Below are 144,179 nucleotides of genomic sequence, written 5' to 3' on the forward strand. Positions count from 1 at the left end.
TATATATATACATATCAAAATAAGAATATTCTTTATTCTTTCTTTTATCTATCTTTCCTTTCTTTGCTTGGATATATACATAACATTGTTCCTATTCCTTCTAATATTCAGTATGGAATATAGAATAAGGTCTATTGTATCTTGGGAGAATAGCCGCTAGAGCCTTACGCACCGAGTTTCGTACTCCGTGGGGCGGAATTATCCTTAAGAACAGTGATAAGCACGTCTCAGACATTGATATTGTTTTCTCATCTTTTTCAATATATTTCCAACAATTATTCTTATTTTTCATGTTATCTAACAAATTTTCTAACAATCTTAAGGATAATGCTTCTGTTGTGCATTACGAAGTGAGCTCCGATGTGATTTGGTGACATCACAATTGGGGAAGCGATGCGGTGAGCCTGAACTTCAATCCATGTGAGGTGGAGGTGAGGTTGAGCAATGGCCTTTGGGTGACAAATTCCGAGGGCTTGCTTAATGGAGTTCAAGGCGGTCAATTTGATTCTCCTATCGAGGATTATAGGAATGCGTTCATCTAGTTTAGAGAATTTCGTCTCCAACGAATAAGCTAAGTCCAACATTTTATTCTTTTGATTTTCAGTAACCTTACGTGTGTATATTTTTGGTTTACACCTATTGTCGAGTTTTTTATTGACGGAGGCATTGGCCACTGAGATTAGTCTAAAGCACCGTATATCGTCCTCATAGTTGCTTTTCTCAGCAAAATATTTGAAGCTATGTTAATGTTGTGGTAAATTCTATTTGTGGTTGCCTTTTGCATTTATTGTCGTGTGTATGCCATGTGGAAATAAATATTCTGTATTTTCATTACAAAAGCTCGTGAAAATAGAAAAAAAATATAGAATTTCTCTGGCATTGGAATGGTAGCAGATTCTTGCATTCTTGACGACGTGGAATTACGCTTGATAGAAAGAGAGGGGAATAACTGATTGATGATCAATTGGCAAATATTGGGGTGTATCATTAGTCAATTGAATAGTTGTTGCCATATTCTCTCAACCTGTGCTTGCTAAAGTGGTATATCTCTGAATTGCCATTAATGACCTTTATGGCTGGAATAGCGTAATAGACATTGATGATTGCGTGAGTATGCTTTTCGCATCCTGCCTTTGGTGGTATTCATTGTATATGTATTTTCCATGTTTCGCATTTTCAGTCATTACGACTTTGCTTAAAGAATAAAAGTCTTCTCTGAGTTTGACATGAACAATGTTTTTGTGACACATTGTTTGCCTTATATTTATGACTACCAAAGTTTTAGTCAAAACATTTTTCTTGTCAAAACTATCATGAGCCTATTCCTAAATTTATTAGATTCCTACTTAACCAATGTTTAAAATAGTCAAAGAGGTTTATATTTTGTAATAGCCGGGAAATTCATGGTTTAAAAAGTGTAATGTCACTTATGCAATGATTGATTTTTCCACACATAAATTTCGACAGAGTTACGAAACAGCTTTTTATTTCATAATTAAATCGCTTACACGTTTTTGCATTGAGTATGCAGTATTTTTTCGGTAGCTTATATTTAACACCCAAAGAAAGTTTTGCAGTTCATAATTGAACTTAATTGCAGTTATTATGTGGATTTATTATTCATTTTGGGTTTCCATTCTGGTTAACATTTTTGGAGCAACATGTACTGTTGACAACGGTGATGATGTGAAGTTATTCTTTGTGGGAATCTTTACTCTGCCAATTTACGTTGAATCATGCGTGATAATAATTATAGATTTGATTGGCTTTTACATTGGAAATTAGGAATCTCCAGATTTTTGCGATTTTATAAATTTTGTCGTGTGTAGAGGTTATTGAATCGTGGCTGATTCATTGTTATGTTACTTTGTAGATATGACTGTGTTTTTCCTTTCTAATTCCAATCTTAGACTCTGTGTAATAGCAAACTGATGTGATGTTTGCAAAAGCTTTTATGTGCTTATTATTTTCTATAAAGCTGGTTGGTTGAAGATCGATGCTCAAGTTGTTTTTGGTTAAGATTGGGTGACTTTAAATTTGCCTTCAAAAATATATAAGTTGTCAATCACGCAGATATGGTATTGTGGTAATTGTTCTTGGAGATTTGATGGCCATATCTTATTTTTTGATATGGAAGGGACATAATTTTGTTTGCCGGACATACCCTGTTATTTTTGTATGAGTTCACATTGGTTGTGAAGGTTAGATATGTACTTCAGAGTTGTAATTTTACAGCCACATGAATATAAACTATGACATCATACATGGTGAATTTTCCACTGTAGTGATGCTAACTGAAGGATAGATTCGAATGAGACAAAATCCGATAATGGATATGAGTTCACCTTGGTGGAGAACTATAATTTGGAAATTAGCCAAACAAAAATTATGGGGGAAATGACAATCCTGCTAATTTGGCAGATGATATGATGACGCAATTGATGCGGCCATTCCCAAGCCAATATTGTCGCTAAGTGAAAGAATGAGTGGTAGACTCAGGTTCTACCAGGTATATATATAAATATATAATGCTTTATCATTCTATACTCTAGAAGGGGAAGGAGAAGAAAATATTTTTTGGTAATTTGACAACTATCAAGTTCTTGAGGAAAGGGAAAATTCTTCTCAAGCTCACATTTAAAAATGAGGCTAAGTAGTTGAAAAACTTCTTAGCAATGTTCCTTTAGGAATGAAACAATACCTTCTATGTCTAGACACTGTGATTGCTAAGAGGCAATAGCCATTGCAAAGAATGAAACTTTCAATGGTAAAAAAAGACACATCCGATTGAGACGTGATGTGGTAAAATAACTGTTTAAAGATGGAATTATGTCCATCGATTATGTTAAGTCAGAAGTGATTTTTGGCCAATCTTCTGACTATATATCGAGGGGAATGGGACAAGCCAGTTGAAGAAAATTAACAATGATGGTAACCCAACCTATGTGATTGGAGATCCCATGAATTAGGTTCATATGGGTAATAACAAGTCATTTGTTGATCTAGTGATGCACTATTAAAATTGTTGTCCCTCCTAAGGTGAGAATAGCGCAAGACTGCAATGAAAAAGAGGCTGAGCTAAGCTCTTAATGAAATTCCATAGCCATTATTGGTGGTGTATTAAATTGCAGAATACGTCTGATGGAATCACCTATATAAGCGTGAAGTGAGAATTATTGGTGATAATCTCTAGAACACTCATGAATAAACCAAGCATGCGTGTCACGCCCCGAACCTCGACGGGCTCGCGACACCCCTACTGCGGTTGTATCGAACGCGACATCCCAGGATGCGTCACTGACCCAAACAAAACACGCGAAGACAAATGCAACCGTAAGCGGAAACCAAACAACCCAGACAATAAACAATGACAAAAGAGTAGTATTTGAAGAAAATCAATAAACCCATATCATTAGCTTGAGACCATAAAATTCATACATTAGGCTTCTAGGGTTAGTATCCACCTTCATCATCAAAAAGGGATAGGTAGCCGGGTAGATTACGGAATACATAAAAAGGGCCCTACCAAAAAGCTTCTAGGCCCGAGCACCCAAATCCTCCTACGGTGCCCAATCCGAATCGGACCCTGAAGACTCTGACTCAATTTCGGAGTTGATCTCGATCGGTTCATCCTCGTGCTTGGACACCATAGGCTCCTCCTCGGGCTCGGGATCCATAGGCTCCTCCTCGGGCTCGGGTTCTGGTACGGGCTCGGGTCCTGGGCCAGGGCTCTCCGGTGGATCGTCGAGATCCGTCACCTCGCCATCGGGAGTATACTTGTCCCAGGGCTCCCAGTTCACTGCATCCTCACTACAATGCGGTAGCTCCTCAAAACCATGGATTGGCCCAGTAGTCTCCAACCCGACACGATGAGACCAAGCCAAATAGGTATGGCGCTGCAGGTCCTTTAAACCCTCATCTACCCATACCATAGTAAGGTGCCTAATGTAAGTCTGATCCGGGCCTACCGGATACTCGGTCTCCTCATGCACCGTATGCATGGGGACCCCAAAACGCCTAGCTGGCGACATGCTCAAGGTCGGGGATCTGAAAAGGTTTGCACTACAGCAATGAGAATAAATCTCAATATGCAGACAACCTAAGCCCCACCTAGGCCAATGCGTACCCAGACAAGCCTAACAGGCGATCTAGCAACCCACACATTCGTATCCACACAAACGTACTTACCTCACCTTAACAACCGTGCCAACTCTGCATATTAGTTAAATCGCCAAGAAGCAATAATAACTCAAGAATGTAACATAAACACTTAAGCACCATAATCACGTACAATCACCCAATTCAACCACGCATATTTCGCATGCGTGGTCGAGTAACTATCCACGACCCGCGTCAACACGCCTCAGGCTCAGCTCTCCGATCAATCCGAGCTCCGTCTCGCGTAACCACGCCTCAGGACATTTCTCTCGACCCGCGTAACCATGCCTCATGTCATATCTTGCCTTTCTAGCCACACCCGCGTAACCACGCCTTAGGTTGGCAACCCTCCGATCAATCCGGGCTTAGTCCCGCGTAACCATACCTCAGGACATTCCTCATGCACATACACCACAACACAATTCGCCATTCTAACACGGTGTACAAATCCAATTCAAATCACAAACTCACCACACTAACCCACTAATCTGACATTCAAGTCGGCACATACGAACATCAATTTCATCCACAAACGCCACGACATTCCGGTCATTGAACCCACATAATTCAGCCACCCAATCACCTCAATTTAATCTATCAATTAATCACATTCACATAACAATCCTATTCCAAGCTTAGCCACTAAACCGATACTAATCACACCCTAAACTTTGATGGTTCGTATAAATCTGAAATTTCTCCCTACACAAGTAGTGTCTCCAAATCTTAAGGGCGAAGATAATCGCAGCCAATTCCAAGTCTTGTGTCGGGTAGTTTAGCTCATGCGGTCTCAATTGTCGCGATGCGTATGCCACTATTCTTCCGTGTTGCATTAGCACGCATCCCAATCCCCTTAGCGATGCGTCACTGTAGATCTCATATCCTCCCGGACCTAACGGGAATGTGAACACTGGCGCGGTCGTCAACCTCTGCTTTAACTCCTGAAAACTCCTTTCGCACTTATCTGTCCATTCGAACTTCATTTCTTTCTTTAGTAACTGTGTCAACGGTGTCGCTAATGCCGAAAACCTCTCCAGGAAGCATCTGTAATAACCTGCTAGGCCCAAGAAGCTCCAAACTTCGGTTATTGTTGTCGGTCTCGGCCAATTCGTGACGGCTTTAATCTTTATCGGATCCACTGCAATTCCTTCCCCGAATATCACATGTCCTAAGAACGCCACTCGATGAAGCCAAAATTCGCACTTACTGAACTTAGCGTAAAGTGCATGTTCTCTTAAGGTCCGTAGAACTTTTTCCAAGTGTAACTCGTGCTCGGTGGAACTCTTCGAATATACCAGGATATCATCTATGAGCACGATTATAAACTAATCTTGAAATTCCTTGAATACTCTATTCATCAAATCCATGAAGGCTGCAGGGGCGTTAGTTAATTCGAACGGCATTACTGTAAACTCATAGTGCTATATCTCGTCCTAAATGCCGTTTTTGGTATATCCTCCTTCTTAATCCTCAGTTGGTGATAACCCGTCCTCAAGTCGATCTTAGAAAATGTCGATGCTCCTTGCAGCTGATCAAACAGGTCGTCTATCCTTGGTAGTGGGTACTTATTCTTAATGGTCACCTGATTTAACTGTATGTAGTCGATGCACAACCTTAAAGACCCATCCTTCTTTCTCACAAATAATACTGGCGCTCCCCATGGAGACGCACTCAGGTGAATAAAGCCCTTATCTAACAACTCCTGCATTTGAACCTTTAGTTCCTTCAACTCTGACATCGACATCCTATAGGGCGCCTTCGAGATTGGTTTTGTATCGGGGGCCAACTCGACCACAAACTCCACTTCTCTATCAGGTGGCAATCCCGGCAATTCCTAAGGGAAGACATCGGGGAAATTGCGTACCACGGCTATATCTTCTAGCCTCGGCTCTCCAGCCGTCCAATCAACTACATCCGCCAGAAATCCTTGGCACCCTTCGTTTAACAGCTTAGTCACCTCAAGTGACGAAATCCAAGAGATCGAGGTTCCTCCTCGGTTTCCCACAAACTCGAATCTAGGATGTCCAACCGGATTGAATTGGTTCACCCTGTTACTATAGTCCATTATGGCTTTCTGTTTAACTAACTAGTCAATACCAACAATCACATCAAAGTCATACATAGCTAAAACCGCCAAATCTATCCTTCCTTCCCTATCACCAATCACTACCTTACAATCAGGGCATCCAAACGCAATCAACACTTTATCATTCAACGGTGTAGTCACACACAACATAACTTCAATCGTTTTCGGCTCAATTCCAGACAATCTAACGAATTGCTCAGATATAAACGAATGCAACGCCCCCGGATCAAATAAAGCATATACAGCATGATCACAGAGAGAGACCGTACCTGTGACCACGCCAGGCGTGTCCTCAGCTTCCCTCCTCGCCATGGCATACACTCGTCCTTAGGCTAGCGGCCTATTCTGATTGGCCGGCTGGATAGCTTCCAATTGATTTCCATTCCAGGGCGGCAGTGGCAATAGTGCATGTGACCTAGCCTGCCTATTGTTGGGGCAGTCCTTCATCTGATGGCCCCTTCCACCACATCTAAAACACGATCCGCCCCTATTTGGGCAAGGTCCATTTCCATGTCTTCCCCCTACATAGCCTACACGGGGCGTTCTGAAAGCGGTTCAGTTTCCCAATATTGCTTTGGATTGGAGGGACAAAACGATTATTCTCCATCATAGGTCTCTTCCCGAAACGACAGTTGTCCCAAGCCGGGGCCTGCCGCGATCTAGAGGCGGCAGCCCTCTCCATCATATCACGCTCAATTGCCTGAGCTCGGTCATATATCTCATGGTAACCCCTCAGGTTCAGCGATATCATTTGACTGCGAATGTCCGACTTCAACCCATCTCGGAACCTCCTGGTTTTGTCCATTGGGTCCTCTACCATCCTTGGGGCAAACTTGGACAGTTTTGCGAACTCGGCCTCATACTGATCCACTGACATCTGACCCTGGCGAAGTCTCATGAATTCCGTCAACTTTTGTTCTTGGGCACTTTCCGAGAAATACTTGCTATTGAAGGTCTCAGTAAAAACAGTTCAAGTTGGGGCAGTACCAGTGGGAAACACTTGACCCATGGTGGCACTCCGCCAATCGCTTGCATTTTCCTGAAGCTGGTAGACTGCCAGGGTTACTTTCTTCTCTTCAGTGCATCCCAGCACCTCGAAAGTTTTCTCTAACTCTTCTACCCATCGAGGTGCAGCCTCAGTATTACCTCTTCCATCAAACCTAGGAGGTTTCAGCTTCAAAAACTCCTCAACTAGTTTAGTCATCGGCCTGTTTGCCTGTACTTGGCCCTGAGCGGGGTGCCCACCTTTCCCGTCATTCCCATTGTTTCCATGGTTTCCATTATTCCCATTGGCTCCGTTAGTGGCGGCAACAACGACCTCAGTAGCAGCAGCAACAGTAGCATTCCATTCTTCAGTCTGTCTAGCCATTAAAATCCCGACTTCTTGTAGTGCCCTCAAAATTCCATCCACCCGGGGATCCTCCATAACACCAGCTTGCGGGGCCACGTGACCTCAACCTCAACCTCGACCTCTTCCTCGGCTACTCATTTACACGGGATCTCACACTCTCTCACCTGCTATAATTCCACGCAGGAATTAGAGACCTAGGCCAACTATACCAGTCTAAAGCCCTAGACAGTGAATCACAACAACAATTCACTAAGCAGACAGCCAATCATAAACAACATCCAGTCACAACCAACAGAGTTTGTGCACTTACCTCAGGTCCTAACGTACCTGCACCTCACATATTATTGCATAAAATCACTCAGTAATTCCAATCACGCAGTTTGGGGTACGCATGGCACACGAGTCTCCCTAATTGGCTACCCCAAAGTCATCGCTCCTTATCACTCCAGGCTTCGACCAACTTGGATCGAGCTGACCTTGCTCTGATACCAAATCAATCGGGGATGTCACGCCCCGAACCCCGACGGGCTCGCGACACCCCTACTGCGGTCGTATCGAACGCAACATCCTAGGACGCGTCGCTAACCCAAACAAAACACGCGAAGACAAACGCAAGCGGAAGTGGAAATCAAACAACCAAGACAATAAACAATGACAAAAGGGTAGTATTTGAAGAAAATCAATAAACCCATATCATTAGCTTGAGACCATAAAATTCATACATTAGGCTTCTAGGGTTAGTATCCACCTTCATCATAAAAAAGGGATAGGTGGCCGGGTAAACTACGGAATACATAAAAAGGGCCCTACCAAAAAGCTTCTAGGCCCCAGCACCCAAATCCTCCTACGGTGCCCAATCCGAATTGAACCCTGAAGACTCTAACTCAGTATCGGAGTTGATCTCGATCGGTTCGTCCTCGTGCTCGGACACCATAGGCTCCTCCTCGGACTCGGGCTCGGGTTTTGGTACGGGCACGGGTTTTGGTACCGGCTCGGGTCCTGGTACGGGCTCGGGTCCTGGACCAAGGTTATCCGGTGGATCGTCGGGATCCGTCACCTCGCCATCGAGAGTATACTTGTCCCAGGGCTCCCAGTTCACTGCATCCTCACTACCATGTTGTAGCCCCTCAAAACCACGGATTGACCCAATAGTCTCCAACCCGACACGATGAGACCAAGCCAAATAGGTATGGCGCTGCAGGTCCTCTAAACCCTCATCTACCCATACCGTAGTAAGGTGCCTAATGTAAGTCTGATCCGGACCTACTGGATACTCGGTCTCCTCATGCACTGTATGCACGGGGACCCCAAAATGCCTAGCTGGCGACATGCTCAAGGTCGGGGATCTGAAAAGGTTTGCACTACAGCAATGAGAATAAATCTCAATATGCAGACAACCTAAGCCCCACCTAGGCCAATGCGTACCCAGACAAGCCTAACAGGCGATCTAGCAACCCACACATTCGTATCCACACAAACGTACTTACCTTGCCTTAACACCCGTGCCAACTCTGCATATTAGTTAAATCGCCAGGAAGCAAAATAACTCAAGAATGTAACATAAACACTTAAGCACCATAATCACGTACAATCACCCAATTCAACCACACATATTTCGCATGCGTGGTCGAGTAACTATCCACAACCCGCGTCAACACGCATCAGGTCCAATCTCATAGCCCGCGTCAATACGCCTCAGGCTTAGCCCTCCGATCAATCCGAGCTCCATCCCGCGTAATCACGCCTCAGGACATTTCTCTCGACCCGCGTAACCACGCCTCATGTCATATCTTGCCTTTCTAGCCACACCCGTGTAACCACGCCTCAGGTTGGCAGCCCTCCGATCAATCCGGCCTTAGTCCCGCGTAATCACGCCTCAGGACATTCCTCATGCACATACACCATAACACAATTCGCCATTCTAACACGTCGTACAAATCCAATTCAAATCACAAACTCACCACACTAGCCCACTAATCCGACATTCAAGTTGGCACATACGAACATCAATTTCATCCACAAACGCCACGACATTCCGGTCATTGAACCCACATAATTCAGCCACCCAATCACCACAATTTAATCTACCAATTAATCACATTCACATAACAATCCTATTCCAAGCTTCGCCACTAAACCGATACTATTCACACTCTCAACAAGTCTAAATAATACCCATTATACTAGGTAGGGTTTAGGAAGTCACTTACCTAAATTTGGCCCGGGAAAATCGGCAAGGGGCCAAAATGGCCTGGGTGAACAGTAATGGACTCGGCGGGGTATGGGCATAGCGGTGAGCGGTGCGAGCGGCCGGCGAACGGCGAGCGGCTGGGGAGCTTGGCCAGGTGAGCGGCGAGTACTCGGCCACGGCCGGGACAGTGGCTCATGACCGGCTAGTGGCTGGGCCACGGCCGGGACAGCGGTCGAGACCGGCGAGCCAGGCGACGACGGCTAGGTGGCGGAGGCTCGGCCACGCCGGGACAGTCCGGCCAAGGCTGAGCTGGGGTGGCCCGGGCTGTCCAGGCGAGCATGGCGGCTGCTAGTGGCGGCGGAGCTGCTGGGGGAGCTGGGTGGTGGCGGGCGGAGCAGCGTCGGCCGGGATGGCAGCGTGTGGCAGTTGGGCGAACGGCGGAGCCGAAAACAGGGAGGCGTCGGGGGAGAAGAAAAAATAGAGTAAGGCACCGGGGAAAAGAAAAATAGGGGGAGGGGATGGTCGCGCTGTGGCCGGAGGCAGCATGGCGGCATCGCTGGCGGCCGAGCGACGGAGTACGGGCCGACAAGCGGCTGGGCAGCACCGAACCGCATCGGCGACCTGCTGCTGCGAGCGATAGAGAGGAGAAGAATAACCGGGTCGAGGGGGGGGGGGAAAGGCGGCTGGACGGATGGTGGCCCTGGCGCCGACGGCGGACGGACGACGGCAAGCGGCGGTCAGCGTCGACTGGGGGGGGCGAGCTACGAGTGGCGGTCGGCAAGCAGCAAGCAAAAGAGAGCAGAAACAGCCGTGGGAAGGAGAAGAAGAGAAGAAGAAGATGCAGAGAAGAAGAAAGAAGAAAAAGAAAAAGGAGGAGAGAGAGAGAGGTCTGCATGGGGGGAAGGGGGAGGGGACGTGCGCAGCAGGCGAGGGAGGGGACGCGTGCGTAGGGGGGGCGCGGCAAAGAGAGAGAGAGAGAGAGAGAGAGAGAGAGAGAGAGAGAGAGAGAGAGAGTCAAATTGCACTCAAGTGCGATCCAACGGCCACTAAAAATCCCAATTCAAATAAAAGAAAAGGCCAACAGACACTGAGTAAAATAAACCCAGAGGGAGGTTTATTGGTCAAAATCCGCATCCGGTCCAAATTTTCACTTTTCACTAATCCCGGGCAATATTGACGCTAGCCACAATAATATCGACACCGTCCAATTAAATTCGTTACGAAACTCCGAGAAATTCTACACCAAAGTTCGGGCTCTAAATAATGGCTAAATTCGATCGAGTGCGAATCTAGCGAATCGCAAATTTAAAATAACCCAATAGTGATCAGTTTAAGACGAGATTTTACTCTAAGCACACTGACAAAGTACACGCTTTATAAATCCCAAAAATGGGTTGAAATTCGGAATGTCACAATGCGCATGGCCTATTAGCGCAAAATCGCATTGAACAACAAACTTTATGGGAAGTGTAATGTGATTGGTGAAAATCATAATTCACGAAAGGAATTATTGGTCCACAGAAGTTTCAAACTTCACCAATGATTTCATGAATTGTATTTCATTCTTTCTAGGGCTGGTTCATAGCCTAACAAGCACCAGTTCCGATGCATTATGCTCCAATAACCCAGCATTATTCTATTTTTTTCTTTTCAAAACTTTTTGAAATATGTGGGGGATTATTGGATATTTCAGCAGTTTTGAAATATTTGTTATAATTTATGATTGCCATAAAGTCATCATTTTGTAACGGTTTTGCAACGGCCATATAACGGTCACTTTTTTAATAATTACCAATTGTTTTATAACGTTCTTAACAGCTCTCTTTCTTGTACCTATAAATTATTACTTTGAGCATAAGTGGAAAGTGATATATATGCATATCAAAACAAGAATATTCTTTGTTCTTTCTTTAATCTATCTTTCCTTTCTTTGCTGGGATATGCACATAACGTTGTTCATGTTTTTTCTAATATTCAGTGCGGAGTATAGAAAAAGAACTGTTGTATCTTGGGAGGATAGCCGCTAGAGCTTTACGCATCGAGTTTCATACTCCGAGGGACGGAACTATCCTTAGGGACAGTGACTAGCATGCCTCAAACATTGATATTATTTTCTCATCTTTTTCAATAGATTTCCAACAATTATTCTTATTTTTCATGTTATCTAACAATTTTTCCAACAATATAGAAGCGGTGTTTGCTTTAAATACAATGCTTGTATAATGCTTTAGCACAATACCTTGCATACACAACCTGCAATGGTAAGAATCTAGGAACCGAGGTGCCCCAGCTTGAATTCCAAGGATACAAAATTTTGAGGTGCTACACTTTCCATCAAACCTGTCATTTTTGAATTCTTCTTTAGTTAACTTGAATCTACTTCGACTATAACCCAGCTTTGACACCCATTTGGATCGCAAACAAAGATCGAATTCAAACTAACAGGAAAAAAAATTAAACATCAGATTTACATCTTTTGTTAGTCTGACCTATGTTCACGTAAAAAGCATTATAAGATTTCTTTATGGATTGAAACGTACAACGCAGATGGCATATTATACCAGAACCTGTCAAAATCTCTGATTGCTTTAGTGCTTATCTCATAGTATCTTTACAAAGGAACTCTCAGAGAAGCCTTAAACACCTCTCTAGACGGTCAAAACATATAATGAAAACGATGGTAAAAGAACACTAGAAATGCCATAACTTGTGTACGGCGCTCACTTTGATGCCATAAGTTTTTTTTGATAACTTTAGTGCTAAAATTTTTGAAAAACGATCACTTAAGTGCCAACTCCGGTGCCGTACATAATTTTTCGCCGGAAATCTGATGTGGCATTTTTTTTTATTAATTTCTGAAGCTGACGTGGCTCGCCGGAGATTGGAACTTAAGTGATCGTTTTTCAAAAAAATTAGCACTTAAGTGATAGTTTTTTAAAATTTTTAGCACTTAAATGATCGTTTTTAAAAAATTTTAGCACTGAAGTGATCCAAAAAAAAACTTTTGGCACTTAAGTGATCGTTTTTCCTCCGATTTGGCACTTAAGTGAGCCGGCGAAAACTTTTGGCACTAAAGTGAGCGTCGTACGTAAGTTATGGCACTTATAGTGTCATTTTGCCTGGAAACGATATTAGAGTTGGTTTCTTTGATATGCCCGAGCGTGTGGCCTTAGCTGGCCAGATTTTGGCTTGGAATTCAGCAGCCGGCCTTGTCTGGCTGGGCGTTCGTCAAATTGTGAGTAGCCATTAGCCATTCCCAGCCAGTGGCCAGCAGCCGGGGCACCTGGCCCTAGTTCTCCAATTGCAGTGACGCCTCGGTGGGTGTCCAGGAAGTATTCCTCCGACACCTAAATTCTTTATCTACTTATTTTCACTCCTTTTCTTACATCTCGACAGAAACTCGAGACATACTTTTAGAAACTCGAGACATACTTTTAACAACTGAGAGTGACTTTTTTATATGATCTAAAAACTTAAATGGACAAAGGGAAAGATAGATATAAAAAACCATACTCAAAGTTTTGCATAAGTCCTCGATAGTCTACTCAAGTAATACCCTCCATATCCTAGTAACATTTTTCAATCAGGTATTAGATTTAACTAATGTTGTTTTCGAAGCATACTTGCACAGGCAATTAAAGCATAGTTCGCAGCACACTGTGACCTTAACATGATTGCAGATTTTATTGTGTACCATATATATACAACTTATCCCAGAAAAAGGAAAATAAACGTGTAATTCCCTCACCAAATAATAGTCTATATTTCCTACTACATTGTTACCCAAACTAACACATCAGCATGCTTAATGACTACCATTAAACACAAAAAGTAAATCATGAAAGTTGACATGATCACGCATGCTCCATAGTGAAACTATCGACTAATAAACTATCCATATATTAGAATCGTCTTCATCTTATTTGTAGAAACATACTTCACCACCTAAGTGGGAATATGGTAGAGAGGCACTACAGATGCCAAGCCTGAGCATTTCTCCATATCTAGAGGAGTGTCAATGGTATATGTGCTCGGGAAGTCGTGGAGTCGCAAGGACTTCAAGTGGGGTAGCTTTGAGATTCGTCATTCCGATTGCCTCGGCCATGTCAACCGGTTCATCTGCCAATGTCGTGATGTCGAACCCATGCAGAAGAGCGGCAAGGGACAGCGAAATTAGTTGCATGGCTAAATTGATTCCGGGGCACATTCTCCGGCCGCTTCCGAATGGTACCAGCTCGTAATTCTGACCTCGAATGTCGAAATTTTTGTGGGTGGTCAAGAATCTCTCCGGCCGGAATTCGAGAGGGTCCGACCATATGTGCTGGTCACGATGGATCTTCCAAAAGTTAAAGAGGAGACGAGTGCCCTTTGGGACGTGGTAGCCATCCACCGTCCAGTCTTCCATGGACTCATGCGGGACGCCGAGTGGGACCGCCGGGTATAAATGCAAGGTTTCCTTGATGATGGCTTGGATGTGGACCAAATTCTTGAGGTCTGATTCATTTACTTGTTTTCTCTACCGATTTGAGTGTCTAGTTCATGGTCCTTCTTCAGGACTTCACGATGGTTGAGTAACAAGGACAAGGCCCATGTCAAGGAGACTGAGGAAGTGTCTGCGCCAGCCAAGACAAGTCCCTACAAAGTAACGGATTGTCAGCAACTAGAACACGAATGTTGATGCCTTGGTTGTAAACTGTTAGAAACTCCAAACCAAAAACTTAAATAAATAGGTGGAGGGAGATAACAATATGGGATATTTCAACACCCTCTATCATGTGTAAGTCGGATTATGAGTGACGCGTGGAATATGACTAACAATGGTGGACACACATGCAAAAGCGGCAGAACCGGCTCTAATGCCATGTAAAAAGTCAAATCCAAAAGCTTAAATTAATAAGTGGAGGGAGATCACATTTATATAAAGAGAATATAAACCCCATTACCAAGCAATGTGAAATACTTTAACATAAATTACGGATCAGTACTTGTGTTTAATCTTTTGTCAAACAGTTCAATGTATATGCTGGTGACCTTCATTAATCACAGAGACTAAATTTATATCACATGTACAGGGCAATGACATTATCCCTTTTATATTTAATTTTAAAAGGTCAATGATTCATTATACTATCATTCAAAGTACTTTATGAGACACGAACTGATCAGACACACTAGGCAATACTTCTTGCTTCATAGTATACCTTAAGTTCGAAGAACATTTTTCTCCTTTTCATGCAACTGCAAATTTTATAAGAGAAAAATGTTTGGACGCCCGTAGTGTTTGTTATATGCCACCCACAAATAGTTGATTCACAAGATATTAATTGTTCTGTGTGGAAGGAAAGAACCATGTTAAAGATAATTTGTGTAATTAAAATGGTTATACGGATTATGTTGTAGCGTATAAAAGTATCAATTACAATCTTTAACATCCCTTCAAACTGAATGCTATTGTGGTATATTCAAAACCAACTTAGAACATTCACACTTACCAAAAAACTTAAGAGAGTAGAAACCAAAATCTTGAAATTGAGAGTTTTGGAACCAAGCTACAAGAGGTGCTTATTTGGAAATGACTTTTTTTTTAATTTCCTGTAAAAATTCAAATTATTATTCAAATTTCAATTTATATATATAAATCCGCATGTCAATTTATATTTTCACGACCCTCGCCCACGGCCGGCAAGGGCTCACAGTCCCTCGCCCATTGGCCAGAGGGTTACCGGGCCTCCGTTGGTTGCCGGTGGCCCCTGTTGGCCCTCAACAATAACAAAAGAAAAAAAAGTAAAGAAGGAAAAAGAAAAGGAAAATAAAAATATAAAAATTCAAAAAATTTAAAATATTATTAAAAATTATCCACGTCATTGCAATGTGTGCCATGATGGATGGCTAATGTCCACATCAGCGATTTCTGACCAAAATTGATCGAATGGACTTAATTGGTAAAACGTAAAAATGCTTATGATTCAATTGTCACAATTAAAAAGTTTATGACTGAATTGGCAAAAGTGTAATAGGTTTTGAATATTTTGGACAATTTTTCCTAAAAAATTCTTATGCATGTTAGGTGATCATTTAAAGGGCTAAAAAATTGGTTCTTCAAAACTAGGAAAAAGCTTTAGGAAACACATGGCATGCCATACTCCGGGACTATCTATACAAAACAAATCTTAGCTAAATGTTTATACATGTTATGCACACAAAAATCTATTTTTTGAAATTCAAAAATTAGAATCTACCATATCAAATGCTTTTTAATGAGACGGGTAATGATTATGCCAAATAAACTTACCATGCATGTAGCTTTAATGACTGTATCGGCATTGGAACCAGGAAGCTCTTCGGCAGCATCTACAATGGAGAGCAACACGTCCATGAAATCCTGGTCACTGTCCTTGTTATTACCATGTCTCTTGTCAGTGTTTCTTCTGCTTTTGTGCTCATTTAGCCATCCTTGAACCCCACGGTCTGGCTCTTGGGCTGTCTTTCTCATCATCTTCTCGTACCCGTCCAAATCCAACCACCTTAAAATCTGGAACGCGTTGGACACTGTGGACCTCCCTGCCAAATTGAAGAAGTTCCTCAAAGCCTCTCGACCTTTCTCGTCTTGTTCGTCCTCATATCGTTTTCCAACTATCATCCTAAACACCACATTTAGAGTTATGTCACCAAACCATCGCTTCTTGTCCACCAACATCTTCTTTGGTGCACCACTGTAGCTTCCCGTACATCGCTTATATAAGTGGGTTATCGATGGTTGGATCTCCGATTCCCGAATGTGCTTAAGCAATTCCAGCCGGTGATTGGAGAGGAGCTCAGTCATTGTGATCTTGCGCACGTGATGCCAATAAGGGCCGTAGGGAGTGAGGCCAAACATGGCATAGTTGTAGGCCATGACTTTGGAGCTAACTGACTTGGGTCGACTCATAAAGACTCTATCATTCACGGTAAGGCACTGCTTGGCTATCTGCCAATTACTAACTATCAATGCACGATGAACACCCGTCTTGATGTTGAAGATCGACCCGTACTTGTCAGCCATGTTTGCCAGGATTATATGGGGCGGCACCAGGCCTCTTAAGAGATGGAGATGGCCGATCAAAGGCCATGCGCCGACAGCTTTTGGCAAGGAGGTTTTTTTGTGGCCATTGACACTTCCTCTGTTATTCTTTATTAGAGAAGGAAAAAGGCAGTGTTGGGAAAACTCATTTTCCGATCGACATATTCGAAACGTAGTCAATCAATGCGGAAAACATGCCCAATAATTTATAACTTGCATCATCAATCGTACAGGCATATCACATAATGAACATACCCAGTATTGTCACAGATTAAATGCCACTTTGCACTTGAGAGTGATCTTCGATCGTCTTTTGTACCCACTTGCGTTCCGAAGGTAAACCAAAGAAAACGTTACTTTTGAAGAGGTGTGTTATTACACATATGTGAAAAATTGCATTAGTTTTCCAAGGGGGGTCAACTATTTATAATAAGAGGCAAATAACCATCTCGTGGGCCTTTGTGTTTCATGGGCCGGGTTTGGCCCATCTTGGGCGGCCCACCCATTATGCCTTTCATCTCTCACTCACCCATGATGGGTTAAACACAACTCTCTTCTTTGCAAAGTTTATATTGACAAATAATCCGTGCGATTATCATACTACGAGAGCTCGTTGCTATACATCTGTTAGGAATATATAACAGCTCAAATTGGGCATTATTCAGAGTAGAATTAGTATGCAGTTCCCTAGATCAATTAGTCACATTTGTATCTCTCTTGATCTCTTTTAGTATCTCGTATATTATATTCACAATTATGATTTACTCAAAATCATAATTAGTCGATCTGTGAATACAAAAATAGAATGTGACATTATAAAACAAATTGATCTTCCTCTTTCCTTAAACCTCTCCATTTCAGTCTAGCTCACTTTTCTAGAAATGCCCCGTTAGATCGAATTATCATGATCGACAACATTCTAAAACAGCAAACACTGAATAGAAATTTTGAAAATAAGTAAGAGTCGTGAGGGCATTTAATTGAGGAACTATTTTCCTCAAGAGTCTCACACGGCTTAAAAAGTTGAGATCATAACTTTTGCCAACTCTTATCGATCGTCTTACGCATATGTAATATGAAATACATATTACGGTATTCTCTCATTTCCCATAAAGCGTATGTATTTACTCTCAATACCATACAAATGATAGTTCAAACATACTTAATGTCTAACTTGAGTTCATAAATCTACTCTATTCATAAGCATCTATCAGAAATCACATCTGGCATTAAAGACAGATAAAGTGAAATATGTGGGTCATTTCACTATCGGACATAATAATCTATATGTCCTCATCTTAACATTTCGTTAAGGTGACGTCCATGCTTCGAGCTTGAGCTCTTAATTATCACCTAGATAACAAGCTTAAAACAGTCTCATCTCTATTCATCACACAATGACTAGAGGCGATTGCCCATGTGAGTGGGCTAATCTCTCATTTGTCTGACATACATTTTCAATATAATGCACTCAGGATTGACATTCATAAACGTCATACAAACTCATAGGAATTGATAATAACAACTTTATTAATAGTGAACATCCAGGGAAAATTACAATATTTAGTACATCATATTCTACACAGTCCTAAGATCTCACATGACCATGGAAAACTTTTCTAGGAATGGGCGTCGTCATAGGATCTGCTATCATTCTTTGCGTAGATATGTACTGCACGTTCACTTCCTTTCGTGCAATCATGTCCTTGACATAGTTATATTTGATATCTATATATTTGGTCTTTCCATGGTACTTGGGATCCTTAGTATACGCTATTGCTGCTTGGCTATCACAATAGACCAATATTGGGTTTGCAGCAATCTCAGCAACACCTAAGTGATCCAAAAATCTTCCAAGCCAAACAGTTTCTTGTGCCTCTATTGATAGAGCCACGAACTCGGCTTCCATTGTGGATAAAGCCACACACTGTTGCTTCTTACCGCTCCAAGATATGGCACCATTATTTAGTAAGAACACATATATAGAGGTAGATTTCCTTTTCTTTAAATCTCCTCCCCAGTCAGCATTAGTATAGCCTTCAAGGTGCAGATCACTTCCTTGATAAGTCAGCACATAGTCGGTACTTCCCTTTAGATATCTCAAGATTCGTTTGACGGCGATCCAATGTGCTTGACCTGGATTGGATTGGTATCTACTTACCATTCTAACTGCATAACAAATATTAGGTCTCGTACACATCATAGCATACATCAAGCTTTCGACAACATTAGCATATTGAACTTATTTCATTTGCTCCTTTTCTTGTTGAGTCTTAGGACACATTCTGTCACTCAATGCTTTGCCCTTTGCAATAGGAGTATCTATTGGTTTACAATCTTGCATACGAAATTGCTCAAGGATTTTATTCACATACGTCTCTTATGAAAGGGATAAAGATTTCCTTGAACGATCTCTTGAAATCTTAACTCCAAGAATGTATGCAGCTTCACCCATATCTTTCATCTCAAAATTGGAAGATAACCAATTCTTGACTGTATTAACAAACTCCATACTACTTCTGGTAATTAGTATATCATCAACATATAATGATAAGATCACAAATTGATCTTTGGATCTTTTGATATATACACAATTGTCCTCATTAATCATTATAAAATCATCTGCCATTATGGCATTGTGAAAATGTATATACCATTGTCTCGAAGACTGCTTAAGGCCATATATCGACCTCAATAGTTGACACACCTTGTGCTCTTAGCCTTTTGTAATGAAACCAATAGGTTGTTCCATATAAATTTCTTCCTTTAATTCTCTATTGAGGAATACAGTCTTTACATCCATTTGATATAAATTAAGATCCATACTAGCTACTGTTGTTAGAATAAGACGAATAGAGGTAAATCTAACCACAAGAGAAAAAGTTTCTTCAAAGTCAACTCCTTTCTGTTGATTATATCCTTTCGCCACAATGCGAGTCTTATACCTCTCTATTGAGCCATCAGCCTTACGCTTTATTTTGAGAATCCACTTGTTCCCAATGCCTTTTCATCCCTTTGAAAGGTCAACCAATTCCCAAACTTGGTTTGATCTTAATAACTCAATTTCTTCTTCCATTGCATGCTTCCATTTTTCCTTATCATGGAACATTAAAGCCTCATTCACATTCTGCGGATCATCTTCATCTTGTGGGATGATCATGAAAGCTTCTCCTTCGATGTCAAAATGTCGACGGGAAATCCTATTACGACTTGACTGTTGTATGGGAGACTGTACTCCTGATAATTCACCAAGCTCCACTACGTTCCCACTTGGATAAAATAATGGTGGTGTCGTTTCAGTAAGTGGTTGCAATTGAGACTGGTTTGCACTCAACTAGCCACTTGTCACAATGTTCCTACTGACTTCACCACCATGAACCACAAATTTGTATAGTGAGTAATCTCCACCTATTTCGCCCTTTTTAGGAAATTCATTATCTAAGAATGTGACATCCCGTGATTCGAATTCAGTTATACTTCCGCTTTCTTGCTCACCTATGAACACATACCGTTTGGAGTGCTCTGAGTATCTTATGAAAATACTCCTTTTGCCTCTTAGGCCTAATTTCCATACTTGTGAGAGGACTCACGAGTATAGACAGCACAACTCCAAGGTTTTAGAAAGCTTAAATCAGGCTTTCTGCTTGTCCATAACTCATATAGATTAGAAGTAACTGATTTAGAAGGCACACGATCAAGTATGTAGGCAACAGTTAACAAAGTATCACCCAAAAAAATGATAGATAAGTTAGCATGTGCCATCATTGATCTAACCATTTCCATTAAAGTTCTGTTTCTCCTTTCTGCAACACAATTTTGTTGAGGAGCATGTGGAATAGTCAGTTGCCTTTCTATTCCCTTTTTATCACATAAATTTCTGAACTGATCAAATAGATGTTCTCGACCTCGATCGGATCTTAATGCTTTTATAATTGATTTTCGACTAAGCTCATAAATTTTTTAAAGCAATTTAATGCCTCGGACTTATGAGAAATCAAATCGACGTGTCCGAATCGAGTATGATCATAATAAATGTGATGAAATAAATAGCCCCGTGCCTTGCTCTTACATTCATTGGACCACAGATGTCTGTATGGATTAATTGCAAAGGAAACTCAGCTCATGTTCTTTTTCGAAATGGTTTCCTTGATGTTTTTCCTTCTAGGCAATTCTCGCATATGGGCAAATCAACCTTTTTTATATTGCCCAATAAGCCATCTTTGGCCAATCTATTCATTCTTTGTTGGCTAATATGACCAAGTCTAGCATGCCACACATTCACATCATTCTCATAAGAATCAGATGATATAAATAAGGAATAACTAACATTAACTTTACAATAGCTAACATCTAATACAATGAAACCATCCAAAAAATATCCAGAACCATAATAACTTGTACCTAAAGACAAGTCTATACCATTGTTATGGAAGTTTACATTAAAATCAAGTCTTACTAAAACCAACACTGAAACTAAGTTCCGACGAATTTCTAGAGCAAATAACACATCATGTAGGAACAATGTGTGTCTACTGCTCATAAGCAGTTGACAGGTGTCAATGCCTTTGACCTCCACTCTGGAATTGTTCCCTACATATATCCACTTTGTTCCTTATGGAACTCGTCGGAACTCCACGAAGGCTTCTCTGTCCTTTGCTACATGGTCTGTGGCTCCCGAGTCTACAGTTCATAAAGGATTAGACTCAGTTAGAAAGACTAAACTAGACACATAACACTACAAAAAATATAAGGATTTAGCCACGAAAAATTATTCGTCGCTAATTTTCGACGAAAACTAAATTAGTAGCTAATTGCGACGGAAAAAAAATTCGTCGCTAATTTGCGATTTGCGATGAAAAATTTTCCGTGGCTAATTTGCGACGGAATTAGCCACGGATTTAGCCACGAAAATAAATTCTCACTTCACTTTCCCGACTATTTTTTATTTTCGTGGCTAAATCCGTGGTTAATTAGCCACGGATTTAGCCATGGATCGCTAAAGTTTTTTATCTACCCCTCACCCCGATTTTCTCTCTCTCTCTCTCTCTACCTCTCCCCACCCCCAAACCTCTCAAATCGCCCTGATCTCCAAAATCCAACCTCTAATTTGCTCGCGTCTCCGGCGAATTCGACGCCTCATTGTCCCAAATTCGCAGGTCCGGTCCTGAATCCAGCGTTGCTTCTTGCGGTCTCCGGCGAACGCCGCACACGTCTAGGGTTTTCCTGGCTCCAAACCCGATCGATTCGGCGGCGCTTCAGACGATGGACGGCAACAATATTCCCCTCCCTAGGAGACCGACAAGTGGCGCTTGTACCAGTACTTGGGGAGTACCAGCTTCGTGATCCCCACCACCATATCTCTGGCCGGCACCGAAGTCAGCGTCGACGAGATTCGGTCCGCCGCCGCCGCCTCCGATCGCTACCCGCCCTCGATACACGCCGTCCTCGTCAGCGGTACGTGCGTGGCTATCTTCGAGTTTTGGGTTGTGGGTCGAACGTATCTGAGATCGCTTCTAGTCGATGTCTATCTGAGTTCGCTTAATACCTCTCTGAAAAGAACGTGTGTGACATCCCGAATTTCGGCCCATTTTTGGGATTTATAAAACGCGTAATTTGTCAGTGTGCTTATAGTAAAATCTCGCCCGGGAACTGATCACTCCCGGTTATCATTTTAAATTAGAGATTTCGCTAGAATCGCACTCGATCAAATTTGGCCGTTATTTGGATCCCGAACTTGGCAGTCGATTTCCGGGAGTTTCGGGACAAAATAAATTGGACGGTGTCAATATTATGGTAGCCAACGTTGAGATTGTCAGGAATGATGGAAAAATGGGAGTTTTTGACCACGTGCGAATTTGGACTAGTAGACCTCCCTCGTTATGATTTGGTCTAATTAATTTGGCCTTTGTCCCTTTTTATGTGCGAGGCTTATTTTGGACCCGTAGACCACTTTCGGTTTTTAATTTGGGCCATCGGATCCTGATTAATATTTGAATGTTCAAATATTTTCTTTTATCCTCTCTCTCTCTCTCCCCCCCCCCCCTCTCTCTCTCTCTCTCTCTCTCTCTCTCTCTCTCTCCTCTGCCGCGCATGTCCTCTCCGCGCACGTCTCCCCCTGCCCACGTCCCCTCAGCTCACCCACTCCCACCTGCTCTCTCTCTCTCTTCGTTTCTTTTCCTTCTTTCTTTTTCTTTTCTTCTTTCTTTCTCTTCTTCTTCTTCCTTCTTCCTTCCCCGAACTCGCCTGGTTCTGCTTCGTTCCTGCTCTGCTCGCCGGCTGCTGCTCGATCGCCCATCCAGCTCCGCCCGACGCCACCCTACCAGCCGCCGACGCCGCCGTCTCTCCTCGCACCGGCGTCGCGCCGCCGCCGCCAGCCGCGGCAGCTTCGCTCGACGCCTGCTTCCTCCCCTCCCGAGCGCACGAGCTCGGCTCGCCGCCGCTCCACCGGTCGCCGCCGCCAGCAAGCTCGGCCGCCGTCGCGCCTCCGCCCGCCCGCCGCCCGATCTGTCGCCTTCTCCTCCTCGCGCGCAGCAGCCGAGCTCGCCGCCGCTGCCTTTCGCGCCCGACCGCTGCTGTTCATCGGCTCGCCGGCCGGCCCCGCGTCGCCGTCGCCGCCTCCGGTGCTGCCAGTCGCCGCCGTGTTCCACCACAAACAACCGGCAAGCCCCCTTCCCTCCCCTTTCTCTCTCTCTCTCTCGGTTTGGCCGTGAGAGGCCTTGAGCCGGAGGAGCTCCGCCGCCGCCGTCACTGTTCCGGCGCGGATCCGTCGCCTCGCCCGGCCGTCCAGCCGTTCCATTTCCCTCTCTATCTCTGACCGTGCCCCTCTCTCTCCCTCTCTAGGCCGTGGATTAGCTTAGACCGTCGCCGTCGCTCGCGCCGTTCGCCGGAGCCGCCGCCGCCGTTACTGTTCCGGCGAAGGACCGCCGCTGTCCAGCCGCCATTACCACGTGTTCAGCTCGGTTTGAAGCTTAGGACATCCGGTGAGTTTGACCCTAAGCCCTAATTAGGACAATTTGCATTTCTAGACGGGTTTTAGGGGTTAATTAGGTTAATTTAGGGGTTAAACGGTGGAGGCTGTTAGGGGCTGTTATCGTGGCTGTTTTGGTGGTGAGTCGTGATGATTTAATTGAGATTTAGAGTCCCGTATTGTGCTGTGAGTCGGCTGAGCTTGGGTGCTTCGATTCGGATCGAATTTGTGGATTTGGCGGGAGAAACTTGTGATCCAAACGGTGGCTGTTAGGGACTGATTTTGTGGCACATTTGGTGACCGAGAGTGATGATTTAATCGAGGTTTAGTGGTCTATAGAGTGCTGTGATGTGGCGAAGCATAGATGCCTTGATTTGGGCGAAATTGTGGACTTGGCGGATGAAATTTGTGGACCGTATGGTGGCTGATTTTGTGGCTAATTTACGGGCTTAGTGTGACAATTTAATTGAGGATTAGTGGCCCGTAATGTGCTATGCGATGGCTGGAAGTATTGGATTGAATTGGCCCGAGTTCGGTTAAGTTCGGGTTCAATTGTGGATTATAGTGCGCGCCTAGTTTGGTCCTCATGGTGGCTGATTCGGGTGATGCTTTGGGGAGTCTAATAGAGTATTTTGAGGGTATTTGTTGGCCTAGAATGACCTGCTTGGTGGCTGTCCATACCGGGATTTAATTGGACAAGGCGCGATCAATTTGAGGCTTGATTGTGTGATTATCGGGAATGATCGCATTGATCAATTGACTGGCTAAATGAGCCTTGTTGTGATTGATTTTAGGATGCCATGTTGCTTGTTTAGCGGGACTAAGAATGGAATAGCTTGGTGGGCCTCGAATGCGAGGGTTCTTGTTATCCCGGTTGTGTGGATTGTGCATGGATTGTGTGTCAAGTTGATGTCATGGCTGATTTGAATTGATTGTCTGATTGGGCATGTTGATTTATGAAATTGAATATGTGTGGTGCAAATGTGCATGATTGCATCGTGATTTGAGTAAGTGGTGCGGTGCAAGTGAATGCCCATATGTGAACGTTATAGCCATGAGTTTGCATCACGAGCATTGGCACGGCATGTGCATTTACAAGTGTGCTCGAGTGACATGTGCATTGTGATCACCTAAAATGCCCTGATGCGTTTAACGCGGGGTTCAGATGAAAATTGGTGCTTGTGAATATGTGATCATAAAAAAAACCCTGATGCGTTTTACGCGGGGTAGTGAACCCGTCCTGAGGCGTTTAACGCGGGACGATACCCGGATTGCCGGAAGACGGCCAACCTGATGCGTTTACGCGGGTTCGGTCCGTATATGGAGATCGGTGTTGCGCCTGATGCGTTTACGCGGGCTAGAGACACTGGGCCTGATGCGTTTACGCGGGCCAGGAAGTGTTGGATAGTGATAGACCTGATGCGTTTTACGCGGGTCGGACCTGATGCGTTTTACGCTGGTCGGACCTGATGCGTTTAACGCGGGTCGGAGGAGAAATTGATAAATGGCAAATATGCTAGAGTGCAAGCGTGCGAAAATGCATTGATGAGGCGTGAGCACGCGTATGAGCACGAGCATAAGCATGACATGCGTTGTGACCAAATGATGTGTACATGTGCTGCGACTGGGTCCTATGTTTTATGCTTGAACTGTAAGTGCCAAACCTGCAGGGCAAGGTGAGTGTTGGATTTGGGCCCGAGGGCCTAAGTCAATTATGATTTGCTTGGTGTGTTGATTTAGTACTCGTCAGGAGGTGCACTTTAGCCTAATTTAGGTTTAGGGAATTACTCGCTGAGATTTATTCTCACTGTTGTTGAAACCCAATTTTTCAGACCCCCAGCCCTGAGGATGGCAGGTGTATTGAAACGTTTTGGGAGGAGCCCCGGCTAGATATAGTGGTTGATCGCCGAGCCACGTACCCCGCTTTTGATTTTTGAGTGTGGGCTGTTTATGAATATTGTATATGTTTCCCGATGTCAAAACAAGTGTATATTTATCCGTGCTGGTTGTTGTATGGCTATCCTTGGTCAGGTGTATTTTAATGTACGGGTGGTTTTAATTACTTCCGCATGTGCTTTAAATCTCTGTGTTGGGTGTTGGGTCGGCGACGCGTCCTGGGACGTCGCACACGAATCGACCTTTGCGAGGGATGTGGCGCGCCGAGGAGTGCGGGGCGTGACAACGTGGGTTAGGTAATTACTTGCTAAGCGTTGTAATTAGGATCATTGTTCGCCTTACGAAACTAAGGAAAGCGTGATCCTTTGGCTTGATTGATTTTGGGTTTGACTCTTCATGCTCGAAAGTCGAAACTTTAGGACGTGTGCAGGTTAATTTAGTTCTTGTCACTATCGAATTTTATGCTCTGTAGAGCAAGCAATTGTATATCAACGTGGATATGGAGAGGACTATGGCGGAACCACCAGTGAATTTCAGAGGTACGATCTGTTGAAGTCGCCCTTGCTTTTCGTGAGGATCATTTTCATGTGTGTAATAGTTAGCTGAAACCATTTTGCTTTTCCACAAGCATACCCTTACGAGTTGCGACACATAGGTTTCATTCATCTTCTTGTGCTTCCAGCCTTCTATACTTCAAATTACTTATGTTGTTGCTATAGTTCGGTTATCCATCCAGCTCAGCTGAAACATCTTCATCTTGTTATATTTTCTGGTGCTCTCGCCCTTTTGTTCGATCAGCTTGCAAGATCATGACACTTCTGTGGTTTGCAAACATTTAATGAATTAATTTCTTTAATTTTCAGATGCCTATTGGTACATTCATAATGTTAATAGAATACTTTCGCAACATTTATATAGAAAGCTTGGTTTACTGGGAGTGCTACTGTTAACCTTGAGGAATAACCAAATCTCGCCGGCCAATTCCTATGGGAAAGTTTTTTTTTTTTTTTTTTTGGTCTTTCGAAATTTCGTAAAGTTTCAGTCTTGTCCTGGAATAAAGCACGCTGTTGTGTCTCTTCAGGAAAGTTGGTATATCCAAAAAAGTGAGTTCTGTTTTTCCGAACCTTTAGTGGAAAAACGACTTTTTCCTTTAATATTAGGGATGGAGATTTTTCCTTTCATTGAACTTCTAACAGGGTTTAGGTATTATACTGGTCGAGAAAACGCAAGGTCCCTTGTTGCCCTGTTCAATCAGTATTGTATGGACCAAGTACATGATTTGCAGCATGCTTTCATGCTGCAATTTGCAACCCATGCCTTTGTTCCTTTATGTTATTTTTCAAGAGTGATAACATTGGCTTATCATCCATTCGCTGTGTGGAACTATATAGCAAGTACCTTTTAGTAAGGCCAACAGAATCCCATCCTGTATTGAACTCGATTAGAAAAAGTTGAAAGGTGTCCTTATTGCTCGCCATACGAAATCAGTGTAGTGACACTTTAACGTGTAACTGCAATTATCCTTTGTGATAAGTTATGTTAAAAAGTCTTGCCTATTGCATTCTGAAACAATGGTCTACTCACTGTCACCTTATGTAGGCAAATACTGGATGAAGTATAGATATGGGAGTTGCTTATTGATCATGTTGGTCATCGCTGCTGTTGGGGAAGTCGTCCTGCTTGTACTTGGAAAATTCACGCAGTTGAAGATTGCAATGTTTACGTGGGAACTTTAGATACCTTTATAGAGGAGAGAGAAATTATAAGAGAAACAGAACCCCACCGTGGTGGCAACATCGACAGAAAGGATAAGGGTCGTGAACTGGGAATTTGGGAATTGGATCTGAGGTCTCAATTTCCTGTCCTATTTGTTCCCTACAAGGAGACACGGACAAAAGTTCCTTATTCTGAGACTATAGAGAAATGCTCAGGTAGTTTTTAGGATAAATATTTTTTTACAACTTTTCATATAAGGATGTTTCCATTTGTGATACTGCCCATCTTTATCCTTCTTCTCTGTAGCGTTTTTCTGTTATCTGCTGTGTGCCGTCTATGATAATCATTTTATGTAGGTTAAAAACAAGATATAAAGGACGAGGAAGTTCTACTTATGTCGTGATCATGATCAGTCATGTGATATGTGGCTTTGTTTATGAACTAGCATAACTTGAGGAAAGTTGTGCAGGTTGTGATGGACGGGGAGATCGAGTGTGTCCCACTTGCAATGCAGATCAGGAATTTGGATTTTATAAAGAAAATCAGATGACGCCATGCCCTGGTTGTCATGGAAAGGGTTTAATTGCTCATAGAGATGGATCTGATTCCATGTAATATCTTTGCTCTGAAGCTTGCAATTTTGATTACATATTCCTAAGCTTTATCTTGTTCTCGGGTCATCAGCATTCTTTTCCATCTAGACTAGGGCTTAATGTCTGCATAACTCAAATTTATGGTGCAAAATCTCAGTCCCATCACCATAGTTCATGATGTTGGGTGAGATGATTTCTCGCATTGTTCTCGCTTCTCGCCGGTGGTTTCCGCCCCCTCGAAGCTCGGAATCAGTGGCTTCTCGCATTGTACCCTACTATGCTTTCTTCATAATGGGAGATTTACCCTCTTGACAATTATGTCATAGCATTAGAGTCTTCGAATTGAGTAGTTCTTGAATGTCGTTTGTGAGATTATTTTCCAAGAAATGGTGGATATTACTTGAATAATATCAACTTTGCATACAGTCCATGATATCACTGGAAATAATCTTAAGTTGAGGATTTAATATTGTAGCTTCTCGTTGGTAACCATGTTCATCCTTCCCAATAAATATGTCTTTTGACTCGTAGGTGAAGTGGGCGTATCTTATTATGATCTCTGAATTAAGGGGGAGTCAAGGTAGTTTCATGCTCCTATATTATCGTGTCGACTGTTGCTTTTTGAATGTATATAGGATCTGAAATCAACAAGTAGAAAATGTTAGTGACTATTTCTGTTCTTATGCTTGTCATTTAGGTAGGTCTCATGACACTATAATTTTGATCTCATTAAGTTCTCTTCAGTCAATTGGTTGTTATTGTTTTCGTTTGACAATTAATAGTTATGTGAACTGACTTTTTATATTACCCTCCGAATTTGTTACATTTACATCTCCATTTCCTTGAACATAGATGGTACTTGCTGTTTATATCTATGTCACCGAATGGAACTGCTTGGTCTTTCAACATATTGTTAGAATTTGTGGAGTTATTTCGGATGCTTGAAAGTCAGCAAAGGAAATTCCTTTTGTAAGATGTCCTGGAATTAAATGATAGGTGCAGCCAGAATAAGCATGTACACACAAGGATGCGGTTAGAAGTTACATGATGGATTCTTTTAGGTCTAAAGTTACTTGAGAAATTTAGCCAAAGTCAAGTATTGAGATACGCAGCAAAAAAAAAAACAAACTCGAGATAAATCCATTACATATGTGACAGGCGATAGATAATCCCATTTAGTGTTTTTACAGGAGATTTGGTTATTAGGTGTTGATACCAAACTTGCATATTGCTATAGTAATGTTTCCTTCACCGGCTAGTTAATTTCTCAGCTGTCTCAGAGAAATAGACGGTTTTAATTGTTTCTTGGTTATATGCCTGTTAATTTTTCAGCTAGAGAATAGAATTTTTTTTCATAATTTTTTTTTCAAAGAAAATTCTATTTGTTTTTTGTTTTTTCGTGGCAAATTAGAGACGAATTTTGCCACGAATTTTTTTAAAAAAAATGAATTTTTTTTTTGTTTTTTTGGGGCAAATTAGCGACGAATACAGTTCGTGGCAAATTAGCCACGAGTTTTGCCACGAATTTTTTTTATAAAAAAATAGAATATTCTTTTTTATTTTTTCGGGGCAAATTAGTGACGAATTTTGCGACGAACATAGTTCATGGCAAATTAGCTACGAATGTTTTTTTATAAAAAAAATAGAATATTCTTTTTTATTTTTTCGGGGCAAATTAGTAACGAATTTTGCGACGAACATAGTTCATGGCAAATTAGGTACGAATGTTTTTTTATAAAAAAAATAGAATATTTTTTTTGTTTTTTCGGGGAAAATTAGGGACAAATACAGTTCGTGGCAAATTAGCCACGAATTTTGCCACGAATTTTTTTATAAAAAAATATAATATTTTTTTTTATTTTCGGGGCAATTTAGCGACGAATACAATTCGTGGCAAATTAGCCACGAATTTTTTTTTATAAAAAAATAGAATTTTTTTTTTGTTTTTTAGGGTCAAATTAGCGACGAATACAATTCGTGGCAAATTAGCCATGAATTTTGCCACGAACTTTATTTAATAAAAAAATTTGAATATTTTTTTTGTTTTTTCGGGGCAAATTAGCGACGAATTTTGTGACAAATACAGTTCGTGGTAAATTAGCCACGAATTTCTTTTAATAAAAAAATTAGAATATTTTTTTAATTTTTTTAGGGAAAATTAGCGACGAATACAGTTCGTGACAAATTAGCCACGAATTTTACCACGAACTTTTTTTTATAAAAAAGTTAGAATATTTTTTTTGTTTTTTCGGAGCAAATTAGCGACGAATACAATTAGTGGCAAATTAGCCACGAATTTTGCAACGAATTTTTTTTGTTTTTTAAGGTCAAATTAGCGACGAATTTTACGACGAATACAGTTCGTGGCAAATTAGCCACGAATTTTGCCACGAATTTTTTTTAATAAAAAAATTGAATATTTTTTTATTTGTTTTTTCGGGGCAAATTAGCGACGAATATAGTTCGTGGCAAATTAGCCACGAATATTTTTTTATAAAAAAAATTAGAATATTTTTTTTTGTTTTTTCTGGGCAAATTAGCGACAAATACAATTCGTGGCAAATTAGCCACGAATATTTTTTTATAAAAAATTAGAATATTTTTTTTGTTTTTTTGGGGCAAATTAGACACGAATTTTGCCACGAATTTTTTTTATAAAAAAATAGATTTTTTTTTTGTTTTTTCAGGGCAAATTAGCGACGAATACAGTTCGTGGCAAATTAGCCACGAATTTTGCCACAAATTTTTTTTATAAAAAAGTTAAATTATTTTTTTTTGTTTTTTCGGGGCAAATTAGCGATGAATTTTGCGACGAATACAGTTCGTGGCAAATTAGCCACGAATAATTAACGACGGATTTTGCCATGAGTAATTAGCCACGAATTTTGCCACGAATTTTTTTGCGTCGCAATTTAGCGACAAAAATTGAAAATTTTCATCGCTAAATTTTGCGACGCCGTATTAGCGACGAATTTTGCCAAATTTTTGGTGACAAAATTCGTGGCTAAAACCTTATTTTTTTGTAGTGTAAGGAGCACTATCATGAATGCTAAGGGTTTCTACCTTCTTTGGCTTGCCACAATCGCGAGCAAAGTAACCCTTCTTGCCACAGTTGTAACATTTCACCCTTGAAATGTTCTTCTTAAAAGGACGCTTTCCTTTCTCCCGTTGGTTCAACCTCAGTTTCTTGCCTAAAGGACTTGCTCTCTTACATTTCCACTTCTTTGACCCAGTAGGGTGTTTCCGCTTGGAACCCGAAACTCCATGCGAGCTAGAACCGGCAAAGTAAATATCGGTTTCTAGCTTAGCCACTAGGAGGCGATCCTCTTCCAGCTCAAGATGCCGCATAGCATCCTCGAAGGTCTTGATACCCTCATTGTGGGTCAAGTGGATCTTCATGTATTCCCAACTTTGAGGCAATGAGCGGATTACTGCCTACACTGATTATTCATCAGTGAGTTTATGACCAGCATCCTTCAGCTCACTTATCATATTTGACATTTGCCTCAAATGTTGTTTCATGGTCTTTCCATGAGACATCTTGTATGAGTCAAAACGAATAGTGAGTTGTCTCAGTTTGGTCACAGAAGTTCAACCAAATCTTATTGTCAGTGCGGCCCACATGTCTTTGGTGTTCTTAAAACGTCTGAACTCTCGCATGATATCATTGTCCATGCTGCTTAGCAACGTAATGCGAGTAAGAGAGTTCTTTCTTTTCCACGCAGCATAGGTATATTTATCTCTTTTGTGCTGAGCAGTAGTTTCATCCTCAGGTTCTTTCATAACCTGGTTAAGAGCTTCGAGTGCTTCTTGCTCTTCTAGCACATACTGAATTTTGAGATTCCAAATCTCATAATTATCGCAATTCCATTTTTCTCCCTTATTAAGTTCAGCCACTATGTTCTTAGTTACTGAAGCCATTGTATCTGAACATTTCAGACATTTACGCACGAACCATTAATTCCTATCTTAATGCTTCATCAGCATCATAATTACATAAACTAATCACATTAATGAAAAGTTTCACAAAAGGTCTTAGAGTTGATAGGTCACTATGTTCTCAATCATCGTCTAAGAATCCTAATTTGAAATTATCATTAACATAATACTTATGTAAAAAGAATTTGGTTCTTCAAAAGCTATATAAACTTTTAAGAACTTCCCACAGATAACATAACATATAATATGGCAATTTCAAATAAAATGCCACAAATTTTCATAACCATATATTTCATAACACATTCACAAATATTCAAGAATATGTAATATCAACTTGAAGATATATACAAGTAATTCCAAATCCTAAAAGAACAATATCAAGTGTACCTATCCAATACATAGACAGGAAAAGACTCATAAAATTCCCTAAGGAATTTCATTTTCTTTGGAACAAAAATAAAGGTTCTTGGAAAAACCCCTAGATTCAGGCCACGGTTTGCGCCGAGACCCATTCAATGCAAGGGTTGACATTCTCCTTGCTCCGACCCTTATGTACTCTTGTAAGAAATTCTCCACAAGCATCTTATAACTTGGATCCTCTAAGGTTTCCCTAACCTTATCAAGCATTCTTCCCAACTCCTCAGAAATAGTGCATTTTAGAGCTCCGACCATTACATATTCTGGCATTATGAAACCGTTCCAAATGATATCTTGTATCATTTTGTTGACCTTGATGATGTGTGTCATCATGTCATCACCAGCGTCCCATCGATAAAGAGCTAGCTTGATTCTAAGTTTCTCAAGCCTCTTCTTTTGAGCCGCCGTTCTTGGGATTATCGAAGTGCGTCTCGTATGTACCATTATTCCTGCAGCGAATGCAGAACAAAAGGATTACTCATAATCTATGATACATTAAAATAGGAAATGCTTATTCATATACATGTGACATAGCACTTGTATTTCGAAAATCATAGAGAAATACTAGAGAAATTGCCAAAGAATATACCCCAAAATACGCATACATAGGATTCATCATGCATTTTCACATTCATAAGTGCAGCAAACATGTCATATGAATATACCATAAAGTAGATCATTCTGATACGAACACGCTGATACCAATAACGCCCAAATAAGAGTTCAAACGAGCTCGTACGGGCCAAAAAACCGCGCTGCGGTCATTCTGACCAGTCTGAACCGGTCCGATTTGACCTGTTTGACTGGTCCAACCGTTGACTAGTCAACGATCAATGGTCCATCGGGTCGAGTCAACGGTCAACAAGGTCGGATCATCGGGTTTTGGGTCGGGTCGGGTCGGGTCTGGATCGGCCCGATTGGATAACCGGCGTGGTTGACGTTAGCCACGTCTACACGCACACGTGCGGCGTGTGCGCATGGTAACTGCTGGTGCGGTAGGTGACGCGCGTGCACCTCACGTTCCGGCGAGGCTGCTGTTTTTGGCCGTGCGTGGGGGCGCATCCGGCCTCCCCCGGCGACGTGGCGCCCCTCATTTTGCTCGTCTCGACGAGCAATTTATTTCTGTGTAATCCAAATCAAGTTTTGACGAAAAAATCAAATCGAAACATGCATGAACGGTTCATTGACGTGAAGAAAATAGGCCAAAAACGAGACAAAAACGAAAAACAGGCAATATAAACTTCAAATTTCAGAGGTCATACACATGCATGATCGGGAAACAAGTAAGCAGGCTTTGATACCAATGCTGGGAAAACTCATTTCCCGATCGACATATTCGAAACATATTTGATCAATGCGGAAAACGTGCCCAATAATCTATAACTTGTATCACCGATCGTATAGGCATATCACATAACGAACATACTCGATATTGCCATATATTAAATGCCACTTTGCACTTGAGAGTGATCTTCGATCGTCTTTCATATCCACTAGCATTCCGAAGGAAAACCAAAGAAGATGTTACTTTCGAAGAGGTGTGTTATTACGCATATGTGAAAAATCACGTTGATTTTCGAAGGGGGTCTACTATTTATAGTAAGAGGCAAATAACTACCTTGTGGGCCTTTGTGGTTTGTGGGCCGGGTTTGGCCCATCTTGGGTGACCCACCCATTATGCCTTTCAGGTAGAGAATGATTGCGAAGGCAAAGATCATGTCAATGAGGGCTGTGGTTAGAAACGAGAAAGAGGACTCCATGTTAGTGAATGAGGAGAAGGTTTTTGGAGAGAGATGTAAAATCCAAAGCTTGGGATTTTTTAGTTCCTTGATTGGATTAAATTTTCATTGATGGATGCATACTACTCTGCTAACCTGCACTAAATAATGCTCGACTAGTATATTAAGGGAAAATTACCAAAAAAGTCATCAAAGTAATGTACTTTTGCAAATTTAATCCTAAACATTTTAATTGTGCCAATTGAGTCCTAAACATTTTCATATTTTGCCAATTGAATCCATCAAATCAATTTTGGTCCGAAATTGCTGACGTGGACGCTAATCGTCCTACGTGGCATTGTCAGCAGGACGGTTGGCGCTGACATAGTCAAAAATTTAAAATATTTTATTTTTATATTTTTTTTGTTGTTTTGTTTTCTTTCCTTTTCTTTGACCGAGTGTTGGCACCCTTAGCACTAGGCAAGGGCATCACGGCCCTCACCGGCTGTGGGTGAGGCCAGCCCTTACTTGTGGCCATTGAGGGTGGCCTTACTCTAGCAAGGCCATCCTTTGCCATATTGGGTGAGGATGATCTTCGTCTAGGTGAGGCTGACCCTCGCATGATCATGGTCGTCAAGGGCGGCCTCGCCAGGGTAGGGCAGGGGAGACCCTCACCCAGGTGAGGCCGTCCCTCGCCTGTGGCCGGTGAGGGCGGCCCTCATTAGATCAGGCGAGTGTGACCTCGCCGAGCCCTTTCTGGCTATCGTCGTTGGCCAGGCATTAGCAAAAAAGAAAAGAAAACACAAAAAAAAAATAGAAAACAATTCATAAAAAATTGTAAAAAACTGTCCACGTCAGCGTCGATAAGCCACATAGGACAATGGGCGCCACGTCAGCGTTTTCTGATCAAAATTGCTCAGATGGACTCAATTTGCACAATTGAAATGTTTAGAATTAAATTGACGAAAGTGCAATAAATTTGTTACTTTTATGATAATTTTTCCCTATATTAGGCCACGAGATAAATATGGGTGTGACTGCAGATTCGTCGTTCCCCGGTGCTGCAGTAATATATCTGGACTTAGTAAATTATAGACGTAAGCACATGGGTAACATCGAAGAAAATTGAGACATTATATGTCGTTCGGCCTCTTAAATTCCGAGTCCCCACTGATTGCCCATCTTGCTTTCTAAGATTTTGCTAGGCAATATCATCTACTGCTCCACATAGTGACAAGGATCGTCGAATGTGCTATTTAGAAAATCAACACGAAGGATTTTTTTTACATGTTCCAAGTCCATACATACATTCTGTGAATGTGATCCATATTTTTCTTACCAAAAACTGTACTACTCATTAGCTTCATTGAGCTCTAATTTCGGTTCTTTAGTCAAATTATTACTATTAATGATAAAATTTTCTTTCTTAAAAGTCATTCTAATTTTGGTTCTTTGGTCAAATTATTACTATTTAAGTAGAAATCCTCCTAGATTGTCTTTATTTGCTTCTCTTACCTCAAAGCACTTGCCATTCCAAGCACTTATCATGTTTTTTTTTTTTGTTATCATTTTTAGTTTGTGTGTTGTTTTTAAAAATCGATACAGCTTATGAATTTCTTCGCCAATATAGTTTACAACTAAATGGGCGCATTTGATTATGTACTGACATTTTTCTATTTAGAGTTATCTATTTGCAAGAAAAGCTGGTTTTATAGCAATCATTTCTATTATCGAAGTGAAAATTTTCTGTTGTACTCATTAGATTCATCGTAAGTAGATGCATATTTTCGCAACAAAACACGAATGCACCCTCTTCCTAATAATAAAGCTGACGATTATCGCACCCTACCAACTTTAGAGATAGAGACATAGAGGAAGTCGTGGAGCGATTTTGTCAAAAAGTCTTCAATTCATAAATCTTTTAATTGTGCCCATTGAATTTCAAATATTTTCATATGTTGTTAATTAGGTCAATCCGACCAATTTTGACTAGAAATCGATAATGTAGACGCCGACCTTCCTATGTATAACAGCCGGTACTGACGTGGATAATTTTTATTTATATTTTAATATATTTCCAATTTTTTTACTTTTTATTTTTTCTTTTCTTTTCTTTTCCTTTTCCTTTTTTTCTTTTTTTTTTCTTTTCATTTTCTTCTTTCTTTTTACCTTTTTCCCTTTGCCGGCCCACAACCAAGCCTAATTTATAATTGGCGACCCGCCGGCCTCAAGTTAGGGCCGCCCTCGCCAACCTTTGGCAAGGGACGCCCGAGCTTGGGCTGGCAAGGGCCACCGTCGCTCTTGCTCGATTTGGTGAAGGATTGCCCTCTCCAGCACAGGCATCGACATTGCTCATCCGAGGCTAGCAAGGGCGGCTCTCCATTGAGGTCAGCGACCTTCATCGTCCATTGACGAGGCCCGACGGAGAGAAAAAGGAAGAAAAAAGAAAATAATAAAAAAGGGAAAAAAAAAGAAGGAATAGAGAAGAAAAGAAAAAAAGGAAATAAATAAACAAATAAGAAAAAAATTAAAATAATTTTAAAAAACGTCTACATCAATGCTGATCTTACCACGTAGAATGGCTTGCATCCACATCAGCCATTTCTGACCAAAATTGGCCAAATGGACTCAATAGGCAAAACATGAAATATTTTTATAATTCAATTGGCAAAATTGAAAGATATAAAATTGAATTGGCCAAAGTGCAATTGGTTTAAGATAATTTTCCCGGCAAGAGTCTCTTCTAGAGGGGTAACTTTAGGGCTAGTTATTCCCATACTTGCCCCCATATCTATTGGTCCACCCGATGCAGTCTCTATCTCGAAACCATGCAGCAAACTTGCAAGCGCAATTTGCAACATTGGAAGAGCGAAGGACACTCCGAGGCACATACACAGTTATTCTTTTAAGTATATAACTTTTGCAACTTAATTGACAATCGTTACCACATCACGGTACGTTTGTTTCACGGAAAATTCAATGATAACGGAAAGTGGTTTCCTGAAAAAGCATTTTCCAGGAATATGGTTAGTTTTCTTTTATTTAGTAATATACGGTCGAAATTGTTTTCTAATGTTTTGAGTTTATTAGAAAATAATTTCAATATCATGATTTTATTTTAGGCAAAAAAAATCAAATTTTTAATTTTTAATTTTAATTATTTTTAAAAAAATCGAATTTTTAATTATTTTATTTTTAAAAAATCAGTTTTTTAATTTTTTTTTCTCTTTTCTTTTCTTTTTTCTTTTCTTTCCTTTACTTTTTTCCTCCTTCCTCCGCTGCGACCGATCGGTTGTCGACGGTCACAGGCGCGCTGGAAGCTCACCTAATGACGGCCACAAGCGATTGAGCTTGCCGACCTCGGCCGAGCCCGAGCTCGCTTGGATCTGGCAAGCTGTGAGCTCGTTGGGATCAACCGAGCTCGTTTTGGCCTAGATCTGGCGAGTCGCGAGCTCATCCGGATCTGGTGAGCGTCGGGCTCGCGCGAGGCTAGCGAGGTCATAGCTCGCCCGCTCACGCCGGCGAGCTCGAGCTCATCGGTATTAGGCGAGCCTTGAGCTCACCAGCCTTGTGCAAGGTCAAGTCTCGCCGGTGCGAGGTCGGGGTTCGCCGGGATTTGGCGAGCTCGCGCGAGGCCAGTGAGCTTGAGGCTCGCCAGATCCCGGCGAGCTGCGACCTTACACCAGCTCGCCGACCTTGCCTGTGGTCGGCCAGCGACCGGCAGAGCGAAGAAAAAAGAAAAAGAAAAAGAAATAAGAAAAAAAAACAAAAAAAGAAAAAAAAGAAAACATGAAAGAAAAAAAATTAAAAAAGTTAAGAGCAACAAATTTGGAAAGTATTTTTACCTCCTCAGATGGGAAATTCACTCTTCTAATATTATACATGAAAGTTTTACCTTGATCGGAAAGTGCTTTCTTTTGACTTATCATTTTCGGAGAACCAAACGGGTGAAAGTTCGGAAAACAAATTTCCGGAAAGCACTTTCTCTCAAACAAACGCACCCTAAATGTAAGTTAGCGATAGTTAGAGTAAGGTTGATGGTTTTTTCTATGAAAATCGTGCGTTCTTCCCAGCAAATGTTTTTAACATTGACATATTGAACTTGTGGTCCGCATGGATCTTAATATGTACCTAGATACGATCTTTGAGGGCAATAATAAATATCATCATCTTTTGGCTCTTTGTTAGAAGTCCAAACGACAACAATGACTTGTAGAAATGATTTGACATCATTGAATTCGATGATATCAAAGGGCGACTTGGCAATCTGTTTGGCCCAATGTCCTAAAGAAGAATATTCAAATATTATGAAGAAATTCCTGAAAGTGTAGAAGTATTAATTCAAAAACCTCGGCTAGAGCACAGAAGTTGGGTAGTTGAGATGATTGTGACTTTTGATCGATTTTCTTTGCCCTTGTCGGGAATTTAGACTTCAGCTTTTGAAGGTGCCTTTTATTATGCAAACATATCACGTTCAAATTATTCATGATGGAAATCTTTGATTTTCTGGACACTTTCATTTTTTATGAATCTATGGGAAGTCGAGTTCTTGAAAGAAAATTATAGCTATGTTCTGTAGACGTAATTCCACATTATACTAACACATCAGCATGCTCAATGACCACCATTAAACGCAAAAAGTAAATCACGAAACTTGACATCACCCTCGCCGATCAAACATGCTCCATAGTGTAACTATCGATTAACAAATTATCAATACATCAGTACTGACTTCAATTTATTTTTAGAAACATGGTCCACCACCTAAGTGGGAACAAGCTAGAGAGGCGCTTCTGATGCAGAGCGTGAGCATTTCATCATTTCTAGAGGAGAGTCACTGGTATGCGTGCTCGGGAAGGCGTGGAGTTGCAAGGACTTCGAGTGGGGTGGCTTTGAGATTTGTCATTCCGATCGCCTCGGCCATGTCGACCGGTTCATCTGCCGATGTCGTAATGTCGAACCCTTGCAAAAGAGCGGCAAGGGACAGCGACATCATTTGCATGGCTAAATTGATTCCGGGGCACATTCTCCGGCCGCTCCCGAATGGTATCAGCTCGAAATTCTGACCTCGGATGTCGAAATCTTTGTGGGTGGTCAAGAATCTCTCCGGCCGGAATTCGAGAGGGTCTGACCATATGCGTGGGTCTCGATGGATCTTCCATAAGTTAAAGAGGAGACGAGTGCCCCTTGGGACGTGATAGCCATCCACGGTGCAGTCGTCCATGGACTCATGCGGGACGCCAAGTGGACCTGCCGGGTATAAACGCAGGGTTTCCTTGATGATGGCTTGGATGTAGACCAAATTCTTGAGGTCCGATTCTTTGACCGGCTTTTCTCTGCCGATATGAGTATCAAGTTCATGTTGGGCCTTCTTTAGGACTTCACGATGGTTGAGTAACAAAGACAAGGCCCATGTCAGAGAAACTGTGGTAGTGTCTGAACCAGCTAAAACGAGTGCCTGCAAAGTAACGGATTGTCAATGACTAGAATGACGAATCTTGATGCCTTAGTTGTAAAATAAGGATCGGTACTTATGTTTAATCTCTTGTCAAATGGTTTAACAAATATGTTGGTGACCTACACCAATAACATAGAACAAAATTATATCACATCCACAGGGTAATGACATTATCCGTTTAGTTTATAACTGAAAAAGTTGGTGATACGTTACTTCCATTCAAAATACTTACGAGACACGAATTGATCGGACGCATTAGTAAATATTGAATGCTTCATAATACACCTTAAGTTCAAGGAACGTTTTTTTTTTTTCATGCAACTGCAAATTTTATTAGAAAAAAATAGTTAGACCCGCTACTGCGTGTTATATGCCACCTTTATATAGTCGAATTACATTATTTGATTTGTTACGAGTGGAGGGAAAGAACCTAGCCATTTTATCGACATTGGCATCATTGTCCTATCTCTTTTCCCTGACCTGAAGGGATTGTCTTATTGGATCCGAATTCAGAATTTTTTTCTTTTCTTATTATTGGTTGCGAGATAATTGTTTTTTTCTTGTTTTTGTGGCTGAGAGATTTTGAATCCAGAGCCACTATCGCGTGATCTGATCCCAATGCATACTATGCCAGAAGTCTATCCTAATGCGACAGGCAAACCAAAGGACCAGTGTGCCTACGAGGCAATTTTTACTTTTATGCCCGAATGACAAAGTGCACGTAAAGCTTCTTATGCATGCCATGTGATCATTTAAAGTGGGGGAAAAAGTTGGCTCTTGAAATCTAGGAAAAAGCTATAGAAAACACACGGCATGCCTCCGGGACTCTGTCTATACAAAACAAAACTTAGACGTTTATACAAGTTATGTACACAAAAATCTATTTTGTGAATTTCGGAAAAATCAAATCCACCATATCAAATGCTAAATAAAAGTGGGGTAATGATTATGCTAAATAAACTTACCATGCATGTTGCTTTAATGAAGGTATCGGCATCGTAATCAGGAAGTTCTTCGGTAGCATATACACTGGAGAGCAACACGTCCATGAAATCTTGGTCATTGTCCTTGTTACTACCATGTCCCTTTTTAGTGTTTCTTCTGCTTTTGTGCTCATTTAGCCATCCTTGAACCACACGGTCTAGCTCTTGGGCCGTCTTCTTCATCATCTTCTCGTACCCGTCCAAATCCAACCACCTTAAAACCGGGAACGCGTCGGACACTACGAACCTCCCCGCTAAATCAAAGAAGTCCCTAAAAGCCTGTCGACCCTTCTCGTCTCGTTCGTCCTCATATCGTTTCCCAACTATCATCCTAAACACCACATTTAGAGTTATGTCACCAAACCATCGCTTCATGTCCACCAACACCTTCTTTGGTGCGCCACTGTAGTTTTCCACACATCGCTTATATATGTGGTTTATTGATGCTTGGACCTCTGATTCCCTAAGGTGCTTGAGCAATTCCAACCGGTGGTTAGAGAGGAGATCCAGAATGGCAATCTTACGCACATGGCGCCAATAAGGGCCGTAGGGAGCAAGACCAAACATGGCATAGTTGTAGGCCATGACCTCGGAGCTAACAGACTTGGGTCGAGTCGCAAAGACTCTGTCGTTCACGGTAAGGCACTGCTTGGCTATCTCCCAATTACTAACTATCAACGCTCGATAAATACCCATCTTGACGGTGAAGATTGGCCCGTACTTGTCAGCCATGTTTGCTAGGACTATATGGGGTGGCACCGGGCCTCCTAAGAGATGGAGATGGCCAATCAAAGGCCACGCGCCGCCGGCTTCAGGCAAGGAGGCTTCTTTGCGGCCGTCAATGCTTCCTCTGTTATTTTGTGTTCTTATCAGTAGGGAGGCAAAGCAATAGAAAAAGATTGCGAAGGCAAAGACCGTGCCGGCGAGGGCAGCGGCTGGGAACGAGAAAGAGGACTCCATGTTTGTGAATGAAGAGAAGGGTTGTGGAGATATATATACATGGATAGGATAAGAGCTTGGGGGAGATTGATACATATTTCACTTGAAGACACACTGCATCTAAATCTTCCGATTTAATTAAATTCTCTTCCATACACGCAATCAAGTAAGGCTAGACCAATACATTGGTAAGCAGGCATGGCCCGCAAGATAAGTATTGAAGAAAATTGGGACACTTGGATATTAATATTTTACCACGGAACCACCGCCCGCAGCGGCTGCGTTGGCTTGCGCTCTCATCCCCCCACGAAGGGATCAGAGTTCGAACCCCAACGTAGTCGTTAGGGATTCTTAAGTGTGGCGCCGTGGTGGTGGGTCCTGCGCTAGCGTCACCCCAGGTTTACCCCTCCGGCTGTCGGCCGTGCGGGGGGTTCCTGGGTCATAAAAAATAAAATAAAATATATATATATATATATATATATATATATATATATTTTACCACGGATCTTGCTTTTCTAGATTTTGATAGTCAATTTCATTTAGTGCCCGACACCGTGACAAGGGCCATCGATTGCATAATTTTACATAAACGGATTTCTCCTCCTAGGATTTTATTTATTACAAGTTCCGAATGGAATACGTTTGTATAGAAATCATCACAGAGGATTTTTATTTATTACAAGTCCCGAGTATGTTTATGCATTCAGTGAAATTTGAATCCGCACATGATGTGAATTCCTACAAGAAGACCAAACGATGAGGAGAACTTAGTCGACAAGTGCTTCGAATTGATAAATCTAAGCATTTATAGTGTTCTTGAGTCCACTTCTGTGACTGTCGCATTGCAATCAATAAAGTGATGATCCACGGAGTTAGCAAGAGTGTAAAACCCACTTGTAAGAACACAAGAAATGATTGTATTTAGAGAGAATGGGTTTGTCTAGGTGAAAAACAAAATGTGCAAAGGACTCTTCACAAACTCTAGAGATGTAGTTTATCTCTAGGATGAGTGCACATACTCTGTCTTAACACCTAAATTTTAACGATCAATTTAGTTATTTATTGCATAGAAAAATTAGAGATCGATCCCGGCTCCTAAACAAAAAATATTAGTTAAATTGCATACAAATATTAGGGCATTTGGATTAGTAGTGAATGCCCATATAGTTTGCACGTTAATTGAACCGGCGACGGATGGGTTTAAGTGAATAGTGTTGAACTTAATTTTAGCCAAACGAAAATCTTTATGGCGGAATATTGCCGTAAATACTTAGACGAGAAGATTTTGGAGTAATCTGAAGCAATCCGTAAGGGGTGTCAAAATATGAGGAAAGATAATAGATGATATTTTGAGATATCTCTTTCATAGACAAGAGTCGGCCAAACAAAAGAAGATTATTTGCAATAAGAAAAGAAGAAAGAAAATTAAATAAAAGAGGATCTTATTTTCCTACTGCAGCCGATCAACTAAATCGAAAGATCAAAGCATATTCGGCCAGCACTAAAAGACTAAAGAATTATTGGTTCTTTCCTTGAGAGGCCCAATTGGCAATTACTTTGCATATGAAAGGTGTTCATAGGGACAAGTGAGGGGGTCTCTTTCCGTACTCAGAAGCAAGAAAGGCTAAAAAGATAGATAGGAAAAAAGAAAAAAAAAAAAGAGAGACATGTCGATTGTTGAGCAGAAGGGATAGAGCCCATGTTAATGTGACTGACGTGGTGTCTGTGCCTCCCGATATAAGTGCCTAGGAAAATACATACGCAGTTGTTCTCTATACATGTCATTATTGAAGTAAATATATAACTGATGCAACCAAACTGACAATTTCTAATACATCTAAACTTAGTTTAGTTATAGTTAGAGTAAGGATGATGTTTTTGGCTGTAATAGTCATACCTTCTTCTCGCGACTTGATTCAGATATAGTTTTCTTTTATTCTATTCGTGAACCACAAGTTCCCAGCAAATGTTTTTACGACTGACGAATTGAATTTGCGGTCCACATTGGGTACTTAACATGAATCTAGACATGATCTTTGACGGCAATAATAAATATTATCATCTTTTGGCTCTTTGTTAGAAGTCCAAGTGAAAATGACTTCCATAATAACTTATAAGAGTGACCTTTGACGTCAATGAGTTGGATGATACCACACGGCAATCTGCATAGTCCAACGTTGGACCGAAGGACTGGTCCTAAAGAAGAATTTTATAACATTATGCGGAAGAAATTCCCGAAATTTCAGAAATATTTAATTCAAACACTGCAGATTAGAGCACGGAAGTTGACGGGTGGTTGAGATATTTGTGACTTTTGATCAATTTTCTTTGGCTTTGTCGTCGATTTGAACTTCAGGTGTAAAGGTGCCTTTCACTAGAGAAACGATTCTTGAAATATGATTGTTTAGTACATGAAAGAATACAGATGAATTATTAAGCAAAAAAAAATAGTTAGTATTAAGCAATGATCGGTTGGGAGAAGAAATTACATGGGAAAAGTTATCAACCTATTGTATTTGTGCCAATTGAGTTCTAAACCTTTCAATTTGGCAATTTAGTCCAAACATTTTAATTGTGCCAATTTAGTCCTAAACTTTTAACGATTTACCAATTTAGTTCTTGTAGCCAATTTTGGCAGGAAATTGCTAACGTGGCGGTCTAGTCATCACCGAGCATCCTACGTGACACAGCCGGTGTTAACGTGGATAATTTTTAATTTTTTTTTTTAAATTTCTGAATTTTTTATTCTTTTATTCTTTTCGTTTCTTCTTCTTTTCTTTTTTCTTTCCTTTTTTTTTTCTAACCCTATGCCGCCAAGGTCATTGACTAATCCTCACTCATGCCTGGATTTGAGGGCGCTAAGGTCCTGGACCATGCCGACGAGGGTCGCCGACCCTCCCCTATGGTCCCTAGCCCTCACCTATGACCGGTGAGGATTGCCGGTGAACTTGTTGGCCTAGGGTTAGAAAAAAAAAAGAAAAAAAAGAAAAAAAGAAAAAATTTCATAAAAGTCTAATTTTTTTGAAATTATCCATGTAACTGCCGACTGTATCACGTAGGATGGCCGACGTTGACTAGACCACCACGTCAGCGATTTCCAGCCAAAATTAACCGGAAGGACTAATTTGGCAAATGGTCAAAAGAGTTAGGACTAAATTGGCAGACTATTAAAAGTTTTGAAACTAAAATGACCCAATTGAAAGGTTTAAGACTGAATTGGCAAATCTTCAAAAAGTTTAGAACTAAATTGATCAAATTTAAAAATTTAGAACTAAATTGCCACAAATACAATTAATTTATAATTTTTTTGATAATTTTCCTAGTACACATGATAGGTTGAATTCGAGACCATCCCCTCTGATGAAATCGACGTGGGATCCACATATGGCCATTCGTACTTAATGGTTCAGATTCACTTATAATATAAGTACGGGTCATAAAATAATTTCTTCAAATTAGGAAAACTCACCAAACAAGTGGCTTTATTGATAGTATCAGCATCATAGATGGGCAGCTCGTCCGCAGTACCAAGAATGGAAAGCATCACGTCCATGAAATCTCGGTCACCTTCGACCTCCCCCACAAGCCCTCTTGTGCTTGTGCTCATCCAACCACCCTCCGGACACATCGTCCAATTCTTTGGCCATCCTCTTCATCGCCTTAACATAACCTCCAATGTCGAACCACCTAAAAAATGGCAACACATCGGACGCGACAATATCATAAGGGGTGTGGCACGATATCATAGATGTACATAGTAGAGCTTATTAAAGTATCTTACATCGTTTGCCTAAGGGATTCATAAGTTTTTTACATACATTTGATTTCCATTAACCTATAAGTTTAAACTTTTAGTTTGGACTCTCTAACACAATATCATAATAGATTCAGCTCCAACTTATTTCGTGTGTGTGGCACCGTTTGTCAAATTCCACGTGTCATTTCTAATCCGGTTTACATATAAGAGGGAATGTTAAAGTATTACACATAATTTATTTAGGAGTTTATATGTTCTTTGTATAGACTATCTAAAGATTGTTTGTGGAAGACGAAAAAGAGGCTTTTCCAATAACGTGTGTTTGATGTAATAAGTCTTTGCATCAATGTCCGTGGACAAACCCTCTGATGGACAACGAAATGGTGTAGCATGATAGTTCATGCAGCACCCGGCGCCCAACCATAATGTTAGAGATATTTAGATATCTTATAGAGATATGTCAGATATTTCCACTAATTTTCTCTATCTGTTTTGATTATGCATAATAAGCCAAAGATGGCCACGTACAACCAACGCACCTAGCTAGCTAGTTATCACTTCTGCCCGGTCTTGCCTAAAAGGCCAGAACTGGCCGGCATGAATCAACTCGACATGAAGCGTTAACCAGGTGAGTTTCACCTAAGTTTCAATAAAATAGCTGGAGTCAAAGATCAAAGCAGCCGATCAACTAAATCGAAAGATCAAAGCATATTCGGCCAGCACTAAAAGACGAAAGAATTATTGGTTCTTTCCTTGAGAGGCCCAATTGGCAATTACTTTGCATATGAAAGGTGTTCATAGGGACAAGTGAGGGGGTCTCTTTCCGTACTCAGAAGCAAGAAAGGCTAAAAAGATAGAGAGGAAAAAAGAAAAAAAAAGAGAGCTAGAAACAGAAAAGCGACATAAGAAAGAGTTAACAGCGAAGGGAGAAAGAGAAGTGTCGTCTTCCTCCTGGAGTCTTCTTCCCGACGCGGTTGCCCAATTCTAACTTGATTTCTTTGATATGTTGGGCTTTATCCAATTAGGAGAGTTTTCGTATAAAAAAAATCTTGATAATCATTAATTTGAGCCGATGTCAAATTATTATTATGATTTTTGTTTTGAATCTTCGTGAATATTTTGATGTGGGTTTATTATTGTTTTGCTAGAATTGCTCCCGCGACGAAATATCTATCGTCGAAAGTTGTTCTTCGATTTTTAATGAGAGCAGACTGGGTTGTGTGGCGATTCCGGACAGGAAGTATCCAGGCAAACTCTAAAATCAATAACTTCACTTCGATTGAAACTATATAAGCATGAACTATGCTCGAATTTAATCAATGACAAGTTCAGAAAGTACAGTGGATATAAATGTAAGCAAACTTTGCCGAAATTTAATCAATGACAAAGTTGACTAAACCTAGATATCATGTCGGAATTTATTCGACGACGCAATGTATGGATAATGATGCATGCCAGAATTTAATTAACGACGCGAATATGAAAGCTACAACTAGGAAATTGAAAATATTGTACAAGAATGCTTAAAGATAATTGAACTATAACATTTTCTTTGATATGAGGGTGTCTTTGTTGGACAATAGGTGATAATTATAGTGAAGATGTAGTAATTGGCCCTTAATGATGTCCAGTAGTTTTGCTTCCTTAAGTAACTTCCATTGACCTCATCTATTCTCCTTTATTTCTACGACCTCATCTATTCTCCTTTATTTCTACGTAGCAAACGTTTCTTGACGATGTCTAGCAACTTCTACCGGCCTCATCTATTCTCTTTTATTTCCACGTAGTAATCGCTGCTCGATGATGTCCAATAGTTATGCTTCCTTAAGTAACTTCCATCGACCTTATTTGTTTTCCCTTATTTCTGTAAACTTTACTCCCCCACGTTTTGAATAACTACTTTCCCTGTGTGGAGAAAGTTTTGTAGTTATCGATGATCATTCCATGACTAGGTCTCTAAATGGTAACCATTCCCTCCATAGTGTGCATCTTCAATGCTAGTTGTCTCAATAGTTTTCAAGTTTTGAATGGTACAAGAACTCACTGCCAGCGCCCATATTGGTGGTTATGAACGGTCCATTATCGTACTTTGGCAACTGGACATGTGGCATTAAAGATCATTTTCATTGATCGACACGTGTTGACTCTTGCACCCGTCAATAGACCAATATGTGCAAGATCTCACTCATGTGCTATACACGTGATTATCGAGAAAAGTGTTAGAAATGTCATAAACCTTTTGTATTAGTGTCAATTTAGTCCTAAATCTTTCTTTAGTGCCAATTCAGTCCTAGATTTTTTGTCTTTGTGCTAATTCAGTCCTTCCAATTAATTTTGGCCGAATACTGTTGATGTGGACGCCGACCGGCCTACATATCACCGCCGGCGATGACGTTGACAAATTTTAATAATATTTTAATATTTTTCGAATTTCGTTTTTTAATTATTTTTTTTCTTTTCTTTCTTTTTTTTTTTCCTTTCCCTTTCTTCTTTCTCCAGCCGATCGCCGGTCTGGTGACCGGCTGGAGGCCAGGGCCGGTAAGCCCCGCCTACCAATGGCGAGGCTTGCCCCACCAACCACTAGCGAGGCTGGCCCTCACCAGCGATGGCGAAAGCAAGCCTCGCTAGCGGCAGGGCTCTTGCGAGGCACGACCTTGCCGGATCTGGCGAGGTCGAGCCTCCCTTACAGCGTGAGGCCGCCCTCCCGGCCATCCAGCGAGGGTCGAGCCTTGCCGCCCTCGCCAGTGGTCGGCGAGGTGAGCCTCACCAATTAGCAGGCGAGGTTCGCCGACCCTGGCCTCCAGCCAGTCACCGGACTGGCAATCAACTGGAGGAAGAAGAAAGGGAATGAAAAAAAGAAAGAAAGAAAAGAAATAAAAAGAAAAGGAAAAAATTTAAAAATAAATAAAAATATTTGAAAAATATTAAAATATTTTTAAAAGTTGTCCGCGTTATCGCTGACGGTGCCACGTAAGCCAATTGACGTCCACGTCAGCAATATTCAGCTAAAATTAGCCAGAAGAACTGAATTGGCACAAAGACAAAAGGTTTAAGACTGAATTGGTACAAAAAAAAGGTTTAGGATTATATTGGCACTAGTGGAAAAGGTTTATGACTTTTCTGACATTTTTCCCCGTGATTATCTTTATCCTTGCTCACGTCCTATTCACATGCTTTCTTCATTCACATGCCAGGCACATTTGCATAGATGACCAGATTATTTTTGGTGTCAACATGTGCTCCATTTCAAAAGGATGAAATTTGAAATTTAATTCTTTTGAAGAAAATACCTTGATCGCGCGTGTCTCTTTGCAGATAACACCTGACATGCGTCTTATCTTCTAAAGCTTTGTACTTTGTGTGCAGCCGACCAGCTCACGATCCCCTATAGCGTTTTGACACATCGCTCCGATCACTTATGGATAGCAAATCATGTTTACGAATCATACAATCGTCAGCCTCACCTAGGCGAGGGTGGCCCTTGCCAGATAGAGAGAAGGCGACCTTGCAAATTCAGGCGAGGGCAACCTCGCCCAGCCCTCTCTAACAATAGCTGGTGGCCGACCATCGCTTGAGACCGGCCATCGGCAAAAAGGAAAGAAAAAAAAAAGAAAACGAAAAAATTCAGAAAATTTGTAAAAAGTTGTCCACACCAGCGCCAATACGCCACATAGCACGACTGACACTGACTAGACTGTCACGTCAGCATTTTCCGATTAGAATTGGCCAGATAACTCAATTGGCAAAACATGAAAAGATTTGGGACTCAATTGTCACAATTGAAATGTTTAGGACTGAATTGGTAAAAGTGTAATAGGTTTATGACTTTTTTTTTATAATTTTCCTGCATATTAGCAAGCAGGCGTGGCCCACGAGATATATATGGGTATGACTGCAGATTCGTCGTTCCCCGGTGCTGCAGTAATAAATCTGGACTTAGTAAACTATATACGAAAGCAGATAGGTCATTATTGAAGAAAAGTGAGACAGATTCGTCGTTCCCCGGTGCTGCAGTAATAAATCTGGACTTAGTAAACTATAGACGTAAGCAGATAGGTCATTATTGAAGAAAAGTGAGACATCTGGATGTTTCCTCGAGCCTCGGAAATTCCAACTCCCCACGGATTCTTTCGGGATAATGAAGAAATTTGCTAGCCAATATCATCTAGTGCTCCACATAGTGACAAGGACCGTCGAATGTGCTACTTAGAAAATCAACACGAAGAATATTTTTAAAATTTTTTTTTTACATGTTCCAAGTGCATGCATACATTCTGTGTATCTGATCCAAAAACTGTAATACATACTGAGACTCATTTACAAAATTGATATTATAAAAGATACGGTAATCTGTCGATTGAATGCTGGATATCCATTTTGTAGATCACTCCTAACATATCTGGCGTTGCTTCTTTTTGCAACTAACCTATAGTAACAAAGTGAGCGAAGTTGCTTAGGGTTCCATCATCTAAGAGTTTTTGGTTGCAATCCGGAGGCGATGCAATATATTCGTTGAGGGTGTCGGAAGAGCTAAATTTGCTACTGCTATTAGTTTCAACGGGCTCTAATGTCGGTTCTTTAGTCAAATTATTACTATTAATGATGATTTTTTCTTCTTAATTTAAGTCATTCTAATTTTGGTTCTTTGGTCAAATTATTACTATTTAAGTATAAATTCTCCCAGATTGTCTTTATTTACTTCTCTTACCTCAAAGCACTTGCCATTCCAAGCACTTATCATGTTTAGTTTGTGTTTTTTTTTTTTCAAATGGATACACAGCTTATGAATTTCTTCGCCAATCTAATGAGATCTCTTGCACTCATTAGATTCATCATACGTAGATACATATTTTCGCAAGAAAACACGAATGCACCCTCTTCCTAATTATAAAGCTGACGATGGATAGAAGACTTTTGACTGACAGTGTTTCTTATAAAGATTATCTCACCCTCCTAACTTTAGACATAGAGATGAAGAAGAAGTTGGGGAGCGAGACTTAGGAAATTGTCTAAAAAATTCTAAACTTGTTATATTTTTATCAATTTAGTCCTAAACCTTTTAATTGTGTCCATTGAGTCATAAACATTTTCACATTTTGTCAATTGAGTACATTAGGCCAATTTTGGTTGGAAATCGCTGATGTGGATGCCTACCGTTCTACATAGCATGGCCAGCGCTAACGTGTAATCATATTTTAATATTTTTCCAATTTTTTTATTTATTTTGTTTATTTATCCATTTTTTTCTTTACTTCTCTTTTCCTTCTTTTCTTTTTTTTCTTTTTTCCCTTTTATTTTTTTCTTTTATTTTTCTTCTTTCTTTATACTTTTTTCCCTCCGCCAGCTTCAGATGAGGGTTGCCCTTGCCAGCCTCAAGCGAGGCACGCCCGGGCCTAGGTAGAAAAAATATTAAAATATTATTAAAGTTGTCCACGTCAGGACGCTCGGTGTCCACGTCAGAGATTTTTGGCCAAATTGGCCAGATGGACTCAATTGGGAAAACGTGAAATGGTTTAAGACTCAATTGACAAAATTGAAAAGTTTAAGACTCAATTGACAAAAATGCAAAAAATTTAGGACTTTTGGACAATTTTCCTAGCTAAAATCACTTCTAGACGAGTAACTTTAGGGCTAGTGATTCCCATACCTGCCCTCATATCTACCGGTCCATCCGATGTGGTCTCAATCTCGAAACCATGCAACAAACTCGCGAGCGCAATTTGCAACACTTGAAGAGCCCATGTTAATATGACCACTCCGGTATTTGTGCCTCATGTTATTAGTGCTTACGAAAATACATACACAGTTGTTCTTTAAATATATAACTGTTGCAACTTAATTGACAATCGTTACATCTAAATGTAAGTTAGCGAAAGTTATATTAAGGTTGATGTTTATTTCTGTGAAAATCGTTCGTTCTTCCCAGCAATTGTTTTTAAGATTGACAAATTGACTTAGTGGTCCATATGAATACTTAATATGTATCTAGACATGACCTTTGAGGGAAATAATAAATATTATCATCTCTATGACTTATAGAAATGATTTGACATCATTGAATTGGATGATATATAAGGGCGACTTGGGAATCTGTTTGACCCAATGTCCTAAAGAAGAATATTCAAATATTATGCTGAAGAAATTCCTGAAAGTGTAGAAGTATTTAATTCAAAAACTTCGACGAGAGCACGGAAGTTAATGGATAATTGAGATGATTGTGACTTTTGATCAATCTTCTTTGTCCATGTCGTGAATTTAGACTTCAGCTTTTGAAGGTGCCTTTTATTAAAATAAATTATTCTTGAAATATGATTGTTTAGTAGGTGTGTTGAGGCTAGTGCAACCACCTAGACGAGGGTGAATAGGCGATTTAACCAGATTTTGATATTTTAATGTGAAAATAAGTAAAGCATACAATGTCTAAGAAGTATGTAGATGCATTATAATCGTGTGCAAATATTTATTGAGAAAGATTAACATCAATTTAGGGAAAGAAAAATATGCACATAAGATTTATAGTGGTTCAGCTTATAGTAAGGTTACGTTCACTCTCCACGCAGACAACCTACTAGCTGGATTTTACTAATGAATCAATCAAAGGTTACAAATGAGGATATCAACTTTTAATCTTGATAGGTCTTACTATCTCAGAGTCACTTTCTCTCACAATATCAGAGTTACTCCTCTTTAAATCTCTTCAATGATTACAAAGTTGAAGCTCCCAAAGATAAGTGTATGAGGTTGAAGCTCTCTATACTTTGGAATTTAAAATTCATGACCTCTGTACTTTTTTCAGCACCAGGATCTTCTTTTATACTCCTTCACTTCTAATTTAGTCGTTGGACAGCCTTCAGATGATCATTCTCCAATGATTTTGCCGGATACGAATGCTTAATGAAGATTCGGTAGACGTTGAATGATGAAATCAGAATCTCTCAGATGATTCAGTCGCCTATACAACCAAATCAAACTTTTCATAAGTGGAGCTCTTCATTTTAGTAGGAGAATGATGCTTGGATTGAGTGTCAAACAATCTCCAATGTTTTGCATTAAATTAGTTTGTTGCAAAACAATCTTGAAAGATTGAAGATCAAAAAATCCGAACCAGATCACTAACCATTGCAATGAATATATCCATTAATCAATGAGTCTGGTAGAGCCTAAAAAATGAATGTTGTAGACTGAGTCTAAGTACTTCTTAAGTCTGAATATATAGAGTCTGAAGATTATAAATTCCTTGACAATATTCACGTCCAGTCTTTGAGGAAGTCTTCATATTACTCTAAAGATATCCTTGAAATTCATTGATGATGTCTCAAAACTTCAGATGAGATATTCAGATTAATCAGAATCTAAACATTGTTTCTCTAAGAATATCACCTGTAATAATTTGAGTCAAATTCGATAGAAACTTATTGAATGTTTTGTTAATCTTCAAAACATATTGGAGGTTTTCTTCAACAATCTTCGAAAATGTCCATGTGAAGAAATTGTAGAGCATGGTTAATACTAACATGATTTATCATTGTGATGTGTCCAAGATTTCTATGCCACAGGTTAGATTCATCCTTAATAGAAACAAGACATTGAATGTCATCAAATTTTACATCTAAGAGATAGATGTTCCCATGTCTTTGTCCAGTGAATGATTGCTTGTTGTCTCGGCTTGATCCACGGCATTTGTCTTCTTGAAAACATATTTTGTAGCCAACATCGTATAATTGACTTATGCTTATCAGATTGTAGTTAAGTCCCTCGACTAGGGATACGTCATTGATGGTGAGAGTTTCAATTTTAACAGTCCCTTTGCCTATGATCTTTCCTTTGTTATTTCCACCAAAATACAGACTTCCACCGTTGATTTTAGTAAGTTGAACAAATTTTCTTAAATCTCTAGTCACGTGCCTTGAGCAACCACTATCCAAATACCATTTGTTCTTCCTTTTTCTTGGTTCCTGCAAGAAGTGAATAACCTCAAGTTTTCTTTGGTACCCAAATTTGTTTGGGTCCTTGGGAGTTAGTAGAATAAGCTGTTCTTATCCAGTTTCTCCGAATTGGTCTCTAGACTTTAGGACATTCAGTCTCAAAATACTTTGAATCACCACAACTTGAACATTTGAGGGCATTTCAGCCAACATGTTTTGCAAAGTTCTTTTGAAAATGATTTTTATAAGCATGCTTGGAAGGTCTTTGTTTAAGTATATCCTTGACTTTTGGAAAATCAATCAGAATATCACTTTCCTCCATAAAACCAAGTCTAGACTTGTTATAGTATGGAACTTGTAAGGAAAGTATATGTTCTAAAGTTTTTGATCCATTGGAAATTTTGTAGTAATATTTGAAATCCCTTTTCTAAAACAACATTTTCTTTTGCAAGTGAATCTCGATTTTCTTTGATTTTATGAAATTCCTTTTGTAAAAGCTCAAATTTGTCTTTTTGAGAAATATCCTGTTGCCCAGCTTAAAATTTTACTTCTTCAATTTGGAGATCCTCTGAAGAGCAGATTTGTAATCTGAACACTACTCATCAATATAATTTGCTACTTCAATAGGAATTTCAGGATAACTTACCTCGATTTCTCTTTCTGATTCTGAACATGAGTCTAAATTTGAGTCCGAGTCTGGATGGACCATTAAGCAAATATTTGCATAATCTTCATTACTTTCTTCACACTCAGTGTCACTCTAAGTTTTAACCTTCAAGGCTTTCCTAACTTTTTCGAACTTCTCTTTCTTTTTCTTCAGTTTGGTTTGATGTGTCCACGTTTCTTGCAATGAAAACATATTACATCCTTACCTATTTCTCTTTTGTCAAATGTCTTCTTCTGCTCAGCATGTTTGTAGGGTTTTTTTCCTTTGAACTTTCTCCCTTTCGTATTCATTTTTATGAATTTCTTTATTAGGAGTGCCAGCTCTTCATCATCTTCTGAATTTGTATTGCCATAATCTATGTTAGACTTCAAAGCAATTGATTTCTTACCTTTCAACTCATTTTAGCAATGGATTCTCCTAGCTTCATCTTGATTGATTCATATAGTCCAAGCAGTATGTTTATCTGGGTTTCTTTCACTCGATTCGTGCCTTCATAGTTGATATAAAGCCTATCCCATATTTGTTTTTGTGTTTCATAAGAAGAAATTTTATTATACTCAATAGGTGATAAAGCACAATAGAGAGAATAGATTGCTTTCGCATCTATGGCTTCTCTTTTGACTATCTCTGTTCGAGATAGTGTGACAGGTGTAGTCGTATCGCCATCTCCTTCTCATTTTACTGAAGATGCATAGGTAGTTGTTGTTGGATTGATTCCTCTTAGGACAATGTCCCATTCCTATGGATCTTTGGATATGATAAAAGCCTTCATTTTATTCTTCCAGACATTGTATTCTTTGCCATCAAAATATGGAGGTCTAGTGTTGTCGCGACCTCACCTTTGTAGTGCACCACCTAGGGGTTCGGCTAATGGATTATTAAGTCTAAACCTAATTCGAGCCCTCCTAAGCTCTATCAATTCGTTACTTAGGGTTTAAGTTCTTAACATGCAAAAATATTTTCATGCTGGAATCGCCACTAATCTATTTTGCAGTGGGTCAATTAGAAACCCAAATAGAACATAGGGAGATATGCTTTATTCCTACGAACCAGAAATTTTGAATTCGAGGACTTGGTTACGCTAGAGCTAGTCTAACGCCCTTTCGGTATCTTTTCTTTAAAAAAAAATGTTTGTGCAGGCAGTCTGGATCCATTTTGTTACCTAGTTGCTAACATGTGAGGTGACCATGTGGGTGCACAATCCATCAATTTAACACCCAATAAAGAAAGTAGAAAATAAATTACTAGCTTAGGAGAACAACGTACCTTTTAGCAATGTAAGCATATGCATTGTTAGCTATAAAATCACAAAGACAATCCTAATATGATTTCTAATTAACAAGTAATTCACTCAACGCATTTTTTTGGGGTTTTCTCTTTATTAAGATGAAAACTAACCTAAATGCAATGACGTGCAAAACATGACATGCAATTAATTAAACCTAGCATGCGAACTATATGTCATGCGACGATATGACCTAATTCTAATGACGGGCAAATAATGTAATTTTTGTATTTTTCATTTGAATTCGGAATAAAGAAAATGCCTAAATTAACATGAGATCTACCCTAAAAAAGCAATTTTATTTATTCTAAGACAACTTCTTTTTTGGTATTTTTCATTAAAATTCGGAATTAAAAATTGCCTAAGTTAACATGCAATCTGTTCTAGAGAAGATAATTTAATCTATCCTAAAGTGATTCATTTTTTGGTGGATTTTTATGGAAATTCGAAATCCTAAAATACCCTAAGTAATCTATTAGGACTTGAATAACCCCTAATTTAAACTACGAAATAAACTATCTTAAATACCAATTTAAATTAAACAATTATCTTATCTTCTAGATATATTCAGGATTCTCTAAACATGCAAAATTTCTAATTCAAATTCTAACTAATATTTTTGAATTTCCTTCTATTTCAAAGATAAAGCAATCAAGCAAAAAAATAGCAATCACATTCGAACATTCCACGCAATCCGCAAGATTTATTTATCATGTTCAAATTGAGAAAACAATTCGAGCTAACGATCATATCTATATGATCATAGATATCGATTGAATTTGCAGTGGATAGGGATTGCGAATGGAGATAAGCGGCGGCGGTGGGCCGACCTTGCGTAGGATGGCGACAGCGGCGACGAGCGGCCTTCGGGCGTCACGGAATAGCAACGGTGGTGGCTTAATGTTGGGACAGGCTGGAGTTAGCAGCGACAGTAGCTTGGTGTCGAGTGGAGCGGCAACAGCGGCACAGGGCAACAGCGGGAGGTGCTGCTCAGGCTGGCAATCAGCAAAGGCGGCAACAGGTGGTCCGGCTTTAGGGCCTGACAGCGGCAGGGAGTCAGGCTGCAACAGCTTGGCGTCAGGTCAACGGGCAACGGCAGCGATGCTAGGCATGAGGCAGGGCCGTGGTGGCGATAGTGACTGTGGCGAGAGCTCGGGTGGCTGGCAGTGGCTAGTAGGGACTGTAGCTCAACGGGACGGTGGGAGTTCGGGTGGCTGGTGGTGGCTGGTAGGGACGGCAGCTACCCGGATCAACAGATCAGCAATAGCAGCGACGGGTTTGGGCCAGCAACAACGGTGGTTAGCGGGATCAGCAAAGGGCTACGGGCTCGAGCAATGGCTGCGCGGACGTGGGTCCGCGACTTCGGCAGCCGCGACAACAGCTGATGCAGCGCCGGGGACGACACCTGCGGTGGCGGCATGAGGAATAGGCAGCTTGGGTGTGGGCGGCGCAATGAGGGACGCGCATAGGCTCTCTTTCTCCCTCTCCCTCTTACTCTAGCTCTCCCTCACGTGTGTTTTAGCTCGTGTGTTTCTGAAAATTCTCAACGCTCCAAATTATGGGACCCCTGATCAAGAGATATAACAATGTATTTATAGTGTAACTTAGGTTTATCTTGCTATTGCAGGCTTAATTTAAGCCTCTTTTCCAATGTGATGTGCTTTAATAACCAAAAGCTAACTTGTGATTAACCTTTAATGGGCTGAATCATGATCAAATTAAGTGCAATTGGGCCCATCATGCCTTGTAATTTTTTGCCTCCCCTTTCCCTGTTACGCCCCGACTCCGTACAAGCTCGCGACACCCCGCGTCGTTACACACACTTAAAGTTGTAACGAGAGACGTCGTCCTAGGCAAACGTCACCGACCCCACGATATGAAGCACATGCGGAAATGAATATACGAACACCCGAATGATAAAGATGACGATGAGATAGGGCAACAAGAGAGACAATGAACCAACGATATTAACTTTTATACATTTGCCAACGTACCGAGCATACAAACGGTATAACATACATGCTTAGCAAAATGAGCATCGAAACACCACCGTCACGACAAAAAGGACAGGTGGTTGGGTTAGCTTAGCTTCGCTACGGGTCGACCTATCTTCCAAAAAGTGACTGGTCTGACCTATCCTACACAACCCCTAAAAATACCCCGGTGGCGCCGAAGGATCACCCTCCTCCCATTCTTCCTCTAAGTCCTCTGGCTGATACCCCGGAGGAATACGCGGATTACGGTACGGAGGAATCGCCTGCTCGGGTTGCACAGCCTGCGGCTCTACTGGAGGTACCACGGGCGGCTCCTCATCGGGCTCCTCGTCCATGAGCATCGGCTCTTCTTCGGACTCCTCGGGGTTGAGCTCCATAAACTCGGGGTCAATGACCTCGCCATCGGGAGGGGTGTTCGCCGAAGGGTCCCACTCTCCAATGCCATTAAAGGGGATGTCGAAGCTTCTCAGGGGGCCAGTCTCCTTTAAGCCATCTCGATAAGTCCATGTCTCGTACGGATAAGGCTTCAGGTCGAAGTCGCCCTCGTCAACCCAAACCATGCTCGAATGCCTAATATACGCTCGGTCGCCTCCCAAAGGATAATCAACCTCCTGATTATCCATATGCCTAGGGATCCCAAAAAGAGGAGGCGGGCCTCTAAGGTTCATGGCTAGGGGTCTAAAATGTTGGTTATACAACTATGAGACGAATCTCAATAAGTACACAACCCCAAACCTCACATAGGCTCTCACGTACCGCCAGACAAGAACATGCATGACACAAACGACCAAGCATACTAATAGTCACATGCGACCCTACCAGGTATCCATCATACACACCCCTGCACGTCAGGTAATAATACAACCAACTCACTTCAGTCCACACTCATCAAGCACTACATCAAGCGATACAAACCACACTCGCACACTAACTCACGCCACGCGTCAACTTTCACAAATCTCGTACATCAAACCGAGTTCAACTCATTCCAAACTTTCCATCACTACCGCGCCCGCGTAAAACGCATCAGGCCAACGGTCTTCTGACCTCGTCAGGCATCGTCACCCCGTCGGGCCGGGCATCGTCACCTCGTCAGGGACGGCATCGTCTCACGTAACACGCCTCAGGACGGAACCTACCCCGTGTCCGCCTCAGGGTACCACTTTTCCAATCATTCAAACCATTCGTACCATCGAATCACACGTTCCACACGGCCACACCGTCACATGCCACACATGCATTTCACGAACTCACACTACCATCACACGATCACATCACACGGCCACATTCACGGGCACATCACCACACCTTCACGGCCACACTTGACCCGCAACCTCACGGCCACATACACACTTGGCACACGGTCACTTCGCACTCGGTCACACACACATGGTCACACACACACGGTCACACACTCACGGTCACACCGCACTCGACCACACACCCGGTTATACACATTCAGCCCATTATACAATCAAAAACCAGCCAACAACCATAAGCCATGCCATCATCCATACGAGCTCATTCAAGCCATAACGTTACCGACACAACATGCAATTCAGCCCAAAATCATTCAGCTTCAGCTCAGTCCTATCCAAGCCTCTTAAACACCACATTTCCATTCACCAATTCAGCCCGCAACAATTATTATCCAGCCACTTCCTATTTCTCAAAACAACCACCTAAAATTCCCAAACCGAGCCCTAAACAAGTCCAACAATACCCAAGGTCCTAAGGGAGGTTTGGGGAAGTCACTTACCTTACAAAGGGGTGAAAAATAGGCTGGAAAGGTAGCCGGAACAGTCGGACCAGCAGCAGCAACCGAGCAGCGTCGCCGGCGGCCGGACGGCTGAGCGGCTGCAACGCCTTGGACGGGTGGCTGGCGAGCGGCGAATGGGCTGCTAGGGGCGGCGAACAGGACGTATGGGGCTGGGGAGGACGGTCGTGGGTGGCTCGGGTGGTGGCTGGACCGAACAGAGGAGGACGAGATAGAGAGAGACGGGCGGACGGTGGAGGCGCGGCCGAGGAAGAAGAAGTAGCGGCGGCGGACAGCTGGACCGGCGGCGACCGGAAGGCGGGCGACCTAGTGGCCGGCCAAGCTTGGCACGCGCGCAAGGGAGAGGGGAGAGAGAGCTTCGTCCGGTGGGGTAACGAGAGAGAGAGAGAATTATGAGAGGGAGTGAGAGAGAAAACTAATTAAAAAAGGGTGCATCAATTATTGGTGCTTAACCCCACCACAAAATTACTAACCTACCCCTCTAATCACCACACTAATTCAAGGGTCAAGATTCAATCTCATCCAAATCCAATGGCTCACATTTAATCTTATCTAATAATTCAAGGGTAAAAAGGTAAATGAGCATGAGAGGAGAGGGGCATTCTTATCCTTCAATTTTCGGCCATACAGGATAATTATCAGTCCTCCAAATTAATCCAGTCTTCAAAATTTCGTTCGCGGTCCTAGGGGCAAAACGGTCATTTTTCCGGTCCCGAACCAAAATCTATTTTTTTACAAAAACGGGTGGCCCAAGGTTGGCCACACCAAAAACGTCGTCGGCCGCTAACAATTGTCACTTTCGAAATTCTCGATTCCCGGGCCCGGATTCCAAGAAATGATTAAAATCGAACAATCGCGACTTTAGTTTATCTCTTACTAATGGGTGGCTCATTGGGATTACGCACTTTCGACCCGTGACCAACACTAAGTCTAGTCACGTTTAAGTTTGCTTGAGCCAAGGCGGCCTCGGTTGTCATGTAACTGCGAAGGTCTGTCACTAGTTCCGTTCGGACACGATCGATCGAATGGATCGGTCTCTGTTGGCCCAAAACATTCCCTTGTCAATCCTTATGGTCGAAGGCCGAACCATGGTCGAGTTCTTTGGTCGTTCGAACTCAATCCCGTGATAGCCTTACCCCTAAGGTTAGCATCCCTAGAATGATCAGTTCCAGGTGAGATCTCACTATAAGTGCATTGACAAAATATTCATTTCATAAATCCCGAGAAAAGGATCGAAAATTCAGAATGTTACACTCCCCCCTTTTTTCTACTGCCTAACCGAGTGTCGCGCGACTAATTTGAACTTATTCACCACTCCCGGTCTAATGCAAAATGTAATTGAACTATATTATTCTAAACTATATGCTATGCGATTTTCATATTTTTGTTTAGGGGTTAAAGTTTAATCCCTAATTTTCTATGCAATTGGTTCCTAATTTGTTAACCAAAATTTAGGTGTCAACAGTTACCCCTCTTTGAAGGTGAGCTCGAAGAGGTTGCATTCAAAGATTAAATGATACCTAAATTTTGATCATGCAGATGCAATAAATGTTAATTTTGGTGGGAGTATTAGTCCCTTTTTGAAGTGCAATATGCCATGATGCATGCTAATGGGAATAAAGTATACCTGGAGTTACTTACCTGACAGAAGTGGTAGTGTGATTCGAGGCATGACTCTGATTCTATATAATCTGACAATCGTTGGGCCTTGTCCCAAATTTATTGCTTGATAAACTGCCGAGGGACTTCGATGACCTGCAACTCAGTCAAGACACACGAAGAATGTTCGGGGCACCCAGTTATTGTCTGAGGTTCTCGAGAGAAGGATTCAACGAAATGGAGTTCGTTCCGACCTTAACGAAATACCTAGTTATAATCTGAGGTATTCGTTAAAGTTTAGCCGCTGCGCCTAGATATCGTCGTAGGTGTTTAACGAGGGAGCTTGTCCAATTCGTATGAAAGATGTGCCTAACAAAACACCTAGTTATCATCTGAGGTATTTGAAAAGACTTTTGACAAAATGGAAGACCGTTCCAACCTTTACGAAATACCTAGTTGTCGTCGTAGGTACTCGTAAATATTTAGCCACTGCACCTAGTTATCGTCATAGGTACGACACGAGGGAACCCTTGATAGGTTGGGAGAATGTTCCGACCTTTACGAGATACCTATTCATTATCATAGGTACTCGTGAAGATTTGACTACTGCACCTAGTTATCGTCATAGGTGCAACACAGGAGAACCCTTGATAGGTTCGGAGAATGTTCCGACCTTTACGAGATACCTATACATCATCATAGGTACTCGTGAAGATTTGGCCGCTGCACCTAGTTATTGTCGTAGGTACGACACGGGGGAACTTTTCCTAGATTTTTGATGAATATTTCGACCTTTATAAAATACCTATACATCATCATGGGTACTCGTAAAGATTTGGCCGCTGCACCTAGTTATTGTCATAGGTGCAACACAGGGGAACCCTTCCGAATTGTGTGAAAAGTGTGCCTAACAAAATATCTAGTTATCTTCTAGGATATTTGAAAGGACTTAATCAATAAATACCTGAATATCATTGCGGATACTTAATGATTGAGTGAATCAAGGGCTAGCCCGAATGCTCAAGGGTTCCTTAACAAAGCATTTGGATATCATCAAGCACCTGAAAAGGCTTGATCAATAGATGCCTAGATATCATCAGAGGCATCTAAAGATTGCAACAAAATGATCAAATATGAGGGCCTGACGATTGCTCGAGCATATTAGGGATACCTGGATAATCACGGGCATCCAAAAGGGCTAGATATATACTTACTTGATGATATCTCCAACTCTTGAGGGCGCGTCTCCTGCTGGATGCAATTATAGGCAACATGTAACGTGCATTGATGGGCAATCAAGAACACATATACTCATGCACTATAAATTCAACTGGTTTTCATGCATGACGATTTTGTCAAATTAAGATTGCAAAAATTTCACTGGGGAGAATCATGATAAGATAATCCGAACTCACAAGTAGGTGTCTTGAAATGTCAAATGAAGGACCTCCTGTTCGAAAGGGCTTTCATTCACGCTCATTAGAAAATTCTGATTTATGAGAATCGCTCCATCTCACCATCATCATATTGACAAAGGTCCGAGTGTTCTCGCAAGTAGTACGACCTTACCAATTTGAGAGGTCTTAATCAGAATCGTAATGTAGGTTTGGTCAATGGCTTAACAAATGGGACTCTTCGAGTCGTGGCTATTGAAAGAACGATACTCCACAATCATCTCCGGGTTTACAAGTCAAGAACCCTGCAAAATGAGATAGAAATGGTCTTGCTCGCACTTCTTCGAGCTAAGCTTATAAGCATTTACGTCAATTCAAGTGTCGTAATATGAAGAGACTTTGCAAGGGACGTAACGTAGGCTTGGTTCACTGGTCGAGAAACGAATGGATCATTAGACTCGAAATGTGTATAGTTGGAGCGAAAGAGTTAGTGATCATCTCGGCATTTTCACTAGTCTTCTTCTTTGCCAGGAATTTTCTTCTTGGTAGATACTGCATTGGCCTTGAGTTCACCACTTAACTTCTTTAAACTTGTATGACTATGACCACCCCATTGGGGACAATTCTAACACACCTATTTTTCTCCACTGGGCGTCGGTCTTGCTTTTACCAGGCACACTGCTTTTTCATGCTCACCCTTTTTTTTTACTCGCGTCACTTGACATACGCTGTCTACAATGCATACGTTAGCCAACCACACTTTGGCCTATTCTGACTGAATGACTCGACATTTGAACTCTCAAGGGTTTCTATCTTTTATCGACGCTCTAGATATGCTACTTGGATAGTGATGGCTCTTTTCTTGCCTCGGTGTGGAGGATGATCACCAACCGGGTTTAAAGAAAAGAATTTGCAGGCTCAATTGGGCTTAGCAAAGGATAAAGTCTGTATATAGGATAGAGAAAGAAACGCTCTTCGTCATTCTAAGGCACATGAACTTCGTATGAGTTCATTTGAAAATGCAACACTCGAAGATTGATGCAAGTGAGAACAAGATAATTTCTATTCATTTTTCACCTTATAATGTCGACTTACCTCCAGTTTGCCCCGATGTAGGGTGGTTCTTGACAGGGGTAATTTGAAAGAATTTCTCCAAGTGTTTAGGCTCAAAGTGGCGTAACAATGGACAACTTGTAGTGTTTAAGGTAGAGAAAAGAAATGCCTCTTGTCATTTCGGGTGCCGTACCTTTTACGAGATAACTCTTTAGCTTACCGACATGGAATTTTTCCACTCAACTCACTGGGGATTACTGTATAGGACTATGTATGGGGCATGTTTTGCCTTTCATCATTCCGATGTACCTCATTTAACACATTCAATTCATTCCACATGAGTTATTAAATTGTCCAAGTAGATTCCCTCTTGCGAAATCGATGATGCATACTGACAAAATAACCAAGCAGAATTTAAAGCCAATGCACATATTCCATCTTGAAGTTGATTGAAACCATTTATTCATCAGTGAAATATTTACAACTTAGAATATAAAGCCAGATACTCGAAAATTTTTGCTGCAAAATGCTAGATTCTATCAGGGATAATACATCTTTATAGCATCAGAATTAATAGGAGTGGAAAACTCACGACCGTCCATTTCTGCGAGAATCAGGGCACCTCTGGGAAGCACCTTTTTAACCACATATGGATCGTTGTAGTTTAGGGCGAATTTACCCCCGAAAATAGAAGCAATTGGTAGTACTTTCCTCATGACTAGGTCATTTACCTCAAAGTATCTTAGATGCACCTTTCAGTTGAAGGACCTAGCTATCCTCTGCCAGTAGGTTTGACCATAACAAATGGCTTTCAGTCGCTTCTCATCAATTAGGCTCAACTGCTCGTGCCTTTGTCGCATCCATTCCGCCTCGAATAACTCAACCTGGGACAAGACTTGGAGGGAAAGGATCTCTACTTTCACGAGCAAGACTGTTTTCATGCTGTACACCAAAGAAAAAGGGGTTGCCCCAACAGAGGTTCGGATCGAAGTCCGATACGCCATTAGTGCAAAGGGCAACTTTTCATGTCAGTCATGATAGTTTTCGGCCGTTTTGGCCAAGATCTTCTTGATGTCCTTGTTGGCGGTTTCAATTGCTCCGTTCATCTGTGGATGATAGGGAGACGAATTCAAGTGCCGGATCTTGAACTCGTTGAGCAACTGATCTATAAACTTGTTGTTCAAATTTGTTCCGTTGTTAATGACAATAGCCTTGGGGATGCCATAACGAGCAATTATGTCTCGCCTGATGAATCTTACAATGTTCTGTGTAGTGACATTAGCATAAGACGCATCTTCAATCCACTTGGAGAAGTAATAAATTGCAATCAAGATAAACCGATCTCCATTTGTTGCTTTGGGACTAATTGGGCCAATCACATCGATGCCCCACATTGAAAAGGACTGTGGCTTGGACAACTGGTGCAGTTCAGTCGGAGGGACGTTTATCTTATCCCCATGAACCTGACAACGATGACATTTTCGGACATGTTGGATGTAGTCACTTTCAAGGCTAAGCCAGTAGTAGCCTAACCTCATGATCTTCTTGGCTAACATGTGGCCATTCATGTGCGGATCACATACTCCCTTGTGCACTTCTTGCATGATTCTAGTAGCTTCAGCCGCATCCACACATCTTAGCAAGATCGAATCGTAAGATCTTTTATATAGCTTTTCACCACTAACGAAGAATTTTGAAGCCATTTTCATTATGTACTTCCTATCAGCAGGAGTACCTCCCTCAGGAAATTCTTGTCTTTGGATGTAGCTCATGATGTTGTAATACCATGGCTTTCCATCAGGCTCTTCGATCATGACCATACAGTAGGCCAGTTTTGTCAAAACTTCGATCGTTAGAGGTTCTACTTCCAATCCATCAGTTACTTGTAGCATAGATGATAAGGTAGCTAGTGCATCAGCGAACTGATTGTGGGACCTCGACAAGTACTCAAAGGAGATATCCTTGAATTCCTCCATGATTTCTTTCGATATTCGTGGTATGGCACAAGCTTAGCGTCTTTCGTCGTCCATTCTCCCATAGTTTAGAGGATGATTAGAGCAGAATCACTATATACCTTCAATTTGGTTACCACCATTTCGACCGCCGCTTGGAGTCCGAGGATGCAAGCTTCGTACTCGGCTATGTTGTTGGTGCATGGGAATACCAATTTTGCAGCTACTGGATAGTGTTGTCCATATGGGGATATTAGAGCTGCCCCAGTACCGGAACCAAATAGGTTTACGGCTCTATCAAAGAACATGGTCCATCTGTCTTTCTTTATTAGCAAAATACGATCTTCTGGGGAACATCCATCATCGTCTAGGATCCTAGGGCTTTCGGCCAATACATCAGCGATTGCTTGGTCTTTAACTGACTTCTGTGGCATCGTTTGGACGTCAAACTCTGAAATCAAAATCTGCCATTTGGCCAACTTTTCTACCAAAGCCGACTGATCAAGTAAATATTTGATGGGATCGTTCTCAATCATAAGAAACGTCTCGTAATGCAGTGAATACTGTCGCAGCCTGTGGAGCACCCACTCTAGTGCAGCACAAGTCTTTTCAGCTTCAAGATAGTTTAACTCCGAGATGGTGAACTTACTCAGGTAATAGATGGCACGCTCTTTTGCATCATCAGGCCCTTTCTGGGCTAGCATCGCACCTAGGGACTCGCAATGAATTGTGAGGTAAAGGATCAAGGGCTGCCCCAGCATTGGTAGGACTAGCACCGGTGGTTTCATCAAGTATCGCTTCAGCTCGTTAAACCCCTCCCGATAATCATCGTCTCATTCCACTTGAGCGTTCTTCTTTAGAAGTTTGAAGGATGGCTTAGTAGTTTCAGACGGCTAGGAGATGAAGCGGGCTATGTAGTTCAACCTACCCAGGAGGCTCTGCACTTCTTTCACAATTGATGGGGGTTATAACTCATACATAGCCTTCACTTTGGAGAGGTCGACTTCAATGCCTTTACTGCTCATTATGAACCCGAGTAGTTTGCTAGAGGTTGCTTCGAATATGCACTTTGCCTGGTTGAGATGGAGCTTGAACTCATGGAGTCTCTCAAACAGTTTCTTCAGGGTATCGACGTGACTCTCCCCGGGTCAAAACTTGGCGATCATGTCATCGACATAGATCTCAATCTCCTTATGCATCATGTCATGGAAAAGCGTCACCTTTGCCCGTTGATATATTACCCTAGCATTTTTAAGGCCGAAGGGCATGACCTTGTAGTGGAACGTCCCCCAAGGGGTAATGAACGTTGCTTTCTCTTTATCATCGTCTTACATTTCTATTTGATTATAACCCAAGAAACCATCCATGAAGGAAAACAACTCGAACTCAGCAATACTGTCTACCAGAACATCTATGTATGGCAATAGGAAGTCATATTTAAGACTGGCCTTGTTTAGGTTGTGGTAGTCGATGCAAACCCGAATTGGCCATCCTCCTTCATGACCGGCACAATGTTGGCCACCCAGCTGGGGTATTGGGTGACTTCAATAAACCCAACTTTCAAGAGCTTCATAAATTCTTCCTCTATTTTCTTTGAAAGTTCAGGCTTAGTTCTCCGCAGCCTCTGTTTATTGGGCGGCATGCCCGAGTTAGTAGGCAGACTATGCTCCAGGTATTACATTTAACTAATGTTGTTTTCGAAGCATACTTTGCACAGGCAATTCAAGCATAGTTCGCAGCACACTGTGAGCTTAACATGATTGCAGATTTTATTGTGTACCATACAACTCGAACTCAGCAATACTGTCTACCAGAACATCTATGTGTGGCAATAGGAAGTCATATTTAGGACTGGCCTTGTTTAGGTTGCGGTAGTCGATGCAAACCCGAATTGGCCATCCTCCTTCATGACCGGCACGATGTTGGCCACCCAGCTGGGGTATTGGGTGACTTCAATAAACCCAACTTTCAAGAGCTTCATAACTTCTTCCTCTATTTTCTTTGAAAGTTCAGGCTTAGTTCTCCGCAGCCTCTGTTTATTGGGCGGCATGCCCGGGTTAGTAGGCAGACTATGCTCCAGGTATTACATTTAACTAATGTTGTTTTCGAAGCATACTTTGCACAGGCAATTCAAGCATAGTTCGCAGCACACTGTGAGCTTAACATGATTGCAGATTTTATTGTGTACTATATATATACAACTCTTATCTCGGAAAAAGGAAAATAAACATGTAATTCCCTCACCAAATAATAGTCTATATTTCCTACTACATTGTTACCCAAACTTACACATTAGCATGCTTAATGACTACCATTAAACACAAAAAGTAAATCATAAAAGTTGACATGATCAAGCATGCTCCATAGTGAAACTATCGACTAATAAACTATCCATTTATTAGGGCAAAAGGACACTATAAGTGCCATAACTTGTGTACGGCGCTCACTTTGGTGCCATAACTTTTTTTCGGATCACTTTGGTGCCAAGTCGGAGGAAAAACGATCACTTAAGTGTCATAACTTTTTTTTGGATCACTTTAGTGCTAAAATTTTTGAAAAACGATCACTTAAGTGCTAAAATTTTTGAAAAACGAACATTTAAGTGCTAAAATTTTTGAAAAACGATCACTTAAGTGCCAATCTCCGGCGAGACTCCGGCGAGCCACGTCAGCTTCAGAAATTAATAAAAAAAATGCCACGTCAGATTTCCAGCGAAAAATTGTGTACGGCACCGGAGTTGGCACTTAAGTGATCGTTTTTCAAAAATTTTAGCACTTAAGTGATCGTTTTTAAAAAATTTTAGCACTAAAGTGATCCAAAAAAAAGTTATGGCACTAAAGTGAGCGCCGTACACAAGTTATGGCACTTGTAGTGTTCTTTTGCCCATTTATTAGTATTGTCTTTATCTTATTTGTAGAAAGGGATAAGTGCACTAGAAGTCCTAAAACTTGTCAGGAAAGTGCAATTGAGTCCTAAAACTTTCAAAAAATGCGATCAAGTTCTAAAACTTGTCACGAAAGTGCAATCAAGTCCTAAAACTTTCAAAAAGTGCAATCAAGTTCCGAAACTTATCACGAAAGTGCAATTAAGTCCTAAAACTTATCACGAAGGTGCAATCAAGTCCTAAAACTTTCAAAAAGTGCAATCAATGGAAGGACTTGATTGAACCAATTTGATAAGTTTTAGGACTTGTTTGCACTTTCGTGACAAGTTTTAGGACTTGTTTGCACTTTTTGAAAGTTTTAGGACTCAATTGCACTTTCCTAATAAGTTTTAGGACTTAATTGCACATTATGAAAGTTTTAGGACTTAATTACACTTTCGTGACAAGATTTAGGACTTTGAATGCACTTATCCCTTGTAGAAACATACTTCACCACCTAAGTGGGAATATGGTAGAGAGGCACTATAGATGCCAAGCCTGAGCATTTCTCCATTTCTAGAGGAGAGTCATTGGTATATGTGCTTGGGAAGTCGTGGAGGCGCAAAGACTTCAAGTGGGGTAGCTTTGAGATACGTCATTCTGATTGCCTCGGCCATGTCAAACGGTTCATCTGCCAATGTCATGATGTCGAACCCATGCAGAAGGGCGGCAAGGGACATCGAAATTAGTTGCATGGCTAAATTGATTCCGGGGCACATTCTCCGGCCACTTCCGAACAGTACCAGCTCGTAATTCTGACCTCGAACGTCAAAATTTTTGTGGGTGGTCAAGAATCTCTCCGGCCAGAATTCGAGAGGGTCCGACCATATGTGCTGGTCACGATGGATCTTCCAAAAGTTAAAGAGGAGACGAGTGCCCTTTGGGACGTGGTAGCCATCCACCGTGCAATCTTCCATGGACTCATGCGGGATACCGAGTGGGGCCGCCGGATACAAATGCAAGGTTTCCTTGATGATGGCTTGGATGTAGACCAAATTCTTGAGGTCTGATTCATTTACTTGCTTTTCTCTACCGATTTGAGTGTCTAGTTCATGTTGGGCCTTCTTCGGGACTTCACGATGGTTGAGTAACAAGGACAAAGCTCATGTCAAGGAGACTGAGGTAGTGTCTGCGCCAGCTAAGGCAAGTCCCTACAAAGTAATGGATTGTCAGCAACTAGAACACGAATGTTGATGCCTTGGTTGTAAACTGTTCGAAACTGCAAACCAAAAACTTAAATAAGTAGGTGGAGGGAGATAGCAATGTGAGATATTTCAACACCCTCTACATGCGTAAGTCGGATTACGAACGACACGTGGAATTTGACTAACAATGGTGGACACATGTCACGCTCCGCACCCTACGAGCGCGCGGTCATCCCTCGATGGTCGATCATTGAACGCGACGTCCCAGGACGCGTCGCCGACCCCAACGAAACACCCAACAATAAGGGCAAGCGGAAGCGAAACTAATTAACCCAGACAATAAACAATGACAAAGGGATAGCACGAAACAATAATTGCATACCAACATAAGGTAGTCACTATACAAAACGATAACTCGGGCTACCAATTTAGAACCACAATTTTCAAAAGGGGGCGGTGGTTGACAAGCTTATCTCCTCTACAAAAGGTAATCAAAAGACAGGGTAAATGATCTATTCTTCAATCCCTGTGGTGCTCTGGCGGCATCTCCGAATCGATTACGGTCGCGGATCTGAAATGGTTATATAATAACCGTGAGAACGAGTCTCAATAAGCAACCCCCTAAAACCCACGTAGGCCAGTGCGTACCCAGACAAGTCATACATGCAATCTACCCCATAACATATAAAATTCGCATCATTGTACTTACCTCGTCATCAAGTCCATGCCAACTCTACACGTTAGTCGTCACGTGATAAGGCAATAATAGTAATTAAATAACACATCACAAATCGCTCAAACACCAACCATGCTTTCACTCAATCACTCCAACTAATTCAACCAGTCAATTCAATCACACTCAATTCGCATGCGTGGTCGAGCAACTTTCTCACGACCTCCCAGGTCCTTTCACACGGCCCGCGTCAACACGCCTCAGGCCAGCCCTCAGATCAAGCCGGGCTCAGTCCCGCGTAACCACGCCTCAGGACATTTCTCTCGACCCGCGTAACCACGCCTCAGGTTGGCAGCCCTCAGATCAAGCCGGGCTCAGTCCCGCGTAACCACGCCTCAGGACATTTCTCTCGACCCGCGTAACCACGCCTCAGGTCATTACTTGCCTTTCTAGCTACACCCGCGTAACCACGCCTCAGGTTGGCAGCCCTCAGATCAAGCCGGGCTCAGTCCCGCGTAACCACGCCTCAGGACATTTCTCTCATGCACATGCACCACCACACAATCTATCATCTAACACGTCGTACATTTCACAATCAAATTACCAAGCTCACACCAATGTCAATCTGACACACTCTAACAACCACTTTAATTCACACTCCCCACATCGGTCCACCGACCCGACATTCATGTCAGCACATTCAATTAATCCAATTCACCCACAAGCGCCACGACAATTCAGTCAGGCATATCTATCTCAGTCAATCACTAAATCAGCCGCACAATTATCGCCACAATAATTCACAAATTAAGCACAATCAGTCTAATTAGCCCACACCCAATTAAAGTCCTAAGCTGGTACTAAATTTCACCCTAAACAAGTCTAAAAATACCCAAAGTACTAGGTAGGATTTAGGAAGTCACTTACCTAAGTTTGGCCCGGGAAAAGTCGGCTCGGGCCCAAAATGGCCCGGGTGAACAGTACCGGACTGGGCGCGGGCGCGGGCCAATAGGCGCGGTGGCCGGCCAATGCGGGCACAATAGCCGATCGGCGCACCTGGCGCGCGGGCGCGATGGCCGTGCGGCGTGCCAAGGGGCGCACGGGCGAACGGACGGGCGACGAGCCTAGTCGGACGGGCGACGCGCCCGGTCGGACGGGCACGGCGCCAGGCGAGCTCGGCCACGCGCTCGGCCACGGGCACAAGGCCCGGCCACGGGCTCGCGGCTTGGTCGCGTGGGCGACGAGCCGGCTACGGCCGGGCTGGCTGGTCGGGGCGGCGACCACGGCGGCACGGCGACGAGCGGCGGCGACGAGCCGAACAGGGGAGAAAGAGAGTGAGCCTGGGGGGTGAGGGTGAGGGAGAGAGGGATCGGGGCTGAGGGGGAGAGATGGCGTACCGACGGTGAGCTGGCCGGCGAGCCGGCGATGGAGGAGCCGGCCGGCGGCGAGCAAGAACGACGGGACGGGGCCGGGCGACGCGGCGGCGACTCGCAGCAGCCGGCGGTGGACGGCACGGAACGGACGAGCTCAGATCGACGAGCTCCCAGGTGCGCGAACAAACGAGCGGCGAAGGCGACGGGCTGAGCTCCCGCGACGGCGAGCTGGACGGCAGAGCGGAGCAAGGCGGCCGGCTGGGCAGCGACGGGCCGAGACAGGCAGTGGGCGGCGGGCCGAGCTCGCGCGCTTGGGAAGGACGGGAGGCGGCGTCAGGGCGGGGCTTCCGGGCGACGCGGCGGCGCGGCGACGGCGCGAGGAAGACGGTGGCGGCGCTCGGCGGTCGGGCGGGCGGCGGCGGGCCGGGCGAGCAGGAGCGAGGCGGCGTAACCGGCACGCCGGCGAAGAACAAGGAAAAGAAAGAAGAAGAAAGGAGAAGAAGGAAGAGAGAAGGGAGGAGAGAGAAGCAGTGTGTCAGGGGGGGTTGGTCTGCATGGGTATGGGCAGATGGGACGCAAGCAGGGGGGGAAAACGTGCGCGTCCGGCGACCAGAGAGGGAAGAGAGAGGGAAAGAGAGAGAAAGGGAGAGAGAGGGAGAGAGAGAGAGAGAGCAGGACAGACGTGATAATGGGGGGGGGAGTGCGTGCGCGGGCAGAGGAGAGAGAGGAGAGAGAAAGAGAGAGAGAGAAAAATTTAAATGTTCAATCATATAAATAATGCGATTAAACGGCCCATAATAAAAACTGACAACGATTTATCGGTCCAAATTAAACCTCGAATATAATAAGGGACAAAGGCCAAATCAATTAAATCAAACTATAGCGAGGGAGGTCTACTAGTCCAAATTTGCACCTGGTCAAAAACTCCCCTTTTTCCATCATTGCTGACAATCTCAATGCTGGCTACGATAATATTGATACCGTCCAATTTATTTCGTCCTGAAACTCCCGAAAATCGACTGCCAAGTTCGGGGTCTAAATAACGGCCAAATTCGATCGAGTGCAATTCTAGCGAAATCTCTATTTTAAAAACGAGAACCCGAGAGTGATCAGTTCCCGGGCGAGATTCCATTATAAGCGCACTGACGGATTACACGTTTTATAAATCCCAAAAATGGGCCAAAATTCGGAATGTCACAACACACATGCAAAAGCGGTAGAACCGGCTCTAATACTATATTAAAAAGTCAAATTCAAAAGCTTAAACTAATAAGTGGAGGGAGATGACATTTATATAAAGAGCTATAAATCCCATTGTCAAGCGATGTGAAATACTTTAACATAAATTCCTCATCAGTACTTGTGTTTAATCTTTTGTCAAACGGTTCAATGTATATGCTGGTGACCTTCATTAATCACAGAGATTAAATTTATATCACATGTACAGGGTAATGACATTATCCCTTTTATATTTAATTTTAAAAGGTCAATGATTCATTATACTATCATTCAAAGTACCTTATGAGACACGAACTGATCAGACACACTAGGCAATACTTCTTGCTTCATAGTATCCCTTAAGTTTGAAGAACATTTTTCTCCTTTTCATGCAACTGCAAATTTTATAAGAGAAAAATGTTTGGACCCCCGTAGTGTTTGTTATATGCCACCTATAAATAGTTGATTCACAAGATATTAATTGTTCTGTGTGGAAGGAAAGAACCATGTTAAAGATAATTTGTGTAATTAAAATGGTTATACGGATTATGTTGTAGCGTATAAAAGTATCAGTTACAATCTTTAACATCCCTTCAAACTGAATGCTATTGTGGTATATTCAAAACCAACTTAGAACATTAAGACTTACCAAAAAACTTAAAAGAGTGGAGACCAAAATCTTGAAATTGAGAGTTTTGGAACCAAAATACAAGAGTTGCTTATTTGGAAATGACTTTTTTTTATTTCCTGTAAAAATTCAAATTATTATTCAAATTTCAATATATATATATATATAAATCTACATGTCAATTTATATTTTCACGACCCTCGACCATTGGCCCGCGGGGTCACCGGGCCTCCGTTGGTTGCCGGTGGCCCTTGCCGGCCCTCAACAATAAAAAAAGAAAAAAAAGTAAAGAAGGAAAAAGAAAAGGAAAATAAAAATATAAAAAATTCCAAAAAATTATTAAAAATTATCCACGTCATTGCAATGTGTGCTACATCGGACGGCCAACGTCCACATTAGCGATTTTTGACCAAATTGGCCAAATGGATTTAATTGGCAAAATGTAAAAATGATTATGATTCAATTGTTACAATTAAAAGGTTTATGACTGAATTGGCAAAAGTGTAATAAGTTTTAAATTTTTTGGACAATTTTTCCTAAAAAATTCTTATGCATCTCAGGTGATCATTGAAAGGGCTAAAAAATTAGTTCTTCAAAATTAGGAAAAAGCTTTAGAAAACACATGGCATGCCATACTCCGGGACTAGCTATACAAAACAAATCTTAGCTAGATGTTTATACATGTTATGCACACAAAAATCTATTTTTTGAAATTCAAAAATTAGAATCTACCATATCAAATGCTTTTTAATGAGACGGGTAATGATTATGCCAAATAAACTTACCATGCATGTAGCTTTAATGACTGTATCGGCATTGGAACCAGGAAGCTCTTCGGCAGCATCTACAATGGAGAGCAACACGTCCATGAAATCCTGGTCACTGTCCTTGTTATTACCATATCTCTTGTCAGTGTTTCTTCTACTTTTGTGCTCATTTAGCCATCCTTGAACCACACGGTCTAGCTTTTGGGCTGTCTTCTTCATCATCTTCTCGTACCCGTCCAAATCCAACCACCTTAAAATCTAGAACGCATCGGACACTGTGAACCTCCCTGCCAAATCGAAGAAGTTCCTCAAAGCCTCTCGACCTTTCTCATCTTGTTCGTCCTCATATCGTTTCCCAACTATCATCCTAAACACCACATTTAGAGTTATGTCACCAAACCATCGCTTCATGTCCACCAACACCTTCTTTGGTGCACCGCTGTAGCTTCCCGTACATGGCTTATATAAGTGGGTTATCGATGCTTGGATCTTTGATTCCCGAATGTGCTTAAGCAATTCCAGCCAGTGATTGGAGAGGAGCTCAGTCATTGTGATCTTGCGCACGTGATGCCAATAAGGGCCGTAGGGAGTGAGGCCAAACATGGCATAGTTATAGGTCATGACTTTGGAGCTGATCGACTTGGGTCGACTCATAAAGACTCTATCGTTCACGGTAAGGCACTTCTTGGCTATCTGCCAATTACTAACTATCAATGCATGATGAACACTAGTCTTGATGTTGAAGATCAACCTGCACTTGTCAGCCATGTTTGCCAGGATTATATGGGGCGGCACCGAGCCTCTTAAGAGATGGAGATGGCCGATCAAAGGCAAAAGGACACTATAAGTGCCATAAGTTGTGTACGGAGATCACTTTAGTGCCTTACCTTTTTTTCGGATTACTTTGGTGTCAACTTTTTTGAAAAACGATCACTTTAGTGCCAATACTGACATGATCGCCGGAAATCTAACATGGCTCTTTTTTTATTAATTTCCAATGCTGGCATGGCTCGCCGGAAATTTGATGTGGCTCATCGGAAATCTGACGTGGCTCTTTTTTTGGCCGGAGTCACTAAAGTGATCTCTTTTCCTCCGACTTGGCACCAAAGTGATCCGAAAAAAAGTTATGGCACCAAAGTGATCTCCGTACACAACTTATGGCACTTATAGTGTCCTTTTGCCGCCGATCAAAGGTCATGCGCCGCCAGCTTTTGGCAAGGAGGCTTTTTTGTGGCTGTTGACACTTCCTCTGTTATTCTTTGTCAGCGAAGGAAAAAAGTAGTGTTGGGAAAACTCATTTCCCGATTGACATATTCAAAATGTATTCGATCAATGCGGAAAACGTACCCAATAATCTATAACTTGCATCACCAATCGTACATGTATATCACATAATGAACATACCCAGTATTGCCACAGATTAATGCCACTTTGCACTTGAGAGTTATTTTCGATCGTCTTTCGTACCCACTTGCGTTCCGAAGGAAAACCAGATAAGGCGTTACTTTCGAAGAGGTGTGTTATTACACATATGTGAAAAATCGCGTTGATTTTCCAAGGGGGGTCTACTATTTATAATAAGAGGCAAATAACCACCTTGTGGGCCTTTGTGTTTCATGGGCCGGGTTTGGCCAATCTTGGGCGGCCCACCTAATATGCATTTCATCTCCTACTTGCCCACAATGGGCTAAACACAACTCTCTTTTTTGCAAAGTTCATATTGACAAATAATCCGTGCGACCAGCATACTACGAGAGCTCGTTGCTATACATCTGTTAGGAATATATAACAGCTCAAATTGGACATTATCTAGAGTAGAATTAGTATGCAGTTCCCTAGATCAATCAGTCACATTTGTATCTCTCTTGATCTCTTTTAGTATCTCGTATATTGTATTCATAATTATGATTTACTCAAAATCATAATTGGTCGACCTGTGAATACAAAAATAGAATGTGACATTATAAAACAAATTGATCTTCCTCTTTCCTTAAACCTCTCCATTTTAGTCCAGCTTGCTTTTCTAGAAATGCCCCGTTAGACTGAATTATCATGATCATCGGCAACATCCTAAGATAGTAAACACTGAATAGAAATTTTGAAAATAAGAGTCGTGGGGGCACTTAATTGAGGAACTATTTTCCTCAAGAATCTCACACGACTTAAAAAGTTGAGATAATAACTTTTGCCAACTCTTATCGGTCATCTTATGCATACGTAATATGGAATACATATTACGGTGTTATCTCCTTTCCCATAGAGCATATGTCTTTACTCTCAATACCGTACAGATGATAGTTCAGACATACTCAATGTCTAACTTGAGTTCACAAATCTACTCTATTCATAAGCATATCTATCAGAATCCGCATCTGGCATTAAAGACAGATAAAGTGAAATATGTGGGTCATTTCACTTTCGGACATAATAATCTATATGTCATCATCTTAACATTCTGTTAAGGCAACGTCCATGCTTTAAGCTTGAGTTTGTATGACGCTTATGAATGTTGATCTTGATCTCATCTGTCCGACATACATTTTCAATATAATGCACTCAAGATCAACATTCATAAGCGTCATACAAACTCATAGGCATTAATAATAACAACTTCATTAATAGTGAACATTCAAGGAAAATTACAATATTCAGTACATCATATTCTACATGTTAGTGGTCTGCCCTAGGAATCAATCAAGGTTGATACTCTAATATTAGTTGTGGATTAGGTTGTGTTGGAAAATCGACCTTCACTATACTTAGGTAGTCATAATGTCTTGCTAGAGACCGCTTATGACTTGTGGGCCAAAAAGGGTTTTGAGCACACTGCTAATGTTTAGTGAACCTACAGGGTCGCACATAATAGCGAACTGAGTTAATATTTTCTGTGCGCCGGGATCTACTTAAAATAAGAAGTAGATTTTAATTTATTCTCATATTCAACTTATCTACGCGGTCGTGCACGTTATGAGATAACGATTAAACGTACGATTGAAGGTAGATAGTTTGGCGGGCCCAAATTGTCCAGCCTCACTTCTTTTAATTCGCGTAAATAATGAGGCTATATATAGATATAGCGTGTGGGTGACAAAAAAAAACCATAAGTGAGAAAAAACGCCTCCAAGAGAATACGAAGAGAATCGTTCTCTGTTCAGCTATGGGATCCATCATGAATGCTGTGAGAAAAAACTCAGTGTCCTTCAACACAATATGAGCGAGACCGCATGAGTAGGATTCCTTATGCATCAGCTATGGGATCCATCATGTATGCTATGTTATGCACTTATCCTGATGTGCTTATGCAATGAGCATGACAAGTAGATACCAGTCAGATCCAGGGGAACCTCACTAGATTTCTGTAAAAAATATCCTTAAGTACTTGAGAAGAACTAAGGATTTATTCTTAGTCTATGGAGGTGAGGAACAGATCACTATAAGTGGTTACACTGATGCTAGTTTCCAAACCGACAAATACGACCTTCGATCGCAGTCAGGTTTTGTTTTTTGCGTGAATGGTAGAGCGGTAGGCTGGAAGAGTTCTAAGCAGGACACTCTTACAGATTCTACGACAGAAGCTGAGTATATTGTTGCTTTAGAAGCATCAAAGGAAGCTGTTTGGATTCGAAAGTTCATAGAAGAACTGGGAATCAGTCCCACTAGTTCGAATCTAGCGGACCTCTATTGTGACAGCAATGGGGCCATAGCTTTGGCTAAAGAGCCTAGGTCTCACCAGAAGACCAAACACATACTCAGGAAGTATCATCTCATTCGAGAATTCATTGAAAGAGGTGATGTCAAGATGTGCAAAGTTGCAACGGAGTTTAATACAGCTGATCCGTTGACGAAGGCTCTTCCACAACCTAAGCAGGAGCGTCATTGTAATGCTTTAGGCCTTAGATACATTAGGGCAAAAGGACACTATAAGTGCCATAACTTGTGTACGGCGCTCACTTTGGTGCCATAACTTTTTTTCGGATCACTTTGGTGCCAAGTCGGAGGAAAAACGATCACTTAAGTGTCATAACTTTTTTTTGGATCACTTTAGTGCTAAAATTTTTGAAAAACGATCACTTAAGTGCTAAAGTTTTTGAAAAACGAACATTTAAGTGCTAAAATTTTTGAAAAACGATCACTTAAGTGCCAATCTCCAGCGAGACTCCGGCGAGCCACGTCAGCTTCAGAAATTAATAAAAAAAATGCCACGTCAGATTTCCGGCGAAAATTTGTGTACGGCACCGGAGTTGGCACTTAAGTGATCGTTTTTCAAAAATTTTAGCACTTAAGTGATCGTTTTTCAAAAATTTTAGCACTAAAGTGATCCAAAAAAAAGTTATGGCACTAAAGTGAGCGTCGTACACAAGTTATGGCACTTGTAGTGTTCTTTTGCCGATACATTAGTGATTGGTCTTGATGTGAGTGAGTGTATATGTGATATACATTTTCATTGTTCATTAATAAAATATATATTATATTTGATTTCGATTTAATTTGAATATATAATTGAATGCGAAATCTTTATCCCCTGAATATTGAATATCCTTAATAGATAATCAAATACGTGATTTGATCGTGAAACTCTATTAATAGAGTGGATACTAAGGGCGCGAATGGTAACCATTCTGCTCCAGAAATAAAATTCTTGCTAGAAATTGATTTCCGGAATTCTTGCTAGAAATTGATTTCTGAAGGAGAAATCTGTTTGATAAAACATGACTAATTCTGCTCCAGAAATTGATTTCTAGAATAGAAATCTATTTTGATTTGTTGATTTTTTTGGGCACCTCAAAAAAATTAAATTTCACTCAAAGTGGGTGCCCAAAAGTATTCTAAGCCATTTTGTGAAGTTTTGAAATTTTTTATTTTTTGATTTTTTTGGGCACCTCAAAAAAATTAAATTTCACTCAAAGTTGGTGTCCAAAAGTATTCTAAGCCATTTTGTGAAGTTTTAAAAAAAAATTTTGATATTTTTGGGCACCTCAAAAAATTTAAATTTCACTCAAAGTGAGGTGCCCAAAGGTATTCTAAGCTATTTTGTGAAGTTTTGAAATTTTTGATTTTTTTATTTTTTTTGGGCACCTCAAAAAAATTAAATTTCACTCAAAGTGGGTGCCCAAAGGTATTCTACCGTTTTGTGAAGTTTTGAAATTTTTTATTTTTTGATTTTTTTGGGCTCCTCAAAAAAATTAAATTTCACTCAAAGTGGGTGCCCAAAGGTATTCTACCATTTTGTGAAGTTTTGAAATTTTTTATTTTTTGATTTTTTTGGGCTCCTCAAAAAAATTAAATTTCACTCAAAGTGGGTGCCCAAAGGTATTCTAAGTCATTCTGTGAAGTTTTGAAATTTTTGATTTTTTTATATTTTTTGAAAAAAATTCACCAAATTTCCTATTTTCCCGAAATCTGACTTTTTTTATTTTCTGGAAATTTTTATGAATTTTTCTGGAATTTTTCAATTTTTATGCATTTCCTGCAAAAAAAATTAGTGAGATCTCAAAATGTGCTGTAAAGGTCACGAAAAAGAGAGAAAATAGGGAGAATGCATTCTGGAATCAAGAAGCTACAAAAAGTAGCTTCTCTTTTTTTTGCCCAAAACTCATTCTGGAATAAAAAATGCATTCTGGAATCAAGTATTTTTAACAAACGCATTTTTATTCCAGAATGCAAAAATTGCTCCATAATGCAATCCGGAAATTTTTTAACAAACGCATTTATGTTCCGGAATGCATTCTGGAGCAGAATTTCTGCTCTAGAATGGATTCCATGCGCGCCCTAATATTCTAAATGTCCCTAGTCAATTGCCATTGTGCATTAGGACGCCAATGGTGTTTGAGACTAGCATGTGAGTCAACTGATGACCAAGTTTCACGGGTCATGAATATAGAGATATAAAGTTGATCACATGGAATACATGTTGGAGAATATTGTGCTGGACAGACCCGCTATGAGAATACTGTAGGATTGTTATATAATGTCATCAGTGTTTCTCATCACAGCTACAGAGTATAGTCCTTTGACCTGAGTCTGCCATGGTTTCCTAGACGTGGATTGGCATGGTTTAACATTACCAAACGTCAGCCGTAACAGGTGATTTTAAAGGTAATGGCTGGGCATGTCATGAATCGTGCTGAGAGATGTGAGTAGACAAGATGGGATTTGTCCCTCTCATATAGCGAGGGTATGATATCCTGGCCTCTCGTAGAATTGAGACTGTGAAATGCATAGCCATGCTCAAGTGAGTTGAAGAGTCAACTACTTGCTTTGACAGTCTAGCTGCGGTAACGAGAAAATGAGTTTGAGATATATAAGGATGACACTTGTCATGCCTTATGCTTGACTCGGAAATCAAGTGACAAAGGAACTTAGTTTATATGATTGGTTCTAGTGCAAGTGGGAGATTGTTAGTGGTCTGCCCTAGGAATTAATCAAGGTTGATACTCTAATATTAGTTGTGGATTAGGTTGTGTCGGAAAACCGACCTTCACTATACTTATGTAGTCATAATGTCTTGCTAGAAACCGCTTATGACTTGTGGGCCAAAAAAGGTTTTGAGCACACTGCTAATGTTTAGTGAACCTACAAAGTCGTACACAATAGCGAACTGAGTTCATATTTTCTGTGCGCCGGGATCTACTTAAAATAAGAAGTAGATTTTAATTTATTCTCCTATTCAACTTATCTACGCAGTCGTGCACGTTATGAGATAACGATTAAACGTACGATTGAAGGTGGATAGTTTGGCGGGCCCAAATCGCCCGGCCCCACTTCTTTTAATTCGCGTAGATAATGAGGTTATATATAGATATAGCGTGTGGGTGACAAAAAAAACCCTAAGTGAGAAAAAACGCCTCCAAGAGAATACGAAGAGAATCGTTCTCTGTTCAGAGATCTTTGAGAGAGTCTCGAAGATCAAAGGCGATCAGGAAAAATAAGTCCAAGATCTTTAGCTAGCACTTGGATCGTTGGAGACTTCCGTTCGTGTGTGTGGATACCAGTAGAGGCGTAACACTTGGGACACTAATCCAGACATAATCGATTGTCAATTTACCTTTAATCTGCAAAAGGTACGTGTCAAACTTCTGTTTAGATTTCAATATATGCATGGATCCTGTCTAGGATTTTGGTTTATAAATTCCGCTGCGTTTTTAGCACTTGAGGAACCCTACACTCCATAGTCCTGAGATCTCACATGACCATGGAAAACTTTTCTAGGAATCGGCTTCGTCATAGGATCTGCTATGATCCTTTGCATAGATATGTACTGCACGTTTACTTCCTTTCGTGCAATCATGTCCTTGACATACTTATATTTGATATCTATATGTTTGGTCTTTCCATGGTACTTGGGATCCTTAATATACGCTATTGCTGTTTGGCTATCACAATAGACCAATACTGGGTTTGCAGTATTCTCAGCAACACCTAAGTGATCTAAAAATCTTCCAAGCCAAACAGCTTCTTGTGTCGCTATTGATAGAGCCACGAACTCGACTTCCATTGTGGATAAGGCCATACACTGGTGCTTCTTACTGCTCCAAGATATGGCACCATTATTCAGTAAGAACACATATCCAGAGGTAGATTTCCTTTTCTTTAAATCTCCTCCCCAGCCAACATCAGTATAGCCTTCAAGGTGCAGATCACTTTCTTGATAAGTCAGCGCATAGTCGGCACTTCCCTTTAGATATCTCAAGATTCTTTTGACGGCAATCTAATGTGCTTGACCTGGATTGGATTGGTATTTACGTACGATTCTAACTGCATAACAAATATTAGGTCTTGTACACATCATAGCGTACATCAAGCTTCTGACAACACTAGCATATGGAACTTATTCCATTTGCTCCTTTTCTTATGGAGTCTTAGGACATATTTTTTCACTAAATGTTTCTCCCTTTGCAATAGGAGTATCTATTGGTTTACAATCTTGCATGCGAAATCGCTCAAGGATTTTATTCACATACGTCTCTTGTAAAGGGATAAAGATTTCTTTGAACGATCTCTTGAAATCTTAACTCCAAGAATGTATGCAGCTTCACTCATATCTTTCATCTCAAAATTGGAAGATAACCAATTCTTAACTGTAGTAACAAACTCCATATTGCTTTCGGCAATTAGTATATCATCAACATATAATGATAAGATCACAAATTGATCTTTGAATCTTTTGATATATACACAATTGTCCTCACTAATCATTATAAAATCATATGCCATTATGGCATTGTGAAAACATATATACCATTATCTCGAAAACTGCTTAATGCCATATATCGACCTCAATAGTCGACACACGTTGTGCTCTTAGCCTTTTGTAATGAAACCAACAGGTTGTTCCATATCAATTTCTTCTTTTAATTCTCCATTAATGAATGCAGTCTTTACATCCATTTTGATGTAAATTAAGATCCATACTAGCTACTGTTGTCAAAATAAGACGGATAGAGGTAAATCTAACCACAGGAAAAAAAGTTTCTTCAAAGTCAACTCCTTCCTATTGATTATATCCTTTCGCCATAAGGTGAGCCTTATACCTCTCTATTGAGCCATCAGCCTTACGCTTTATTTTGAAAATCCACTTGTTCCCAATGGCTTTTCGTCCCTTTGAAAGGTTTGGTTTGATCTTAATGACTCCATTTCTTCTTTCATTGCATGCATCCATTTTTCCTTATCATGACACATTAGAGCCTCATTAACATTCTTCGGCTTATCTTCATCCTGTGGGGCGATCATGAAAGCTTATCCTTCGATGTCAAAACGTCGACGGGAAATCCTATTACGACTTGACAGTCATATATGAGACTGTACTCCTGATAATTCACCATGCTCCATTGCGTTCCCACTTGGATTAAATAATGGTGGTGTCGTTTCATTAAGTGGTTGCAATTGAGACTAATTTGCACTCAACTCTCCACTTGTCACAATGCTCCTACTGACTTTACTACCATGAACCACAAATTCGTATAGTGAGGTATCTCCACCTATTTCGCCCTTTTTTAGGAAATTCATTCTCTAAGAATGTAACATCCCGTGATTCGAATTCAGTTATACTTCCGCTTTCTTGTTCACCTATGAACACATACCATTTTGAGTGCTCTGAGTAGATTATGAAAATACTCTTTTTGCCTCTTGGGCCTAATTTTCCATACTTGTGAGAGGACTCACGAGTATAGACAGCACAACTCTAAGGTTTTAGAAAGCTTAAATCAGGCTTTCTGCCTGTCCATAACTCATATGAAGTAGAAGTAACTGATTTAGAAGGCACACGATCAAGTATGTAGGCAACAGTTAACAAAGCATCACCTCAAAAAATGATAGGTAAGTTAGGTTGTGCTATCATTGACCTAACCATTTCCATTAAAGTTCTGTTTCTCCTTTCTGCAACACCATTTTTGTTAAGGAGCATGTGGAATAGTCAGTTGGCTTTCTATTCCCTTTTCATCACATAAATTTCTAAACTGATCAGACATATGTTCTTGACCTCGATCGGATCTTAATGCTTTTATTTTTCTATCTAATTGATTTTTGACTAAGCTCATAAATCTTTTAAAGCAATTTAATGCCTCGGACTTATGAGAAATCAAATCGACATGTCCGAATCAAGTATGATCATCAATAAATGTGATGAAATAAACAGGTTCGTGCCTTGCTCTTACATTCATTAGACCACAGATGTCTGTATGGATTAATTGCAAATGAAACTCAGCTCTTGTTCTTTTTCGAAATGGTTTCCTCGTTGTTGTTCCTTCTAGGCAATGCTCGCATATGGACAAATCAAACTTTTTAATATTGCCCAATAAGCCATCTTTGGCCAATCTATTCATTTTTTGTTGGCCAATATGACCAAATCTAGTATGCCACACATTCACATCATTCTTATAAGAATCAGATGATGTAAATAAGGAATAACTAACATTAACTTTACAATAGTTAACATATAATACAATGAAACCATCTAAAAAATATTCAGAACCATAATAACTTGTACCTAAAGACAAGTCTACACCATTGTTATGGAAGTTTACATTAAAATCAAGTCTTACTAAAACCAACACTGAAACTAAGTTCCGACGAATTTCTGGAGCAAATAACACATCATGTAGGAACAATGTGTGTCCACCGCTCATAAGAGGTTGATAGGTGCCAATGCCTCTAACCTCCACTATGGAATTGTTCCCTACATATATCCACTTCGTTCCTTATGGAACTGGTCGAAACTCCACAAAGGCTTATCTGTCCTTTGCTACATGGTCTGTGGCTCTCGAATCTATGGTCCACAAAGGATTAGACTCAGTTAGAAAGACTAAACTAGACACATAAATAGCACTATCATGAATGCTAAGGGTTTCTACCTTCTTTGACTTGCCACAGTCGCGAGCAAAGTGACCCTTCTTGCCACAGTTGTAACATTTCACCCTTGAAATGTTCTTCTTAAAAAGACGCTTTCCTTTCTCCCGTTGGTTCAACCTAAGTTTCTTTCCTAAAGGACTTGCTTTCTTGCCTTTCCACTTCTTTGACCCAGTAGGGTGTTTCCACTTAGAGCCCGAAACTCCATGAGAGCTAGAATCAGCAAAGTAAATATCGGTTTCTAGCTTAGCCGCTAGGAGGCGGTCCTCTTCCAGCTCAAGATGCCGCATAGCATCCTCGAAGGTCTTGATATCCTCATTGTGGGTCAAGTGGATCTTCATATATGCTCCCAGCTTTGAGGCAAGGAGCAGATTACTGCTTGCACTTATTATTCATCGGTGAGTATGTGACCAGCATCCTTCAGCTCACTTATCATATTCGACATTTGCCTCAAATGCTGTTTCATGGTCTTTCCATGAGACATCTTGTATGAGTCAAAATGAATAGTGAGTTATCTCAGTTTGGTCACAGAAGTTTGATCAAATCTTGTTGTCAGTGCGGCCCACATGTCTTTGGCGTTCTTAAAACGTCCGAACTCTCACATGATATCATTGTCTATGCTGCTTACCAACGTAATGCGAGCAAGAGAGTTCTTCCTTTTCCACGTAGCATAGGCATCTTTATCCCTTTTGTGCTGAGCAGTAGTCTCATCTTCAGGTTCTTCCATAACCTGGTTAAGAGCTTTAAGTGCTTCTTACTCTTCCAGCACATACTGTATTTTGAGATTCCAAATCTCATAATTATCGCCATTCAATTTCTCTCCCTTATTAAGTTTAGCCACTATGTTCTTAATTGCTGAAGTCATTGTACCTGAACATTTCAGACATATACGCACGAACTATTAATGCCTATCTTAATGCTTCATCAGCATCATAATTACATAAACTAATCACATTAATGAAAAGTTTCACAAAAGGTTTTATAGAGTCGATAGGTCACTATGTTCCCAATCATTGTCTAAGACTCCTAATTTGAAATTATCATTAACATAATCACTTATGTAAAAAGAATTTGGTTCTTCAAAAGTTATACAAATTTTTAAGAAGTTCCCACAGATAACATAACATATAATATGGCAATATCAAATAAAAGGCCACAAATTTCCATAACCATATATTTCATAACACATTCACAAATATTCAAGAATATGTAATATCAACTTGAAACATATATACAAGTGATTCCAAATCCTAAAAGAACAACATCAAGTATACCTATCCAACACATAGACAGGAAAAGACTCATGAAATTCCCTAAGGAATTTCATTTTCTTTGGAACAAAAATAGAGGCTCCCGGAAAAACCCCTAGATTCAGGCTACGATTTACGCCGATACCCATTCAATGCAAGGCTTGACGTTCTCCTTGCCCCGACCCTTATGTACTCTTGCAAGAAATTCTCCACAAGCATCTTATAACTTGGACCCTCTAAGGTTTTCCTAACCTTATCAAGCATTCTTCCCAACTCCTAAGAAATAGTGCATTTTAGAGCTCCGACCATCACATATTCCGACATTATGAAACCGTTCCAAATGATATATTGTATCATTTTGTTGACCTTGATGATGTGTGTCATCACATCATCACCAGTGTCCCATCGATAAAGAGCTAGCTTGATTCTAAGTTTCTCAAGCCTCTCCTTTTGAGCCGCCGTTCTTGGGATTATCGGAATACGTCTCATATGTACCATTATTCTTGTAGCAAATGCAGAACAAAAGGACTACTCATAATCCATGATACATTAAAATAGGGAATGCTTATTCATATACATGTGATCCAGCACTTGTATTTCGAAAACCATAGAGAAATAGTAGAGAAATTGCCAAAGAATATACCCCAAAGTACGCATACATAGGGTTTGTCATGCATTTTCACATTCATAAGTGCAGCAAATATGTCATACGAATATACCATAAAGTAGAGCATTCTAATACGAACACGGTGATACCAAGAACGCCCAAATAGGAGTTCAAATGAGCTCGTACGAGCCAAAAAACCGCGTTGGGGTCATTATGACCGATTTGAACCGGTCCAATTTGACCGGTTTGACCGGTCCGACCACTGACTAGTCAATGGTCAAAGGTCAACTGGGTTGGGTCAGTGGGTTTTCGGGTCTCAATGGTCGGACCGGTCAACTGGGTCGGGCCAGCGGGTTTTCGGGTCAGGTCGGGTTAGCGGGTTTCCGGATCGGGTCGGGTCAGGATCGACCCGATTGGATAATCGGCGTGGTTGACGTCAGCCACGTCTACATGTGCACGTGTGGTGCATGCGCATGGTAACTGTTGGCGTGGTAGGTGACACGCGCGTGCGCCCTACGTTCCGGCGAGGTTGCTGCTTCAGGCCGCGCGTGGGGGCGCGTCCGGCCTCTTCCGGCGACGCACCGCTCCTCATTTGCTCGTCTCGATGAGCACTTTCTTTTTGTGTAATCCAAATCAAGTTTTGACGAAAAAAATCAAATCGAAACATGCATGAACAGTTCGTCGACTCGAAGAAAATGGGCCAAAAACGAGACCAAAATGAAACACAGGCGGTATACACTTCAAATTTCAGAGGCCATACACATGCATGATCGGGAAACAAGTAAGCGGGCTTTGATACCAATGTTGGGAAAACTCATTTCCCAATCAACATATTCAAAATGTATTTGATCAATGCGGAAAAGGTGCCCAATAATCTATAACTTGTACACCGATCGTATAGGCATATCACATAACGAACATAACCGATATTGCCATATATTAAATGCCACTTTGCACTTGAGAGTGATCTTCGATCGCCTTTCATACCCACTAGCATTCTGAAGGAAAACCAGAGAAGACATTACTTTCGAAGAGGTGTGTTATTACGCATATGTGAAAAATCACGTTGATTTTACAAGGGGGTCTACTATTTATAATAAGAGGTAAATAACCACCTTGTGGGCCATTGTGGTTTGTGGGCCGGGTTTGGCCCATCTTGGGCGGCCCACCCATTATGCCTTTTAGGTAGAGAATGATTGCAAAGGCAAAGATCATGCCAACGAGGGCCGTGGTTAGAAACAAGAAAGAGGACTCCATGTTAGTGAATGAGGAGAAGGTTTTTGGAGAGAGATGTAAAAATCAAAGCTTGGGATTTTTTAGCTCCTTGATTGGATTAAATTTTCATTGATACACGCATACTACTCTGCTAACCTGCACTAAATAATGCTCAACCAGTATATTAAGGGGAAATGACTAAAAAAGTCATTAACCTAATGTACTTTTGCAAATTTAATCCTAAATATTTTAATTGTGCCAATTGAGTCTTAAACATTTTCACATTTGGGTCAATTAATTCCTAAACATTCTCACATTTTGCCAATTGAATCCATCCAATCAATTTTGGTTGGAAATTGCTAATGTAGACGTCAATCGTCCTTCGTGACATGGTTGGTAGGACGGTCGGCGCTGACATAGTCAAATTTTTGAAATATTTTATTTTTATATTTTTGTTGTTGTTTTGTTTTCTTTCCTTTTCTTTGACCAAGTGTTGGCACCCTTGGCACTAGGCAAGGGCATCGCGGCCCTCACCGGCCGTGGGCTAGCCCTTACCTGTGGCCATTAAGGGTGGCCTCACCCTGGCAAGGCCACCCCTTGCCATATTGGGTGAGGACGATCCTCGTCTAGGCGAGGCCGACCTTCGCATGATCATGGTCGTCAAGGGCGGCCTCACCCGGGTAGGGCAAGGGAGACCCTCACCCAGGTGAGGTCGTCCCTCACCTGTGGCCGGCGAAGGCAATCCTCATCAGATCAGGCGAGTGTGACCTCGCCGAGCCCTTTCCGGCTATCGTCGTTGGCTGGCCATAAGCAAAAAGGAAAAGAAAACACAAAAAAAAATACAAAACAATTTAGAAAAAATTGTAAAAAGTTGTCCATGTCAGCGTCGATAAGCCACATAGGACAATTGGCACCACATCAGCGTTTTCCGGTCAAAATTGTTCAGATTGACTCAATTTACACAATTGAAATGTTTAGAATTAAATTGGCAAAAGTGTAATAGATATGTGACTTTTATGATAATTTTTCCCTATATTGGCAAGTAGGCATGGCCACGAGATAAATATGGGTGTGACTGCAGATTCGTTGTTCCCCGGTGCTGCAGTAATATATCGGGACTTAGTAAATTATAGACGTAAGCACATGGGTAACATCGAAGAAAATTGAGACATGATATGTCCTTCGGCCTCTTAAATTCCGAGTCCCCACTGATTGCGCATCTTGCTTTCTAAGATTTTGCTAGGCGATATCATCTAGTGCTCCACATAGCGACAAGGATCGTCTAATGTGCTATTTAGAAAATCAACACGGAGGATTTTTTTTAACATGTTCCAAGTGTACATATATTCTGTGCAAGTGATCCATGTTTTTCTTACCAAAAACTGTACTACTCATTAGCTTCATTGAGCTCTAATTTCGGTTCGTTAGTCAAATTATTACTATTAATGATAAATTTTTCTTTCTTAAAAGTCATTCTAATTTTGGTTCTTTGGTCAAATTATTACTATTTAAGTAGAAATCCTCCCAGATTGTCTGTATTTGCTTCTCTTACCTCAAAGCACTTGCAATTCCAAGCACTTATCATGTTTTTTTTTGTTATCATTTTTAGTTTGTGTTTTTAAAAAAAAATCGATACAACTTATGAATTTCTTCGCCAATATAGTTTACAACTAAATGGGCGCATTTGATTATGTGCTGACATTTTTCTATTTAGAGTTATCTATTTGCAAGAAAAGCTGGTTTTATAGCAATCATTTTTATAAGTCATTGTCATCGAAGTGACATTTTTCTGCTGTACTCATTAGATTCATCGTACGTAGATGTATATTTTCGCAAGAAAACACGAATGCACCCTCTTCCTAATAATAAAGCTGACGATAAATAGAAGACTTTTAAGAGACAGTGTTTCTTATAAAGATTATCGCACCCTCCGAACTTTAGAGATAGAGACAAATAGGAAGCCGTGGAGCGATTTTGTCAAAAAGTCTTAAATTCATAAATCTTTAAATTGTGCCTATTGAATTTTAAATATTTTCATATTTTATCAAATAGGTCAATCCGACCAATTTTGACTAGAAATCGATAACGTAGACGCCGACCTTTCTATGTAGAACAGCCGGTACTGACGCGGATAATTTTTATTTATATTTTAATATATTTCCAATTTTTTTACTTTTTTATTTCTTTTTTCTTTTCTTTTCTTTTCTTTTCCTTTTTCTTTTTTTCTTTTTTTGTTTTTTCATTTTCTTCTTTCTTTTTACCTTTTTCCCTCTACCGGCCCACCACCAAGCCTCATTGATAACTGGCGACCCGCAGGCCTCAGGTTAGGGCCTCCCTCGCTAACCTTTGGCAAGGGACGCCCGAGCTTGGGCTGGCAAGGGCCACCGTCGCCCTTGCTCGATTTGGTGAAGGACTGCCCTCGCCAGCACAGGCATCGACATCGCTCGTCCGAGGCTAGCAAGGGTGGCTCTCCATTGAGGTCAGTGACCTTCGTCGTCCATTGACGAGGCCTGGCAGAGAGAAAAAGGAAGAAAAAGGAAAATAATAGAAAAGGGAAAAAAAGTAGGAATAGAGAAGAAAACAAAAAAAAAGGAAATAAATAAATAAATAAGAAAAAAATTAAAATAATTTTAAAAAACTTCTATATCAGCCCCGATCTTATCACGTAGGACGGCTTGCATTGACATTAGCGATTTCTGACCAAAGTTGGCCAAATAGACTCAATGAGCAAAACATGAAATATGTTTATGATTCAATTGGCAAAAATGAAAGATATAGGATTGAATTGGAAAAAGTGCAATAGATTTAAGATAATTTTCCCGACGAGAATCACTTTTAGAGGGGTAACTTTAGGGCTAGTTATTCCCATACCTGCCCCCATATCTATTGGTCCACCCGATGCGGTCTCTATCTCGAAACCAAGCAGCAAACTTGCAAGCGCAATTTGCAACACTTGAAGAGCGAAGGACACCACGAGGCACATACTTCTGCCACTTCCAAATGGCAAACACTTGAAAATACATACACAGTTGTTCTTTAAGTATATAACCGTTGCAACTTAATTGACAATCGTTACCACATCACGATACGTTTGTTTCATGGAAAACTCAATGATAAAGGAAAATGATTTCCCGAAAAGCATTTTCCAGGAAAACGGTTAGTTTTCTTTTGTTTGGTGTTATACGGTTGAAATTGTTTTCTAATGTTTGGAGTTCATTAGAAATTAATTTCAATCCCATGATTTTATCTTAGGCAAAAAAAATCGAGAATTTTTAATTTTGAATTTTTATTATTTTTTAAAAAATCGAATTTTTAATTATTTTATTTTTAAAAAAATCAGTTTTTTATTTTCTTTTTTCTCTTTTCTTTTCTTTTTCTTTTCTTTCCTTTACTTTTTTCCTCCTTCCTCCGCTGTGACCGATCGACCGACGACGGCCACAAGCACGCTTGAAGCTCGCCCAGCGACGGCCATAGGCGGTCGATCTCGCTGGCCTCAACCGAGCCCAAGCTCGCCTGAATCTGGCGAGTTGCAAGCTCGTTGGGATCAACCGAACTCGTTCTGGCCTAGATCTGGCGAGTCACGAGCTCATCAGGATCTGGTGAGCGTCGGGCTCGCGCGAGGCCAGCGAGGTCAGAGCTCGCCAGCTCGCGCCGGTGAGCTCGAGCTTATTGGTATCAAGCCTTGAGCTCGCCAGTCTTGTGCAAGGTCAAGGTTCGCCGATGCGAGGTCGGGGTTCGCCAGGATTTGGCAAGCTCGTGCGAGGCCGGCGAGCTTGAGGCTCACCAGATCCCGGCAAGCTGTGACCTTACGCTAGCTCGCCGACCTTGCCTGTGGCCTGCCAGCGACCGGTAGAGCGAAGAAAAAAGAAAAAGAAAAAGAAAGAAGAAAATGAAAAAGAAAAAAAGAAAAATAGAAAACATGAAAGAAAAGAAATTAAAAAAGTTAAGAGCAACAATTTCGGAAAGTGTTTTCTATTGACTTATCATTTTCGGAGAACCAAACGGGTGCAGTTTTGGAAAACGAATTTCTGAAAAACACTTTCTCTCAAACAAATGCACCCTAAATGTAAGTTAGCGATAGTTATAGTAGGGTCGATGGTTTTTTCTATGAAAATCGTGCGTTCTTCCCGGCTAATGTTTTTAACATTGACAAATTGAACTTGTGGTCCACATGGATCTTAATATGTATCTAGATATAATCTTTGAGGGCAATAATAAATATCATCTTTTGGCTCTTTGTTAGAAGTCCAAACGACAACAATGACTTATAGAAATGATTTGACATCATTGAATTGGATGATATCAAAGGGCGACTTGGCAATCTGTTTGGCCCAATGTCCTAAAGAAGAATATTCAAATATTATGAAGAAATTCCTGAAAGTGTAGAAGTATTTAATTCAAAAACCTCAGCTAGAGCACAGAAGTTGGGTAATTGAGATGATTGTGACTTTTGATCAATTTTCTTTGCCCTTGTCGGGAATTTAGACTTCGGCTTTTGAAGGTGCCTTTTATTATGCAAACATATCACGTTCAAATTATTCATGATGGAAATCTTTGATTTTCTGGACACTTTCATTTTTTATGAATCTATGGGAAGTCGAGTTCTTGAAAGAAAATTATAGCTATGTTCTGTAGACGTAATTCCACGTTATACTAACACATCAGCATGCTCAGTGACCACCATTAAACGCAAAAAATAAATCACGAAACTTGACATCACCCTCGCCGATCAAACATGCTCCATAGTGTAACTATCGATTAACAAATTATCAATACATCAGTACTGACTTCAATTTATGTTTAGAAACATGGTCCACTACCTAAGTGGGAACAAGCTAGAGAGGCGGTTCCGAGGCAGAGCGTGAGCATTTCACCATTTCTAGAGGAGAGTCACTGGTATGCGTGCTCGGCAAGGCGTGGAGTCGCAAGGACTTCAAGTGGGGTGGCTTTGAGATTTGTCATTCCGATCGCCTCGGCCATGTCGACCGGTTCATCTGCTGATGTTGTCATGTCGAACCCTTGCAGAAGAGCGGCAAGGGACAGCGACATTATTTGCATGGCTAAATTGATTCCGGGGCACATTCTCCGGCCGCTCCCGAATGGTATTAGCTCGAAATTCTGACCTCGGATGTCGAAATCTTTGTGGGTGGTCAAGAATCTCTCCGGCCGGAATTCGAGAGGGTCGGACCATATGCGTGGGTCTCGATGGATCTTCCACAAGTTAAAGAGGAGACGAGTGCCCCTTGGGACGTGATAGCCATCCACGGTGCAGTCTTCCATGGACTCATGCGGGACGCCAAGTGGACCTGCCGGGTATAAACGCAGGGTTTCCTTGATGATGGCTTGGATGTAGACCAAATTCTTGAGGTCCGATTCTTTTACCGGCTTTTCTCTGCCGATATGAGTATCAAGTTCATGTTGGGCCTTCTTTAGGACTTCACGATGGTTGAGTAACAAAGACAAGGCCCATGTCAGAGAAACTGTGGTAGTGTCTGAACCAGCTAAAACGAGTCCCTGCAAAGTAACTGATTGTCAATGACTAGAATGACGAATCTTGATGCTTTAGTTGTAAAATAAGGATCGGTACTTATGTTTAATCTCTTGTCAAATGGTTTAATAAATATGTTGGTGACCTACACCAATAACATAGAACAGAATTATATCACATCCACAGGGTAATGACATTATCCGTTTAGTTTATAACTGAAAAAGTTAGTGATACGTTACTTTCATTCAAAATACGTACGAGACACGAATTGATCGGATGCATCAGTCGAGCATTGCTGGATCTGGCGAGGCAAGGCTAGGCTTGGCGTCGCTCGTGCTCGCTGGCCTTGGGCGAGCGAGGCCTTGCCTCGCCTCGCCAGATCTGGTAAAGCTCGGCCTCGCCTCGCCGGTCTCAAGCTCCGCCGAGCATCGCCGGCCATGGGAAAAGATGAGGGACGAGAGGACTCGCAAGGCAGCAACGAAGGAGGAGCAGACAAAGCGCGAGGCAGTAGCGGAGGAGGAGCAGCTCTGGAGATGAAAACCCTAGTTTGCGTGAGAACAATGGGGAAAAGGAGAGAGAGGAGGAGAGAAAGCGTGAGAGGGGAGATTGGAAAATGATTTCCTTTCCTTTTCAAAGGATATTTTCCATTGACCAGAAAATATTTTCTTTGACCACTCAATTTCCGGGAAAATATTTTCCGTGAAACAAATGGAGAAATCTAGGAAAAATCTATACAAAACACACGGCATGCCTCCAGGACTATCTATACAAAACAAAACTTAGACGTTTATACAAGTTATGTACACAAATTTATTTTGTGAATTTCGGAAAAATCAACTCCACCATATCAAATGCTTTTTAATGAAACTGGGGCAATGATTATGCTAAATAAACTTACCATGCATGTTGCTTTAATGAAGGTATCGGCATCGTAATCTGGAAGTTCTTCGGCAGCATCTACACGGGAGAGCAACACGTCCATGAAATCTTGGTCATTGTCCTTGTTATTAACATGTCCCTTTTTAGTGTTTCTTCTGCTTTTGTGCTCATTTAGCCAACCTTGAACCACACGGTCTAGCTCTTCGGCCGTCTTCTTCATCATCTTCTCGTACCCGTCCAAATCCAACCACCTTAAAACCGGGAATGCGTCGGACACTACAAACCTCCCCGCTAAATCGAAGAAGTCCCTCAAAGCCTGTCGACCCTTCTCGTCTCGTTCGTCCTCGTATCGTTTCCCAACTATCATCCTAAACACCACATTTAGAGTTATGTCACCAAACCATCGCTTCATGTCTACCAACACCTTCTTTGGTGCACCACTGTAGTTTTCCACACATCGCTTATATATGTGGTTTATTGATGATTGGACCTCTGATTCCCTAACGTGCTTGAGCAATTCCAACCGGTGGTTGGAGAGGAGCTCCAGCATGGCGGTCTTACGCACATGGCGCCAATAAGGGCCGTAGGGAGCAAGGCCAAACATGGCATAGTTGTAGGCCATGACCTCGGAACTAACAGACTTGGGTCGAGTCGCAAAGACCGTGTCATTCACGGTAAGGCACTGCTTGGCTATCTCACAACTACTAACTATCAACGCTCGATGAATGCCCATCTTGACAGTGAAGATCGGCCCATACTTGTCAGCCATGTTTGCTAGGACTATATGGGGTGGCACCGGGCCTCCTAAGAGATGGAGATGGCCAATCAAAGGCCACGTGCCACCGGCTTCCGGCAAGGAGGCTTCTTTGCGGCCATCGACGCTTCCTCTGTTATTTTGTGTTCTTATCAGTAGCGAAGCAAAGCAATAGAGAAAGATTGCGAAGGCAAAGACCATGCCGGCGAGGGCAGCGGCTGGGAACGAGAAAGAGGACTTCATGTTTGTGAATGAAGAGAAGGGTTGTGGAGATATCTACATTTACAGGAAAAGAGCTTGGGGAGTTTGGTACAAATTTCACTTCACGACACACTGCATCAAGTAAATTAAATTCTCATCGATACATGCAATCAAGTAAGGCTCCACCGAAAGGTTGGCAGGCAAGGCCCGCCTCATGAGTAAAGCTCCACCGAAAGGTTGGCAGGCATGGCCCGCCTCATGAGTAAGGCTCCACCGAAATGTGCAAATGACTCTTCACAAACACTTAGAGATGTAGTTTATCTCTGGATGAGTGCACCTACTATGTGTTGACACCTAAATTTTAGCGATCAATTTAGTTATTTATTGCGTAGAAAAATTAGAATCGATCCCGGCCCCTAAACCAAAATATATTAGTTAAATTGCATATAAATATTAGGGCATTTGCATTAGTAGTTAATGTCATATAGTTTGCACATTAATTGAACCGGCGATGGATGGGTTTATGTGAATAGTCTTGAACTTAATTTTAGCCAAACGAAAATCTTTATGGTGGAATATTGCCATAAATACTTGGACGAGAAGATTTTGGAGTGATCTGAAGCAATCCATAAGGGGTGTCAAAATATGAGGAAAGATATATCTCTTTCATAGACAAGAGTCGGCCAAACAAAAGAAGACTATTTGCAGAAGAAAAGAAGAAAGAAAATTAAATAAAAGAGGATCTTATTTTCCTAGTGCAGCCGAACAACTAAATCGAAAGATCAAAGCATATTCGGCCAGCACCAAAAGACGAAAGAATTATTGGTTCTTTCCTTGAGAGGCCCATTTGGCAATTACTCTCCATACGAAAGGTGTTCTCTTTCCGTACTCCAAAGCAAGAAAGGCTAAAAAGATAGAGAGGAAAAAAGTAAAAAACAGAGAGCTAGAAACAGAAAAGCGACATAAGAAAGAGTTAACAGTGAAGGGAGAAAGAGAAGTGTCGTCTTCCTCCTGGAGTCTTCTTCCCGACGCGGTTGCCCAATTCTAACTTGATTTCTTTGATATGTTGGGCTTTATCCAATTAGGAGAGTTTTCGTATAAAAAAAATCTTGATAATCATTAATTTGAGCCGATGTCAAATTATTATTATGATTTTTGTTTTGAATCTTCGTGAATATTTTGATGTGGGTTTATTATTGTTTTGCTAGAATTGCTCCCGCGACGAAATATCTATCGTCGAAAGTTGTTCTTCGATTTTTAATGAGAGCAGACTGGGTTGTGTGGCGATTCCGGACAGGAAGTATCTAGGCAAACTCTAAAATCAATAACTTCACTTCGATTGAAACTATATAAGCATGAACTGTGCTCGAATTTAATCAATGACAAGTTCAAAAAGTACAGTGGATATAAATGTAAGCAAACTTTGCCGAAATTTAATCAATGACAAAGTTGACTAAACCTAGATATCATGTCGGAATTTATTTGACGACGCAATGTATGGATAATGATGCATGCCATAATTTAATTAATGACGCGAATATGAAAGCTACAACTAGGAAATTGAAAATATTGTGCAAGAATGCTTAAAGATAATTGAACTATAACATTTTCTTTGATATGAGGGTGTCTTTGTTGGACAATAGGTGATATTTATAGTGAAGGTGTAGTAATTGCCCCTCAATGATGTCCAGTAGTTTTGCTTCCTTAAGTAACTTCCATTGACCTCATCTATTCTCCTTTATTTCTACGTAGCAAACGTTTCTTGACGATGTCTAGCAACTTCTACCGGCCTCATCTATTCTCTTTTATTTCCACGTAGTAATCGCTGCTCGATGATGTCCAATAGTTATGCTTCCTTAAGTAACTTCCATCGACCTTATTTGTTTTCCTTTATTTCCGTAAACTGTACTCGCCGACGTTTTGAATAACTACCTTCCTCGTGTGGAGATAGTTTTGTAGTCATCGATGATCATTCCATGACTAGGTCTCTAAATGGTAACCGTTCCCTCCATAGTGTGCATCTTCAATGCTAGTTGTCACAATAGTTTTCAAGTTTTGAATGGTACAAGAACTCACTGCTGACACCCATATTGGTGGTTATGAACCGTTCGTTATCGTACTTTGACAACTGGACATGTGGCATTAAAGATCATTTTCATCGATCGACACGTGTTGACTCCTGCACCCGTCAATAGACCAATATGTGCAAGATCTCACTCATGTACTATACACGTGATTATCGGGTAAAGTGCCAGAAAAGTTCTAAACCTTTTGCATTAGTGTCAATTCAGTCATAAACCTTTTTTTTTATGCCAATTCAGACCTAAATCTTTTGTCTTTATGTCAATTCAATCCTTCCAGCTCATTTTGGCCCGATATTGTTGATGTGGATGCCGGTCGGCCTACATGGCACCGCCAGCGATGACATGGACAATTTTTAATAATATTTTAATATTTTTTGAATTTATTTTTTGAATTATTTTTTCTTTTCTTTCTTTTTTTTTTCCCTTTCTTCTTCCTCCAACCGATCGCCGGTCCAACAACCGGTTGGAGGCCAGGGTCGACGAGCCCCGCCTACCAATGGCGAGGCTTTCCCCGCCGGCCATTGGCGAGGCTGGCCCTTGCCAACGACTAGTGAAGGCAAGTGTCACGCCCCGCACCCTACGGCACGCCACATCCCTACCGCGGTCGATACATGTGCAACGGCCCAGGATGCGTCACCGACCCAACGCCCAAATTTCAGAGAACATAAAGCACAGCGGAAATAACCAAACACCCGAACAGTTTAAAACCACATAATCAAGGATAGTCGAACAACAACCAACATGAACAAATATACACTTGCATTGATATTGGGAACCATATACACTATCCATTTACAGCCCACGCTCAAAAATCAAAAGCGGGTCAGAGGCCACTACTAACAAAAAGGGGTAAGTGGCCCAGGGCGGTCAGGGTTACTAAAACTAGAAGGGGCTTCGGTCAAAAAGGTACTGGCCCGATCTATCTAAGACTAAGGTTGGACCTACAGAACCCAGTTCAAGTCGGATTCAGAAGACTCCGAAGATGAAGAGCTATCAGGCATCTCCTCCTCAGAATCTGATGAGCCCGACTCGGACTCAGTCTCTGCGGCCTCCTCCTCTGAGTCCATATCCTCAGGCTCGGCCCCTGGCACGGGATCCTCCTTGATCGGCTCCAGCTCCACATCACCCGGCTCCATTGGCTCCGGATCAGCGTCCCCATCAGCTGGCTCCAAGTCCATCGGATCGGGCTCATCCACCTCATACTCTACAGGTACCCCGTCGGAGCTCGCACTCTCCTCAGCTGAAGAACCAGGATCAGCCACCTCTCCATCGGGGCATTGGGGGTACCTCGTGCCCAGCCCGGTAAACGGAACATCAAAAGTTTGGAGAGGGCCATGCTCTCCGAAACGATCCCTAAAGCACCAGGCTACATATTCGTGGGTCTGGTAATGCATTTCCCCCACATCCACCCATACTAAAGTATAGTGTCGAATATACGACTCCTCGTTCCCTACGGGGTGCATCGTCCTCGTCCGCTCTATCTGATGCGGAAACCCAAAACGAACCGGAACATCAGGCATCCTTAGGATCGGGGGTCTGAAAGGATTAGTTTAAGCAACAGTGAGAATAAATCTCAGCGAGTAGGTTCCCTAAACCTAAGCTAGGCTAACATGCACCTCCTGACGAGTACCAAACAACACATAATCTAGAATACAAAAGACTAAGGCCCTCGGGCCCAAATCCAATACTTACTTGACCCTGCAGGTTAGGCACTTTACATATATATATTCGCAATAAAGGCATATAACTCAGCCACAGCATATCTACGCATATCACATAGCCTCGACGCATGTCATGCATATGCTCGTGCTCACACTCGTGCTCATGTCTCATCAATGCACTTTCGCACCCTTGCACTCTTGCACACTTGCAATTTACCAAATTCACCGATCCGCGTAAAATGCATCAGGTCTAACACTTTGAGATCGATCTCCGGCCCGCGTAAAACGCATCAGGCTCATGACACAACCCGCGTAAAATGCATCAGGTTTGTCATCTTCCGGTAGTCCGGGCATCGTCCCGCATAACACGCCTCAGGACGGGTTCAATACCCCGCGTAAAACGCGTCAGGGCTTTATGTAATCACTCATTCACATACACCAGTTATTATCTGAACCCCGCGTAAAACGCATCAGGGCGATTAGGTGATCACATGCTCATGCCTTTCGTGCACGCACGCATAATGCTCATGTTATGCCCATATTCAGTATGCACGCACAAGGCCATAATGTCCACACTTGGCATTCATGAAATTCACACGGGGCACTCAACATAAATTGGCTATTTATTCTCATAATGCCACAATCAGCTCAATAGATCAATCAGACCAAATTAATCGCAATAAGTAATTTGGCACCCCAATTTCACACAATTAAAACACCAACTACACATGCCAATAGTCTACCAAGCAATTCATGAATTGGCCATGGCAAGAACATCATAGGATATTACACAATCTCACACAAGTCATACTTAACTCAGCCTCCTCATGGACCGATCACAATTCCTTTGGCGATTCGCCCTAAAACCTCGATTAACCGATTATGGCCCGAATTAATCCAATATCAACTCAGCCATGAACAACCACCTTAGGCCACAAAATTCACTTCCAACTCACCACATTAGATCCCAAGAATCACCATGAAAATCGCCACCATGCGGTCCACAATTTACATCCGCCAAATCCACAATTTCGCCCAAATCATGGCGCCTAAGCTCAGCCACCACACAGCACATTATGAACCACTAAACCTCAATTAAATCATCACACTAAGCCACAAAATCAGCCACAATATCAGCCCCTAACATCCTCCACAAGTTAACCCCTAAATTACCCTAATTAACCCCTAAAACTCATCTAAAAATGTACATTAGTCTAACTAGGGTTTAGGGTTGTACTCACTTGAATTCCTAGGCTCCTAACAAGGCTGGACAAAAGGCGAGGGCAGCTGAGCAGTGGCGGCAAGCGGCGGTTCCCGGCGGCGCTAACGGCGGCAATGCGTGGCTCCCCGACGGACGGCAATCCAATGCGGCGAAGGGGAGGGGGATGCTGGTCGCGGCGGACGGGAGAGAGAGAAGGGAGTGGGACGGATGGATGGTGCTAGGCGAGGTGGTGGTGGTGGCGAATCGGCTCCAGCGGCGGTGGAGCTCCTCCGGCGAGCTTGGCCTTTCACGGCCAAATGAAGAGGAAAATGAAAGAGAGGAGTGGCGTGGGAGGAGGGGCTAGCCGGCTGATGATGGGAGGAAATGGGAAGAGAGAGAGTCAAAGGGGAGTGTATAGGCTTGAGTGAGAAAGTGGGGTGGTTGACCAACCATGCAACAATGACAATCTTACCCCTAATCCAAGGGCTAGGATCAATTCTAATAAAAATATCTAGGGGTATTATGGACTACAAATTTCAGCACTATTTGGGCTGAAACATGCCATTATAAAACCCTAAAATATTCCCCAAATAACCCCAAAATTCGGAACACTATAATTAGGTCTAGGGGCAAAACGGTAATTTTCCGGTTCCAGGTCAAATTTCCAATTTTTGACTCTATTGATCCCAAATATGAGTGGTCACATAAAAATGATGTCGTCCTTCCAAAATAGTTGTGCATGCCCACGAAATTCGACACCGAAGTCCGGACTCAATTCCACGATCGATTTGGCTCAATTTGCAGTTTTAGTGTCTCTCACTAACGGGCGGTTGTTTAGGGGTTAAGCGTATCGACTTAGGATACTCGAGTAGTGATGATGTCGATTTCCCCGAGGACGCGAGGATTTAATATTCCATTGACGATCCTCGGAATCGGACTCGATTCACGGTCGAGTTCTTGGGTCCACGTACCGTATTCCTAGTTAGCCTTTCCCTACCGGTCAGTATCCTGAGAGTGATCAGTTCTGGGCGAGACTTACTAAAACGAAATGAGAAATAACATCAATTTCATTAATCACGAAAGTGGGTCGAATTCAGGACGTTACAACTTTTCTCCCCTTACAAAAAAATTTCGTCCTCGAAATTTACAATCTAACCCAACTACTCAAATAAATGGGGGTGCTGACTTCGCATTACTTCCTCGCTTTCCCAGGTGGCGCCTTCCGTCCCGTGATGCTCCCAAATAACCTTGACCAACGGGATAGTCTTGTTTCTCAAAACCTGCTCCTTCCTGTCCTCGATTCGCACTAGTCTCTCCACGTACGACACCCTGTCGTCCACTTCTATTACTTCGTGATTCAGCACGTGGGTCGGATCCGGTTCGTATTTCCTTAACATTGACACGTGGAAGACGTTATGAACCTGTGACAAATTTGGCGGCAAGGCGAGACGGTAGGCCAACGTCCCAATCCTTTCCAAAATCTCGAACGGGCCTATATACCTTGGATTCAGCTTTCCTTTCTTGCCAAACCGAGACAGTCCTCTCATCGGTGGACCTTAAGAAATACATGGTCGCCAACCTGGAACTCCAATGGCCTACGCCTTTGGTCCGCGTAACTTTTCTGACGGCTCTGAGCTGTTCTCAACCTTTCCCGGATAATCTTTACTGTTTCCACCGATTGCTGAACCAACTCTGGACCCGTTATACTTCTTTCTCTCACTTCATCCCAACACAATGGCGTTCTGCAAGCTCTGCCATAAAGTGCTTCAAACGGTGCCATCCCGATACTCTGCTGAAAGCTGTTATTGTAGGCAAATTCAACCAAATGCAACTGCTCTTCCCACTTGTCCTGAAAATCTAATACACATGCTCTCAGCATATCCTCTAAAGTTTGAATAGTCCTCTCGGATTGGCCATCCGTTTGAGGATGATAGGCCGTACTGAATTGCAACTTAGTTCCCATGGCTGATTGCAGACTTTTCCAAAAATTCGCAGTAAACCGGGGATCACGATCCAAAGTGATCGATACCGGTACTCCATGAAGACGAACTATCTATCGCACATATAATTCTTCCAACCTTTCTAGCTCGAAGTCCTTTCGCACTGCCAGGAAGTGCGCTGACTTGGTCAATCTGTCTACTATTACCCAAATGGAGTCGTGTCCTCTCTGGCTTCTTGGCAATCCCGTTACAAAATCCATGGTAATATGCTCTCATTTCCATTCTGGGATTTCTAGCGGTTGCAACATTCCACCAGGCTTACAATGCTGTGCCTTCACTTTTTGGCACGTCAAACACTTGGCCACATGCTTGGCCACGTCCGCTTTCATCCCGTTCCACCAGTAGTGCTGTCGAAGGTTCTGGTACATCTTTGTGCTGCCCGGGTGAATGCTATAATTGCTCCTATGAGCTTCCAATAAAATCTCTTCCTTGAGTTCCAAATCATCGGCACGCACAGACGTCCTCTAAACTTAAGAATTCCATCCTCGGACACTTGGAAGTCTGGTTTCCTCTTAGTACCATCCATATCCAGAATCTTCTGAATCTGAGGGTCCATAGACTGCAACGCCTTAATCTTGGCTTGCACTTCCTGTTCAATCCTTAATGTCGCCATCAGACTGGAGAGGTGTCCTACCTCGAATTTAAATTCTGAGTCTCGCGCTCCTTCCAATAAAATCCATTCTTTGACCATTAAATGCGCGATGCTCGATTTCCTGCTTAAGGCATCCGCTACCCGGTTGGCCTTCCCGGGGCGATATAATATGTCACAGTCATAGTCCTTCAACAATTCCATCCAACGCCTCTGCCTCATATTCAATTCCTTTTGCGAAAACAAATACTTGAGGCTCTAATGGTCCGTGTAGATCTGGAACCTTTCTCCACATAAGTAGCCTCCAAATCTTAAGCGCGAAAATAATCGCTGCCAGTTCCAAGTCGTGGGTCAGGTAGTTCATCTCATGAGGCCTTAGCTGTCTCGATGCATAAGCAACCACCCTCCCATGTTGCATTAGTACGCATCCCAATCCCTTGAGCGAAGCATCACTATAAATCTCATACCCGCCCGGTCCTGAAGGAATCGTCAACACTGGCGCCGTCGTCAATCTCTGCTTCAACTCCTGAAAACTTTCTTCGCACTTTTCGGTCCACTCAAACTTAGTCTCCTTCTTAAGCAACCTTGTCAATGGAGTGGCTATCGCTGAGAATCTTTCCACGAACCTCTGATAATAACCTGCCGGTCCTAAGAAACTCCGAACCTCAGTAACTGTCGTCGGTCTCGGCCAATCCATCACTGCTTCAATCTTTGCCGGATCCACGGAGATTCCTTCTCCGAAAATTATATGCTCGAGAAATGCAACTCGATTCAACCAAAATTCGCACTTGCTAAATTTAGCATACAACGCATTCTCTCTTAACATCCGTAGAACCTTTTCCAAATATACCTCATGTTCCTCGGGACTCTTTGAATACACTAGAATATCATCGATGAAAACAATGACGAACTGGTCTAAAAATTCCTTGAATACCCGATTCATTAAGTCCATGAAAGCAGCGGGGGCATTAGTTAGCCCAAACGGCATCACCGTGAACTTATAGTGTCCATATCTCGTCCTGAACGCCGTCTTAGGGATATCCTCCTTTTGGATCCTTAACTGATGATACCCCGTCCTTAGGTCAATCTTAGAAAATACCGAGGCTCCTTGCAACTGATCGAACAGGTCGTCAATCCTTGGGAGGGGATACTTATTCTTGATCGTCACTTGGTTCAGTTGACGGTAGTCGATACATAGCCTCAACGACCCATCCTTTTTCCTGACGAATAATACCGGCACTCCCCATGGAGACGCACTCGGTCGGATAAAACCTTTGTCTAGAAGTTCCCGTATCTGAACCTTCAATTCTTTCAATTCCGATAACGACATCCTATAAGGCAGCTTCGAGATTGGCTCAGTCCCAGGAGCCAACTCGATAACGAATTCCACTTCTCTTTCTGGTGGCAATCCCGGCAATTCCTGGGGAAAGACATCGGGAAAGTTGCACACCAGTGCTATATCCTCTAGCCGCACTTCCCCTGCCGTCGAATCAACCACACTTGCCAGATAACCCTGACAGCCCTCACCCAACAACTTAGTTGCCTCTACTGATGAGACCCAAGGGATCGAGGTTCCTCCTCGACTCCCTACAAACTCAAATTTAGGGTGTCCAGCCGGACTAAACTGAATCACCCTGCTACTGCAATCCATTACGGCATTCTGCTTGACTAACCAATCCATGCCCACAATTAAATCAAAATCATACATCGGCAAAACAGCTAAATCTATCCTGCTTCCTACGCCACCAATTATTATTTCACAGTCCGGGCATCCTAACGGTATGCATATCTTATCCATTAATGGCGTAGTCACACACATCCGCACTTCTAGCAAAACAGGTTCTAATCCAGCCAATTCAACAAACTGAGCAGACACAAAAGAGTGCGACGCCCCCGGATCAAACAAAGCATATGCTACATGATTGCACAGAGAAACCGTACCTGTGACCACGCCCAGGGCGTTCTCAATCTCCCTTCGCGCCATGGCGTACACCCGTCCTTGTGCCGGCGGCCTGTTCATAATAGCCGGCGGAGGATTCTTAGCCTGATTTCCTATCCGGGGTTGCTGTTGCATCGGGGGTCCTGCGGGGCGTTGCTGGGGGCAATTCCTGATCTGATGGTCCATACTCCCGCATTTGAAGCAAGCCCCAAATCTATTTTACTAGTGATTCGGCTTTCCGATATTCTTCCTGATCGGTGGGACAAATCGCCTGTTTCCCGCCATCGATTTCTTCCCAAGACGGCGGTTGTCCCTAGCCGGGGCGAATCGTGATCCAGAGGCGGCTGCCCTATCAGTCTGATCTCGCTCTATAGCCTGAGCCCTCTCATACAAGTCCTCATAGGTTCTCAAGTTCACTGGTATCAGCTGACTGCGAATATCGGCCTTCAGACCATCCCGAAACCTTCGCGCCTTGTCCTCAGGGTGTCCTACCATCCTTGGCGCGAACCTCGATAGCCTCGCAAATTCTGCCTCGTACTGGTCCACAGTCATCGATCCTTGGCGGAGCCTCATGAATTCCGCTAACTTTCTTTCTCTAGCACTCTCAGCGAAGAATTTTCCAAGGAAGTTCTCAGAAAATACGGCCCAAGTCTGGGCGGTTCCTTCGGGAAATACTCTTCCTTTGGTGGCCTTCCACCAATCATTGGCGTTGTCCTGCAGCTGATATACCGTTAATGTCACCCTTTCGGCCTCGGTGCACCCTAGCACTTCGAAGGCCTTCTCTAGCTCCTCAACCCAACGGGGCGCAGCCTCGGGGTCACCTTTGCCGTTGAACTTTGGCGGCTTTAATTTCAGGAACTGCTCGACCAACTTAGACATCGGCCTGACCACATTTGCCAGTTCCGGAATTGGATTCTCCTGATTCCCCTGATTCCCATTATTTCCATTGTTCCCATTTGCCCAATTGGCAGCAGCCACGGTGGCCTCAACAGCAGCAACAATAGTGGCATCTCTCTCTTGGGCTAGTCTACCTCCCAGAATTCTAGCTTCCTCCAGAGCCCTTAAAACTCCATCCACCCTCGGATCCTCAGCAGCCCTTACTTGCGGTTCTACAGGGTCCTGCTCACGACCTCGGCCTCTGCCTCTATCACGGCCTCTTCCTTGGCTACTCATCTTTCCAACTCGCACGCTCACCTACCTGCTATAATTCCATTCAGGAATTAGAGACCTAAACCAAGCTAAACCGGTCTATCGTCCTAGGCAGGTATATACAACAGCAATCAAGCAACCAGCATGTGGCCTAACACAATTAGCACAACATATCAACCAAGGAGATCCGCGTACTTACCTCGAGTCCTGCCGCACCTGCACCTTACGGGTCAATTCAACAACCAATAAATTAAGACACGAACAGTCAGGAGGTACACGTAGCATGCAAGGTCTCCCTACTGGCTACCCAAGGTCATCGCTCCTTATTACTCCACGTTTCGACCTAATTGGATCGAGCTAACCTTACTTTGATACCAAATCAAACGGGGATGTCACGGCTCGCACCCTACGGCACGCCACATCCCTACCGTGGTCGATACATGTGCGACGGCCCAGGACGCGTTGCCGACCCAATGCCCAAATTTCAGAGAACACAAAGCACAGAGGAAATAACCAAACACCCAAACAATTTAAAACCACATAACCAAGGATAGCCGAACAACAACCAACATGAACAAATATACACTTGCATTGATACTGGGAACCATATACACTATCCATTTACAGCCCACGCTCAAAAATCAAAAGCGGGTCAGAGGCCACTACTAACAAAAAGGGGTAAGCGGCCCGGGGCGGTCAGGGTTACTAAAACTAGAAGGGGCTCCAGTCAAAAAGGTACTGGCCCGATCTATCTAAGACTAAGGCTAGACCTACGGAACCCAGTCCGAGTCGAATTCAGAAGACTCCGAAGATGAAGAGCTATCAGGCATCTCCTCCTCAGAATCTGATGAGCCCGGCTCGGACTCAGTCTCTGCGGCCTCCTCCTCCGAGTCCATATTCTCAGGCTCGGCCCCTGGAACGGGATCCTCCTCGATCGGCTCCAGCTCCACATCACCCGGCTCCATTGGCTCCGGATCAGCGTCCCCATCAGCTGGCTCCAAGTCCATCGGATCGGGCTCATCCACCTCATACTCTACAGGTACCTCGTCGGAGCTCGCACTCTCCTCAGCTGAAGAACCAGGATCAGCCACCTCTCCATCGGGGCATTGGGGGTACCTCGTGCCTAGCCCGGTAAACGGAACATCAAAAGTTCGGAGAGGGCCATGCTCCCCGAAACGATCCCTAAAGCACCAGGCTACATATTCGTGGGTCTGGTAATGTGTTTCCCCCACATCCACCCATACTAAAGTATAATGTCTAATATACGACTCCTCGTTCCCTACGGGGTGCACCGTCCTCGTCCGCTCTATCTGATGCGGAATCCCAAAACGAATCGGAACATCAGGCATCCTCAGGATCGGGGGTCTGAAAGGATTGGTTTAAGCAACAGTGAGAATAAATCTCAGCGAGTAGATTCCCTAAACCTAAGCTAGGCTAACATGCACCTCTTGACGAGCACCAAACAACACATAATCTAGAATACAAAAGACTTAGGCCCTCGGGCCCCAATCCAATACTTACTTGACCCTACAGGTTAGGCACTTTACATATATATATTCGCAATAAAGGCATATAACTCAGCCACAGCATATCTACGCATATCACATAGCCTCGACGCATGTCATGCATATGCTCGTGCTCACACTCGTGCTCATGTCTCATCAATGCACTTTTGCACCCTTGCACTCTTGCACACTTGCAATTTACCAAATTCACCGACCCGCGTAAAACGCATCAGGTCTAACACTTTGAGATCGATCTCCGGCCCGCGTAACACGCATCATGCTCATGACACAACTAGCGTAAAACGCATCAGGTTTGTCATCTTCCGGTAGTCCAGGCATCGTCCCGCGTAACACGCCTCAGGACGGGTTCAATACCTCGTGTAAAATGCACCAGGGCTTTATGTGATCACTCACTCACATACACTAGTTATTATCTGAACCCCGCGTAAAACGCATTAGGGTGATTAGGTGATCACATGCTCATGCCTTTTGTGCACGCACGCATAATGCTCATGTTATGCCCATATTTAGTATGCACGCACAAGGCCATAATGTCCACACTTGGCATTCGTGAAATTCACACGGGGCACTCAACATAAATTGGCTATTTATTCTCATAATGCCACAATCAGCTCAATAGATCAATCAGACCAAATCAATCGCAACAAGTAATTTGGCACCCCAATTTCACGCAATTAAAACACCAACTACACATGCCATAGTCTACCAAGCAATTCATGAATTGGCCATGGCAAGAACATCATAGGATATTACACAATCTCACACAAGTCATACTTAACTCAGCCTCCTCATGGACCGATCACAATTCCTTTGGCGATTCGCCCTAAAACCTCGATTAACCGATTATGGCCCGAATTAATCCAATACCAACTCAGCCATGAACAACCACCTTAGGCCACTAAATTCACTTCCAACTCACCACATTAGACCCCAAGAATCACCATGAAAACCGCCACCATGCGGTCCACAATTTACATCCGCCAAATCCACAATTTCGCCCAAATCATGGCGCTTAAGCTCAGCCACCACACAGCACATTATGAACCACTAATCCTCAATTAAATCATCACACTAAGCCACAAAATCAGCCACAATATCAGCCCCTAACATCCTCCACAAGTTAACCCCTAAATTACCCTAATTAACCCCTAAAACTCATCTAAAAATGCACATTAGTCTAACTAGGGTTTAGGGTTGTACTCACTTGAATTCCTAGGCTCCTAACAAGGCTAGACAGAAGGCGAGGGAAGCTGAGCAGTGGCGGCGAGCGGCGGTTCCCGGCGGCGCTAACTGCGGGGTTGCGCGGCTCCCCGACGGACGACGATCCAATGCGGCGAAGGGGAAGGGGATGCTGGTCGCGGTGGACGGGAGAGAGAAAGGGGAGTGGGACAGCTGGATGGTGCTAGGCGAGGTGATGGTGGTGGCGAATCGGCTCCGGCAGCGGCGGAGCTCCTCCGGCGAGCTTGGCCTTTCACGGCCAAATGAAGAGGAAAATGAAAGAGAGGAGTTGGCGTGGGAGGAGGGGCCGGCCGGCTGATGATGGGAGGAAATGGGAAGAGAGAGAGTCAAAGGGGAGTGTATAGGCTTGAGTGAGAAAGTGGGGTGGTTGACCGACCAACCATGCAACAATGACAATCTTACCCCTAATCCAAGGGCTAGGATCAATTCTAATAAAAATATCTAGTGGCATTATGGACTACAAATTTCAGCATTATTTGGGCTGAAACATGCCATTATAAAACCCTAAAATATTCCCCAAATAACCCCAAAATTCGGAACACTATAATTAGGTCTAGGGGCAAAACGGTAATTTTCCGGTCCCGAGTCAAATTTCCAATTTTTGACTCTATTGATCCCAAATATGAGTGGCCACATAAAAATGACGTCGGCCTTCCAAAATAGTCGTGCACGCCCACGAAATTCGACACCGAAGTCCGGACTCAATTCCACGATCGATTTGGCTCAATTTACAGTTTTAGTGTCTCTCACTAACGGGCGGCTGTTTAGGGGTTACGCGTATCGACTTAGGATACTCGAGTCGTGACGATGTCGATTTCCCCGAGGACGCGAGGATTTAATATTCCCTTAACGATCCTCGGAATCAGACTCGATTCACGGTCGAGTTCTTGGGTCCACGTACCGTATTCCTAGTTAGCCTTTCCCTATCGGTCAGTATCCCGAGAATGATCAGTTCTGGGCGAGACTTACTAAAACGAAATGAGAAATAACATCAATTTCATTAATCACGAAAGTGGGTCGAATTCAGGACGTTACGGCAAGCCTCGCCAGCGACTGGGCTCTTGCGAGGCACGACCTCGCCGGATCTGGCGAGATCGAGCCTCCCCTATAACCGGCGAGAGCAAGGCTCGCCCAGCCCAGCGCAAGGCTGCCCTCGCGGCCATCTGGCAAGGGTCGAGCCTCGCCGCCCTTGCTAGTGGCCGGTGGGGCAAGCATCGGCCTTGGTTTCCAGTCGGTCGCCAGACTAGCAATCGGCTGGAGGAAGAAGAAAGAGAATGAAAAAAAAAAGAAAAGGAAATTTTTTTAAAAATAAATAAAAAATTCGAAAAATATTATTAAAAGTTGTTCACGTTATCGCCGATAATGCCACGTAAGCTGGTCGGCATCCACGTCAGCAATATTCGACCAAAATTAACCAGAAGGATTGAATTGGCACAAAGATAAAAGGTTTAGGACTGAATTGACACAAAAAAAAGGTTTAGGATTAAATTGGTACCAAAAAAAGGTTTAGGATTAAATTGGCAACAATGGAAAAAGTTTAGGACTTTTCTGACACTTTTCCCTGTGATTATCTTTATCCTTGCTCACATCCTATTCACATGCCATGCACATGTGCATAGATGACTAGATTATTTTTGGTGTCAACATGTGCTCCATTTCCAAAGGATGAAATTTGAAATTTAATTCTTTTGAATAAAATACCTTGCTCACACGCGTCTCTTTGTAGATAACACCTGACATGCGTCTTGTCTTATAAAGCTTCGTACTTTGTGTGCAACCGACCAGCTCATGATCCCCTATAGAGTTTTGACACATCGCTCTGATTACTTATGGATAGCAAATCATGGTTACGAATCATACAGTTGTCACCCTCACCCAGGTGAGGGTGGCCCTTGCCAGATAGAGCGAGGGCGACGTGTAAATTCGGGCGAGGGCAACCTCGCCTAGCCCTCTCTGACTATAGCCAGTGGCCGGCCATCGCTTGAGACCGGCCATCGGCAAAAAGAAAAGAAAAAAACAGAAAAAGTAAAAATTCAGAAAAATTGTAAAAAGTTGTCCACATCAACGCCGATACACCACATAGCACGACCGACACTGATTGGACCGCCACGTCAGCGTTTTCCGATTAAAATTGACCGGATGGACTCAATTGGCAAAACATGAAAAAATTTAGGAGTCAATTGTCACAATTGAAATGTTGATAACTGAATTGGTAAAAATGCAATAGATTTATGACTTCTTTTTGATAATTTTCCTGCATATTAGCAAGCAGGCATGGCCCACGAGATAAATATAGGCATGACTGCAGATTTGTCGTTCCCCGGGGCTGCAGCAATATATCTGGACTTAGTAAACTATAGACGTAAGCAGATAGGTAATATTGAAGAAAAGTGAGACATCTGGATGTTTCCTCGAGCCTCTAAAATTCCAACTCCCCACCGATTCTTTCGGGATAATGAAGAAATTTGCTAGCCAGTATCATCTAGTGCTCCACATCAAGGACCGTCGAATGTGCTACTTAGAAAATCAACACGAAGAATAGTTTTTTTTTAAGAGTTTTTTTACATGTTCCAAGTGCATGCATACATTCTGTGTATCTGATCCAAAAACTGTAATACATACTGAGACTCATTTACAAAATTGATATTATAAAAGATACGGTAATCTGTTGATTGAATACTGGATATCCATTTTGTAGATCACTCCTAATATATCTAGCGTTGCTTCTTTTAGCAACTAACCTATAGTAACAAAGTGAGCGAAGTTGCTTAGGGTTCCATCATGTAAGAGTTTTTGGTTGCAATCCGGAGGCGATGCAATATATTCGTTGAGGGTGTCGGATGAGCTAAATTTGCTACCGCTATTAGTTTCAACGGGTTCTAATTTTGGTTCTTTAGTCAAATTATTACTATTTATGATGATTTTTTCTTCTTAATTTAAGTCATTCTAATTTTGGTTCTTTGGTCAAATTATTACTATTTAAGAATAAATTCTCCCAGATTGTCTTTATTTACTTCTCTTACCTCAAAGCACTTGCCATTCCAAGCACTTATCATGTTTAGTTTGTGTTTTTTTTTTCAAATGGATACAGCTTATGAATTTCTTCGCCAATCTAATGAGATCTCTTGCACTCATTGGATTCATCATACGTAGATACATATTTTCGCAAGAAAACACGAATGCACCCTCTTCCTAATTATAAAGCTGACGATGGATGGAAGACTTTTGACAGACAGTGTTTCTTATAAAGATTATCTCACCCTCCTAACTTTGGACATAGAGATGAAGAAGAAGTCGGGGAGCGAGACTTAGGAAATTGTCTAAAAAATCCTAAACTTGTTATATTTTTGTCAATTTAGTCCTAAACCTTTTAATTATGTCAATTGAGTCATAAACATTTTCACATTTTGTCAATTGAGTATATTAGGCCAATTTCAGTTGGAAATCGCTGACGTGGATGCCTACCGTTTTACGTAGCACCGCCAGCGCTAACGTGTAATCATATTTTAATATTTTTCCAATTTTTTTTATTTTGTTTATTTATCCTTTTTTTTCCATCACTTCTCTTTTCCTTCTTTTATTTTTTTTCCCTTTTATTTTTTTCTTTTATTTTTCTTCTTTCTTTATACTTTTTTCCCTCTGCCAACTTCAGATGAGGGTTGCCCTTGCCAGTCTCAAGCGAGGGACGCCCGGGCCTAGGTAGAAAATATATTAAATTATTATTAAAGTTGTCCACGTCAGGACGCTCGGTGTCCAAGTCAGAGATTTTTGGCCAAATTGGCCAGATGGACTCAATTGGGAAAACGTGAAATGGTTTATGACTCAATTGACAAAATTGAAAAGTTTAAGACTCAATTGACAAAAGTACAAAAAATTTAGGACTTTTGGACAATTTTCCTAGCTAAAATCACTTCTAGATGAGTAACTTTAGGGCTAGTGATTCCCATACCTGCCCTCATATCTACCGGTCCATCCGATGCGGTCTCAATCTCGAAACCATGCAACAAACTCGCGAGCGCAATTTGCAACACTTGAAGAGCCCATGTTAATATGACCACTCCGGTATTTGTGCCTCATGATATTAGTGCTTACGAAAATACATACACAGTTGTTCTTTAAATATATAACTGTTGCAACTTAATTGACAATCGTTACATCTAAATGTAAGTTAGCGAAAGTTATGTGAAGGTTGATGTTTTTTTCTGTGAAAATCGTACGTTCTTCCCAGCAATTGTTTTTAAGATTGACAAATTGACTTAGTGGTCCACATGAATACTTAATATGTATCTAGACATGACCTTTGAGGGAAATAATAAATATTATCATCTCTATGACTTATAGAAATGATTTGACATCATTGAATTGGATGATATATAAGGGTGACTTGGGAATCTGTTTGACCCAATGTCCTAAAGAAGAATATTCAAATATTATGCTGAAGAAATTCCTGAAAGTATAGAAGTATTTAATTCAAAAACTTCGGCCAGAGCACGGAAGTTAATGGATAATTGAGATGATTGTGACTTTTGATCAATCTTCTTTGCCCTTGTCGTGAATTTAGACTTCAGCTTTTGAAGGTGCCTTTTATTAAAATAAATTATTCTTGAAATATGATTGTTTAGTACATGTGTTGAGGCTAGTGCAACCACCTAGAGGCTAGGGTGAATAGGTGATTTAACCAGATTTTGATATTTTAATGTGAAAATAAGTAAAGCATACAATGTCTAAGAAGTATGTAGATGCATTATAATCGTGTGCAAATAATTTTTGAGAAAGATTAACATCAATTTAGGGAAAGAAAAATTTGCATATAAGATTTATAGTGGTTCAGCTTATAGTAAGCTTACGTTCACTCTCCACGCAGACAATCTATTAGCTGGATTTCACTAATGAATCAATCAAAGGTTACAAATGAGGATATCAACTCTTAATCTTGATAGGTCTTACTATTTCAGAGTCACTTTCTCTCACAATATCAGAGTTACTCCCCTTTAAATCTCTTCAATGATTACAAAGTTGAAGCTCCCAAAGATAAGTGTATGAGGTTGAAGCTCTCTATACTTTGGAATTTAAGATTCACGACCTCTGTACTTTTTTCAGCACTAAGATCTTCTTTTATACTCCTTCACTTCTAGTTTAGTCGTTGGACAGCCTTCAGAGGATCATTCTCCAATGATTTTGCCGGATACGAATGCTTAATGAAGATTCGGTAGACGTTGAATGATGAAATCAGAATCTCTCAGATGATTCAGTCGCCTATACAACCAAATGAAACTTTTCATAAGTGGAGCTCTTCATTTTAGTAGGAGAATGATGCCTGGATTGAGTGTCAAACAATCTCCAATGTTTTGCTTTGAATTAGTTTGTTGCAAAACAATCTTGAAAGATTGAAGATAAAAAAATCCGAGCCAGATTACTAGTCATTGCAATGTATATATCCATTAATCAATGAGTCTGATAGAGCCTCAAAAACGAATGTTGTAGACTGAGTCTTCATACTTCTTAAGTCTGAATATATAGAGTTTGAAGATTATAAATTCCTTGACAATATTCACGACCAGTCTTTGTGGAAGTCTTCATATTACTCTAAAGATATCCTTGACATTCATTGATGATGTCTCAAAACTTCAGACGAGATATTCAGATTAATCAGAATCTAAACATTGTTTCTCTAAGAATATCACCTGTAATAATTTGAGTCAAATTCGATAGAAACTTATTGAATGTTTTGTCAATCTTCAAAACATAATGGAGGTTTTCTTCAACAATCTTCGAAAATGTCCATGTGAAGAAACTGTAGAGCACGGTTAATACTAACATGATTTATCATTGTGATGTGTCCAAGATTTCTATGCCACATGTCAGATTCATCCTTAATAGAAACAAGACATTGAATGTCATCAAATATTACATCTAAGAGATAGATGTTCCCATGTCTTTGTCCAGTGAATGATTGCTTGTTGTCTCGGCTTGATCCACGGCATTTGTCTTCTTGAAAACATATTTTGTAGCCAACATCGTATAATTGACTTATGCTTATCAGATTGTAGGTGAGTCCCCCGACTAGGGATACGTCATTGATGGTGAGAGTTTCAATTTTAACAGTCCCTTTGTCTATGATCTTTCCTTTGTTATTTTTACCAAAATACACACTTCCACCATTGATTTTAGTAACTCGAACAAATTTTCTTAAATCTCTAGTCATGTGCCTTGAACAACCACTATCCAAATACCATTTGTTCTTCCTTTTTCTTGGTTCCTGCAAGAAGTGAATAACCTCAAGTTTTCTTTGGTACCCAAATTTGTTTGGGTCCTTGGGAGTTAGTAGAATAAGATGTTCTTATCTAGTTTCTCCGAATTGGTCTCCAGACTTTAGGACATTCATTCTCAAAATACTTTGAATCACCACAATTTGAACATTTGAGGGCATTTCAGCCAACAGGTTTTGCAAAGTTCTTTTGAAAATGATTTTTATAAGCATGCTTGGAAGGTCTTTGCTTAAGCCTATCCTTGACTTTTGGAAAATCAATCAGAATATCACTTTCCTCCATAAAACCAAGTCTAGACTTGTTAGAGTATGGAACTTGTAAGGAAAGTATATGTTCTAAAGTTTTTGATCCATTGGAAATTTTGTAGTAATATTTGAAATCCCTTTTTTAAAACAACATTTTCTTTTGTAAGTGAATCTCGATTTTCTTTGATTTTATGAAATTACTTTTGTAAAAACTCGATTTTGTCTTTTTGAGAAATATCTTGTTGCCCAGCTTAGAATTTTACTTCTTCAATTTGGAGATCCTCTTAAGATCAAATTTGTAATCTGAACACAACTCATCAATATAATTTGCTACTTCAATAGGAATTTCAGGATAACTTACCTTGATTTCTCTTTCTGATTCTGAACATGAGTCTAAATTTGAGTCTGAGTCTGGATGGGCCATTAAGCAAATATTTGCATATTCTTCATTACTTTCTTCACACTCAGTGTCACTCTAAGTTTTAACCTTCAAGGCTTTCCTAACTTTTTTGAACTTCTCTTTCTTTTTCTTCAGTCTGGTTTGATGTGTCCACGTTTCCTGCAATGAAAACAGATTACATCCTTACCTATTTCTCTTTTATCAAATGTCTTCTTTTGCTCAGCTTGTTTGTAGGGTTTTTTTCCTTTGAACTTTCTCCCTTTCGTATACATTTTTATGAATTTCTTTATTAGGAGTGCCAGCTCTTCATCATCTTCTGAATTTGTATTGCCATAATCTATGTTAGACTTCAAAGCAATTGATTTCTTACCTTTCAACTCATCTTCTTAATTAAGTTGTTCTACGTCATATGACTGAAGAGTCACAATGAGTTCATCAACTGATAGAGGCATGATTTTGAGTTTCTCGAAGTAAGGTTTTGATATTATTCAAATATTTCGAGAGTCCTCTCAGCAATTTGTTCACTTTAATTGGTACAGAAGCTGGTTTTCCTTGGTATGCTAGGCCGTTCACAATATCTGTGAATTTATTATACATTTCAGCAATGGATTCTTCTGGCTTCATCCGGATTGATTCATATAGTCCAAGCAGTATGTTTATCTAGGTTTCTTTCACTCGATTCGTGCCTTCATAGGTGATATAAAGCCTATCCCATATTTGTTTTTCTGTTTCACAAGAAGAAATTTTATTATACTCAATAGGTGATAAAGCACAATAGAGAGAATAGATTCCTTTCGCATCTACGGCTTCTCTTTTGACTATCTCTGTTCGAGATAGTGTGACAGGTGCAGTCGTATCGCCATCTCCTTGTCCTTTTAGTGAAGATCTAGAGGTAGTTGTTGTTGGATCGATTCCTCTTAGGACAATGTCCCATTCTTCTGGATCTTTGGATATGATAAAAGCCTTTATTTTATTCTTCCAGACATTGTATTCTTTGCCATCAAAATATGGAGGTCTAGTGTTGTCGCAACCTCACTTTCGCGGTGCACCACCTAGGGGTTCGGCTAATAGATTATTAAGTCTAAACCTAATTCGAGCCCCCCCAATCTCTACCAATTCGCGACTTAGGGTTTAAGTTCTTAACATGCAAATGTTTTCATGCTGGAGTCGTCACTAATCTATTTTGCAGTGGGTCGATTAGAAACCCAAATAGAACATAGGGGAATATGTTGTATTCCTACGAACCAGAGATTTTGAATTCGGGTACTTGGTTACACTAGAGCTAGTCTAATGCCCTTTTGGTATCTTTTCTTTAAAAAAAATATTTGAGCAGGCAGTCTGGATCCATTTTATTACCTAGTTGCTAACATGTGAGGTGACCATGCGGGTGCACAATCCATCAATTTAACACCCAATAAAGAAAGCAGAAAATAAATTACTAGCTTAGGAGAACAACGTACCTTTTAGTAATGTAAGCATACACATTGTTAGCTAGAAAATCACATAGACAATCCTAATATGATTTCTAATTAACAAGTAATTCACTCAACGCATTTTTTTGAGGTTTTCTCTTTATTAAGATGAAAACTAACCTAAGTGCAATGATGTGCAAAACATGACATGCAATTAATTAAACCTAGCATGCGAACTATATGTCATGCGACGATATGACCTAATTCTAATGACAGGCAAATAATGTATTTTTGGTATTTTTCATTTAAATTCGGAATAAAGAAAATGCCTAAATTAACATGAGATCTACCCTAAAAAATCAATTTTATTTATTCTAAGACAACTTCTTTTTTGGTATTTTTCATTAAAATTCGTAATTAAAAATTGCCTAAGCTAACATGCAATCTATTCTAGAGAAGATAATTTAATCTATCCTAAAGTGACTCATTTTTTGGTGGATTTTTGTGGAAATCCGAAATCCTAAAATACCCTAAATAATCTATTAGGACTTGAATAACCCCTAATTTAAACTAGGAAATAAACTATCTTAAATACCAAGTTAAATTAAACAATTATCTTCTCTTCTAGATATATTCAGGATTCTCTAAATATGCAAAATTTCTAATTCAAATTTTAACTAATATTTTTGGATTTTCTTCTATTTCAAAGATAAAGCAATCAAGCAAAAAAATAGCAATCACATTCGAACAATCCACACAATCTGCAAGATTTATTTATCATGTTCAAATTGAGAAAACGATTCGAGCTAATGATCCTATCTATATGATCATAGATATCGATTGAATTCGCGGCAGATTGGGATTGTGAATGGAGATGAGCGGCTGCGGCGGCGGGCCGGTCTTGCGTAGGACGGCGACGGGCGTCACGAAACAGCAACGATGGCGACTTAGCATTGGGACAGGCCGGAGTCAACAGCGGCAGTAGCTTGGTGTTGGGCGGAGCGGCAAAGGGTAATGGCGGGAGGTGCTGCTCAGGCTGGCAATCAGCAAAGGCGGCAGCACGTGGTCCGGCTTCGGGGCGCGAAGGTGGCAGGGAGTCGGGCTGCAGCAGCTTGGCGTCGGGTCAACGGGCAACGGCGATGATGCTAGGCGTGGGGAAGGGCCGCGGCGGCAATGGCGATGACGGTGGGAGCTCGGGCGGCTGGCAGTGGCTAGTAGGGACGGTAGCTCGGCGGGACGGCGGGAGTTCAGGTGGCTGGTAGGGACGGCGGCTACCCGGATCGGTGATCAGCAACAGCGGCGACGAGCTTGGGCCAGCAACGGCGGTGGTCAGTGAGATCAGCAGAGGGCTGCGGGCTCGGGCAGTAGCGGTGCGAACGTGGGTCCGCGACTCGGGCGGCTGTGACAACGGCCGATGCAGCGCCGGGGACGACACCGGCGATGGTGGCATGAGGAACAGGCGGGTTGGGTGTGGGCAGCGCGATGAGGGACACGCATGAGCTCTCTCTCTCCCTCTCACTCTAGCTCTCCCTCACGTGTGTTTTCACTCGTGTGTTTCTGAAAATTCTCAACGCTCCAAATTATGGGACCCCTGATCAAGAGATATAACAATGTAATTATAGTGTAACTTAGGTTTATCTTGCTATTGCGGGCTTAATTTAAGCCTCTTTTCCAATGTGATGGGCTATAATAATCTAAAGCTAGCTTGTGATTAAACTTTAATGGGTTGAATTATGATCAAATTAAGTTCAATTGGGCCCGTCATGCCTTGTAATTTTCGGCCTCCCCCCCCCCCTTTTTTTCTACTGCCTAATCGAGTGTCGTGCGACTAATTTGAACTTATTTGCCACTGCCGGTCTAATGCAAAATGTAATTGAACTATATTATTCTAAACTATATGCTATGCGATTTTCATATTTTTGTTTAGGGGTTAAAGTTTAATCCCTAAATTTCTATGCAATTGGTTCCTAAATTGTTAACCAAAATTTCGGTGTCAAGAGCTGCCCCTCTTTGAAGGTCAGCCGAAGAAGTTGCATTCAAAGACTAAATGATACCTAAATTTTGATCATGCAGATGCAATAAATGTTATTTTTGGTGGGAGTATTAGTCCCTTTTTGAAGTGCAATATGTCATGATGCATGCTAATGGGAATAAAGTATACCTGGAGTTACTTACCTGACAGAAGTGGTAGTGTAATTCGAGGCATGACTCTGATTCTGTATCATTTGACAATCGTTGGGCCTTGTCCCAAATATATTGCTTGATAAACTGCCGAGGGACTTCGATGACCTGCAACTCAGTCAAGACACACGAAGAATGTTCAGGGCACCCAGTTATCGTCTGGGGTTCTCGAGAGAAGGATTCAACGAAATGGAGTTCGTTCCGACCTTAACGAAATACCTAGTTATCATCTGAGGTATTCGTTAAAGTTTAGCCGCTACGCCTAGATATCGTCGTAGGTGTTTACCGGGGGAGCTTGTCCAATTCGTATGAAAGAGTTGCCTAACAAAACACCTAGTTATCATCTGAGGTATTTGAAAAGACTTTTGACAAAATGGAAGACCATTCCAACCTTTACGAAATACCTAGTTATCGTTGTAGGTACGACACGGGGGAACCCTCAATAGTTTGGGAGAATGTTCCGACCTTTATGAGATACCTATACATCATCATAGGTACTCGTGAAGATTTGACTACTGCACCTAGTTATCGTCGTAGGTGCAACTCAGGAGAACCCTCGATAGGTTAGGAGAATGTTCCAACCTTTACGAGATACCTATACATCATCATAGGTACTCGTGAAGATTTGACCGCTGCACCTAGTTATCGTCGTAGATGCGACACGGGGGAACTTTTCCTAGATTTTGGAAGAATATTCCGACCTTTACAAAATACCTATACATCATCATGGGTACTCGTAAAGATTTGGCCGCTGCACCTAGTTATCGTCATAGGTGCGACACGAGGGAACCGTTCCGAATTGTGTGAAAAGTGTGCCTAACAAAATATCTAGTTATCTTCTAGAATATTTGAAAGGACTTGATCGATAAATAGCTATATATTGTCGCGGGTACTTAATAATTGAGTGAACTAAGGGCTAGCCCGAATGCTCAGGGGTTCTTTAACAAAACACCCGGATATCATCAGAGGCACCAGAAAAGGCTTGATCAATAGACGCCTAGATATCATCAGAGGACTTGAATTTGCCTAGGGGCTCCTCGCCTATAGGACTTTGAATTTGCCTCGGGGCTCCTCGCTTGTAAGACTTAGAATTTGCCTAGTGGTTTCTCGCCTGTAGGACTTTGAATTTGCCTAGGGGCTCCTCGCCTGTAGAACTTTGAATTTGCCTAGGGGCTTCTCGCCTATAGGACTTTGAATTTGCCTAGTGGCTCCTCGCTTATAGGAATTTGGATTTGCCTAGGGGCTCATCGCCAGTAGGATTTTGAATTTGCCTAGGGGCTCCTCGCCTGTAGGTCTTGAATTTCCCTAGGGGCTCCTCGCTTGTAGGACTTTGAATTTGCCTAGGGGCTCCTTGCCTGTAGGACTTGAATTTGCCTAGGGTCTCCTTGCTTATAGGACTTTGAATTTGCCTAGGGGCTCTTCGTCTGTAGGACTTGAATTTGCCTAGGGGCTCCTCGCCTATAAGACTTTGAATTTGCCTAAGGGCTCCTCGCTTGTAGGACTTTGGGAAGACTTCAAACAATAAATGCCTTGGCCATGAGTTATGTGATTTTTGAGGTTTCACTAACCTTTGTATGGTTTTTAGTTGACCAAAAACTATTTTGAAAAGTAGTTTTGAAATTAATCAAAACTGTTTGAAGCGTGGTTTTTTCTTAGCTTACCACAAACTATTTGAAAACTTGATTTTAGGTTGACCAAAAAATTTTGAAACCTGGTCTGGAAACATGCATTCTTTGCATTAATGCATTTCAGACAATCAAATTTCCTTTTCGAGGAATTATTTGAACAAAATGCTTACAATCTTTCAAGAAATGCTTGAAATGATCGTTTGGAAGACTTTCATTAGAAAGGATTTATTTCAATCTATGAGCTTGGTCTTTTCTCTATTTGATTGAAATGGGATTTGTCTGATATCCCTCAATTTTATCTCTCTTAATCAATCCTTAGGTGTTCGAAGATATTCGCAATGTATACAATCCAATTGATCCGATAAGGTCTTTCGGAGGACTGTAATGTTGGCTTAGTCAATGGCTATTCAAAGGATAAGTATTTTGAGACCAAGAAAAAGGATTTTGTCATATTTGACTTCGAGTCTACAAGTTAAGAACCTCGAGGACAAGACAAGATATTATTGCATACACTTCTTTGAGCGATGACTTCTTATCATAAAGTCATGTTTCTACTCTCAACATCCCAATCTGAAGAGTCTTTGGGGAGATGTTGTATTGTTGGTATTTGGTAGGCTCAAAAGGCTCATTTATTTGAATTCAGGGTTTTTATGAAATTGGTGATCTTCTTGGCATCACCACCCTTTCCTCTTTTGACTACTAGGGATCTTTCTTTTATAAACATCAGAGTCTTCTAGACATTCATTACTATATCTTTTCTTTTGCTCATTCTCACTTGCTGTGATCTATGATCTCTCGTGATTTTGGCTTTGCTTTGTCATGACTTTTTTCGACATTTTGAGCTTTCTTTTGAACTCTCTTTTTCTTTCTCATTTTCCTTGGGCATTTGGCCTTGCTTTTACCAGGCACACTACTTTTTCATGCCCCAAATTCTTCTGCTTTTGATCTTTTTGAATTCTAAGGACTCTGTGTCATGCCCTTTTATTTCTTAAAGTGGACCATATGTTCATGCTCCAGTGTGAAGAGATGATGACCAATTTAGGGTTCTGAAATGAATATTCAGGCTCAATTGGGCTTTGCCAAGGGTAATGTGTTTGGGTATAAGAAATGAAGTGCTCTTCTTCCTCTTGGGATATCTTGAGCTCTCATATGACTTCATCTGAAGTTATCATAGAAAGATTGATGCAAGAGTACGCAATAAAATCTTTCTTGATCCTATTCTCCATAGCTGTCAATCACAAACCTCCTGATTTGTCCCAATGTGGGGTGGTTCTTAACAGGGTTGTTTTAGAAAAACTTCTCCACTGTTTTGGCTCAAATTTGGTTTGCAAGGGATAAGCATGTGTTTGGGATAGTGAAATGACTGCCTTTCATCACTTCAATTCATGTAATTATTGCGAACATCCCCTATTTCCTTCGGATGAGTTTTTCTCACTCACTTCTCCATTTTGACTTTGAGTGTATAGGGGACGTGTTTGGATATGGCTTACCTTTCATCATTTGAAGGTCTTTCCATTCGATTTGATCCAAACTTTTTCTTTGAAATTTTTCAAATTGTCCCTTTTTAGGGAATTTTGATGCTTAGTGCATTCTCAAAGAAAGCGTGTTTCAAAACTTTTGATTGAAACATTACTGAGGTATTTTCTTTTCAAAACAATGCGTTTTGTTTTGTTCAATCTTAGTGTCATTCCGCTTGGGGAAGAGAAAGTTTGATTTTCTCTTAAAAAGGTAACTTTTTAACACATGCATTCACGATTTAGGGATACCTGTCTGATCAACTTACCAAGGTCCCTCTTGTTTGCATGTTTTTGCTTTGGTTCCACTGGGCATTCTTCTATTTGTTGATCCCTTTTCTTTGTTTCCCTGGGGAAGATAAAAAGAAAAGTACATTAGGGGATATCAACGGGAAAATTGAATTGAAAGTGATACTTCCCTCTATTATTTGACAACTCCATTGGGGATTCTGAAATCATCAACTGGTTCGGACTCCTTTTACTTTCTTCTGCAAAACAGATAAACATATTCATGAAATGCATGATATGCATGATATTGCACATGTTCTAAAGTGACCCAAATCTCTTCTTGAATGTTTGTCTTCATTTCATGGGTAGATAATCTTGACAACATATGTATTTACAGGATATGCCAATTCTATTCCTGCCATAACTACAAGAATCAATGCTCCTCCAGGAAGAACTTTCTTGACAATGTATGGACTTTCATAATTCGGAGTGAATTTTCCTCGAGGATCTGAATTGTTGAAGATGACTTTCTTCACTACTAAATCCTCTATTTAAAATGCCTTGGTTTCACTTTTCGATTAAAAGATTTAGCCACTCTTCTCTGATAGGCTTGCCCATGGCATATAGCTCTTAATCTCTTTTCATCGATCATGTTGAGTTGTTCATATCTTTGTTGAATCCACTCAGCTTCTGAAAGCTTCAATTGAGATAATATCCTTAATGAAGGAATTTCTGCTTCAACAGGTAGCACTGCTTCTATTCCATAAATCAAGGAAAACGGGGTTGCTCTGGTTGATGTTTGAATTGAAGTTCGGTATGTCATCAGAGCATACGGCAACCTTTCGTGCCAATCACGATAATTTTCAGCTGTCTTGGCCAATATCTTCTTGATATTCTTATTTGCCGCTTCAACTGCTCTATTCATTTGTGGCCAATATGGAGATGAGTTCAAATGTCGGATGTGGAAGTGTTTAAGTAAATCATCCACAATCTTGTTGTTTGGATTTGATCCATTGTCCGTAATTATTGCTTCTGGAATTCCATATCTAGCAATGATGTCCCGCCTAATGAATCTTGCAACATTCTTGGCAGTAACATTCGTGTAGGAGTTTGCTTCAATCCATTTAGTGAAATAGTCAATAACAACAAGGATAAATCGGTGCCCATTTGAGGCCTTGAGGTTGATTGGACCAATCATATCAATGCCCCACATTGAAATTGGTCATGGCTCGGACATTTGATGTAGCTCATTCGGCGGTGCATTGATTCTTTCTCCATAAACTTGACATTGATGGTAACATCTCACATATTGGATGCAGTCTGTTTCTATTGTCATCCAATAATATCCCAACCTCATAATCTTTCGGGCTAGAAGATGTCCATTCATGTGCGGTCCACATTCACCTTCATGAATTTCTTTCATGATCTGTTCAGCTTCTGTAGCATCCACACATCTTAATAGGGTTGAATCAAATGATTTCTTGTAGAGAGTTTGACCACTGAGGAAGAATTTGTTAGCTATCTTCCTTATAAATTTCCTGTCACTTGGTTGACTTCCTTCAGGAAATTCTTCTGTTTGAAGATACCTTTTGATGTCATGATACCATGGTTCGTTGTCAAACTCTGCCTGGACCATCATGCAATGAGCTGGTTGTTCAAGAATATTAATTCTCAATGATTTTATATCCATACCATCTTCAGCTTGTTGTAAGGATGGCAAAGTTGCAAGAGCATCTGCAAAATGATTCTGAGCTCTTGAGAGATAATCGAATGTTACTTCTTCGAAGTTTTCTATCATCTCTTCTAAGTGTCTGTGATAAGGAATTAGTTTGGCATCTTGAGTTTGCCATTCACTAGTTGTTTGCAATATGATGAGCATAAAATCTCCATATACTTGCAACCTCTTTACCTTCATTGAAAGGGCTAATTGCAAGCTGAGAATGCATGCTTCGTATTCAGCGACGTTATTGGTGCATGGAAATACCAGTTTCGCAGATACCGGATAGTGTTGGCCTTCTGGAGAGATTAGTACTGCCCCAGTTCCTGATCTAGATAAGTTGGTTGCACCATCAAAATACATGATCCATTTATTGTCGACCAATGTCAATATACGATCATCAAGTTGTTCTTCAGGATTGGCAATATTCTGCGAATTTTCTGCCAACATGTCTGCTATTGCTCGTCCTTTGATTGACTTTTGTGATAAACTTTTGATGTCAAATTCAAATAACAAGACTTGCCATTTTGCTAATTTCCCGACCAAAGAGGATTTCTCAAGAAGGTACTTGATCGGATCATTCTCAGTCACTAGCAAAATTTGATGATGGAGGGTGTATTGCCTTAATCTGTGTAATACCCAAATCAACGCGACGCACGTCTTCTCGACTGCCGGGTAATTCATTTATGATGTTGTGAACTTCTTGCTCAAGTAATAAATGGCTTGTTCTTTACCATCATTTGATCTTATTTGTACAAGCACCGCTCCTAACGACTCATAGTGAATCGTCAAATATAAGATCAGCAGAACTCTAGGGATTGGTGGTACCAGCACTGGTGGGCATACCATATATTCTTTGATCTTGTCGAAGGCTTGTTGACATTCTGCATCCCACTTCACTTTGGCATTTTTTTTAACAATTTGAAGAATGGTTTAGCAGTCTCAGAAAGCTGATAGATGAAACGGGCAATATAGTTTAATCGCCCCAATAGGCTTCTCACTTCTTTTACCGTAGAAGGAGTCTTTAAGTCGTATATTGCCTTGATCTTAGAGGGATCTATTTCGATGCCCCTGCTACTGACCACAAATCCTAGCAGTTTGCCAGATTTTGCCCTAAATACACACTTGTTGGGGTTCAGTCGCAACTTGTACTTTCTAAGTCTTTCGAACAATTTGCGAAGCACCTCAACATGATCTTCTCCTTGTTTGGATTTTGCGATCATGTCATCCACATATACCTCAATTTCTTTGTGCATCATGTCATGGAACAAAGTTACCATTGCTCTTTGATATGTGGCACCAACATTTTTCAAACCGAAAGGCATCACCTTGTAACAAAATGTGCCCCATGGTGTTATGAAGGATGTCTTTGCTTTATCCCCCTTCTTCATGAGGATTTGATTATATCCTAAGAAACCATCCATGAATGAAAATGTTTCGAACCCAGCAATGCTATCCACTAATACATCGATATGTGGAAGCGGGAAATCATCCTTAGGGCTTGCTTTATTTAGGTCGCGATAATCAACGCACACCCGTACTCGACCATCTTTCTTCATTACGGGTACTATGTTGGCAACCCATTCTGGATATGGTACTACTTCAATGAAACCGACTTTGAGCAATTTCATCACTTCTTCTTCTATTTTCTTTGCCAAGTCCGGCTTCGTTCGCCTCAGTTTTTGCTTCTTTAATGGAATACTTGGATCAATTGGCAAAGCATATTCAACTATGCTCGGATCAAGGCCTGGCATGTCAGCATAAGACCATGCGAATATATCTCGATATTCTCTGAGCAAATCTGTGATTTTTTCTGCTTCTGCTGAGGGAAGACTTTCTCCAATCTTAACTTCCTTGGGATTCTCTTTATTGCCCAGATTAATAGTGATCGTTTTCTCTAATATGAGTGGCTTTGATTCTTCATGACGAATCCATTCCTTTTTGACCCATTCCTCATTCTCGTTATCCTTTTCAATATCGCAAGTGATCTCCTTGGAAAGATTTGGGCCACATATGAACCTATTATGGATATGCGAATGCTCATACCTGACATGTAACAAACATGATTAGTAATTGCATACGAAGTAAGTAACGCACGTGGTCCTATGAAAAACTTTTTGGAAATTCATTTTGAAATAATATAAAGACAGAGCTAATCCTCATATCATCAGACTTCCTTGCTCTTAAAATCATTTTCGCAAAGAGGAGCAATATAGAAACCCAAAGCCTTAAGCCTCACGAATGAGGATAATGTTCATCATAGGTTTGATTTTGTTTCTACATGTCCTTAACAAAATATTTGATCACTTTTATTGAATTGAAAAACGTGATTACATCTAGATCAACAGGAATGTAAATTGCAACTGAACTAAAATTACAAATGAAATCACAAGAAATTTGAAATTGTAATCAATAAAACGCAATGGAAAAGGCTAGTAGCAAAAGTTCAAGAGAATCTTCCTACTCCAGTGCGTAGGTATCTTCTGCCTCGGTTGTGATAACGTTGATGGTATTCTCTTCGAATAAACTAGGCAGAACAGATTCTTCCTCTGCACATAAGTCTTCTTCTTGAAGTAGCTTGGAAGGTCCAGGAAAAATTTCCTTGATGTGGATATGATGATAAGGAAGCTCTTTAGCTTTGCCCTTCCATATGGATGGATTAATGATGCGATCACCTCGGCCTCTACAGCCTCTATGGTTCTTTCGACCTCGGCCTTGGCCTCCATGGTGATCCTTAGAGCTATCTAGAATATAACTTACTCCGTGTTTCATGCTTATGGCAAGCGGAGTGATAGGTTCCTTGATTTCTTGGGATTTTGATCCAAGACCATTACCGGGAGTAAATCCATACTGGCATAACACCCTTCCAGACATAATGGATGATGTTGAGAACTCCGGGGATTTTATGATGCAACCGGCAGAAATTTGCACCATTGAGATCATTTCGAAGGAAGGATAGCTTGGTTCTTCTTTCACTTCGGGTTCGACATACGGTATTGCATTCTCTTTATAAGTGGCAAAATCCGTCTCCCCGTGTACGGTGATCATCTTGCCATTAATGATGAACCTGACCTTCTGATGGAGACTTGAAGGAATAGCACCAGCCATATGAATCCAAGATCTCCCGAGTAACAAGTTGAAAGTCCTCGGAATATCCACCACTTGGAAGTCAATTAGGAAAGGCACATGGCCTATGTTCACCTCGAGCTCGATATCGCCAATAACGTCTTTCTTCATTCCATCAAACGAGCGCACAGTTACCTTAGAAGGTTTGATGAGCTCTTTACTAATCCCCAAGTGATGCAGTGTGCTTAGTGGACACAAATTAAGTGCGGAACTATTATCGATCAGCACACGTGACACCTCTTTGCCCTGGCATTTGACGGCAATATATAGCGCCTTATTATGGGAATGCCCATCGATTGGGAAATCTTCATTGGAGAAGGCAATTTGATCTTTCAGAAGAATAGTGCCAACAAAGTCTTCCAATTGTACTTCATTAATTGTCTCCGGGACGTGCACTTCATTGAGAAGCTTCATAAGCACCATTTTGTACCTTTCTGAAGTCTTGAAGAGATCCAACAGAGAAATCTGTGCTGTCATCTTTCTCAGCTGTTCAATTACCTCAAATTCACTCGTCTTCATGACTGAAAACAATTGTTTGACATTTTCTTCGGTTACTCCTTTCTTTTCGTGCTCACCTTCTTTAGGGACATTGCATCTCCTTGATCGGGTTATGGCATCGACTTCTTTAGGAGAGTAATCCCATGATACACACTTAATATCAAACTTTTCTTTTGGAGGAAGAGTGATAATCACAGGTTGCGTTTCTTCTTCTTCGATCCTTAGCTGATCAATGGGAAGTTGGATAGTGATTAGTTCGACAGGACCTTCCTCTTCCTTATATTTATCTACCTCATCAAGCTTGATCAGAAATGGTGTAATCATGGATACCATGCTTCTATTGACTTCGTCAGCATCCATTCCACCCCAGCCAACAGGTGTAATCATTTCATTCTTGAATGCCCACGAAGGGGGTGTATATTTGACGCGGTAATTATACCAGCCACTATCTTGACCTAGAAAATCAACAACTTCACCTTGTCTTCATGCTTTTCGAACAAATCGCCTATCACCTCGGCGAATCTTTTTCTTCTTTTTCTCTTCTCGATCTTCATTTTCTTCGAGATTTAGTTGATTGATCGAGACCTCGTCCATACCACCCCATCCATCAGGTACAATATTTTCATTTTTGAATGCCTATGGTGGTGGAGTATATTTGACACGGTAATTGTACTTACCGCTGTCTTGACCGAGTAAGTCTACGGTTTCGCCTTCCCTAGATGATTTCTGGGTGAAACACCTTTCACCCTGTCGGACTTTTTCTTTCTCCTTCTCATCCTTATTTGTTTCATCTTGGAGCATTTCCTTCTTAGACAGGGCTTTCTCCTCAGGGCTGATTTCGTCATCCATACCACCCCAGCCATCAGGTACAATTACTTCATTTTTGAATGCCCATGGCGGTGGGGTATATTTCACTTGGAAGTTATATTTTCCGGAGTCTTCTCCCAAGTTGTCTACAATCTCGCCTTTTAGGAGTGCTTCTTGACGAAAGTGGGCATCTCCTAATCGAGAAACTTTAATCTTGACTTCATATTCATCTTCATCATCAGGCTTGATCATTGTTTCTTCATCTTTGATCATGTTTACTGTATTGTGCTCAGGAAGAGGATTCTGATGTACATTTGCCTTAGGCTCTTGGAAGTTCAATATCTTCTTATCAATGAGCTATTGAACCTTGTACTTTAGAGTAGGACAATTATCTACATCATCTCCTCTTTCTCCCATGTGATAGGTGCAGGTTTTTGATTCATCGTACTAAGAAAATCTCGCAGGATTGTCTCTCGGTACTTCTTTGGCCACCAAATGCCTTTCTAGGAGCATTGGTAATAGTATTGATAGGGGTCGGGGCAATGGTGTGTATTGCCTCACGGGCCCTTTATTTGGTTCGAACTACCTTGGATTTTTCCAAGCGACATTTGATTGCTTTGGAAACGATGCTTGATGAGTATTTAGACTAGACACCATAGCCACTTCTCGGATGGGCTCTTTATCTTTTTTCCCGGGGTACGGCCTTCGTGCTACTGTTTCTTGAGCCTTCTTCTCTTTCAACCCCCATTCAATTCTCTCACCTACTTTTACCAACATGGTGAATGTTTGACAGCCTGATACATGAAGCTTGTCATAATACTCAATTGTCAATGATTTTAGAAAGAGCTCAATGAGCTCATCTTCACTTATGGCGGGCTATACTTGTGAGGCAACAGCTTTCCATCTCTGAGCATAGGTTCTGAACCCTTCATTCTTCCATTTCTCGGTTCTGACGAGATCTTCTCTAGTTGGGAGTACTTCAACATTAAACTTATACTGGCGAAGGAATTCTCCCGCCAAATGATCCCATTCAGTGAAGTTGTCTATGTCAAGGGCTGTGTACCATGCGAGGGCCGCTCCTCTCAAACTATCTTGAAATGTGCTAATAAGAAGTGACGTATTATCTAAATATCTTGTCATCTTACGGAGATAATACTTCAAATGACTTTTGGGACAACCCGTGCCATCATACTTGCTCACGAACTTTGGTTCTTTATAATTTTCTAGAACAACCACCTTTGCATACGGCGAAAACTTATCGAACCATTGAAGTTCATAGCCTTGATTTGCTAAGCACTCTTCAATTTTAGCCAATCTCTTGGCCTCTTCTTCATCCTTTGTTTTGGATGTCTTCTTGATTTGATCATCCTCTTCCAAATTTATCATCTCTCGAACTGGTTCTTTGTTTAAGGCTGGTTCTTCAATTGGTGTTTAAGTAGCATTTGAAGTTCCCGCATTTGGAGTAGTAGGATATTGTCCACGGGATGTAAGAATAAAAGCCTTCATTTCTACCATCATTGCAACCATTTGGGTCATTTGATTCTCGACTTCAGCTAGTCGAGCACGGGTTTCTTCTTCCGCCATTCTAACTTGTAAGCGAGTCCGAGGTCTTTTACCTTCCGTTGCTAAACAACCTATTTCGCCAAAAAGACCCAATATCAACATAGTAAAATGATCACGAAACCCTACATTCTTTTAATTGTATAGTTTCATGAGATTGTCAAGGATAAGAAATTTCATACAAGCCTTAGCTTTGTATAAAATTCTTCATCAATGTCTTTCTCAAGGAATCATACAATTCAAAGAATTGTAATCCATGGTGATTCTTTACAAAACATACTTTGAAACTTCATTAAGCAATTGTTCATTAAGCAATTGTTTTAATTTTGAAGATTTTTATTACAATGCTATTCATCAAAATAGGGGAACACTAGCTTAAACAAGTCTAGGCTTCTTGCTAGCTAAGGTAGCTTCGGTTTCTTCATATTCCTTGGCTCGTGTCTCCCATTCTTCCACATCGATTACAACCTCCTAGAGAACATATGGCTCTACACCTGGCGTGCTTGGCACAATGTACTCTGGGATGTACGGCTCATCGAAATGAGTAGTAACACTCAAGGATACATAGGGTTCGACATCGATTGGTCGCTTAGCATTCAACCATCTTATATACTCGTTGGACGCCAAAAAGAGCTTCATTTCTCCTTCCAAATCTTCAGGCCATTGAACTATTTGCTTGGTTGATTTCTTCAAGGAATTCATGATCCCATCAACTCTTATTCGCATCTCTTTATTTTTCTTTTCCGGTAGAGGTTCTTGTGGTATCTCAAATGTGAACTCCTCAGGATGCCAAATAGGTGGAATTTGTTGAACAATTCCGAATTGTCGTATGACTCTTAGTGGGCAATAAGCAGCTCCGCCGTTCAATCCAAATAAAGGCATCAAATTGCCGTCTTGGGTAGTAATTTGAGCTTTCGTTATCTTCGGCCATTGAATTCTCCATTGAAACTGGTCGGGAGTTAATGCTCTAATGAAGTTTGCCCACTCATGAAAAGAGTATTTTGGCATTTTGTCTTGGAGTTTCAAATACTTCTCAATAGGGTTGGTAGATGAGTCGATCTCTCGAATACGCATATAACGTTCCCAGGGTCGAATATGAGAAATAAACCACATAGAAAGTAACCCAGCTGAAGCTTGCAATACACCATTTTGTTGATTTTGGTATTTGTTCAATGAAATGATGGTCTCCGCCAAGAGCATATTGGAGAAGTCCCATTTTAGGCAAGCTTGCCTAGCAATTACTGCAACGAGAGGATTTAATCCTGTCCTTGATGCGAGGAATAAGACGAATCCAAAGAAGGCAAGAATAAAAACCCTCGCGAAAGTATTTCCAGTTTCTTTCGGCAATTTGGAGTAATTGGCCACTAAGTAAGATAGAGGAAATCTCCCGGTATTTGACTTGATCAACTTTTCCACTTGAGAGGTCTTCAAGTTTAAGAATTCAGCTATAACACTCGTGGGTTTTAATCCAATTGGGAGCTCAACGGTTCTTGACTCGAAATCAATCCCAATGATTGCCTTATATTCTTCTAGTGTGGGTACCATCTCGTGCTCGCTCAATTGAAATGTGGCAGTGGTAACTTTCCAGAAATGGGATAATGCTTGGATTAAGCTCACTTGGTACTCCAGGTTGATGAGCTTGAACAAATACCCGAGCCTTTCCCTTACGCATGTTTACCCACCATGCCAAAAGCTCCTTCCTTGGAATAGGACTGACTTGTATGTCTAGTTTCCCCATTTCGATCTAAAGCACGTAAAAAAAATTGATTATTATTCACCATGGATTACCAATTGATTTTAATGCCCCCATTTCAATTATATGTCCTTTTAAGGTAAGACGGAGGTAAAATACACTTACATGTCTAGAAAGTAATGCAAATGTCGTTTGGAGTCCGTTTAGACCTTACAAGAGCATATATTTGAGATCATGGACCAATTCAATGTGTGATGTAAATGCTCATTCTATCATACTCCATTTAGACCATAAAGTCCTAAACTATGGTTTACAACTTCGAATACATTGAAATGAACGAATAAACACTTGAATTACATGGAAAATCCTCCATGGACCTATACATTTCATCTAAGAATGAAAGAATGGTCAAACGGAGTATGACGCCCTAATCATGCATTCTAATATGAAAGGGCATTTAGATCAAGCATTGAATGTCATTTAGGCATTTTTTTGAAAGTGTGCCAACTAACATGCATAATTGTAAAAGAATGGAATGGAACGATACTTGCTTACTAGAACATTTTTGTTTTGTTTTAGGTATACCAACCACAAAGACAAACGAATTCAACTAGTGAAGTTTTGACGCCCAAAATGGTAGGATATGCTAAAGGCTCAAGGTTACCACCTTAATGGACAAGGGATTCCATTCCAATAGGCAATCGGCCTAAAGTAATGGAATATTATTCCACATCGATGATCGGTATTGCATTTAAACGATCCCATGAGCAATCGGCTCATAGTTTCGCTTAAACACATACCTCCTAAGGGTAATCCTAAATGTAGCCGGGGTTGGGCCACAGGTGGTGTGTGCTAATGGTGTAGTGCTAAAGCAATTTAAAGATATGCATAGCAATTAATAACCAAATAGCACTTCTAATATTCATTTAATTCACATTCTAAAATTCATTTAATTCACATTCAATCCTAACACCATCCTGCAAAATAAGGGTTAACAAAGACTACACCCCTTATATCACCCGCCTGTAAAACCATTTAACACTATCGTTAGCGGGACGTACCTGGGATCCTTGCAAGCACAAAACACAAGCATATCGTTCTATCTAGGCCTAAGTCCACTTAGAAAAGGTTACTCCCCAACGGAGTCGCCAAGCCTATCGCGCCGCACCTTTTTGGGACTTTCGGGATTTGCACGCTAAGGAGGTATTTCCGTATAAGGGTCTCTCCTAGACCATACCTCACGTGACAGCGGATGGTAATTTCCTATTTAGTCTAAGTTTTTTATTTTGGAGTCGCCACTAGTCATAGGTAGACTAGAAACCTAATCGGGGTATGGGAGAAATACCACGATTCTACGAACCAGAGATTCTGAGTACAAGGAATTGGTTACGTTATTGATCCCGAATGGAGATCCTTAACACCCTTTCGGTACCTAAGAATGATATGATGTCTAACGTGTCATGCAAATTTCTGAGACTTACCCATTAATTCTATCCATTCTAATCGCGGGGAAAACCAATCAAGTATTAAATGCGCAATCAATGTCAACCAAATCAATCAATCATAAATGGTCTCTAAAAATGAAAATCAATCAAAACATCCAAATCCTAATGAAGCTCTAGAAGCTTATTCATTTCATGATTTGCACTTTTTAGGGTTTTAGGATTTTTAGGGGTTATAACTCCTGAATTTGAGATCTTCTAAAAATGCCACTTGGGCACTTCCAAAAATTTAAATTTCACTTTCTAAGGTTGGCCACAGTATTTTTTAATCATTATGTGAATTTTTGAAATTTTTTATTTTTTTTTGGAAATTGAATTTCTGAGAATTTCATTAACCGAGAATTGATTTTTATGTTTTTCTGAAAATTTTTATGAATTTTTGAATTTTCGAATTTTTTATTGATTTTCTAAAATTTTCACATTTTTATTTGTATTTTCTAAATTTTCTGAATTTTTATGAATTTTCTGATTTTTTTAATTTTTTCTGTGAATTTCTTATTTTTCTGAATTTTTTCCGATTTTCTCAAATTTTTTAATTTTTTATATATTTTTTTAGATTTTTTTATGAATTTTTTTTAGAATTTTTAGAATTTTTTTATTTTTATTTTATTTCTCGCCGGGAAAATGAACCGAACCGGGCATCGTCGCGCCGGTGGGCACGATGCCAAAAACTGAGCCGTTTTGCTCTTTATTCTCTGAGACATTTAATCGAACGGTTGGTGGGCACGATTTTATATTGAACATTTTTGAGGTCGACGGTTTGAGCTCGTCGCCGACGAGTCTCCGGCCACCTTTTGACTGATTTTCTGATTCTGTGTTTCCCTCTCATCACCATCTATCAACTTCAACTTACAAACTTGTCTTTAGATCGTCGCCGGCCGGCGAAAAACCGGTCGGAAAATGCCAGTCTGCTACTCATTTAAACCATACTCATAAGAAGTTTTAAACCCTTATTCTATTCGCCCTAGCCGTCTATGTCGATTAAAATAAGTTCCAAATCATCAAACAAGGTCAGAAAATGCTAACTTCGGTGACCTATGTCCACGGCGACGCTCCGGCGATGATCTCCGAGCTCTGGTGTGGCTCATCAATGGTGGCCATCTCGGTTTTATACCATTTAATGACCCAAAATGTAATCAAACAACGTAACTATGATCAGAAATGTATTCTAGACCTCCAGAAAATCAAAATCTCAAAGAAAATTGCATGAACATCCATTTTAAGGTCAAAAATGGTTTTCTGGAATTCTAAAAAAACGTGACCACGAGCGATGTTTACCTTCTTCGTTCGATGATCAGAAGAAATCGCCGAACTGATCCGCGCCTATAGAGTTATTCCTTGACACTTGAACTTCAAACTGGTGGTCTTGGATTCGTCAGAAGAGCTCTGGATCTGCCGATTGAGCCGTATTTTCAAGGCCTCACGATAAGTTCTTCACTGATCAACAGAGGAGGAGGTCCTTCTTGAACGATCGATTTGTCGGCGCCGTTCAGGTCACCTGCGCCGGACACTCAATCAGGAGACCTCAACTCCCTATTCTCTCTTTAGATTTTCTTTATTTTCGCGTTGTTTCTCTCTCCTCTCTCTCTCTGGCATTTCGTCGAACAGCCTCCTCTCGCAATGTTTAGTTTTTTTAGTTTTTTGTAGCTCGATTTCCTGCCCAAATTCAGTTAGAACCGACTTAGAATCGGTTAGGATTAATTCTCTGGTGCTAGCTGGAGAATCTCCAGCTGGCCAAGTCAATTTACACGTGCTAGATTGACCGGGGAAGATTCACAAAGTCGTGGGTTTGAGTTAGAATTTTCTGGGTTTGGCACGTTCTGGGCAGATCGAGCGAAGAAGACGGGTCGTCGGGGTGGGTCGAGTTGACCCGGTCGACCCAGCAAGCCCGGTTTTGATTAAAAACTCAAATTGAGCTCAATTTCGACCGATTTTTTCAAATTAAATCCCAAAATTGAATTCCCCATCACATTTTGAACCCAAATATGCGATTTTCCCCAATTTTTGTTAAAATCATGTCCAAGATTTTCACATTTTTGTACTCGGGTTAATAGGGTTTTGTTCAATTTGATGTCCTAATGACCTGATTAGGCAAAATTGATGCCAAAATTGAATTACCCACATCTGATTAACCCTAGAAACGATGGTCTCATGGTTCAACAATTTCATATTGGGCACGATTCCCAATTTGGGCTCAAAATTCTTAATTTTCAATTGAATTTTAGGGTTTTCTGATTTCTTTGACAAATTGTGCAATTGGACCAACCATTATGTAATTCAAGATCCCAAAATTATTTGTTGTGAAGACACTATGACTTAAAAATGACTAGAAAAGATTTAATTGCATTTTTGGTTCAATTCGAGTTTGATTTTTGCCCAATTTTGGGAAAAACATATACCCGATTAAAAATTTTCAAAATTGATGATGTATTAATGAAATTGGATTTAAAATAAGACTAATGACTATTTTTATGGAATTTTATGATTCCATTTGCTATTTTTCTTGATTTTCTCACTTATTTTGACTAAAAGAAATTAAGGAAAAATGCAGGAAAATGCTAAAAAAATTTATTTTTGGTTTAGAAGTAGGTTTTTAGGCTTGGTCAAGATTCCTAGTCCTAATTTTGAGATTTTTGAAAATATAGAAAAAATGAGCTAAAAATTAAGTGTCAACAGTGATCGATTGATCACCATAGCCTGAAAACGAGCCCCAGCTGGCATATCCAGAGCCCCTTTGGTGAAACTGAGACCACCACTTTGAAGCCGGAGTGTCAAGGAACTGATCCATAGGCTCTGCACATTTCAAAAACACCTTTTGATCATCAAACGAAGCAGGTAAAAATCAATCACAGTCACGGTTTTCCCAAAAATTTCCAGAATTGAGTTCTATGCTCATGTGATTTCGTTGATGATTTTTTCGCATTTTGATGTTTAAAACATGTTCCTGATCACATTTTGTGTTGCTTGATTGCATTTTTTGCCGTTAAACATGTATAAACCAAGTCAACCGTGCATTTGATCACCTCGCCGGAGCTCGAAGGTCTTCGCCGGAGTGCCGCCGTGGCCTTAAATCACTCAAGTTAGCCTCCCTTAATCCCTGTTTGATGTTTTGAATCTTTGTTTTGATCGATTTAGATGGCTAAGGCAATTAGATTAGTCATTTGAAGTCTGAAAATTTTAGCTTAGGTTAGTCAGTGATGATTTAGGTTTTTCTGACCGGCTTTTCGCCGGCTGGCGATGGCCCGACGGTCATCCAGTTAGTCTAGATTGATAAAGGATGATATGAACTTGATAATGGGTCAAAAGAAATGGCGAAATAGTCGCCGGAAGGTCGTCAGCGATGAGTTCAAAGCCACGGCTTCGAGAACTTTAAGTCTGGAATTGTGCACCTTAGGTGTTCGATGTAATGCCCCAACGAAAAATGTCCAAAACGGCGTCGTTTTGGCGCTGAGCTCACCGGAGAAGGTGACCGGCGACCGGTGCCGGCGATGCCCGGTTCGGCCAAGCCGAACCGGGTTGAACCGGGCCGGTCCGGTTCGTTTCCCGGCGGGAAATTTAAAAAAAGTAAATAAATAAAAAAATAAAAAAATCTAAAAAAATATATTTAAAAAAATCACAAAAATATAGAAAATAAGAAATTCACAGAAAAAATTAAAAAAAATCAGAAAATTCTTAAAAATTCAGAAAATCATAAAAATCAATTCTCGGTTAATGAAATTCTCGGAAATTCAATTTCCGAAAAAAAAAATCAAAAATTTAAAAAATTCACAGAATGATTCAAAAACACTGTGGCCAACCTTAGAAAGTGAAATTTGAATATTTGGAAGTGCCCAAGTGGCATTTTTAGAAGATCTCAAATTCAGAGATTATAACCCCTAAAAAAACCCTAAAACCCTAAAAAGTGCAAATCATGAAATGAATAAACTTTTAGAGCTTCATTAGGGTTTGGATGTTTTGATTGATTTTCATTTTTAGAGGCCATTTAGGATTGATTTATTTGGTTGACATTGATTGCGCATTTAATACTTGATTGGTTTTCCCTGCGATTAGAATGGATAGAATTAGTGGGTAAGTCTCGAAAATTTGCATGACACGTTAGACATCGTATTGTTCTTAGGTACCGAAAGGGCATTAAGGATCTCTATTCGGGATAAATAACGTAATCAAGTCCCCGTACTCAGAATCTCTGGTTCGTAGAATCGTGGTATTTCTCCCATACCCCGATTAGGTTTCTAGTCTACCTACCAACAATTACTAGTGGCGACTCCAAAATCAAAAACTTAGACTAAATAGGAAATTACCATCCACTGTCACGTGAGGTATGGTCTAGGAGAGACCCTTACACGGAAATACCTCCTTAGCGCGCAAATCCCGAAAGTCCCAAAAAAAAAAGCGCGGCGCGATAATGGTGTAAAGTCGCCAGAAGACAGATGTTCAAGGCTAATCCCTTGTCAATAAGTACCTGGGCTACATGCGAGGCCTTGTATTTGACAAAAATATAGAGTGCCTTGGTATACCCCCTCCCTTCTAGACGGAACTCTTTATTCGAAAAGGCTATGAGGTCCTTGAGGAGTATAGAACCCATAAATTCTTCTAAATTGTCATGATCGATTGTCTCGGGCACGTGGACTTCACTTAACACCTTCATCAGGGCTTTCTAATGTTTGACAGACATCTGGAGGAGTTCAAACAGAGAGATTTGCGCGGGCATCTTATGCAGTTGTTCAACTATATTGTATTCGCTAGCCTTGATCACAGCCAAAATTTCCTTGGCTTCTTCATCGGTGACAAGCTTCGCAGGTTAGGCATTAGCTCAGGCATAGATATGCCCAGACCTCATAACCAAGTCGACATCGAGGCTATAGGACTAAGGGACCGCCTTATTATTACTATACTCGTATGATTGAGGTATCTCGATCACTATCCCCTCATTAGCTGTAGGTGTCTCCACTGCGATCCCTTCATCGTCGGATGCGTCCTTGAGCAGAGGAATGTCCTCAAGCAGAGGGTCGACCTTGTCTTTCCCGGTGTTTAATGTAGCAAACTCCTCCTCCCAATCAATAACCACTTCAAAGGTAGAGGAGACGATGCCAGTGTGATCAGCATAAACGATCATCCCGGCTTCCACCATTCTGGAGATTCTTTCCTTCATGACAGTCAGGGGAAGTACCTCAGTACTCGGGTAATAACTGGCTTTCACTAACTCATTATAAACGTTGGTAGTATGCACCTTCACGCTCTTAATTCGGGCAACATCGAAACTGAATATGGCATTTACTTTATCCGCATGATCAAGGAGCGGGTTGTTTTGAACATTCGGCTTGGCGGTTGGAACGAGAAAGCCTTCGTGTCCAACAGATTTTAAACTCGGTGCTTGAGGGTAAGGCAGTCGTCGTTGAATGCCCCACTTCGCCTATATGATAATCACATTTCTTGGATGGTCTGTAGTTATAGAATTGCTCGGGATTGGACCGCTTGGGCTCAGTGGTAAGCAAACCTTTCTTCTAAATGACTGCCAGTACTTGAGACAACGGCCTGGGGAGAAGGGTGAACTACCTCTTGTTGTTCTTCTTTTGAAAGGGTTGACAACCCGTGTTTTGTTGTTGAGCCTTTACCACTTGGATTGCCGGGGCAAGATTGGCATTCCACCGGCCCGATTGGGTATAAGTCACATCCACTTCAGCTGCCGGTTCTTTTTCCTTTCTTGCACTAAATCTTTTGGTCGAAGAAGATGGCTCTATGAACCACTCATCTCTTGCTCTATCTCGATCTGCTTACCTATGGGGATAAGTTGATTAAAGTTTCAGCCGGGATGGCCACCATCCGAGTGCAGTACTCATACGGGAGAGTCTTAATGAACATCCTCTTTAATTCACTCTCTATAGGTTCAGGGACAACCTGTGCGGCTATATTCCTCCATCTGATAACGTAGTCTTTGAACGGCTCGATCTTTTTCTTCTGAGCACATTCGAGGTCCTCGCGGGTGGGAATGATGTCCGTTATGAACCTTAACACTTTAAGAATGCTTCACTAACTTCCTCCCAGGTCTTGAGGTTATTTATCCTCTTCATAAGATACCAGGTCAGGGCAGGACCTATCAAGCTCGCTTAGAATGCATGGATCATCAAGGGTCCATTATCAACATATGGAGTCATCTGTACGTGGTAAAGCTGCAGGTGAGCTTTTGGGCAAGAGGCGTCATTGTACTTGTCAAAATTCGGCATCTTGAACTTTTTCGGCATTTTGATCTTTGCATAAATAGATAAGTCAATTGGGGACGAATCATGCGAGCCTTCCAGCTGTTTCACCCTTTCTTCAAGCTTATTGACCCGTTTGTTGTGCTCTGCACTTAGCGCACCATCAGATTTATCTTTGTTGACGATAATCTAGACAGGGTCATCTTCTAAATTGGGGAGATCACCGTCCTCCTCACTATCAGCGCTCTTTCCACCTTTTTGCTTTAGAGCGGGTGCTTCAGGGGATGCAGGAATGGAAGTCAGTCGAAGGGCTTTGATCTTGGAGGACATCTGTCGGATTGCGGTGAGGAATTGCTTCATCTGATCCTCAATACCGATGACACGATCTCATAAGTCAGTTTAATCGGCCATTCTAGCTCTCGACCGTGTACAAATAGCCGAACGTGATCGGTCCATAATTACCTAATTCACGAATGAAACAAGCAAGCATAAGTGTCAAGAAGAAATCACACGCCGGTCCATGGCATTGGCCTAACCGCTTTGATTTAGAAAAAGGTGACCATTTTATTGAAATGAAGAATTATTTTACAATGACTAGAAAGATAATAACTCAAAATTCCCTAGACAAATATGTTAGAAAGTAAATGACTCAATCCCCTAAACAACGACAAAACTAAAACTGAAATGAAAATATAGATTCAAGCCTTTTTATTTGGCTTGATCTACATACATATGGGAGGCGACTTTCTTCTTCAACTGCTCATATGCTCGAGCTATCTCGAAGGCTTTTTCTTTAGCTTCTTCGGCCTTCCTCTTGAGATGGTTGTTCTCTGCGCGAATGGCAGGCTTGACAGGCACCTTGGGTATCTTCAGGAGTAACTCCTACGATTTCTTGTGCTATCGAATATACTCGGTCGTTGCGAAATAAGACTTCTGCTTCCCCTTCAGTTCTTTCTCAGGCCAGGCTATTTCAAGAGACGACACTTCCTCCACATCTTCTTGATTTGGGCTACGGTCCCTTCGTGGTCACCATCGCCATCAGTAAAGTCGGCTCGGATGAGTTCCGGTTGTAACATCGGAGGGAGCCCTTTTAGAATCTGGTACATATTAGATACTCTAGCCGGGTAGTATTCAATCGCGCCGGTGAAGCCCAATATAGGAATTGGCCCGACACCATTGCACATAAGCCGAGCTTCCTCGACTTTGAACCAATTAGCATGCCATTGGAAACCTTGGGGTCTAGCATTTTTCATGAAAGTAATCCACTCGGAGTAGTGATAATCGAGTGCGTCCCTTTGTTTTTCTTTAAACCTCAAAATGGGATGGCTAGAATCACTAAGCTCAGTATTACGAATAAATCGCCACACCTTTTTATGTGAGATAAAAATCAAATTTGCAAAAGTTCAAGGGGAGTATGAAATGTTTTGTCACCATCTTGCTTATATTTAGTGAGAGAAATGAAAGTCTCGGCTAAGATGGTGTTGACAAAATTCTTTTCAAGACAAACTTATTGGGCCAACCATGCGATTGACGAGTTACATGCATTCTTATAGTGGGGAAAAATCACGAACCCGAAAAATACTAGTAAAAAGATTCTGCCCTTTTGAAAAGATATGGCTTTATCAAAGCATTGACTCAAAAATGAAAAGGGACTTGTCCCATGATTTGCTTTCAAAATTTTTCTTACTTCATCTTTTTCAACACCCAAAAGCTCGGACAAGATTAAAGCGGAGTCGATTCCTAGAGGTGGTGCAACTAATTCCAAACCCAAAGGTTTTCCAATGATCACACTATATTCTTCCAAAGTCGGGGTAAGCTCATGCTTATCGAATATAAAGGTAGTTATCTCCGGACACTAGAAGTGTGCTAATGCTCGAACAAGACCGGTACGGACTTTGACCTCTAATAAGGGGAGTAACCTCCCGATCTGGGCCTCAACTAGCTTACGGTTAGTCGGACAGAGTAGGCTCCACCAAGTATGATCTATCGCTCCCATATTATATAGACCAAGACTAACGATCAACCTAGTGTCATGGACCGACCAAAGAAAAGCACGAAAACATAAATAAATTGCAAGATAAAGGTTCAAAAAACTTTCTTCACCAGGTAAGACTATGGCAACAACATAGACATGCACATGAAATGTGACATTCTGAAATTCAACCCATTTTCCGGATTTACGAAATGATTATTTCATCGACGTATTTTTAGTTAAATCTTACTCGGAATTGATCACTCTTGAAAAGACTAACCATTAGGGAATGGCTAGCTATAAAATAAGTACGTGGACCTAAGAACTTGGCTATGGATCGACACTTCGACCATAAGGATTGACGAGGAGATATTTTGGGCCATTATAGATTGATCCAAGGATGGCTATGGAACGATTCGCAAATGTTATACAATTGGATCGCGAGTGATTCCGCTTGATCATTATATGAATTTCAAACGATCCCAAGCCTAATCCGAACGATTGCGTCAATTGGAACTAGTGATTGACCCTCGTAATTACATGATAACCGAGGTCGCCATGGCTCAAGTAAGCTTAGATGTGGCTCGATATCGAATCGGCCACGGGTCGATACGCGTAACTCCTAAAAGCCGCCCGTTAGTTTGAGATACACTAAAGTCGCGATTGATTGGTTTTAGCCATAAATTAGAATCTAGAATGGGATGTCGAACTTTCATGATTCCACGAAAATTTATCGGACGTCGTCTCATCAAGCGTAGCCAGCTATTAGATCGCTCGGAATTATCGGAACAGTGTAATTTGGACCGGGTATTCGAAAGGACCATTTTACCCTCGAGACTATTTGAATTCATTTGAAATGTTGAAGGACAAATTGGACATTAGCATTTTCCCTCCTTTGGCGGAATTCGTGGTCCTTTCTACCCCTCCTCTCCTTGCTTATTTATTTAGTTTTCCATTTGGTATTTTTGGGAAATTAGTGAGAGGAATTTTGTGAACCATTGGATCTTGACTTTGGCAAGGGGAAGGGTTTTGGACCCTTGGATATGAGTGGGGTTGGTAATGGGGTTTTGGGTGTGAGTGGGGGTTAGTATGGATCATGTCTCTTTCTCTCTCCTTCATTCTCTCCATCAATCTCTCCTCCCTTGCTCTCTCTCACCTTCGGCCGAGCTTTTCCCCTCACCTTGCCCGACTAACTAGCCAATTCCAGCCACCGTATAACCGCCGGAGACCTGTTAGAACAGCCACCGACGCCGATACTACTCACCACCGCCACACTCCTTCTTTCTCCCTCTTTCCTTTCCGTTTTTCCGTCACCACCAGCCCCAAACGAGACCAACACCACCCCTCACCGTGACCACCAGCCTGTGTTCATCCCAGCCGTAGACCGCCGTGACCAGCGCCGCCACCAATCTTCCCATCCGACCGTCGGAGCTGCTGTTGATTGGTTTCGCTTTGCTTGTCTTGACTTAGAACTCTTAGTAAGTACTCCCTAAACCTTGATTAGGATAATGGATTATCAATGGCATGTTTAAGGGCTGATTATGGGCTGATTAGAGATGGTTTAGTGGCTGGTTGAGCTTGGTTGATGATTGGTTGTTGTTGGGTTGTTTCCTGGATTTGATTGCTGCTGTGCCTTGTGTTTTGTTATTTTTGTGGAGACTTGTGTGGGTCGAATCTGAGGTGGTGTTCTCTTGAAAGTTGTCGCTAATATCTTGAAGTATAACATATATTAAATTTGAAATTTTTGGAGACCGTTTGGGGGCATTTGGAAGATCCGGGGATGCCGCTTGGGAATCATGGGGGTGATAGATAGGTTTAGTGCTCCCGTCTATTGAGTACTCCTTTTTGGTAGAGATGCTAGGCTAACCAACCACTCGACCCCTTTTGAATGTGCGTGGTTTGTAATAGAGGCCTCTAGTAAGGCTTGTATTTTGTACAATTATAAGTAACGCTATGTTTATAAAAATGTTTCGTTGATGTGTTTCAATTGTCTCTCTCTTACCCCGTTTGATTGTATGTTGTATAGAGAGTTCGAGTTGCTTCTATGTGTGTTGCTCTTTAGTTCGTTCGTTTGGGTCGGCGACAAATCCTGGAATGTCGCATTCTTGACGACCGAGGTGGGATGTCACGTGCTCGTGGGATCGGGGCGTGACGTTCCCTTTTAATTGGTATAAGAGCAAGGTTAGCTCGATTCGAGTTTGGTCGAGACTTGGCGTGATAAGGAGTGATGACCTTTGGGTAGTTGATTAAGGAGACCTGTCGTGATCACAAGTTAGAACATTTCATGTATGCTCATTGATCGTATGCTTGTGATTACGGGATGGCTTTTTGTTAGTATGCTAAATTGCAGGCGCTGCGAGGAGTAAGGTAAGAACGAAACTCCGATAATTATGTGTTTCTCATGCTTGCTCTGTGGTTGCTTGCCTTATGATTGTTGTGGTGATTTGCTGCTTAGGAATGTTAGACTTGAGTAGATGCCTTAGGTCTTTAATTCTTGGACGAAATTATAACAGGTTTAGGTGTGTGGTGAGAACCCTGTGAGGATTAGCAGGTGAGGAATGGGGACAAGGGCCAGTCTAGTTCTCAGGACGGAGTGCCGGAAGACTCGCGAGTGGACGAGGTCATAAGAGCTTTAGAGGAAATCGGGAATTTGATGGGAAGGCAGGCTCAAGAGCGAGCTGCCACTGTTGCTCAGGCTGCTGAGACCGCAGTTGCCGCCGCTAATGGGGCTAATAAGAACAATGGTAATCAGGGAAATGGAAATCGCCAGATACACTAACTGGTGGAGCAATTCTTAAAGCTAAAGCCGACCAAGTTTGAAGGGAAAGGAGATCCCGAGGCTGCCACCCGTTGGGTTGAGGAATTGGAGAAAGCTTTTGAACTTATGGGGTGCACAGAGGAGGAAAAGGTGACCTTGGCGGTGTATCAACTTCAAAGTAACGCAAGTGATTGGTGGAAGGCCACCCAAGGTAAGATCTTTCCAAAAGGCACGGCTCCAAATTGGAATGCTTTTGTTGAAGCCTTCAACGGGAAGTACTTTTCTGAGAGTGCATAAGAGCAAAAAATGGCAAAGTTTCTATGACTTCGCCAGAATCAGATGACCGTGGATCAGTACGAGATGGAATTTGCAAGGTTGTCTAAGTTCGCGCCGAGGATGGTCGAGAATCCTTTGGATAAGGCAAGGAGATTCCGGGATGGTCTGAAACCGAAACTCCGCAGTCAATTGATACTTCTGAACTTGAGGGACTACAATGAACTTTACAAGTGGTCTCAAATGGTTGAGTGGCACATAACAAAAAGGGCTGCCGCTTCTAGATCGCGATACGCACCGGCTAGAGATAATCGGAACTTTGGTAATAAGCCTATGATCGGGAATAGGAGATTTGTCCCTACAGTAAGAAAGAACCTTGGAAAGCTGAACTACTACTCCAACGCCGCATGTCAGTCTTGTGGAAGGAGGCATGGGAATGGACCTTGCCCGAGTGGACCCGGAACATGTTTT

General features: G+C 41.5%; 2 protein-coding genes and 4 pseudogenes across 2 annotated transcripts; 1 reads left to right on the forward strand and 5 right to left on the reverse strand.

Moving 5' to 3' along the window:
* Positions 1 to 13,801: 13,801 nt before the first annotated feature.
* On the reverse strand, positions 13,802 to 18,755 carry LOC115680842 (cytochrome P450 CYP82D47-like; annotated as a pseudogene).
* Positions 18,756 to 26,144: 7,389 nt separating this feature from the next.
* LOC115663151 (uncharacterized) lies at positions 26,145 to 28,336 on the forward strand (annotated as a pseudogene).
* Positions 28,337 to 38,758: 10,422 nt separating this feature from the next.
* On the reverse strand, positions 38,759 to 41,609 carry LOC115663152 (cytochrome P450 CYP82D47-like). Its single transcript, XM_030585189.2, has 2 exons — positions 40,516 to 41,609; positions 38,759 to 39,550 (listed from the first exon to the last, which is right to left on the reverse strand). Exons 1-2 carry the CDS (start codon positions 41,566 to 41,568, stop codon positions 38,927 to 38,929), a joined length of 1,677 nt encoding a protein of 558 aa, XP_030441049.1. The 5' UTR covers positions 41,569 to 41,609; the 3' UTR covers positions 38,759 to 38,926.
* A 23,355-nt stretch (positions 41,610 to 64,964) lies between these two features.
* LOC115662767 (uncharacterized) lies at positions 64,965 to 65,579 on the reverse strand. Its single transcript, XM_030584871.1, has one exon. The coding sequence runs from the start codon at positions 65,577 to 65,579 to the stop codon at positions 64,965 to 64,967; it is 615 nt and encodes a 204-aa protein (XP_030440731.1).
* A 2,746-nt stretch (positions 65,580 to 68,325) lies between these two features.
* Positions 68,326 to 87,096, reverse strand: LOC115667257 (cytochrome P450 CYP82D47-like; annotated as a pseudogene).
* Positions 87,097 to 91,761: 4,665 nt separating this feature from the next.
* On the reverse strand, positions 91,762 to 94,421 carry LOC115664657 (cytochrome P450 CYP82D47-like; annotated as a pseudogene).
* Between the last annotated feature and the right edge of the window lie 49,758 nt (positions 94,422 to 144,179).

Source organism: Syzygium oleosum, unplaced genomic scaffold (assembly GCF_021117445.2).
Source record: "Syzygium oleosum isolate NSW1041296 unplaced genomic scaffold, Sole_v2.1 Sole_v2.05, whole genome shotgun sequence".
Taxonomy (NCBI): Eukaryota; Viridiplantae; Streptophyta; class Magnoliopsida; order Myrtales; family Myrtaceae; genus Syzygium; species Syzygium oleosum.

What these genes read in the sequence shown, in the direction of transcription:
- LOC115663152 (XM_030585189.2), bottom strand. Translation starts at nt 41,568, where the DNA reads ATGTATCAATCTCCCCCAAGCTCTTATCCTATCCATGTATATATATCT. An exon ending in TCATTAAAGCAACATGCATG is followed by an intron (nt 39,551 to 40,515) that starts GTAAGTTTATTT and finishes GTTACTTTGCAG; the next exon opens with GCACTCGTTTTAGCTGGTTC.
- LOC115662767 (XM_030584871.1), bottom strand. Translation starts at nt 65,579, where the DNA reads ATGCTAGCCCAGAAAGGGCCTGATGATGCAAAAGAGCGTGCCATCTAT.